Genomic DNA, 144,179 nt, shown 5'->3' on the forward strand with positions numbered 1-144,179 from the left:
TGTAGTATAACATTAATAAAATGTCTTTTTTGTTGTTTATTGAGAATATTGATTTATTGTTTAACCTGTTAACTGTAACTGGCCCACTGAGCCCACGTATTATGTGTTTAGTACAGTAATATCCTATGCTGAACCTCTTGACAAACTATGCATCATTTGAAAGCTTAAAGAGGCTAGTTTTCATTCTTGTTGACTGTTTATTTATTTATTGTTTTTTTTATTGTTCAACATACCCTAGCTTTTTACAGAAAATATTCAGATTTGTAATCGTTAACATTTTCATAAGTAATTTAATAACACATCCATTCAGTAACGGCAATGGATTGCAGTTACATTTATTTTGTAATTAAATTACATACTGCCGTTACATGTAACTAGTACTCCCCAGCACTGGTAAAATATATATTTTAGGCTATGTAAAATATAAAAAATTACATTTTCACAAACATCCATATCTTTTTAAAAATGTTTATTTAAAATAATCTGTCAAGTGTCTTTAAAAAGTGACCTAACTTAAGTGGAACCGACAGTGAACAGGTTAATAAATGATAGTGTTATTGATAAACAGAATTAACCTTTCTTAAAAATGTTATTAAAGTCCCCCCTGTGGTCAAAATTTTTATCCCTTAAAACTGATCTTTGATCATCAAAACAACATATTTAAATGTTTTTTCTTGTAAAAATAATTTTCTCATGACTTAAAGGGGTCGTGCCCATTTTCGACAAGTTGATATGATTTTTTAGGGTCTTAATGAAAAGTCAATGGTTGTGTAAAACAACACCCTTTTTACCTTGTCAAAATGAGCTCTGCAAAAATCATCTCATTCTAAGGGGTTGTTCCTTTAAATGCAAATGAGCTCTGCTCGCCCCGCCCCTCTCTTCTCTCTGTGGAGTGACGATCTTGTTTACTTTAGGCACATTTAGCCGCGTTTAGCCACTAAACTTCCTAACTACCACGTTATAAGGAAAGGCGATCGCAAAGATTCATAAAAAACGCTTATACACACTTCTGCTGTAAGTGAAGCTGGATCATAAATGATTTGCGCGAACATAGACGGATATATGTAGATCGGGAGGCGAATTCGCTTCACAAACGTAATCCACTGCATCTTCAGCGGCTCAGATGTTGGAGTAAATGACGACCACTATGTTCATTATTACATCCAGCAACACAACAACTCAGTCACTCAATTATTCTTGTCTAACTTACATCCCTGCTTCGGCATCAAAACAAGGAAAGTTACTGGACTGTTACAGCTGATCTGAGGTAAGAGCTCATGGCAATCAACTATCGTGGGAGTGGCCTCTGTTGGTGTGACGGCACAGGGACAGGCATCTGAGAATGGCTCAATTTGAAAAAGGGGATATTATTTTTATAGATCAATTAAAAACCACTGCATGGATTTTTATCATTATAGGGTAGATTTGTACATACACTGCCAACACACATTAATGTTCAAACAACATGAAAAAGTGAACTTAGCATCCCATGACCCCTTTAAAACAGCTTGAATGTAACTCTACCTCTCTTGCCTTATTTACTATACGCGGGTCTATGAATATGCAAATCAGCCCCGCCCCCACGCAGTCACACCAGCCTAGCGGTTGTGCTCTATTTAATGCTCTATTTAATGTTTGATTTTGTGCTGAAAATTCTATTGGTATATTTTGCATGCTAAGTATAGGAATCTCTCCTTTGACGTGATTGGTTACTTATTTTGTGACGTAGCAAAAAAGGTATGTTTCAAACTGCATTTCTGGGACAGCCTTTGGGAAACTACAGTTTTAAGGAGAAAATACTCAGCAATAGTGTTGATTAAAGGACTGGGACATGGATTGTCTAAAAGCATATTAAAAACACCACATAGACAAATAAACAACATTAAAATCTTGATTTTCACTACAGGGGGACTTTATCAGAATGGCACATTACCTATTGAATACTGATGTGTTTTGAACTCATCGTTTGAGTTAGGGCTGTATAAACTATTTTAAAACTAGAAATTTAAAAAACAGACAGGCGTTGACTTGAGACAAGTAATTTTAGTGCTGTTAGTCAGGATGTAATAGACTTTCAAGGAATAATCTGGTTTAGTTTCTTGTACAGGCTGATAATTTTGCATCCATAAGACCTCAATATATTGTTGGGATATATTTATAAATATATTTACTCGCAAAGTGCCTGTAGCCGCTGACTTGCATTTTATGAATCATGAAGAACCACATACGGTTTCAGGTAAAAATCTTATTTACTGTTCTACTGAAGACAAAAAAAAAACGTCTTTTTTTTGGGTCACGTTGACATGAACTGAATTTAACGAGGATGAAAACGAGGCTGTGAGAAACGTAGACTTTACAATGGCACGCACAGCATAAAGGTCATAGATCAGGTCATTTTCACAACTCTCAACTTTCGCAACACTTTAGTGGAGTTTTTGTTTACTTAAAGTTTGTGTTCGCCGGCTGAACAATCTGAACAATGGTGCTCAACAACATTACAATTCATTTAATGCAATTCAGGCCTACTTCTATCGCTCACAGCCTTGTTTTCCTTCCTGTCAAAAATTAAATATGTGGCTACCCTGACTAACTGAAAAAAATGTAAAAACCCTTATTGTACAGTTTACCCAATCATATTATTTATGGTATACACAACAAAATTGCATTTCTCATGTAAACTTGATTTCTTTGCTTTCGATAACTAAAATGTACATTGTACTAGTTTAAATTACTTAAGAATGTGAACCAATCAAGTACTCAAAAAAGATTTTTTGCTAAAACTGTAATTCCCAGCATGCTTAGGACTCAATGAGGAGAGTTAAAAAATTGATGAAATTAAGCTTTATTTTTTGCATCATGGTACTCTCCACAATGGTGCTAAAGTGACACGGAGGAGAATTGTTAAATAAAGTTATTATTTTAGTTTTTTGCACACAAGTAGTATTCTAGTAGCTTTATAAAATTACTGCTGAACCTTTGATCACATAGACATTTTGTCAATGTTCTTTGTACTTTTCTGGGCCTTGAACGTGATAGGGCCCTTGCTGTCTATGAACGTCAGAGAGCCCTCGGATTTCATCCAAAATGTCTTAATTTGTGTTCTGAAGATGAACAAATGGTCCTACAGGTTTGGAACGACATGAGGGCGAATAATTAATGACAGAATTTTCATTTTTGGGTGAGCTAGCCCTTTAAATATGAAATTAAATAATCTTTAAAACAAAAAGCACAAAAACACAAGCTTACTGTATTTTATTTTCTGAAAAAAGAGTGCAAAACATATGACATACCAGTATGTACAGCACATAATAAAAGGATGCAATCACATGACCTCGTCCACCTCGTCTATCGTCAACCGTTTAGGGGTAACTATTTACAAAACGAAATAGTCACACATTTACCTTTACAGTAGAGAAACCAAACACAAGATACAGTCCTAGACCAGCAGGCCTTGTTAAAAAAAGTTTCAAAAGGTTCAAAACTTACTTCCTTTATTAGTTTTAGCTTACTAAACAGAGCCCTCTGCTGGCTAAAAGTGAAATTGCATATGATCCACTTTTCATCCCATAATGCTCCCCTATCTGTGACAGACAGCATCGTCTACTTTCAGATGTGCCTTTATTAAGATACCTGAAAAAATACCTTCAGAAAATTCCCTGGAAATATGCATCGATAGACTGGGTGTGAAGTATAGCAGCCTGAATATGATACACAATAGATCGTGTTAGAACCAGATACCTACATCTTTTCTCTTTATGGTACCCAGAAATAAGGGTAAAACATTTACACTGCTGATAGAGGTATATGTATGTGACTTTGGGTTTTGTTTGGCTAAATCTACCAGAATATGAAAACAGTATTGGGTGTTTTTGAATCTAATGAACATGTGGCTATTAATAGCTGAGCTCTTTCAGACTTTCTTTGTGATTAAAATGTGAATGGTACTCATACATAAGTCGCCGCCAGGATGTCATAATGTTGCTGTGCAGCTACTAGGGTGTTGTTATGTGGTTTCAGGTGGTTCCTAGGTGGCTACTCACTGGCCCAAATCAAAAGAGCCCATTCAACTCTATGGGATTTTTTAGCTCTTTTATTATTCCCACCAAAGTGAAAATTGTGATAACTTAAAAAAAACAATAGCCACCTTTCCTTAACTGATTTGCACAATATGAGGTATAGTGCATACCTGTTGGATAAACGGGTGATTTATGCATCAAAATAGAGTTTTAGTAAAACTCCTAATCTTAAATATGATCAATATGCATTAATGCACAACGATCCTCCATATATTAGCTTGTAACTTATTGCCATTGTAACATTACTTTGAATGTTTGAATGAATAATCAAATGTCTTTGCTAATTTGCAATAGATGATCTGGGCATAGACTTGATCTGTAAAGTTTGACTATATGTGTCTCTTAAATAATACAAACTGACATTCATTGTGATCTCATTGAGAATATACATTATGTATCTAAAAGACAGCTAAACCTCATTGCTATAGCCATACTGACTAGCACAGTCTGTCATGAAAAATATTAAAGCGGTCATATCATCAGTCCAAATTATTATAATTAAGTCAATTTTCACTCTCTTTCTCATGTTTAAACTTAAACAGGCTATTTTTGTGCTGCTGCGCCTTTAAGACTTTATGCAAATGCCCTCCTTTGTATGTGAAATGAGAAACACATGAGCTGTGGGTTGGTAATATAGTTTGCGCTGCCACATGTAAACAATTTGCGCTGTAAATGAATTGTTTCCCAAATGAACATTTGGGATCCGTTCGAAGGATCCGCAGAACTGTAGGTGATACACACAGCCAAAAATAGCACAACATGTTAACACAACATGTCAATTTTACTCTTATCATTAGTTCTTCTGGTGTTTCGCACATGTTGATGTGTGAAGTGGGCAGTCATATGCTAATGAACTTGGGTTGCCAAGTTTCAATAAATGCATTTTTGCACTGGATTTTTAAATTCTGATATTCCTCATGATATGACCTCTTTGGGCAAAACTAAAAAAAATCCCAGAATGACAGAAAGAGAGGAAAGAAAACAGTATGTCTTCTATCTTACACTTCTTCTCTAACACATACAGACACCAAAGTACTCTGAGAAGCAATGTTGTCAAACCTGGAGAGAGTGTGAATGTGAGCATCTGTTAGACGCTCATTAAAAATGAAGGCCCAATTCCTCATAGTAACTGTCGACTCCATTTCTATCGATAAAGCAATACAGAAAAAAACACAGAAGTGAACCCAAAAAATGAGCATAAAAATAAGACTCTATCCAGCAGACATCTGTTTGAATTCATGATTTGGCAACTTACATTCAGACATTTGAAAAGTGAGTGTGTGTTCAGTCTATTCCAGCAATAAATCGTGACTGTGTAACGTCAATGCAGTCTCATCTCTTGTGCAGAGACGCGTCACCTCTGCAAGACATCTTTGCTTTTTGTCAACAGCTGATGAAAACTAAATTATGAATTCACATAAAACAGGATTCAGACCCATTTGGGTTAAAGTCAGCTTGCACTTTATCACATTCTCTCTTTTTGAAAAGGAAGTGCCCTTGGTCACCACTGAAGAAGAGATTTTGGCTTTAGATTTTTATTTCATTCCATTGCTGCAGTTCGCATCTGTGTTCTTTAGGGGGTGCTCTCATGCTCGCATAAAGCCTGTCCCCTTTTGTGCCTTGTTTTGCAGAGTCCCTCATTGTCACATTCTCCATTTCCCATGTGGCTCCCCCCAAAAAAAGCATGGCCTGGTCCAGGAGTAGGAGTGACAGAAAGGTCAGGGATCATACCATTTGTGATGCGAGGGTGCTATAATTCACTGTGTCGTACAGGAGATTCTAGCTTGTGGGACAGAGCGGTGAGGACCTTGTCAAACTTCTCATAGCGCTCGGCCTGGCTGCCTTCGGAGCCACGACTGCCCCATAAAAGCCTCATCTGAAACTCTGTACAGAAGATTTCCAGCACCTCCTTCCGCTCCTGGAAATCTGTGTGGATTTAATAGATTAAGTTTAATAATTGTGTCTAATATTAAATACTCAGATTTTATGTTTTAATTGCAACATAGATTAATAGTTTACCCTGTAGTTTGCTCTCAGCATTGGTGCGATACAGTCCTCCGTGGTGAGCAATGGTTCGAGCTGCTTCCAGATGACTCATGACCACATCCACTCCAGACTCCACACTCTCCCAGGACTCCAGCGCCTCCCCTGCCGCCACGCCGCGCTCCAGAAGCGACAACACTGGCACCACGTGAGGAAAAGAGGTGTTCGAGAGGATACAGGTCTCTGGGAGATTAATAAATAATTATATTTATCAATCAGTCTATCAGTTTAAAAAAAAAAAAAACACAATTGGAACTGCTGGGAGATTTGTGATTTAAATAATAAATAGGGCTGTCTAATCTAATTAATCGCAAAATAAATTTGACTGTGAAAATACTCTTGTGTTAAATTAAAAATACTCTTGTGTTAAATTAAAAAGTATAAAAGTATATTAAAAAGTATCAAGTAGACATTACAAATTGTAGCTTTAGAAAGAAATTTATTACACATAAACATTTAGGCTGCCACGACCTAACATAAGCTATGGAACATAAAAAAAAGATAAACTGAGAAACATCTCAGTATATTTGTTCATATAATGAAAGTCATAGTAACCAAAACAGCTTTGTTTCCAACAGTCTTCAAAATACCTTCTTTTATGTTCCACAGTAGAAACGTTTGAAACGACATAAGGTTGAGTAAATGATGACAGAATTTTTTGGGTGAACTACCACTTTAACGAAATGATACTCTAAATAAGAAACTAAATCTGCCAGCAGGTGTCGGTAATTGTCTTTTTGAGTCATTAATTCATTCGATTCGACACGATTCGTTCAAAACGTGGATCCATTCAGAAACTAAACACCACTGTGTTGCTCACAGATGCGCAACAATTCTGCTATGGCTTCAAAGGTAATATGTTCTCTGCAAAAAAAGATCAAAAACACATAATATTGTGTTCTTTTCAGGGTTTCTCGTAGTGGAAGCCGTCATAGTTGGGTAAAGCAGTGAATGGGAGAGTATCAGAAATAGATTTTTTGCATTCCCATTTGCTCAAATATCAAAAGAAAAACTCCATGATAGTGTTTTGACGACTTTCAATCAAAGGAAAAAACTGAGAGAAACTGATATCAGTAGTCAGAAGAGAGAACAATGTCAAATTTACCATCCCTCCCATAGATGCTGCATTAGAAACACCCTCGCACTAGCCTTAACTCGGTTTTTGTAACTTGATGAAAAGATGATATAATACAAAGTATAGTGTTATATATGTACATATATTAAAAATCAAAATATGAAAAAAAGTCATAGATTTATGATGATGATGACTGTTGAAACGTGTCATCACGGTCTTGTGAAAAGGGTCCATATCAACTTCTTATATACTGAACTGATGTATAAAATCACATTTAAGCTTGTGATAGATCGAGACATAATCAGCACTTGTGTTGTATTGTTCTTGCTGCCTGTGTGATATTGTGTGATATGTGATATATATAAATATGAGACAAAACACATACAGGGGCATTTTTTGCACCAATATTTTGAATTTTAGGGCATAACTGCATTTGGAGTTGAATTATATTAGTCAACAGTTAACTATATGAAATATAAGATAATGTACCGGTCTGGGGGCAGGGTCAGCGGGTTAACTGCATTAAAATGTTTTAATCGCGTTATTTTTTTTATAACTAATTAATTAAGTTAACGCGTTAAACTGACAGCTCTAATAATAAATAAAACAGTTTGGGTGCTTGATTCTGATTGGTTGAGCCACATTCAAAGCTGTTGTAAATTACTCTACAAACATACACCTCTTTGTTTACGTCTGTGTGTTGCTCAGCAACCACACTGTTGCAACCACAACCGTTTCTGAGGAACTATAGACCTTTTTCCTGAGTAAACTATGAGAGCCGCCATTACGAATTCTAACTTCCGATTGGACGCTCTTCTGTTCCCAGTCTTCATAGGAACCAATTCAAATAGCGCCCATTTGTTTTTAATGTAGATAACGTTGGCAGCTTTGTGTTATTTACACACTCATTAAACTTTAAGGAGCGAGGCACTGACAAATGACGGTCATTGCGACATTGCAAAGTGATGGTGCTATACAGCCATGTGCTTTTTAAAAACATTTTAATAGGATTAACATTAGATTATCAACTCGGAATATACGCTAATTTGACTAGAAACACTGGGCACCACGTTAAGGAAAAATGCCTATATTGTTTGCCGAAAGAATGATGTTTTTTTATTAATATCATTACACTTTATGTGCTCTGTTTTATTTTGTGAAACCTTACTACTATTGGAATAACTGTTTTATAAAAGCAGTTTAAAGGGGACATTGGATGCCCATTTTTCACAAGTTGATATGATTCTTTAGGGTCTTAATGAAAAGTCTATAACATGCTTTGGTTAAAATTTCTCAATGGTAGTGTAAATAACACCTTTTTTACCTTGCCAAAATCAGCTCTGCAAAAATCATCCTATTCTGGTCAAGGTTGCTTTAAATGTTAATGAGCTCTGCTCGCCCCACCCCTCCCTTCTCTCCGTGGAGTGACGACTCTGTTTACTGTAGCCGCGTTTAGCAGCTAAACTTGCTAACTAACAGGTTATTAGGAAAGGTGATTGCAGAGGTTCATAAAAAAACTCTTATACTCACTTCTGCTGGAAGTGAAGCTGGATCACGAATGATTCGCGTGAACATAGATGCATTTATGTAGATCAGGGGGCGCATTCCCTTCACAAACAAACGTAATCCACTGCATCTTCAGCGGCTCAGATGTCGGGAGTAAATGACGAGTACTATGTTCATTATTACATACAGAAGGGTTTTTTATGAATCTTTTCGATCGCCTTTCCTAATAATGCACTAGTTAGCAAGTTTAGTGGCTAAACGCAGCTAAATGCGGCTAAAGTAAACAGGTTTGTCACTCCACAGAGAGAAGAGAGGAGCGGGGCAAGCAGAGCTCGTTTGCATTTAAAGCAGCCTCGACCAGAATGGGATGATTTTCACAGAGCTGATTTTGACAAGGTAAAAAGGGTGTTGTTTTACACTACCATTGAGAATTTTTAACCAAAGTATATTATAGATTTTTCATTAAGACCCTAAAGAATCATATCAACTTGCGGAAAATGGGAATCCGATCACCCCTTTAAAAATGCCAAATATAAAACTACTATTAGGGATAACACTATACTGTCCATGTAATTCTTTACAAACTGCTTAGGAGCTGCTAATGTCACTTAAAATAAACGTTCTGTGGTGTAGAATATTAACAGTATTTTGCCATTAATAAGATTCTTTAAGACACTCTGTCTTACCTTTCCCATCATTCATGGCCTTCAGGAATGGCTTGAGTTTCTTCTCATAGAGGATGGCGCCTTCTGTGTGTCTCTGTCGCAGTGTTATCCACGTCTGCTCCAGCCGTGAGATCTACAACAAACACCATAGAATATATAGAAATAAAAAACTCTAATATAACTGGAACTACTTCACAGCTGTGCATTCACTGGAAACGATGAATAATAATTTAAACTCTAATACACAAATTATATCTAGCTCTAGTTAGTGGTGCACATACAACAGTTAGCAGAAGCTAGAGATTAGAGTTTAAAAAGTTTAAAATATGGATATTTTTCATACACAAATGCATCAATTCACTTCAGAAGGCCTTTATTAACCCCCCAGAACCACGTGGAGTACTTTTTATGATGGATGGATGCACTTTATTCAACATCAAAATCTCAACACCCATTCACTGCCATTATAAAGCTTGGAAGAACCAGGACATTTTTTAATATATCTCTGATTGTATTCGTCTGAAAGAAGAAAGTCATATACACCTAGGATGGCTTGAGGGTGAGTAAATAATGGGGTAATTTTCATTTTTAGGTGAACTATCCCTTTAAGGTGAGCACTGCTATTGTTTCTAAACTTGCTGTTAAATTTTAGCACTTAACTCATGCTACTGATATGAATGTCACCTCATATCCTGTGGTCTGAGAGGACGGGTGTGTGTTCTCACCTGTGGCAGCTCCAGCGCTCTCATGACCGCAGCGAATCCGTACATGTTACCCATGTTGCTCTTGAGTTCAGCAGCCAGCTGGATGGTTTTGTGCAGGAGGGCAGCTCTCTCCTCTGTGCTGCCCGTACAACCCAACAAATCCACTGCCATCATTATAGACATGGTGTAAAACCTATAGAACAACATATGTTAAAATGTAATTTATTCCTATGATCAAAGCTGAATTTTCAGCATCATAACTCCAGTCTTTAGTGTCACATGATCCTTCAGAAATCATTTTAATATGCTGATGTTCACCTAAAAATGTCCTTTTGCTGGTTGGAATAGAGTTAATTACTGGACGACAGAATGAAACGTCACTGGTTGTTGATTTCTGTGTTGTTCCCTTCACTTCAGAACAGCTGTGGCGTGTCCTGATTGTGATGTGTCTGTACAAGTGTAAGTGTTTCCTCACCTCTCCAGCAGATCCAGCCTCAGCTGGTGTCCATGCGGAAGAGTCAGCAGCTCCAGCCCCGAGCTCACTCCCATCATCCTCTGCATCTCCTTGGTAACGCCCAGTATCCTAGCAACCTGCAGATGGCCACACAGTTACAAGAGCAATATATTCGACCCCACCCCTTTATTTCCATCCTAATATATTCCCGGTCAGAACTGAAGACATTTAATTAGCCTTGAACTCGTCACATGATGAATGTGGTAAACAGCAGTGTGGAAAGAGTTTATTAACCCCGAAGGTTTAGATGTTAATGGAAGACAACACTGAGAGTACGGGCTGATGAAAGGTTTGGAGTGCCATCCAGACTTTATCAGTCAGCTTCACATGTGCCTTACGTAATGTCGTCTGCTCTCGCGGATTAGAAAACAGAGTCAAGAGCTTGAGAACCAATTAAATGTCATTCTGTCTGTCTGCCGTAGGGTCATCTTTACTGTTTGTGTACTTCTTTGGGAGTGTTTTGGGAATATGGGAGCTGGTAATGTTGTTCTGGGTCCTCCAACAATTTGTGTAAGAATAATTTATTGGATAATAAACTTTTGGGATCAGGTATTAGAAAGTACTAAGTAAACTGTGGTAAGCTGTGTGGTTAAAGAGAAAATGAATTGTCAAAAATTCTATCAGCATTTACCCACACTCAAGTTGTTCCAAACCTTAATGACTTTATTTCTTCTGTTGAACACAGAAGAAGATATTTCAAAAAATGTTGATGGTAGCCACTGACTTCCATAGTGTTTTATTTCCACACTATGTAAGTCAGTGGCTACTATCAACTGTTTAATTACCAACATTCTTCAAAATATCTTCTTTTGTGTTTAGTAGAAGAAACAAACTCAGGTTTGGAACAACATGAGAGTGAGCAAATGATGACAGAATTTTGGATGAACTATCCCTTTAAGGGGGCTCGTCATGTTGTAGCAGAGATGTGTATAGGCTTTATCAGTGTCAGTGTTGCCAAGTCTGCGTTTTCTCGTGGAATTGGGCTACTTCAAAATGGTTGCAGATTGGGTTGTTTTTCATGTTCGTGGGTTGAAGCGACCCCAGTGATGTGATATTTAGCCCCTGGAATGTGAATTTTACCACAGGAACCCTACCAAAAAATGTCTATTTTACCCCTGGAATGCGATTTTGATCGGGCGACCTTCTCCGAAATGCAACTGGGCTAGATTTAAGTAGCAATTGGGTGGGTTTTGTTGTGAAAACCTGGCAACCTTGGCTTTAAGTTCAAAATCAGAATCGGTCCCAAAACAAAGACCATGTGACCAGACCTTTTTATTTCTCCAAGAGAAAAGATCTATATGTACAGCTCTAACTGACTTAATAGATTTTATAATAAATATAAAATACACTACCAATCGAAAGTTTTTGAACGGTAAGATTTTTAAAGTTTTTTTAAAGAAGCCTCTTCTGCTCATCAAGCCTGCATTTATTTGATCCAAAGTACAGAAAAAACAGTTAAACTTTGAAATATTTAAAAACATTTAAAGCTGAATTTTTAGCACCATTATTCCAATTGCATGATGCTTCAGAAATCATTCTAATATTCCAATTTTCTGCTAAAAAGCATTTATTATTATTATTATGCTGAAAACAGACGAGTATACTTTTTTCGGGTTTCTTTGATGAATAGAAAGTTCAGAAGAACAGCATAAATATAAATCTTTTGTAACATTTTAAATGTTTTTATCATTGCTTTTGATCAATTTAAAGCATCCTTGCTAAATAAAAGTATTAATTTCTATAATTTAAAATAACCTTATTCTAAACCCATCTAAAACCAACTAAAAATATATGGCTATATGGGTAAAAATATGGAAAAATAAAACACAAGGGGTGTGTGTTTTTGACCTAGTTATACATCTGTGAACAAAAATATCTCTAGAAAACTAATGTAAAAAAATCTCTGCAAGAAACTGTTAATAGAAATAAAATAATGTTTTTACTCAATGCTAAAAAAATTGTATTACTCAAAAAGTAAATTAACATTACATTTTAAAAATTGTGCCTCACATCAAATCATCTGTAGATGCATCGGATAAAATTCCAGTATAGATGTAGAAACTCGTGTAGAAAAAATTATTGACATGACCCAAACTTGCAACATTATGAAATTTTATTAGCAACATTTTGATCTATTGACCAAAAGGTTCATTGACTGAAATACTGCTAATTATGGGTTTAAATGAAGGTTTAAATGTGGATTTCAAGCTCTTATCTTTTTTTTTTTTTTGTAATTATTATTAGCATTTTATTTTTCAGTATTTATGAACAGGATTTTTGCCTGATGTATTACTCGTTCCCATTATTATTATTATTTGTTTCAGATGTAGTTGAGCTGGACTTCAAGGATTGATTGTTTTATTATGAACACTTAACAATACTCTTTGCTTTGTATATAGTTCAGTGAATCAACAAACGGATGAAGGCCAATAGCTGTTTTATCTCCTGCCAACATTCAATAAATATTTTTTTAGAGTGGAGAATTTTTATTTTATGGTTATAGATGTTGTTCTTGGCACCTAATTACCGTGGTGAGTGCATCGACTGAACCACTGCTAATACAATTTAGTAATGTATCTGCATTATGTTTCCTGTAAGAGTGGGCACAGCCATTTGTAAATTTTATGGGTGTGGCTTCTGGTCTCATCTGCGTCTAGCTTGTTTTGCTTGCAAATTGATGTGTTTCACCATCTTATTTTATTGTATAATCTCAATTATGAACACACGGGTTTGCAAACTGTTTTACCATTTACTGTACGTTGTTATTCTTCTCATTATTTCCCTGAAGCGGCTAATGAAGTCTCGTCCATAGGCTTACTTGCACGTTCAAGAATAAGGTGGATATGGAAACAGTAATATAGCCACTAAGCATCAGTTTCTTCTGGTGACGATGTATTTATTTGTATTTTTACCGTGCAGTCTGCCTTGGTGATGTGTTTGGCGGCTGTTTTGGGATCCACCTCCGCCAGCAGCTCCTTCACCCTCTTCAACACGCTCATCTCCAGAGGTTTATTCTCGGCTGGCAGAAGAGTCGACTGGTATTTCCCAGGCTTGAAGGAAGAGCTGGTCTCCACCAGGGGGAGCATGAAGGTTTCCATCCCGTCTGGGGCTCCAGAGCCCGGGCTTTGGCCCTCTTCCACCTTCAGCCTCTCTACGTAGCTCTTGCAAGGAGGAATGGGGGCTTGACCGGGTCTCAGCTCACAGTAGCTGCCGCCCTGCTCTGAGATCTCGGACGGGTATCCGTGGGCAGGCGTGGAGTGGCTGCTGGGGGGCGCGTCCGAGCAGGGAAGGTTGTTATTGGATGAGGATGGCGAGAGATGGGGATCGCTGGAGCGGCGCATCACAGGAGAAGGTGGGATCACGGCGAGGACACGCCCACCTGAGCCATGTCTGTGGCGGGAGACTGGAGAAACAAACAAAGTAACAGATTTTACTGCACAGCTTGATTCTGATTGGTCGGTTGCAAAATTCCGAGAACCTGTTCATTCTGTATAAGTTTATTTTGCGACAACAACCATCTGAGTGTACATTATCCTTTACTTTTTGGATGAGCTAACCCTTAAAAGGTACTATCAGTGGGTTTAAATATTCAGATATATGCATGAGTATGTGTGTGGACTCACTGGAGCTGTAGGCTGGGGATAGAGGTGTTTCCCCCACAGGGGACAGTGGGCAGCGGTATTCTTGGATCTGATCCATGCTCATGGCACAGTTCCTCATTGCATCCTTATGGTGCACCGTTGAAGGGCTGGAAAGGACAACATGCTATTAAATCCCTCATTCTTTATGTCAAAACACAACAATCAAACATGTAGCATTTTCAGCTTCTAATTTTGGTGAACAATTTATAAGCCACAGCTACAAAAAACACATTCAGTGCTATTGTGCCGCTAGAGACGACATGCACAGAAGCAGGTGAAGGGTTTCCATGTGGCCAAATCTGTTTGGAAAACAGAAGTGAGTGGGAGGGGGTTTGTGCCAGCTGTGAACACACACACATAAACACACACACACACACCAGCTGCTGCCCTCCGCTGGTTTCACCTCTGGCTCGACTGTCTGAGGCTCATCTGGCTCTGTAGGCTGGGCGGCACTGATAATACAAGACATCCTACATGAGCACATCACTCCTGCATCATGGCACACTTGTATGTGACCTATTAATATGCCTGATCTCAGACCTGAGATATCGGAACTCCAAGAATGTAACCACATATATAAGATTAGGATATATATTCAAAACATATTCACAACAAAACAAAATAATGTTATTCTGAGACTCTGAACCAGTTTAACTCCCATACTATAAACGAATATGGTCACAAAACGAAACATGAAACAAAACAAAAAGAGATTTTAATGTGTTATTTTGAACTTCTGAACCAATTTAACTCTTGGTGGTTACTAAAAACACTACATGAATATGGTCACACAAAACAAAACAAACAAACAAAAACATTTTAATGTGCTATTTTGAGACTCTGAACCAATTGAACTCTTAGTGGTCATTAAAAACACTACATAAATATGGTCACAAATCAAAACACCAAAAACAAACAAACAAAAAAAACATTTTAATGTGTTATTTTGAAACTCTGAACCAGTTTAACTCTTGGCGGTTACTAAAACACTCAATGAATATGGTCACGAAACAAAAACAAAACAAAACAAAAAAATTATAATATATTCTTTTGAGATTCTAAACCAATTTAACTCTTGGTGGTCACTAAAAAAACTGAATGAAAATGGTCACAAAACAAATATTTTAATGTGTTACTTTGAAACTGAACCAATTTAACTCTTGATAGTCAATAAAATACTACATGAATATAGTCACAAAATATGAAACAAAACAAAACAATATTTTAATGTGTTATTTTGAAACTCTGAACCAATTCAACTCTTGGTGCTCACTAAAAACACTACATGAATATGGCCACAAAAGAAACATCAAATGAAACAAAACTAAATTAATCAAAACAAACAAACAAACAAACAAAAAACATTTTAATGTGTTACTTTGAGAGTCTGAAGCAATTTAACTCTTGGTGGTCACTAAAAACACTACATGAATATGGTCACAAAACAAAAAAAATGCTCTATGAGAGCTTCATTATTAGTTAAAATGATGACCAAACAAAACAAAACAAACAAAAAAAACATTTTAATGTGTTATTTTGAGAACCAATTTAACTCTTTATGGTCAGTAAAAACAATACATGAATATGGTCACAAAACAAGACTATGATAGCTGCATTATTAATTGAGATGATGATGGTCAAACAAAACAAAACAAAACATTTTAATGCAGTATTTTGAGACTCTGAAACAATTTAACTCTTGTTGGTCACTAAAACACTAAATTAATATGATCACAAAAAAAGGCTCTATGAGAGCTAAATTATTAATTGAGATGATGATAATGATGAAGGTCTACCTGTGAGGAATGATCTTCTCCGTCGTCAGTCCATCCGTCATAGTAACGCTTCGTCTCTTGATGTGTGCCCCCCTCTGGGTCGATGGCGAATGTGCAGATCCCGGTCTCCCACCGGCCAAAGCAAACGTGGCTTCCAGGTACCTCAGTGGCAGCGTTCGGTTGACTGGACACAGCAGCTGGGCTCCGGTGTGCGGGCACACGGGTCGACCCGTGCCAGCGTGGTGCCTGACCAGCGTGGGGACAGAGTCGAAGCTCTCATGCTCCAGCATGTACTGGATTTTGGTTTGCCCACTCTTGACCAGGACTTTACTGATCCGACAGTGGATCACTTCCTGCTGCCAGCGACACGTGAGGACATAGTCGCCCACGGTCGACAAGGAGTCCCGTACGAGGAAGTCGCCGCTGCGCAGAACCAAAGTTTCTGAAGCCTGTATTGACACAAAAGAAAAGGGATTATTAAAAGAAATGTTGCGAGCTTGACTCAAACCTATATTTCCCACACGAGCAGCATAGCTCAACATGCCACTTTTTTATTTTCCCCCCCAGAACATTCCAATTTTGTTTGTACACATTTTATACATTTTAAATTAAAATAAATAAATTAAAATGACATTTGGTGGACTGTATTTTTGTTGCCATTTGTGTAACATTTTTACATCACTATGAATCAATGCATTAACTGGATATTTTACATAAGTTTTCAAAGACTTGATTAAATGCCACAGATGTTTTACATGCTAAATGCTTATGCTCCAGCAGATGGCGCAACAGTACATTTGGTGAGGTCAGAAGTGCAGCATGGGGGCGTATCGCCATGGCGACTAGCTATAGTTTTTAATAGAGAGGGCTGGAGTTTCTCTTTACTCCAGCTTGATCAGGAATACATTATGCTAATGCCCAGATGGCTGCTCTCATAGTAGAGACAGCGTGGGCTGTAGTTTGACGGCTCTATGGTGCAAAAAAGGACACAAACACACTTTCCCACACACACGCTGACATAAAAACCCAAATAAACATTCACAAACCAAGCAAATATACAATATACAAACACATATATAAAACACACACACGGAAAATACTGTAAAACTGCTAACAAAGATTTTAATTGAACAACTTTTCCATGCACACTTGTTTTTATATGATGGTGTGGACTTCCCTTCAACGTCCATTGTTATCAAATCTGAGGTGTGTAATCTTTTTGAAGTTAAAATACTTTCATCCATTACCACTTAATATGCAGAGACAGCTAGAAGTCATTTGTAGGCGGTTTCCCGAAGAGTGAACCGCTTGCACTTGCTATTGCTCTGTTTGCTTGAGAGAATAGTTTGGGATTTTGGGAAGGCATAGATGGCAGACAGACTTTTACTGAATGTGTGATGCATATTGCACACAAACACTGACTGAAATCACCAGTTCAGATTTGATTGGCTAGCTTTACGCAACGTCTAAGATTAAGGACATATGGTTTTTCAAAGGTCTACCTAAAAAAAGGTACCAGGATGATGCAACAACCACTTCTGAGGATGTAATAAATCACTTGACGTCAAATCTTCAAAAGTTATTTATAGTTGAAGCTCACAACAGCAAATAAACTACACACTCAAAAATAATGTTTCTTTAATGGCGTTGATGTTACACAAAGGACCTTTGGCATCAACTGAACTTTTTCATCATACAAAACATTCTTTATGGCAGAAACAAAAGGTACGGAGGTAAGAACTGTTCACTGAAGGTTCTTCTGTGGTTTTTCTATGGTACTGCTGCAAAAATACTCAAACTATACATTTGCAATTGCTAGAAATGAAGTCAGAATTGTGACTTTTCTCAGAACTGCGAGTTATAAAAGTCAGAATTGCGAGATATAAACTTCTGAACTTTTCCTTGCAATTATGACTTCTTTTCTCAGAACTTTGAGACAAACTCACAATTCTGGCTTTTTTCTCGCATATATGATTTCTTTTTCCAGAATTGTGAGACACAAACTTCTAAATTCTGAATTTTTCTCACAATTGCGATTTTGTCTCACAACTGACTTTTGCCTCAGAATTGCATGATATAAACTCACAGTTGCGAGTTATAAAGTCAGAATTGCGAGATATAAACTTGCAAACCTGTCTTTTTCTCGCAATTCTGACTTTTTTATCATAATTGTGAGTTTATATCTTGCAATTCTGACTTTTTGCTTGCATTTATGACTTAAACTCACAATTCTGCATTTTTCTTGCAATTGCGAGTTTGTCTCACAATTCTGACTTTTTTTCTCAGAAATGCATGATATAAACTTACAGATATAAACTTGAGTTATAAAGTCAGAATTGAAAGATATAAACTTGCCAGTCTGACTTTTTTCTTACAATTCAGATTTTTTTTTTAATCACAATTGTGAGTTTACATCTTGCAAAACTCACAATTTTAAGTTTCTCTCAGAATTGCAAGATATAAAATTGCAGTTGTGAGTTATAAAGTCGGAATTGTGAGATATAAACTTGCAAATCAGACTTTTTAATCGCAATTGTGAGTTTATATCTTGCAATTCTGACATTTTTTTTCGCAATTATTACTTTTTCAGAATTGTGAGATATAAACTTGCAATTTTAAGCTATAAAGTCTGATTTAGAAAAAAAACTGAATTTTTTCTTACAACTGCAAATGTATATCTCACAATTCTGACTTTATAACATGCAATTGCGACTTTATATCATGCAATTTTTTTTAAAAAAGTCAGAATTGTAAAAAAAAAAAAACAGGATTGCAAGTTTATGTCTTGCAATTCCGACTTTATAAGGTGCAATTGCAACTTTTTATTTTGCAATTATGAGAAAAAAAGGTCTGAATTGTAGGTGTAAACTGTGGCATAAAAATTTGTAATTACCTTGTTTATTTTCATTCGGTGGCGGAAACAAGCTTCCATCATTTTTTGTAAACTGGTTCATTATTGTGGTATAATCAATTTGACACAAAACCACCTCTAAATCCAAAATTAACTTTGTCATTTTACATGACAGTTTCCTTTTCATCTAAGAGTTCTGAATAGGTTGCTAATTCTGTCTGCGTGAAATAGTCAACACTGTACCACAAACGCACCTCTCGTGGAATATGGCCATGGTACCAGCCGTGGCTCCTCATATCACTGCTACTGAGTTTGAGCTCCTCCTCCAGCTCCTTCCTGAGTTTCTCCGGAGGCGACTCCAGCAGGTACTTCTCCTTGGAGAACTGCAAAAAACACAAAACCAGCACATACAGTAAGTTGCACCGCCCTGCTTCATGAACACACAAACATGTGATACAGCAAACTATTGATCACTCTGAGAAAAAAAAACAAAAAAACATTCTTGAACAACAATTGTAAGGTTTATTGCCTCACTTATCAAACTGACATATCAATCCATATGAGAGATTAAAAAGTAATTTGAGTCACGTAGCTTCACTGCACGTAGTTCTTCTTTATAGTTTATGTAATATCTAACTCTGTTATTAAAAAACAAATAAAAGCATACAAATACACACCCAAAGAACCATCCCAAGTGTGTCCGTTTAGACAATGGCACTCTGTGTCCAGCAGAAATAATGTGTAATCTATGAGCGTGACAGTTCAAGGCTAAGGTCTTGACCCTCTGTGACACAGAAAAACTAATCCAAACATAGAAGGCATTGTAATGAAGTCAATAAAAGACAACGGGTAAAGCTACTAACATGGCTCAAAATCTGTGAATATAGGAGATGCGGGATCAATTTTGCTGTCCTGGGTCACTCTAATGGTCTCTTCCTCTCTCTGTCTGAGGTAAACGGATTAAACATCTGCTTCCTTTCCCTCTTCGACCGTCTTTTACACATGGGAACAGAAAAAGATGCTAGATTTCAACAATCCCACTGTCATTTAACTGGTTGTGCGTGTATGTGTGTGTAAAGTGTATAAAGATAGTGAGGCAAGGTCAAGTGTAGAGAGTTATTGCTTTTGTCTCTGCCTCCAGGGGCCGAATTCACCACCTGGGCCTAACCAGACCTCTCTGTAATCTCATATAGGCGTCTGTAATTGTCTTTTGCTGCTTGAAGATGGCCACAAGGTACAATATTCTGGTCTCATACATTCTCGATTTAGGACCATAGGGAAAGCCCAGTGTGTGAGCGATAACAGGGCTAGGCTGATATGAGTACTTCATATTGTCTGAGGTGCCTCAGACAGGAGACGAATGACTCTTTTCCAATTTTTTGAAATTCTCTCTTCCAACTTTATTAGGGTTTATACGAGGAGTGAGTTTAGTTATTTATATGAAGTAGTGCCCATACTGTGCTTCTGAGAGAACACATGAAACACAATGAGAAAAAAAATAAGATGAGCTAGGAAAAGCAGCAAGGTGAGACAAAATACAAAAGAAGAGGACAAGAAAAGAGATGAGACAAAATGGGAAGAGACATGATTAGAAAAGACAAGACGAAAAAAGTGAGGTGAGACAAAACAAGGCAAGAAATGATGCAAAATCTAGATTAATTGAGACAGGAAAAGATTTGAGATAAGACAACATTAAATGAAGTCAGATGAGACAAGAGCAAAACAAAACAAGATGCGAAGAGGTGTACTGAGGCAAGAAAAGGAGAAAAGAGACAAGATGAAAAGAGACATGACAAGAAAAGATGAAAAGAGGTAAGGTGAGACAAAAGTGAAACAAAAAAGGCAAGAAAAGATGCAAAACTTAGGAAGAGATAATAGAAGACAACATGAAGTGAAGTGAGATAAAAGGAAGACAAGATGCAAATAAATGAATTGAGACAAGAGGAGATGAGACAAGATGAGAAGACACTATATGAGACAAAAGTGAGACAAAACAGGGTAAGAAACGATTTAAAAAACTATGAATTGAGGCAAGAAAATCTAAGATGACATGAAGCGAAGTGAGATGAGACAAGAGCAGGACAAAATGAGATGCAACTGAGACAAATATGAGGTGAGAAGGTGAGAAGTGGGACAAAACATGGTTAGAAAAGATGCAAAAACTATGTATTGAAACAAGAAAATATAAGATAAGACCAGACAACATGAAGTGATGTGACATAAGACAAGAGCAAGAAGAAACATGATGCAAAGAGGTGAACTGAGATAAGAAAAGGAGAGAAGAGACAAGATGATAAAAGACATGACAAAAAAAGACAAAAGTGAAACAAAAAAGGCAAGAAAAGATACAAAACTTTAGACAAGAAGAGATAACAGAAGACACCATAAAGTGCAGTGAGACTGGACAAGAGATAAGACAAGATGCAAATAGATGAATTGAGACAAGATGAGACAAAGGTAAGAGGTGAGAAAAAACATGGTTAGAAAAGATGCAAAAACTATGAATTGAGACAAGAAAATATAAGATGAGACAAGACGACATGAAGTGAAGTGAGATGGGACAAGAGCGAGACAAAACAAGTGAACTGAAATGAGAAAAGGAGAGAAGAGACAAGATGAGAAGAGACGTGACAAGAAAAGACAGGATGAAAATAAGTTACGTGAGACAAAAGCGAAACAAACACAGGCAAGAAAAGATGCTAAACTTTAGACAAGAAGAGATAACAGTGGAGACTGAATGAGACAAAGCTGAGAGGTGAGACAAAACAAGGTAAGAAAAGATGCCAAAAATTTATGATTTGAGATAATAAAATAGAAGATGAGACAAGACTACATGAAGTGAAGTGTGATGAGACAAGAGCAAGACAAAATGAGATGCAAAGAGGTGAACTGAGACAAGCAAAGAAGAGAAGAGACGAGATGAGAAGAGACGTGACAAGAAAAGACAGGATGAAAAGAAGTGAGGTGAGACAAAAGTGAAACAAAAAAGGCAAGAAAAGTTGCAAAACTTTAGACAAAGAAGAGATGAGACAAGATGAGAAAGAGACTAGATGAGACAAAGGTAAGATGTGAGACAGAATCGAGACAAAACAAGGTAATAAAGATGCAAAAACTATATGAATTGAGACAAGAAAATGAGACAAGATGATGAGACAAGATGACATGAAGTGAAGTGAGATGAGACAGGAGTGAAACAAATCGATACAAGAAGAGATGAGATAAGATGAGTTATAATGAGACAAGAGCAAGACAAGATAGGAAAAGGAGGTAAACTGAGAAAAGAAGAACTGAGACGAGAAGAGAAGAGATGAGCAAAGATGGGACAAAATGAGGTGGGATGACAGCAAGACACAAGACAAAAAATGATGCGAAAACAAGAGAAGAATCAAGATAGGAAAGAAGAGATGAGGCAAGATGAAAAGAGACGAGATCACAAAAAACATGATGAAGTAAGGTAAAATGAGACAAGAGTTACAAAAAGCAGAGGTGAATCGAGGCAAGAAAATAAGAGATGAGAAGAGACAAGATAAAGCACTGTAGGATGACAAGGAGAGGTGAAAAGAGACAAGATAAGGCAAGAGCAAGACAAATTTTGACAAGCTGTAAAATTTAAGAAAGTTGGGGTGAGATGAGTCCACAAAATAAGAGACGATCTGAAAGTAGTGATGAGAGATGATAAGATCAGAAAAGATGATAAATAACAAAATGAGACAAAGTTAGAGTGAGATGAAATGAGCAAGAGAAGACAAGGCAAGATAAGATATGAAAATAAGAGGTGAAATGAGGCAAAAAAAAAGAATGAGATGAGAGGAGATGAGAAGAGAAGAGGTGAGACAAGACGAGATGAGACGATGAGATAAAGCACTGCTAGATGACATAGGTAGAGGTGAAAATAGGTGAGGTGAAACAAGACAAGACAACAGCAAGACAAATTCTTTTAAGATGAGAAAGTACAGGAAGCTGTGGTGAGACCAGAGAAGAGGCGAGATGAATGATGAGAAAAGACAAAAAGCAAAGAGATAAGCAATGATGAGATCTGGCAAAAGAAGGAGAGATGATAAGAAATTAAGCAAGCCATTTTGACAAACTAAAAGAAGAGATGAGACAAGATGAAATCAGAAGGGTAGAGATACCAGGAGTTCTGAATAAGCCTAAGCAAGCACGCATTGTCATTTCTGCAGAGATTCACTCATTAAAGAGCCTGAAGAAAGATTGAATGAGATCAAGCTGCGTTCTGCTTTCAAACACTGATGTCTGAAGACTCCAGAGAGACACCTGGGCTGTTTCAAGTCCCCTTGCCCCACTTAGAGCAGCTCCTGGAGGGCTAAAATGTCTTTCTCACTGCCCTCTTTCTTCCACAGAGAAAGCACTTCTGGCAGTCTAATGAAGCGCATGCTGGGGGAAATGACCTGACCACATGCGCAAACACACACACACACACACACACACACACGAATGCACAATGTAACCTCTACAGAGGCACAGGGACAGAAAGAAATTCAAGATACAGAGGAGATAGAACGAGAGATGGAAAGGGGGTGATAGGACCAATACGACTCACACACCCCCAGCACTGAAGCTCTGGTTGTCATGGAAACCTCCTATTGTGTGAGTCGGCCCTGTGCCTTCATGTGTCTCATGCACCACACACACACACCTCAAGCATTTTACAAAGCAAGAAAGCAATGCATTGTGAAAAACAATTATACTTCCAGGAACATGACGGGGCACCAGCAGCAGAGAGAGCACTGACAGGAAACTTTTATGCTTTTGGATACCTGAATGTCAATCATATAGGCTTTCCCATGGACTAATAAACCAGAAAATGTGGGTTCTGAAAATTCAGACACATCCTTCAACAGAACAGTCACCAAACAGTAGGATTCAGACCCAAAACATTTCCATCTGGACCACAAATCATTTCTCACATATATTTTGTGTTCCCAATTTTAATATAAATGGATTTCTGTTGAAAATAAAGTAGATGCAGAAGTATTTACCCATTAGAAATGGCTGCCTGAGGTAACAACTGCACATATTCACATTTAACCATGTATACTAGACTAAGCAGCAGTTTCGAGACTACTTTGTCTGTGTAAGATTTATTATTTCATATTATTACAAAGTACTATTGCTGCCAACTTGGAAATGTACAACAATGCACACTGCTCACTTTATTTAATAGGCATTTAAGCCATATTTGCCAAGAAGGAAAAGTAGAGACTGAACCTCCTAAAACTTTAATTGAATACCTCTGACCTAGAACCTTAAGATAGTATGACATATCGAACAAACTGTACTTCTGTCCTTCATAGCAGTGCTTTGTCAAATTAAATACGCTGTCTACGATGGACGGTCTTTAGACAGGGTTGACATGATAGCATCTAGATCATTGTCTGCTATGGTTCTTAGAATAAAACTGTCAGTTTTCAGTTGATTTGTGAATTTGGTCTCCTACTGCATCTTGTGGGACACATTTGACTGAAAATCCCTGGGTAAATCCATGCACAAACACCAACCCATTCAGAGGTGTTTATCTTCAAACCCCCATGGCTTGTCATGAATAACATCCAGCATGATTCATCACCCAATTTCACTCAGCACCCCCATTCTCTTCTTCCGCCAATCACAGTGTTTGATTTAGCCAAGGCACCCACCCACCTAATTCCATTTCCACCAATCGGAAGAGGCTTTGCAATCACTCAGATCGCTTGTGATTGAGTGCAGCTGCTCCTCTGGGTGAAAGGAAAACCATAGACGCAAAAAACCATTAGGCCGACACGAAGTGCAGATATGGCAGATAAAGATTCACAGGTCAGCGGCTGTCATTGAGTCTGCTCTCTGGGGTAGAGCTAATCCAGTCAGCCCTGCTGAGCACTGACCCAACACTGTGAGAGATAACAGGACAGCTGGTGTTAAAATCACCTGCCACACTGATGTGGAATATGATTTAGACCATAAAACAAACTCTACGGAAATGTCCAAAAGTAGATGTGAATGGTCACCAACACCAAGCAACTGGTTCCTTTCGTACTTGCTTAATTTTCTTAGATAACTGTGGTGGAGACAAACTTCTGTACTCAAGGGGGCGATATCTTTTTAACTGGACAATGTTAATAAGACATTTTGGATTACAAACCACTGAGGTGTTTATGTTTGAGGTTTAAGCCCTGACAAATGCACCCAGTCCTGTGACCTTTCCCTCAGGTTGACCCAGGGATCCGGATTTTCAGACGTTGTCCATCTGCTGCCCATGCGGTGTTGCTGTCCCTTTATCCCACCTTAAGCCGTCTTAATGCCCCTATCATGCCCTTATCTCCCAGAAAACCATCTTTGCATTATCCCTTCATCTATCCCTGCTGTCTTACACCACCCGAATCTCCACTAAATCCCCATATCTGTCATCGCTGGCCTACATCCCAACATATTAGATCTTAAAACGATTTCTGTTTCTTAGATTTTCTCTCTCGGTCTGTCTGTCTCTGTTTCAAGCACACACCCACACATACTCTCTGGTGTTTAACACGGACATATGCGGGTCAAATGAGGTACTACAGCTCATATGACTCCATTAACAACAACACTAAGCTTATATTGTGCACACTTAAGAGGTGTAAATTGATAACTGTGTTTACATGAACATAGAGATCCACATGCTTTGAATATTTTTGATCTCAGATGAGCTCCTTTGGTCAGTAAGATGACCTTAATTGTAATACAAGAAGTTAAAAGTTCACATGACATTGATTTCTTGAAGAAACAGGCCATTCAGAGATGGAAATTCTCTCATTTAGGGGGCGTTTACATCACACCTTTTTCTAGGGTTGGTCCGACAAACCATCGTCCATCGCTGATGGCTGACAGATGTCACGTTGTTGAGCTGGCATCGTGATTCCACCCCCACACCCCCCGAAATATAGAATGGGAGGAAAAAATTTATTTCAATACTTTCTCTCACAATTACATTGTTGGGTAATTATACTATATATAAAGTGCGGACATCAGAGAACGGCTATTAATATGCAGGGCATTGAAATCACTTTTGAATGTGTGCTCGCTGTTTACTTTCACTTTCGAGATTCGCAATCACACAATTCTGTTAATACTACGGAGAACAGTACTTACCACACATTTTACAAGGTAAGATGTTTGTCAGTGGTTAGTCAGTATATGATTTAACAGCTTCCATATGTTTTTTCCATGGTTTAGACAGCATAAATTAGAAGAACAATGTATTTCATAGTATATTAACCATGCAATCCATGCTGTTGTTTACATCCGAGTACTGCCAAAATGGCTGCACATCCTGATAACTGACCAAATCGTGACGTAAGTATGTCAATAGCAATGTACAAGTAGTATGGATACTTTCATGGTGCTTTTTGTCCTATTTGGTCTAAATCACCATCTATTTTCACTGTACACTCTCAGAAAACCAAAAGGTACAAAAGCCTTCAATGGGGCAGTATAAAGATACTGCATACAAGTATCTTAAAGATGCTTATTAGTACCTAAATTATACATATTTGTACTTTTTAAAAAGGTACTGCCCCAGTGACAGTTTTTGTATCTTTTTTTTTTTCCGGAGACTGTATGGACAAAAGCAAGCATTTAAGGAGACAATCGACCCTTTGCAAAAACCCGCCTTCCTTAGTTACTGTTGCTATGTCCGACAAACAATGTCACTCTCACACTACACGTCATGTTCTCATGCAGTGAAAAATACGTCACGAAGCAAAAAGGAAACTGACAAGACAGAGAAATGTACTTCTGGTATGAAACAAGGTCTCAGCTTTAAAATGGTGTCATTTTTTAAATAAATTTAAACAATATAAAATTACTGTATATAAAAAATATATATAAAATTACCTATTTGGAAAAAAATTGTAACGTATTATTATTATTATTATTATTAATAGTAATAATTGACTGTTCAGGTGTAAGAATAAGAAATAAAAGCCAAATAAATGCATATAGATTTGTGATATATTATTACTGTTTATCATTTAAGTGTGTTTCGTTGCAATTTTTGTATTTGCTATTTTTTAATTAATTAGTTTAAAAACTATTTGGAAAATATTAACTTTATATTTAAAAATATACTTAATAATAATAATAATAATAATAATAATAACTATTACTATTATTATTATTATTATTATTAATTATTAACAATTAATAACAATTAAAATTTACAATATTGCTGTTTATTAGTAAATTTGTATTTCCCTATGCTTTTTTGAAAAAAAAAAAAATATATATATTTTTAAAGGCTATTTGTAGAATTATTATTATTTTTGTTAATGTTATTATTATTATTACTATTATTATTAATTATATATTAAACAATTATTTTATAATATGACTGTTTATTAGTAAAGTCTATTAAATTGTAATTTTTGTATTGCCCTATACTTACGAAAAAATACATTTAAATGTTCTTTTTAAATGCTATTTGGAGAATTATTATTATTGTTATTATTATTATTATTTTATAATATTGCTGTTTATTAGTAAAGTCTATTAAATTGTAACTTTTGTATTTCCCTATGCTTTGTGGAAAAATACATTTACATGATCTTTCTAAAGGCTATTTGAATTATTATTATTATTATTATTATTGTTGTTGTTGTTGTTGTTATTGTTATTATATATTATTATATATTAATAATTATTTTATAATATGACTGTTTATTAGTAAAGACTATTAACTTGTATTTTTTGTATTTCCCTGTTTTTTAAATGTTCTTTCTAAATGCTATTTGGAGAATTATTATTATTATTATTATTATTAACTGCCCTAGGCGTAAGAATAAGAAATAAAAATTAAATACATGCATATAGATTTGTGATATATAATAAATATAAATATAAATGGGTCTTTATACATGAAAAAAGCTACAGCAATCTGTCTTAAATGTTGTCTCTGTGTGTCTATGTAAACACACTGTATGTTTACAGCTTCAGTGTGTCCAAATTTTGGCTAATATAACTGAATCATAACGTCATAAGGAGGCTCAAGTAAAGAGTCACACATCCCCACTCACACTGGCAGGAAAGTAAATAATAATCAAATCCACTCCTAGACAGCCAATCACGTGCTATTATCCAGCAAATCCCAGCATTCTTCGGCAGAATTAAATGCGTGGAAGCTAATTCATAATTGATGCTTAATTATCAATCTCATTTGGAACGATCATTACCTATGCACAGCAAATCATTCAGAGCCTGAGGCCTGATGGGCCACAGGAAGCACTCAGGCTTTATAGAAATGCTTGAAGTGGAATGTATGTCAACACACCCAGAATTCCCCACACGCCACACAACAGCATATCACTGGCCTAATGTTGCAGACAGAGCAGCTGGCTGATGGGGTGTCATCCACATGCATCCACCCAGAATTTCCCCCTCATTTCCCCAAGACTCATCTCACCGCCCTTGAGACATCCCATCAGAGGGGACCGAGCAGCATTTCCATGACAACAGCACGATCAGGTGTTTGCTCTCTGAGTGTTGAGGTCACAGTCTTGGCACATGAGACGTCAGCCCTTTCACACACACACACATACACGCCGCGACCCTCGGGTGGGCATGGAAAAACAAAATGCCCCCCGTGGCATGTGGCTGACGGATCGTGTTTGACAGGAGCCAGTGTGTGCGAGTGTGTTTTGACATGGGACTGGCTCAAAATGCTAAAGAGCGCTCCTTCATTTTTTATGGGTTAAGAAGGTTGCCAAAAACAGGAAGTGCAGGGCGGCTTTGAGATGACCTAATTCCTGCTCTGCTGTGAGCTGAGGTCATGCTGCGCTCTTCAAACTTCTGATGCTAATTATTTAAAGTGGATTGCAAGTGCATGTGCATCCCTGTTGAGCAGTACAATAAAACGTACCATGGTAACTTGGGGAAAGTTACTTTGAAAAGTAATGCATTACAATATTGCATTACTCCATAAAAAAGTAATTGCATTACTTAGTTACTCTTTATGGAAAGTACTGCATTTTATTACTTGCTTGCTTTTGTTTTTTAATAACAAAACCTCCAAAAGTTACATAAGTAAAATGAATAAGCCTCAGGCTGAAGAAAGCATACTCCCAGTTTCTCTCAACATGGGAACAGGAGAGGTGTCAGTGAACTTGCATTACTTATTTGAAAAAGTAACTGAGGTATTTTTATTGTAAATTTAAAGTAATGCATTACTTTACTAGTTACTTGAAAAAGTAATCTGATTACTTAACTCAAGTTACATTTTTGAAAGTTCCACACTAATTGCATAGAAAAAGTACTTTGGAGTACTATGTAAATACATTCACTGTACTGTAGTACCGCCACAGTAATTTTTTATTTCATGTTGACTTTAAGAGTTTGCACAGAGCTGTTGGTGAAGCAGATGGCAGCCATACAGTTATCTTCGAGACTACAGACTTCACAGTCAAGAGTCATTGCACCTAAATTTGTCTGCAAAGCAGAAGGAGAAACAAGTGCAGAAAAGACAGAACGAAGGAAGGGGGAGGATAGAGAGACTGAGGCCTGATGCCAAGACAGCTGAGATTATACAAGACATTTAAAATGTCACACTGTACATTTGTAAACCTTGAGTTAACATTCCTATTTGCATATTCAAAAGGCCAATAACACTGACTGAACGAATACAGCTCACAACAAACTGACACAACATGACCTGTTTTAATAACTGCTTGTTCATCTGTGAAAATGTCATCGTATAAGTCTGCTCTGGCTGTTTCAAACAAATAATACGATATCTTGTTGATTTCAGTTAAAACATGTGCCATGGTCTCAGGCTGAGGATTAAAAAGATTTTAACGCAGTATTGAGCACAGTATGAAAAAGCATAATCATGTGTGAGAAAGAAATATGGCTAAACACACAACAAAACTGGTCTGAGATCAGGAAAAAAAGTTCAATTGATTCTGATATCACACTGAGCTTACAAATCAGTTCACGATCCAGAGCGCATACTGATTTAATAAAATGTTCCAGATTCACTGGCCATGCAGTCTGAGCAATAACCATAAGCAGTCTGTGCTGCGGTTCCTCACGCTCTGGGACAGTGAGCCAGACACTTGAAATATGGAGATAAGAACTGTTTTAACTTCACACTATGTTTATTTACAGTGACTTGTCCTTTAGGTTTTCTGAGACTCTCTGATGTGCATTGTTCCATTAAATTTAGAAAAACCAATGAATGTAACATTTCACAAGTTTGGGAACTCTTGGTTCTTAATACTGTGTGTGGTTACCTGGATGATCTATGATTGTTTTTTTGTTTTGTGATGGTTGTTCATGAGCCCCTTATTTGTTCTGAACAGTTAAACTGAGCACTGATCTTCAGAAAAATCCTCCAGGTCCTGCAGATTCTTCAGTTTTCCAGCATCTTTTGCATATTTGAATCCTTTCCAGCAGTGACTGTATGGTTTTGCATTAAAAACTGAGGGGGGTAAAACTTTTTGAATTTGAAGATGAAGGTAAATTGTAATTAATTTGTCTTCCGGGAAACATACAAGTATCTTTTTTGCTTCCAAAGAGCGGTACTAAATGGAAAAAATGATAGTTCAACAAAACAAATCTTTATTCTGTTCAAAAGTTTTCACCCCCCCGCCTCTTAATGCTCCGTCTGGAGCATCAGTGAATGTTTGAAACTTTTTTTAATAGTTGAATCCCTCAATTGTCCTCAGTGTGAAAAGATGGATTTTAGAATCATACAGTCACTGCTGGAAAGGGTTCAACTATGCAAAAGATGCTGAAAAACTGAAGAATCTGCAGGACCTGGAGGATTTTTCTGAAGATCAGTGCTCAATTTAACTGTTCGGAACAAACAAGGGACTCATGAACAACCATCACTAAATAAAAAAAAAAACAGTCGTAGATCATCCAGGTAACCACACACAGTATTACGAATTGTAATAATTTATTTGAATAATTTCAGCTATTTTTGGTCTTGTGGATCACATGTAAACATCTTTTATGTAAAATATCTTACTCAGGACAGCACTTAATAAAAAAATAACATGCATTTTGTATGATCTCTCCTATTATTCACATTTTCACAGATTCTGCAAGGTGTTCCCAAACTTTTGCATAAAACTGTCTAAAACTTTAAAAAAAAATAAATTTTGCAAAAGCAGTTTTTGAATTTTCCACAGATCCCCTAGAACTCTTGACTGTAGTTTCAAAACTTTAAAATGACAGAAAGACATAAAAGGCAAATCAATTATAAAGCTACTAAAGATTAAAGGTTAAACTGCCTGAAATGACAATTGTCTCCATTAGTAATGCTATTTTATCCTGTTTAATAAATGCTCACGCATGACATCACAACTATGCAAGGCCACGTCTCATGCGGTTTGTGGTTGGGCACACAAGACTGTTTTTTTTGTGCTACTATTGTGTGCCTCTGCCGGTTCGTAATGCAGCTCTGTGACACATGGGCCTGTTACGCTGACAGGCGCAGGAGAAACATCCTGATTACCCTCTTCCCTCTGGGCTCACACATGATAGAGAGAGAGAGAGCGAGATAGAGAGGACAGGCAGCAAGAGGAAACTGGCCATATGGGGTCTACGGGTGGTTTGGTCCCTATGTGTTAAGGGAGCAGCTCAAAGCAAGTGTGTTTCTGAGGGTTTTGGGCATATGGTGTCATAGAGGGGGGCAAGTACCACAGGAAAACACACATGACTTATCTTTCATCACGGGTTTGGAGAGAACACATCTCTGCAGATAAATGCCTCAACATTCACGGCATCCGTATTAGCCAAATAGCATCTCAGTGCCGTGATTTAGCGAGTGTAACAAAAAGCTGAAATCATAGAAACAGCGGGAGCCTCATTCGAGATTTGAATTCCCACAAAGAGTACCAAAAAACACAGTGTTCGGAGAATACATAATGATTGTGGTGCTTAACTTCAAGTGCTGACATTTTTAACTGCTTAACTGCTGTAATTTCACTGTTAGCGTGCTAATATATGTGTGAAAACATAATCGCTTGTGCCTAGCTGTGTATCAAGACAGCTATTGTCTAAATGCATGTTATTGATCTTATTGCGAAAGGTTCTTCCATGCATATCTTTCAGTTTTTAACCTTATAATTTTATCAAAATATCACAATTTGAATTCTGGTATAAAGGCAGGCTTCTCTCTGATGACATATATTGGATTTCTCCAGATCTACTTCCAGCTGATGAAATGAACCAAGACCTGCATTACATTTTTTGATAATCCGTTAAAGTTGTATGTACATCACAAAACAGAATGAAGGATCTATCACTACTTGTTTAATTGTGATGTCAAATTTTAAGGCAGCATTGCTCTGTAGCCTTTGCTAATGCGGCAAATCCAGAAAACAAATCTATGCCAAATAAATCATCCAAGACAGCAGACTAGATGAGTGAGCAACTGTAGACTATTGTAAACTGAATGAAAGCTTTGACAAACATAAAAACTAAAACAGTTTTAGCAAATATACATTGTGCTTTGTATTTATGACAACCATTACATTTTTAGCTTTGCAATATGTGCTAACCCAAAACCCACTGAAATCAATCGTCAAGCCACTTTCGAGCAAATTCTGTTCATCTTTGCTGCATTACTGTCAATAAATTAGCTTAAACTCTCACTGAGAACAAACAACTTCTAGTGGCAAATATCAATAAGCAACCCTTTAGAAAAACATTGTTAGCTTAGCAACATGTGCTTGCTTAAAAACTACTGAAATCAATCGTCATGTCTCGAACAAATTCTGTTCAACTTTGCTGGTTTATGCTGGTCCTTTGCTGGTTTATGCTGGTCATGTTGCTGGTCAAGGACCAGCATAAACCAGCAAAGGACCAGCTTAAACCAGCACCAAAACATACCTAAAACATCCCAGCATCAAAACATACCTACCAGCATATGCTGGATTTTCACCAGGGAATGAACGACTTACAGTGGCAAATATCAATAAGCAATACTTTAACAAAACATTGTTATCTTAGCAACATGTGCTAACCCAAAAACTACTGAAATAAATTGTTAAGCCACTTTGAGCAAATCCCTTTCAACTGCTGCATCACTGTCAATAATTTTGCCTCAAATTGGCAACTCTCTTTGAAAATGAACGACTTCCAGCGGGAAAATATCAATCACGTTGTTAGCTACAACACGTGCTAACCCAGAAACTACTGAAATCAATCGTCAAGCCACTTTCGAGCAAATTCTGTTCAACTTCGCTGCAACACTGTCAATAATTTTGCCTCAAATTTCCAACTCTCACTGAGAATGAACAACTCTCAGTGGCAAATATCAATAGGCAACCCTTTAGAAAAACATTGTTAGCTTAGCAACATGTGCTAACCCAAAAACTACTGAAATCAATCGTCAAGCTACTTTCGACTGTTCAACTTTGCTGCAGCACTGTCAATAATTTTGTCTTAAGTTGCCAACTCTCACTGTGAATGAACAACTTCCAATGGCAAATATCAATAGGCAACACTTTAACAAAACATTGTTAGCTTAGGAACATGTGCTAACCCAAAAACTACAGAAATCAATCATCAAGCCACTTTTAAGCAAATTCCGTTCAACTTTGCTGCATCACTGTCAATAATTTTGCCTCAAATTGTTAACTCTTACTCAGAACAAACGACTTCCAATGAAAAACATTTATGGTAATTGAACTGACTCATTAGACCTGTTCCAAATGCAGTGAGCACCTCTGCAAGCAGCAGACAGCAAGACAGCTCACCAGGTTTGGAAACGACAGTAATTTTTTAAATGACGCAATATTTTTGCAACACTGACAGTCACCTGACCTGACCGCACAAGCGTTAATATTCATGAACTGTCACAATGAGCCATTGCCATCCGGAGACACCTCTGCTTCCTGTTTTTAAAGAGAGCAACCAATTAGGAGCCAATTTACAGGCTGTGATGGGTCACAGGGTCAAGGCACTGATGGATTCTGGGGTCTTAGGACACATCAATATAACCCCATCAAAAACCGTTGTGAATCCAAGGTAGCAGCTTTTGTGTGCCTGAGCAGATCTGTGAATTAGTCTAGTGTAAAAGTGTAGGGCCAGGGGCTGTTTTACGTTCAAATAAACCGCACATCCCACATCGCCGCAATGGGCACAACCCCAAAGGAGAAAACTGCAGCGGGGTGAGTTGGCGAAGGAATATAAAGACACATCCGATTGATTAATCAATAAATGTCAGACGTAGATTAATTACACAGCCTGGAAGACGTACCAGCTGAAATTATGAAGACACCAAATTCAATAAAAGACTTCTGGGGAGCATCAGTTATATAATAAAAGTAAAAGGGCTATGAACATGGACATACTCATCTGATTGGCAACAGATTCAAAATGAATCCAATGTGCTAAACTCAATCCAGTTCATCTGTTTCTGGATTTCTGGACATGAACAGATCGCTGTGTTGCCTTAAAGTGAAAGGGCGGTCTGAAAGGTCAATAGAAGTGAATTTATGAGTGTAACCTTACAGGCATCCTCCATCACACCCTCCATCTATCTCTCAGACGTTCAGAGGAAAGATGACAGGGAGTGGCAGAAAAAGCTCAGACGGCCTTTAGGAAGCGCATGTCAAGTACTGGCAATGTTTGTGCTTTGAGGAAATGTTAACGGATCATTCTCTGACCTTTGCTGATGGAGCTACAATGCTACTGATGTGTGTGTAACTATCGTTATGTTCACACAGCAATCAAAAGTGTGTGCTTTCTTATTTTGTGTGCATCAAAATTAGCTACTGTGCACAAAGGGGTTTGAATACTTATGCACTGTAATTATTTCAATTTTTAAATTTTAATAAATGTGCAAAGTTATCCAAAATCTGGTCATAACAAAATATAAACTTAATAAATACACAAAATTAAAGGGTCTGAATACTTTCGCAAGACAGTTTAATATGTGTCTTAACATTAGTGGCGACAAAATGTGTCTAAATGAGTTTTATTGATTTAAAAATAAAGGGAAATTATGTTTACGTGGAGTATTCCTTTAAATGTCAAATCACATGAATTCCAACCAAACTTTTCCAAAATGAAAGTGGCCTAAGATTAGAACTGAAAATGTCAAATGTCATTGATTTCTGTAGTTCACACTATCATCCAAAACATTTGGATAACTGGGCCACATTAAACTGCAGTGTGAGCGTAGCCTATGTGTAAAAAGCCCACACTTCTTAGTGATAATTATCAAGTGAGCCACAAATCAGGTGATGCACACACACACATGCCCATCACTTTCTCTGATCAATACACACATTTACAGTCACACACATTAGCTTCAGAACAACATTAGTCTTTGGTGTGTCAAAACCATCCCTAAACACTAAGCACATTATGCAAACTCAAATTCAGGCAGCAATGACCTATCAAAGTCCTGACATCGAAGATAAACACAGCTGATCATTTCAGGATGACACATTATTTAGAAAAAAAAGGAGGGACATGCAAATGCAAGCTCAGTTTCACACATTGCAGCATTAGAAAATGTGTCAGAATGCAATTAATAATCCAACACAAATAAAAACAGTGTTATCAGCATTGCCATAAGTGGTGCTAGAGCTAGTATTTTCATACATTATCATTCAGTTTTCTTTTTAGGTAAAGTACTGCCATGCAAAAACAGATATTAAAGCATCATTCACATTAACAGCAACTTTAGCACTCTTATTTTGTCAATAAGAGTTTCCAGGTGAGAGTGCTAGTAACCATTGGATGACAGCAATACGTTAGCTAAGCATTTGTGTTTGCATTTGTATACATGTGCATAGAGAGTAAAAGATTAAAAAACAGTAAAAGGGCGAGGTCTGTTTATATAAGCACATGGACAAGTATTTACTGAATGCTTATAGCTGGTCAGCAACCTCTGGGCAAAGACGTATCACCCCAATAGGAATACACACACACACACACACACACACACGCACAGTGGCAAGAAGATCTGCCTCGTAATGCCGGCTGGCAGGTCACAGAGAGATATCACAGTCAGGCACACATACACACACACCTGCCCTTCTGTCATCCACCCCTGATAGCAGGCAGAATGCCTTTGAGGTCATTTCAACATCATATCTGGTGTTCGCCCTGAACGAAAGGATATCGCAACATGCTTCCTTGCATTTCTGCCTCGCCTTTCTCTCTCTGTTTCACCTCAGTAAGACACTATATCTCATTGCATTGTCGAGCCTGCAGTAGTCAGCCCTTGAGCGATGCTACGATTGGCTGGAGATGATGTCATCTCTTCCGGAGAGCTCCGCAGCGGTGTGTGCCATTGGCTGGCAGCGTAGACAGTGCTGAGATTTCACTTTCATTCATGTACAGCTGGGGAGGGGCCTGCATTGGCGGGTGGCCCGTGACCTCTCAGTTAGGGTCGCACTGTAGCGGTACACTGCTAAACTGTCCCAGTGATGCTTCAGACGTACATTTGAGTGAAGTGCTAATGGAAGTTTATAAAATGGCTTTGTTCATACAGCTCAGGTGTGCACGAACACACATGCTAATGTTTGCACCAGCATGCTTAACGGTGTTCACACATTCATTACACACACATTTACATGCAGCCACATGGTGACGGGAGCAACCTAATCAGTGCGTCTCTGATGGGGGTTGGGATACGGGGGGTGGGGTTGTCCTGAAGCGTGAGGCTGTCACCATGGCGACACTGCAGATGATGCACTCCTCCTGGAGTGGGGGGGAGCAGAGATGGAGAGTGCTGGGGAACTCCCTTGCACACAGATAATAAACACACACCAGACCGCTTGTGTGCGTGTGTGTTGCCACTTAGATAATCTCCCACTGGACGTACACTATCCCTTCTCAGCATGCGCTAAACCGTACCACACACACTAGGAATTAGCCAGCAATATCCCACTGCGATGTCAATGTCCCTTTCTCTCTTCTCTCTTCTCTCTCTCTCGTTCTCCACCCTGAACATGATGTCATTGTTTTTCTGTAGTTGCTGCAGAGGCATATGAGCAAGACTCCTTCCAGGACCTTCGAGGAGAAATCCACTCAATCCAGACAACCCTCAATCAATGTGCCAGTAAATACGACTAGAATCCCTGCCTTGCACACTACTAGCAAACTAGGTTAATTCTCTTATGCCTACCCCAACTTTTTAATAGACAAACCTCAAACAATGTGCCAACGAATATGACTAGAGTACCTGCCTTGTGAACTACTAGCAAACTAGGTTAATTCTCTTATGCCTAACCCAACTTTTTAATAGACAAATCTCAAACAATGTGCCAATGAATATGCCTAGAGTACCTGCCTTGTGCACTACTAGCAAACTAGGTTTATTCTCTTATGCCTAACCCAACTTTTTAATAGACAAACCTCAAACAATGTGCCAATGAATACGACTAGAGTACCTGCCCTGTGCACTACTAGCAAACTAGGTTAATTCTTTTATGCCAACCCCAACTTTTTCATAGGCAAACCTTGATCAATATGCCAGTAAATACGACTAGAGTCCCTGCCTTGCGCACTACTAGCAAACTAGGTTAATTCAATTTAACATACAATGCAAAACTGGAGATTACATGCTCTATGTGAGTCTACAACTAATCCAATCCAAACAACACAACAGCCTAAAGAAGCTTAGAAGATTCCAAAAAGATTCCTTTTTTGCAGCAATTTCATTTTTGTTATCGCCACACTTCGCCAAGGCACGGCTGAAATTCAGTTGAATTCATTTACTGCAATTAACCGTCTAGTCTTTCCTTCTCATCATTTTGTCATTTAGGGCAATTCGGTTGCTGCGTGGTGGGTGGTATCTCTTCAATCTCAGACAATAAAATGCATTTTTATGCCTGTTCTGATGTATTGTGTTATCAAGCGTGGCATAATTCTCTGCTGTCAACGGTAATTCACTGTAGTGGCTTTTCTAAAGTGATGGGTGCTGCGGTAATGCAGAATGATGGAGTCCTGATGGAATGACTGTGAGTCTAACAAGTAACTAGTACTCATTCAAATGTCACCGAGATAGCAAACGCATGGTCCCTGCTTGAACTGGTCAAACACATGCTCATTCAAGATAAACACAAGCCTGGTTTCATGCAACTCTGCAACAACAACGTGATTGGATATAACATCACCTCACACAAAACCAAGGAATATTGAACTAAACCCTGTGCACTGATAAGGCATGGAGCCTCACATTTTGGCCATATTTTCAACACTAGATAAGACCTGTTACAGAACATTGTTTAGGAATAACTAGGATTAAACAGACTGGGTTCAAAAGGACAAGCTATGTCTTTAAACCCCTTTCACCGATCATATGTAGGACATGCGTGACTGATTCTGCCCTTCAAGATCAGTGTCTATGGCCCCACTGATGGCCTTGAAGTGGTCCCCTCTTTTGTGACCAAAACAAGTAATGACAAAGCCCCCTTCTGTCTAATAAAGTTTAAAAGACAAGGTAGAGGGGTCTCCAACCTGGTTCCTGGACAGCTACCATCCTGCAGATTTCACAGCAAAAGCAATCAAGGTGTTAAGGATTACTTAACAATTACAGGCAGGTGTTTTGGAGTAGGGTTGAAACTGAAGTCTGCAGGATGGTAGCTCTCAAGGAGAAAGGTTGGAGATCACTTACATTCACCCTTTTTATCAGTGAACTGAAATAAGGGCCTGCTGCTGCCCATTGACCTCTGAGGACAAGCTGGGATAAAGGTCAAGTGGACATACAAAACAGATCTGACTCCAGCCTACCCCATATCCCAGCCCCCTTTGGTCCACACCCACCTGATCCTCAGAGGGGGGGAAACTTTCGGACATCTCTGGTATGATATTGTCTTATCTTTCACTTCAGAGGAAATTAATTCCTGCTGGTGTTGATAATCCTCTGTCACTGAAGCATCTGATAGTGGACGCCTAAGACAGAGACACTTCCTGTTCAGAGCTAACAACCAATCGTACTGACCTATTGGATTTACAGCGCGATTGTCTTGGATGTTGAGGCAAGGGAGAGGATGAGTTGAGGGAGGGTTGGAAGAGAGACAGCTCTGTGAAATCTGCAATGAGATGAGCTAAAAGCGTCTCTTCAACTCTGTATGATCTCACCACTCTCTTAAAGGGATGGAACCATAAAAGACTTCTGACAGCCAGCCATGAATAAAAAACCTTATCTATGTTCAGATAACAGATAAACATCTCTTATTAATTCCACTTTTTCCATCTAAAATAGCAAACAACCAGATATAGTTTCTTAGATATAGTGCACTGACAGGGTTAAGGCAAATCAACAACTTTTCCACATTGATTTTTTTGCCTGCAATTTTCATTTAATCATATTCCAAAGTAAACATCCTTTTTGATTAAACAATCAATTATCAAATTTCAGATCAAATAAAAAACTCCAAGACCTATTTCGATCTGAAATGGGTGTGTCAGATAAGAGTCACACAGAATGTGTACTGTTAGGAATGCTCCAAGACCAGGGCTGGGAGCCACTGCTTTACACATCCATATCATTAACCTATGAAATTTCAGGATGACCAAAGGCTAGCTCACATTGTCCCAATAAATGCTGTTGATAAGTTTTGTTGGATCAGCATAGAAACCTTTGTTAGTCAAGGGTGTCTAAACCTGATTTTGGAGGGCCACCTTCCTTTGTTTAATGCAAACCCCAATTAAACAAATGAGCCAGCTAATTAAGGTCTTCAGGATTAATAGCACCTTCCCGGCATTTGTGTTGGAGCAGGTCTGTAGGAAGGTTGTCCTCCAGGAACAGGATTGAACACTCCTGCTGTTAGTGTTTGTTGGGGCATTATGAGAATGACAGTACATAACTTTCTAAATCAAACCGACAACTTTATAATGGTTGAAATGTTAGCATTTGTTTGGACAGTGTGATACACAAACACATCCAACTTTTGCACAGATGGTCTGTGTCTAATTTAGCACTTTTGACAACTTCAGTATCTTCATTTGCGTGATAAGCAAAGCAGAACAAACATCATTAGTCTGAGAAGTATACACAATATGAATGAAGACTAATCCAGTCTCTAAGGGACTTCTAGTTTAGCCACATTCATCAAAGGGATGAGAAGAAATTGGTACAGAAGCAGTTTGGGGGGAGGTATACAAAAAAAAAAAAAAATCCCGGCACTCCAAATCTGCGTGGCGTTCATTAGGAGAGAAAACAGCCCAGTGTAATTAGGTTATCCTCACATTCAGTAAGAGGCAGATTTACTCTTGAACTTTTCTGTTTAACAGCTGCTAAGCCGCCGCAGCCCTGGGGAAGAGACGGCGGCACCAGAGAGGATTTGGAGAGGATAGAAAAGAAAACACAAGAAAAAGAGAAGAAAGAAAGAGGGGAGAGGGAGAGTCATACCCCTGAATATTTGAATATGAAATTAATATTTTGTTGTTGTTGTTGTTGTTGTTGTAATGACTGGAAGGGAGAGAGGTTAAGGGGGAAATCTACGCAATCACGCACCCTCGTAGAACGACAACCCACCAAAGCAGACAATTACACCAGTCTGGAATCTGTGTAAATGGTAACAGGGTATTAGTTTTGGACCCCCAGTGTGAATGTGGTTCCATGACCCCTGCGGTTAAAACTAGCATGACCACATATGCAAGTGGGGTCATAGACGAAAGAACCGTCAAGCTGCCAGCCGGCAGAGAATGGGGGGATTAAGATGAAACAATCAAAGTGCAACTGCAAGAGGCAGATGGAGGATTTGGGGTTGATGCTCTCCCTGATAAACATGCAGTAGCCTAGCCCAGTTTAAATCAAGACTGCAACCATCTTTACTGGTAATGAGGCTGAAGAATTGGCACAAAAAGAAATACAACATCAGAATCTGCAGGGACACATATGAGATCAATGGGAGAATGGGTCCAAACTAAATGTTAGGACTATCCAAATCACCATTACCACCAAAATATTTACCTATGCCGTGAAGGAAAAATCTGTTTAACTCAAAGGTACACACAAGGTCAAGGTACTTGACAGAACTGAAGGCAAAAAGAAATTCACTGCTGTCTGTTTTTCTGCATGTGAATATCAAGTCAGAATGACTATTATCAATCCACAGCTGGGACACCATCATCTCCTCCTGGTGCGGCTCTGAGCTCAGGTGGCCAATGGGATGAACACATACATCATTACAGACAGCCTATAGACCTCTATGGCCCCTACATGGATTTGAGTAGTTTAATTTTGTTCTTAGTATATGCCAAATTGTCCTAAGTGTGAGCTGTCCTTATATAGTAAGTTTATCTATAACCCAGCAGGCACCAGACGTCAATATAATGTCAGTTTGACGTTGTACCTTTTATTGGGCTGATGTTGCATTTTGGTCAGGAATGAAAATCGGGTTGATGTCAGTATTTGATGTCAATTTGACGTTGGTTACACAACCTAAATATCAACGTCAGCTGACGTCGGTAGTGGACATGAAATTAATGTTGACATTAGACATTGAATTGACATTAAAATTTTGGTCACCCGGTGTCACAAAACCGAAATTTAACCAAATATCTACATCATTTCAACACAGTATTTGACGTCAATTTGACGTTGGTTACACAACCTAAAATCAACAAAATATCAACGTCAGCTTACGTCGGTTGTGGACGTCAAATTAATGTTGACATTAGATGTTGATTTGACATTGAATTGTGGTCATCCGACGTCGCAACCTAAATTTAACCAAAAAATCAGCATCATATCAAGACAGTATTTGACGTCAATTTGATGTTCGTTACATAACCTAAAGTCAAAATATCAATGTCAGCTGACGTTGGTTGTGGACATCAAATTAACGTTGACATTAGACGTTAATTTGAAATTAAATTTTTATCACCTGACATCGCAACCATAATGTAACCAAATATCAACATCATATCAACACAGTATTTGACGTCAATTTGTCGTGGGTTACACAACATAAAATCAACAGAATATAAACGTCAGCTGATGTTGGCTGTGGACATCAATTTAATGTTGACATTAGACATTAATTTGACATTGAATTTTGGTCATCCGACATCGCAACCGAAATTTAACCAAATATCAACATCTTATGACGTTGTGTGCCTGCTGCTATGTATACTAGCCAAGTGCCCTGTCTGCACAATTTGAAGTGTAAACATATTGTTATTTTCCCTTAGAAATGCGCAAATTGATTGTTTCTCAAATTAAATGAACACTGATTACTGTATTTAAGAGAAATTAATGGTAAGCCTTAGGGTTAGAATGCGATATCTGTAAACTGTTTATAACTTCTGTTAAATATACTGTAAACATATTTTTTATAGAAACACATTTTTTATCATCTGCACCTGTAACTGAACATTTATGTGAGAAACAGTGTCACTCTCATATTTAGGGGAGTACAAAACACAATAATTTCATTATCTTAAACACCCTCTGTTTTGCTTTTGAAAAGACCAGGAAAAACAATAAGAGAGGGTGAGAAAAGTAGATGAGGCAGGGAAGTATTGTCCTTGTTTCTATAGTTGCACCACCCAAACTCATAGCCAAAATTGTACTGTTGTTATCCAGTCCAAGTTGGCTGAAATAGAGGATAATTAGACGACACCCATTCCCCTTTTCCAGCCTTTCCACTCAAATCCTGTGTTGTTCTGAGATCACGTATCAGACTTTGTCAGAATAACGTGACATTTTTTTGTATTCTGAGCCTTGCATGAAACCATATATCTTCACTTTCAGATATAAAAAGCATGACCTCCAGAGCCACTTTGATGCATTCTCCTGTTTCCTGAGCCCATTACAATCCACTACATAACCGCAGGGTGACAACAGAGCCCTGCCTGCCCGCTCATCCAACTGTGCATCATCAGCACTAGTGTTACAGCTGAGCCAAAGTGAGCTGAGCCCAGTCGGCACACAGACTCGCACATACGCACACACACACTCGGTGCAGTGATATCATAGCGGAGGCTGGTGGAATGACACAGTTGTTGGGGTTGCACAATTGCACCGGGCCAAACACAGAGCCCTGAGGGGCACCCTTCCCCACAAACAAATGCCCTGGACGGAATCACAGGAATCAATATATATGCTTACATACAGCACACACACTGAGAATGTGACATGCATCTTCTCATGCAGGAACTCCTGAAGGCACACTTAGAGATGATGTAATCCAGATCCACACCTTTCTCACGCACCACACAGCGTATACATGCACATACTCTGTAACTGCACTCTCACAAGCAAGCTTTCAGGGGCTGGCCCCCCTCTCACCTGCACCTGCATGAAGGAGCCCCTGTAGAAGCAGCAGGCAGCGGCTGACAGGGCACTCCACAGGCTGCATCTCTCCGTCATGGCTCCTGTCCTCCTCTCTTCGGCTCTTCCACCCCTGGAGTCCACTAGAAGCCCCGGGTCATGCCCCTATCCCCTTGTGTTCGCCCGTGCACAAGCCACTGCCGCAACTGATCAGTGCTATCGCTGTTCCACCGGAGCCAGTGTCATCCCAGATCCGCACCGGCTTCCTCTCTCTCCCTCTCAATGTCTCGTTCTCTCTCTCCCTCTCTGACTTTCAATATATCTCTCCTGCTCAGTTCCACTGCCTCTTACTCTCACTCTAGCGCTTGCTATGCTTCACAGCGCTGGCAGGGATTACCTCATCGCTCTTGGATGAAAGCAGTGGGTGGGGGGAGGGACGGAGGGGGAGAGGGAGGGATGTAGAAAGAGAGAGATGCTTGCAGGCACCGAGACCCCACCCACCCCCTCCTCCAGGGCTCCAAACAATGCTGGGGGGAGAGAGACAGAGAGCGAGAGGTATGTGGCGCACGCATTCAGCACCTACTCAAAGGAATTTTCCCTTTTATTCCGGTTTGAAAGACCGCAAAAGAAAAGTACGAGGGGGGGCAGTCGGGGAAAAAGAGTCTATAGACACTCACCCACATGCACATACACACTCCCACACCCATCGAGTCACACCAGCAGAGAAAACTGTTGGTGTATGAGTATGTTTTGAGTAAATGAGTGGATATTGTAAGTCTGGGCATGCAGGAGCTATTTAGATGCGAGTTGTGCTTGGAAATAAAATCATGTTTTCTAGGAACGTAGTAAAAACCTGCTAATGAGCCTCAGTCCTTGAATATTCCCTATCGGATACTACCCACGCACACATACTTACTCCAGATAAAATAAGGCTGACTCTGGAACAGCAGTCTAGGGTGGGGCGTTTGCTCCCCGGGGACTATTGTGACATCAAAATGGACGCCTTGCTATGGCAACCAACTCAAAGGTTTGACAGCAGCATCCTTAAAAGAAACAGTCCACCCCCAAAATTCTATCATTTATGCACCCGCAAATCATTTCAAACTGAAACAGATCTAAATGTAAACATAAAACTGTTCTATCCACCATGGATCTTATATTGTGTTCTGCATACTCAGAACTTTTTTTTTTTTAAAGGCTTTTTTGTGCCTTTAATGGACAGGACAGTAGAGAGATTATAGGAAAGTACTGGGTGGAGAGAGGGGAGCGGGATCGGCAAAGGACCTCAAGACGGGACTTGAACTCGGGTCCACGCAATGTCGGCGCACTAACCACAAGGCTATTGCTGCCGACCTGCATATTCAAACTTGATGCATCAAAACACGTCATGCAGGTTGTATGTCTTGCAAACACTTCACACCAAGATTTGAGAGCTAAAGTGGAGAAGGTCAAATATCAGTGAATAATGACTTAAATGTCAATCAGTCTGGAACAGTACAGGAAAACGTATGAGTTCAGAGGATGTTAAACAGTACGTAAGTCGAATAGACTAATGAAGTCAATTATAAAGTATCTTTTTTTTATACTTGGAGCTCAACAGCATCAGTATATTCACATTTTCTTGACATTCTTAAAAACTCTTTTTGTGTTCCATGGATGTGTTAAAGAGTGTTAAAGGACTAAAAATGTCCTGATAATTCACTCACCCCATGTCATCCAAGATGTTCATGTCTTTCTTTCTTCAGTCGCAAAGATATTAAAGGGGTCATCGGATGCCCATTTTCCACAAGTTGATATGATTCTTTAGGGTCTTAATGAAAAGTCTATATTATACTTTGGTTAAAAATTCTCAATGGTAGTGAAAAACAACACCCTTTTTACCTTGCCAAAATCAGCTTTGCAAAAATCATCCTGTTCTGGTCGAGGTTGCTTTAAATGTTAATGAGCTCTGCTCGCCCCGCCCCTCTCTTCTCGCTGTGAAGTGACAAGCCTGTTTACTTTAGCCGCGTTTAGCCACTAAACTTGCTAACTAGCATGTTATTGGAAAAGGCGATTGCAAAAATTCATAAAAAAAAAAAACCCTTATACTCACTTCTGCTGTAAATGAAGCTGGATCATGAATGATTTGTGCGAACATAGACTGATATATGTAGATCGGGAGGCGCATTCCATTCACAAACAAACGTAATTTTCCATCTTCAGCAGCTCAGATGTCGGGAGTAAATGACGACCACTATGTTCAATACCACATCCAGCAACACAACACCTCAATCGCTCAATCAGAGATATTCTTGTCTAACATACATCCCTGCTCCGGCATCGAAACAATGGAGGTCGGACTGTTCCTGCTGATTTAAGGCGGGTCTGAGGTAAGACGCTGTCAATCAGCTATCATGGGAGCGGCCTCTGTCGGTTTGATGCCACACCGACAGGCATCTGAGAATGGCTCGATTTGAAAAAAACACTGCATGGATTTTTATACATACACTGCCAACACAAATTAATGTTCAAACAATACCCTGCCTTTTTGAACTGGATTGCACAGACTAAGAACTAACCACGCATGACCTTTCCAACATGACTGCATAATACGTGAAGTCATGGATGCAGAGCTAGTGCAAGAAGAGCATTTCCGGTTAAAAAAAATTTATCAATTTGTATTTTTTTAGAAAATGACCGGTCGTTTGGCTAGACAAGATCCTTATTCCTCAGCTGGGATCGTGTAGAGCCCTTAGAAGCTGCACTGAAACTGCAATTTGGACCTTCAACTTGTTGCCCACCATTGAAGTCCACTATATGGAGACAAATCCTGGAATATTTTCCTCAAAAAACCTTAATTTCTTTTTGACTGAAGACAGAAATACATGAACATCTTAAATGACATGGGGATGAGTAAATTATCAGAAAATTTTTATTCTGAAAGTGAACTAATCCTGTAATCCAGCTCCTGCGGGGGCACTTGCCTGGTACTTTCTAGTGATACTAAAGACCTTTTGTAGCTGGTTTAGATGTGTTTAATAAGGGAGCAGGAAGACATCTGTCTGGCTGTAAGGATCACATCAGCATTTTGCATCTATATATGTGCATATCTGCTTAGCTACTGGGCGATGAAGCTTACAGCGCAACCTAGGGAAGCCAAACAATGAAAAAACAAAAGATATAATTAGACGAGACCCATTCTGCAAAGAAATCTCACTGATGCCATTGTGCATTTGCAGATAATCCAGTAAGACCATGTTCAATTCATGTTGAACGCTCATCAGCCTGAGACAATGGGAGGATGAATGTCAAGTTGAAGCTATTAAAGAGTAGATGATAACGTGGTGTAATCCGGTGCGTGGGTTAACGTCATGTGTTATAGTGTGTGTGGCTGCCTCATGAGAGCATGGAATGAGAAAAGGATTTCATGTTATTACCACACATATGATGAGGAGTCTCACATGACACACACATGGTGACAAACATATGGCGACCACAAATAGATGAAATTACTGTCTAAATTGACTTTGGGTTGGTTGGTTTTTCTGTGCCTTTGTGGTACTATCAAAGCATTGGTGTATTTATTTGAGCATCACAACAATAACGGCTCAACCAATTGGGGTGGGAATGTCTGTTGGTTCAACTAATGGCAGATGGAAGAATGTGTTTGAAAACAGTCATTATTCTTCCAGTTCTATCCTACTGAAACCCTGACTTTGGCAGTGCTAGTGTTAGTGTTTGAGATGCAGGAACAGATCTCTTCTGAAACTTTAAAGAGAAACAAATCTGAAGAGTAGCCTTTAGCAAAAGTCCTTTCAATATCATGGCTACGAGATAAACAACTGAGACATTAAAGAGATCTTGATTTCCTACTTCTCTGCCCCAGTTCTCTACTTTCTGTATTCCCTCTCTCTGTTTCTTGTTTTTGGTCTCATGCTGTTGTGTGTATCTATGCTGATCGTGGCTTTTCCTTCACAACTCCTCCTCAATCTTTCATTCAATCTCTCTCTCAGTTAAATATTAATTACACAGTGAGTGTCCTGCAGGCAGGGTGCAGCCGTACAATGGAGAGCAGCTAGACTCTGTGAGCAAACTGATAATGAGGAGGTGGAGGGGGTTCGTCTCTACCTCCGTCTGCCTACAGGGCCCGAACACCCTTACCTCCCCCTTCCCATTAACATTAATGAGCTCGGCCCCACTGGAATTCTGGGTATTGTAGTTGGCGTGTGGAATGGCTCTTGCCCAAGTCGGTGCTGCTTTCGCTGATCAAGCAGTTTGGTCATTTTGTTTGATCTGTAGCAGTAATAGAAGACCATGAGAAGCATGTTAGCGAGTGAGGCCTAGTCAAATTACAGTGCTAATCAATGCAGAGCTGTGTAGTGATGTGATTTAAACAGACTAACTGGCTATTCTGTATGTATTTCCATGCAGAAAAACAGGAGGGAGGGGAAAAAGAGGGGTTTCACAACCCCCATCTCTCACCAGCTGGGTCTACATCAATTCATGTCCTGCCTTTCCTCACTGCTCTCTATATCTCTGTCTTCCTATACATCATTAATACTATTGCAGTTTTTAAACCCCCTAACTATGAGAACTTGAATCATGTGGCTTGTTGAGGAGAATTGCACTGTTACTCTTCTAAGCATTCTGAATTTTCAGTAATACAATTACTGAAAGGAAACTGCTAATTGGCTAGCAGAAAGGTTAGGAGTTCAATCCTGAGGTGCTGGGAAAGGTGTGAGATCTAGGAAGAGCTGAGATAATGAGATGACAGCACAGCAGAAAGTAAACATCAGTATCAACGGCTGAATGGAAGAACGCAATTACGAACACCTCAAGAGATCACACATGTCTGGGCCTCTGAGAACATTCTGTCCTGCCGTGAAGACCAGTCATTCATCTCTGTTTCCAGATGAAAGAGCTGTTTTTTGCCATTACAGTGAACATTCAGGGCAGAGACTCATTTTTAAGTCAGACACCATTAAAGTTTCATATTGTGGCAGAGAAGAGAGGGAAGGATGGCATCCAAGAAGTGGAGGGAAAAGAGGATGTGCATCTAGTCGAACTATTACAACAATCTTCTACAAATTCATCTACCACTTGGTAGAAACTAGTCAAATTAGACACACGTCAACATGGATATGTTGTTAGAGATGCTCTCAAAAACTACAGACAGTAAAAAATGGGTTAGGCCTAGTTTCTAGAACTTATAGTGAAATTACAATGTTTTGTTGATTTCACAAGCCACCTGCTGGTATAGACAGTTTTTACTCATAAACATGACTGCTTTTACATAAACAAAGTGATGAGACACACTGTCAGCACAAGTTTTTGGCCCAGATACAGGCTTCGTCTTTAAAAGCTGATGCTTTTGTTAGGGGTTCAAGCGCGTAGCACTGAAACCCTATTGGAATTGTTACAATGGTCACGGTTAAGCAATCTCCACATAAAACTGATTGTGCAGACCAAACCGTAAGACACAGAGACTTGAAACTGGGAGGGATGGTAGTACTCACACTGCCTACAACGTGACCAAGATTGATTCCAATCTGCCTGACGGGGGCACTACAGCGAACAAAAGTATGGATTTGCTCATACAGTAACTCCTAAACCAGTGTTTCTCAGCTCCAGTCCTTGAGGCCCACTGCTCTGCACATTTTGTATGTCTCCCTCATTTAACACACCTGATTCAGATCATCAGCTCGCTAGGAGAAAGATCCACAAACTCAACTGAGTGTGTCATTCAGAAACATACAAAATGTGCAGAGCAGTGGGACTGGAGTTGAGAACCACTGTCCTAAACCATCAGTCGAAGGCTCACGTGTCTTATGTCACTGATTTGGGGTATTTCGTATTTTTTGAGGAGCGTACTTTTGCGAACTAGTCCTAGGTTTTTTGCCCAATTGGAACCAAACCAGTGCAGAAAGATTCTCTGGAGAGTGAATATCAATAATTGTCAAAAAAAAAAAAAAGGGGGCAAAGGGGCACCAAAACGTTCGAAAGGGGCAGGACCATTGTTAGTAACATGCCTGTAACTCCTGAACGAAATGAGATATTTCCGCTGAAATCAAAGGTGTGAGAAATTTGAACCGTTGCACGGTTTTTCGCACATTTTCGTGCAGTTGTTTAGAAAAGGGGCCTGTCCAAATTTACCCAAAATCCTATAAAGCCTAAAGGAAAACATGTGACAGGTGATTCTAAACAAGCATGCAAAGTTTTAAGGGGACCACAGCTGGCGCCTTAACAGTCACAAACATTAAAAAACATAATATTTCTATGGTAAATTACCAGGATTTGCCAATAATGCTATTTTAAATCTTTTTTTTTGGTGGTTACAGGCTTCCTAAATAATGTCTTTTTTCATATATGCCTAAATGCCTTAAAGCACTCGAACCCCTGTAATCGCTGCTTGCAGCTATATTTTTCTTTACTTTTCTGTGAACCGAAAACATACTGCAAGACCAGTGCCATCCGAAACCTAAACAAATGGCTCCTATGATCAGACGATGTGGTTACTGAATTAATTACAAGACTTTTGCCATGACATGACATGAAATAAAGGAATGTTTTACTATGTTAAATGGGTTAAATGTTTTACTATGTTAAATTTAATCAGAGGCGGACAGTAGTAAACACTAAACATTTTTACTCTGCTTTAAAAGTACTTTTCAAGGGTATGTACTTTATCAGAGTGTTTTTCTTTAGACAACTTAACTTCACAACATTCCAAAGCATAACTGTGCTTTTTACTGCACTGTTTCATATTAAATATAATGTAATACTCACATTAGAAAACTAGTACTTTTTAGTTTCACTTAAGTAAAAGTAATTCAAAGATTTAAGTACAAAAAAGTACTACATTTTTAATGTTCTTAAGTAGCAAAGAAAAAAAATTATTTATGAAATGTAGTACAGTAAAAAGTACAACATTAGGCTTTTGAATGTAGTAAAAGTTTCCAAAGAAAAACACTCTGATAAAGTACAGATACTTTTTATATTTACTCGAGTAAAGTAAAAATGCTGTACTACTGTCTGCCTCTGCATTTAATGCAAATAAATGAATGACAGTAATTATTAGGAATAACAGTGATAAAAACAATAGTTAAAGAAAAACATTGCTGCTTTGTTCAGAGAAAGAAAATTGTACTCATATAATGTTTTCTCTCTTGTAAAAATACCAAAGGTTTACAAATAGGTTTACAATTCAATATGCATCTCATGAAGAGCGCGACCAGTGTCAGTGATGTCACTGTGACACGCGTTCTAAATATTCGCGCCTTTACTTTTGTTTTCTCTATCGAGCTCAGTGTGTCTGAAACTGCAGGACGGAAAGGTAAGTTCAATACCGACGGTCGAGTGAAGCTTCACTCGGCGAGTCTGTGCCCAGTACTTCGCGGTTTGCGTACGCTAAACGCAATTCCCGCGAAGGACTTCACGTGTCTGCTGCTGCGTTGTGCCGCGGAGCAGCATCCGGTTTTACCGGCACGGACTGGCACCCGGTTACTCGTGCACACCCTGGGGTGAGGCGCCAGCGCACTCTTAGACTGGGTGTAAGGCTGGCGCTGTGGACCCCCAGGCAAACACTTGAAACCGGTACCCCATCAGAGTACACAGAATAAAGGGGGGGAGGGAGCATTTCGTTTTCGTAGGGGGCATACAATAACAAAGCGTATTATAACCGAAATAGACCAAGTTCTATATTAAAACAGATCAATACAAAGAAATTAGATAAATTAACTACACAAAACCCCATTATGCCTATACACACTTCGAAAACATGAGTCATAAAAGCTTTTCAAATCCACCAACAACACAATAATAATAATAAAAACATACCACATAAAAATATGTAATATGTAGCTTATTAAGTGAAATCTGATGGTCTCTGAGTTTATCTTTTCAACCATGAAAACACTTGCGTGCTCGGCTTTAGGTGTTTTGCTTTTTTTTACGTATGACCAGGGGCGTCGCAAGGGCTAATCATTAGGGGCTCGAGCCCCGAAAGTTTTTACCCCAGCCCCGAATGATTTTTTGTATGGCCTATGATTTCCACGGAATTTGACAAAGTTTGAATTATTTAATCAAAAGTTGGTCATTAAACTTAAATCAAGTCGCGATGTGGACTGGTATCTGTGAATATTATGCCGCAAAAGACTATTTATATATGAATCCTGCATGTTCCATGTTTAACATTTTAATAGTAAATCCCCTTTATTTGCCAAAAATAAAATATAATTTTCATTAAAACATCAGTTAAATCAATATTTTATACCTGATAACCAGAAAAATACACAACACAGAATTCCATAAGGCTATTGTAAAAATAAATAAAAGTTGTTTTTATGCATTCATATAAACAGACATGCTAAAACATATTTGGTAACAATAAAACGTAAAGTGAAAAAAAAAAATTAAACCTAGTTCCTAAACATGTAATATTCCTTAAATTTTAATAAATTGAGGTAAACTGTATAAGATTCATGGTTTTAATTAATTACACATGATTAAATACATTTTGATTAATAAAGTTAAATTTGACCATTAAAAAGAAGACCGGAAAAATGAGAATTTGAAAAAAATAAAATAAAATAAAACGGAATTTGGGGAAAAAAAACAGGGCCCTATTTTTGCATGCAACTATATATTTGTTACAGTTATAAATACATTTTCAAATGTATTATTTTATTTGTCTAACATATTTTTGTAATGCTATAATTTTGTTATAATACTTTGATATGTTTGCTATTTGCAGTGATTACTATTTACTATTGTTAATAGTGTGACAAGGTCTTTAACACCCAGTTTAATGCCCCCGGACCCACCTAGAAGTATCCAGGTTCAACCACTTGTGTCTAACAAAATCTTATGTGAGCATGATGTGAGCTCCCACCCACGACCACTAGCCCCTGATGTTTTGGCACCAGCCCCGGATGTTTTAAAATCCTAGAAACACCCCTGCGTATGACATAAACATACAGTACCTTCTTACATAATTTATCTATACATCATGCTACACCCAAATTGCATATTGTAATTTTAATAAATAAAACTGCTTCTAACACAAAAATATAAATATTGAACAGGTCTGCTGCTGGAGACTTGCCATTGGCTATTGAATTTGAATAATTAATGAGGTAGGTATTGGATGGTGTTCTGGGACTGTTTTTTAGTTATTTATAAATAGAATTATGTTACGAGTTCCATTTTGTGTACTATATGTATTAATGCATATGAATTTATCTGTTAAAAGATAAATGTGATATATGGGAAAATGTCAGCTACTTAATGACATACAAGCTTTTGCGGCACAACATGACGCGATAACAGCAGTGTACTGTCCAGACATAGTGTTAAAACCTTTCTATAATTTCTGTAATGAAGCTACATTTAATTTTGTAGTTGTTTTCAAACACTTCACTGTGATCATATTATAAACTGATCACACGTCATTGGTTCTCTGTGACTGTTTTAATGGGACAAACACATAGAATTGTTGCTGGGAAAAAAAAAATAATGCCTAGAAGTCTGGTAAAGTTGCACACTGCAGAGTACTTACAAAGTGTAATCTGTTTCTGATTACAAATTACATGACAAAAAATGTAATTAGTAACGTAATCCATTACATTACACATTTTAGGTAATATAATCAGATTACTTATTGATTACTTTTAGATTACTTTTGACAACTAATTCATCACATTGATTTAAATAGAATAATCTCGTACCATATTCATATAAAAATACAAAGATGAACAAAATATATTCCATTTGTTATTAACAACATTGTGCAAACTGCAGGGGTTTCATGAGTAAAATATAATAATTAATTAAATCATAAAAATGAAAAAAGAAATACAAATTAATAATTTTAAAATAAAAAAGAATTAAGGAGAATGTATGGCTATTGTGTGAATGATACGTAAACATGTAATCAATAAAGTACTTTGAAATGTAATATAATCTAATTACAAGTACTTCATTTTTGTATTCCCATTACTTAATCCCGATTACATGTAATCAGTTATTAGCCAGCACTGCATAATGTTCTAGTTTTACATAATATGAAACAACTTGCAGAAGTCAACATGCTTCCAAATGTTTCTTTCTCAGCCGTACTAAAAGAGCTAATAAATGGAATCATTAAGATGAATCAATAATTGTTTAATTCCTCACATCCATAAGAAGAAGAAGAAAGACGTTCAGGGCCACTGACATTAGATGTAAGAAGGTGCAAGTGTCACTGACAAAGAAGAAGTTTCCCTATCTGTGTGTGTAAATAAGAATGTGTGTTTTGAAGGCATAAGGGTCATGTGGGTCTGGCCACACCTATCCGTCCCTTACAGAGCTTCAGGAATTAAAGACCAGTTTGTAGCTCCATCTAGAGGCAGCGGAGTTCCCTACACAGCAATTAAATGCAGAATCTAATATCTTAATGACTCAAATAAGGGCAGGAATAGGAGGGACATTAATTTGCACCAAATCAGCACATACCAAAAGAACTCATTAGATTAATTTCGTATTACATCTCCAAATGGTGCATTTAGTTAATGAATACAGGAATTGTGCCTAATTAAGCATGAAATAACCATATTCAGCAAGTTGTCAGAGACGGAGCCTAAATTATAGTCTAAATCAAAGAACGGACAGATTGAAGTATAACACAGATATATTAACTGAATTCCTTCCAGACTCTCCTTATTAAGGATGAGAGATTTAGATGGTTTAAATGACTTCTTGTTATAAAAGAAAGAAAAACAGCCTTACTTCCACATATTCTCCTTGGTTGTCTCTGGTGTCCCGCGGTCTGTGAAAAGAAAAACATTGACCACGTTGTTTAATAGCACAACATGTTCATATAATACATACATTGCAATCTAAATAAATAAACTGACGTGAGAAATATGTTCTCAAATGAAAACAACAGTTGTAACAGTGAATTATACAGTCTAGTGTCCAAAAATAATGAGCAATCAGAATTAAGTATTCAAAATGCAATATGCATTTGAAAAATGTTGAACACCACCAGCACTAAAGTGAGATGGATTTCAACGTAAGTTATTCCTGTTGCATTTTTTTCACAGGATGTGATATAAATGTCACAGAGGAACTTGACCTTGTTTTCACATCCAAAGGAAGTGAAAAGCGTGTTCATTTTACTCCTACTGCACGCCACATCAATGACAGGATGAATGAGGTTCAACCAAAAAACAGGAAGCAGATAGACAGAGGATTCGAGCACAGTAATATGAATATCGTTATTAATATTAACCTTAGTGTAAATAAAAAAGCAGAATTTTCAACAAATCTGAAGGAATCTGTATTCTTTTTATTATTATTATTGTAAAAATGTGAATAGTTTTACATAAAAAAATTAAATAGCCAATAATACACATTATATAAAAATACAAATTTACACCAGATGTTTTGACTTATTTTCTTCTCAGTTTAGTATTTCGTTTTTCAAAAGTTCTCATCTTAAATGCAAATAAACAGTATGTTCTGATTGCGACAACTTACCCCAACTTGTATGGGTAACAGTTATTGTCTTGCAAATAACAGTGTAAATGTTCAAAAGCTTGAAAAATTGACTTTTAAAAATAATCCCTGAGAAATAACGATAACAGAAAGTGTTTTGGGTGAAGAGTTTTTCAAATCTCAATGTATTGCCCAGTGGCAAAAAGGTACAAACGTTGTCACTGGAGTAGGATCTTTACACTTTTGTACCTTATTTATGCCTAAAGGGTGCACATTAGTATCCTAATGGTGTAGTATCTCAAATATACATAACAGTACTGTTTGAAAGCGTACTGCCTTAAGTGACAAAGTGACAGCTTTTGTACCTTTTTTCGGAGTGAGATAGAAACAAAATCGCTTTAAGTGTGGGAAGTGTTTTTAACAAGGGTGTTTGATAAATAAGCAACAACAAATTCACTGTCAGATCAGGCCAAGAAGCAGCTTTCAGCATGGGAAAAGTTTCAGAAAAGAAGAAGTGTGTGGAAACCACTGCCAAACACACTGAAAGACATTGTATGAATACCCTCAACCCTCAACACCTACGTTTCTGTTCTTAAACAAAGGAATGAAAGCAGTATAGATATAAAAACAGGAAATTATGCAAAGTTCCTTCACATGCTCAACAAATTTGCTGTTACTTCCTGCAGGTCACTGGAGTGTGTAGAAACGTTATGAAAATAACATGCAAATGAACATACCAAGACAGAATATCTCGAAAGACATGATTCAGACCTTAAGATGCTAAAAACTCTAGCTGAACAGGAATCCCTCAAAAGAAAAACTTTTAAAACTGCTTTTAGAAATAGCTTTGTTTTTTAGTGGGCCTAAAGTCAGTTTTGAGTTCTTGAATTTTACACTGACATCTTGTGGTGTGGAAGCAGAATCACACACAGGCAAAATATGGCATTGAAGAAAATCCCTTATTACAGTATGTATGATCTTCATCTTCGAGGTTCACACTGAGGAGACAGCAAACACACAGAAAGCTGAAGCTAAAGCAGTGTCCTCTTAAAAACACTGCGTACAAAAGCAGGAAGACTCTTAACACACGGTTTCCTTAAGACATTTCTCACATCCTCCAGCTGTGTCGGCTGACGTCACATCATTATCCCCCTAAGATGTTTTTACAAATGACAGGGAAAAGATTGTGCTTGCAATAATGAGCTCTGAGTATAATCTAATTATGAGGAGACAATGCTTATGCAGTTTGCCTTAAAATACTGTCCAAAACACTGTTTAAATATATATATATATATATATATATATATATATATACACACAGTACTGTGCAAAAGTCTTAGGCCACTAGTATTTTCACCAGCTAAAAAATGGTTTAAAGTCAGTTATTTCTATCTTTTGCTGTAGTGTGTCAGTAGGAAACATCAGTTTACATTTCCAAACATTCTGTTTGCCATTAATTGTAATAATCTAGTGAGATTTTTGTTTGCACAGGCAGTCTGACAACAGCCAGTGCTCCACACAGACATCTGATCTCACCATCATCCAGTCTGTCTCTGGAATGACATGAAGAAACAGAACAAACTGAAACAGAGTAAACCCAGAAGAACTCTTTCAAAATCTCTGTTTCAAGTAACCTACCTGCAAAGCTACCTGAAAAACTCTGGACAAGTGCACATAGGGCAAAAGCTACTTTAAATGCAAAGGATGGTCACATCAAATGCTGATTTATTTTAGTTAATAGAAGTTCTTTGATAAAGAAAATCAATTTATGACATTGGTTTTGACAGCATCCTGATTTTATGTGCCTAACTGCCTAAATATTTTAACAGTACTGTAGATTGTAGGTATAGGTCTCTTAAAGCATTTTGGAGATGTTGCCACAGTTCTTTTGGATTTAGTCTGTCTCCGTTTTTTCTGTTTCTTAAGACAGACTGGATTGAATGATGGAGAGATCAGATCTCTGTTTGCACAAGAGTCTGACAACAGCCTGTGCTCCATACAAAAATCTCACTGGATTATTATAATTAATGGCAAAATGATTGTTTAGAAATGTAAACTGATACTTTCTACTGACACACTACAGCAACAGACTGACTTTAACTGACTTTAAACCATTTTTAGCTGATGAAAATACTTGTGGCCTAAGACTTTTGTACAGTACTGTATATATATATATATATATATATATATATATTTTTGCCATGAATATATCTCAAAGTATTATAATTTTATACTGTAACTACACCATTTTTGACCACAGTTCTCTTTTGTTAAGGCTATATTGAGTATAAAAACAGTGTATAAAGGCCATTAATATTTCACTAATTAAAGTTACTATTGCTATAAATAAAACTAAAAATAACAAGCAAAAAAAAAAAAAAAAAAAAAAAAAATTTTAAAAAGTAAAAAATAAAAAATACAAAAGTTCTTAGAATTTTTTTGGGTTGAACTAAATACTGAATAACCATAGTGAATTGTTGACATCTACTCTGCTACAAAACAACAACTGACATTGATAAACTCACCTTAGATCCTTGTGCAACTTCATACTCAAACTACACTTCGGAATGAAGAGTTGAATGCTTCAGTTAAGTGTTTCCTAAAATTCTTCATTTAAGTTTTCCAGTCTACATCTTACGGTCTGTCAAGTCCCTTTGGGAAGCTGAGAGGAATGAACAGCAGCTTTCCTTTGAATGCTTGTTCACCCTGTTGCTCTCTGCTGCCCACTAAAGTGACAAATGTGAATTTATGACGGTCACTGCTGAAACACTGTTTGACCTCATTGATTAAACATTCACAGGTTTGTGACCTCATTACAAGCCATTTACACGCCAGCAGGCGAAAACACGGCTGAACCGAGCAAAAGAGCAAGCCTGATGTAAAAAGAAAATATTCAACAGCATCATTGCCCAAAATCTTTCACATATCTCATTCCAAACACGTTAATAAGTTCACTTAAATATATCTGAGTATTTTGTTGTTACCGTACTGGAGTCTAGGGCCCCTCAGATAAACTGTATTAGAATGCATGTCTAAATGCACAGAGCAGGTCTTAATCTTGAAGCCTTTATCTCATGAGAACATTTCAAGCGTGACATCAATCCAGATGTACGTGTACAATGAACCAAAACTGGTGTCTCAAAGGAGCAGAGATCTTATTTTATTGTATCACAAAACCATACCGTCACGGTATGTGGTCAGACACGAGGATTAATCTCATCTGAAATTACAGAGGCACTACTTGAGTTATCTGTAGTATTGCTCTAATGTCTCAATTTGCTTCATTATTAATATACAGATATAGTTCATGAGTAGGGCTTTACACAGTTTGTATCACTCCGCTTATGGGATATATTTCAGTTACTGTGGGTACGCCAATAGGTGGCGATAAGTCGGACGAGTCAATTCATTCGAGTCATTTGTCATTCGAGTCATTAATTCGACCAATTTGTTCGTAAACTTTAAATGATTCAGTAATGAATCACACTTGCTGTTGCCATGAGAAGCGCTAAGTGAAATAAAAAAACACACAAAGCAACCGGCCAATTATGTCTAAAACGTCAGTTACTCTGTATTAACTTCTTGTTTATTGAATCATTTTGTAGTTCGGTTATGCTCTTGTCTTGTCAGTCCCGTAACCGAACGTGGGAATTGAACCGTATTAAGGATTCAAATACCAATGTCCTCAAGTATGTCTGTTTGATATCAAAATATTCTCAACTGAGTTTATTTAAATATTATTTATTTAAATATTGCTCAATGTTAACTTCTTGTTTATTGAATTGTTGTGTAAAAACCACATTAATTGTGCTGTTTGTTTGAACAATAGCATTCATGTGGCATTGCTGTGTTCTGACACATATTGGCACAAATTTATTTCCTAATAACACTTCTTGTTCAGTAAGACTCACACATTCTGTATAAAAACAGTTTAAAAAAATGTTTTTGAAAAAAGTCTCTTCTGCTTACCAAGTCTGCATTTATTTGATCCAAATTCAATGAAAACAGTAACATTTAGAAATTCTAAGATTCTAATTTGCTGCTCAAAAAACATTTCAACATAGTAATAATAATAATAATAAAACAGCTGAGTGGATTTTTCCAGGTTTTTGAGAATAGTTATCATCACTTTTAAAGAATGATAATAATAATGATAATAATAATAATAATAATAATAATAATAAACAGCAAATAAGCATTTTAGAATAATTTCTGAAGAAACATGTGACACAGAAGACTGGAGTAATGAAGCTGAAAATTTAGCTTTGAACACTGGAATAAATTACATTTTAAAATATATTACAATAGACAACAGTTATTTCAAATAGTAAAACTATTTCACAATATCACTGTTTTTGCTGTACTTAGGACCAGATAAATGCAGGCTTGATGAGCAGAGGAGACTTCTTTAAAAAACATTAAAAATCTCACAGTTCAAAAACTTTTGACTGGTAGTGTATGTAACTGAAATAAATTGTGAATTGCATTTCGACTTTAGCTTTAAATATACTGTGCTCAGCTGTTGTACTTAGCCCTTATGAAAATTAACCATGGTTTATTATAGTCTATAAAAAAACAAACATGTTTTTTGGTGTATTGACTACCATTTGTATAACCACAGTTTTACTGCAAATACCATGGTTAAACTGTGGTTAGTGTAGTAAAACCATGGTTAATTTGTGATGACCAAGGTTTAACCGTGTTTTTTTTTTTTTTTGTAGTAAAACCATTGTTAATTTTTTGCAAGGGTGGGTGTAACCAAATGAAGATCAGATTTAAGAATCAAGAAACTTAGATGATTCTTACCTGTTTGGCTCCTTCTCTTCCTGACTGTCTTGTTTACCATCTGATTCGATTTCATCATCTTCCTCTGCTGCTTGTTTCTGTTCCACTTGGCTGCTGATTTTCGGTGGTAACTGAATCAAGTTACAGTCCACCTGGAGCTCCTCAGCATTCTTCATGGAGGTTTCTCCTTCCTTATGTCTCTTCTTGGGCAGTACTGGCTGGACGTCTGGCTCTTTGCTCTGACTTAGATCTGGTGAAGGTTCCAGACATGCATTTGGTGGATCGACATGTAGCTTGGAGTCATTCACTGGCTCTTTATCTTCTTCCAGCTTTGATGAGTGTCCATCCGTAGTTGGTGGAGGTGGAAGGTCACGATTCTGAATGTGATTATCTCTGGTTTCTACAGCTGGCTTGTCTTCCAAGATGGGGTTCTCCAGGACCTCCAAGCCCTTCCCAGAGAGTACGCTAAGAAGGGGGGAATCAACGACATGGTCCTGTTGAGGTCTCATGCTTTGAGTCCGACTGATGTTGGACTTGTCCTTGGACTTGCTCTTTTTTGAGTTTTTGTCCTTCTTCGGGTTTCGCGGCATGGTGCCCATGTGCGTGTACATTTCACTGGAGCTGGCGTAGCTCTGGGTCCGTGGATGCATGCCCATATCGTCGGTGGACACCTCTTTGACATCGTCCTTCTGGGTATCTGATTTCCGACGAAGGCTGGTGAGACTACCTAACCACTTGAAGCCTGAGAAAGGAGAAAACATGTTGTGTGTGCTGTAACTCAGAATGGTTTTCAGTCTAAACCTCTCACTGGTAAAATATATATATATATATATATATATATATATATATCTTTGGCGCCTGCTGTGGGCTGAATGTGCACCCAGGGTCCCTATCATACCAAGAGTTCCTTCAATGTGAGAAAGAAACATGTAGCTTCTTAAGTAAACACACGAGCCATGACCTCGTCTGTGGGAAAAATTCATTGGTCCCTTTAGTTACTTAAACAAACATTTGATCATTTCAGTTTCTCATAAATGAAGGCAGAATATTTCCTTCTGGTGAAAATCACGTTGAGGGTGCAGAGCAGTAATAATGATGAACGGGGGAGGAAATTAAGATTCTGTGCAAACAGGAAGGCGATTCTTAAAATAAAACTTTATCGTATTTTCTAAAGTTTCTAGCATGATCTTCGATGTCAGGGCCTGTCACTGTTGGAGCGTCTGTTCATTTATCTTAATAATTATAGCTCTTGGGGGACTGTCGAAGTTTAGCCCTGTTCTTGTGCTATGATCCAGACCGAGTATATTCACATATCAGACAGATTGAAATGAATAACACATGGGGCGACTGTTAAAGGTGATGTAGTTCATAATGTACCGCTATGTTGTACTAGACAAAGACATGCAGATATCCAAAAGTGTAACTAGTATTAAGAAAGAAACATGTTTTGTAAGTTAAAACTGTTACTTTTTATATGCACAATAATTAGATAATCTTAAAATGAATGATTATTAAAATACAAGCTCTTATTTACACTTGATAGCAGAAGCGTCTATTTAAAAATCTGTGTGAAATATAATAATAATAATAATAATGATAGCACATACCTTCCTAAAACACAAATTTCAGTGTCTTCATGTTCAATATTTAAGTATTTAATGTTTGTTCATTTTCACTAATTGCAATGTGAACATATTTTGACTATATAGTCAAAAATAAAAGTATTTGTATAGTTGTTTTCTCCGGAAAAGGACATTTTTGTGTTTTATATATTGTTGTTTTATCAGATTTATTAATTACTAATCAAAATGTATTTATTAATTAAAAAAAAAGATTTCTACATTTCTACATTTGCTAAATTTACTGTATTAAGTTTCATAGTAATTTAATTATTCTATTGAAATGTACTTGTTACTTTTAAAGTGTAAATGCCAAATGGAGGTTTAGGGCTGTTAAAACAATTAATCGCGATTAATCACATCCAAAATATAAATTTGTGTTTACATAATATAAAGATGTAATAATTTCTGTTTTAAATTTCCAATTTTAATCATACGAAATTAATCACATCCAAAATATAAATTTGTGTTTACATAATATAAAGATGTAATAATTTCTACATTTGCTAAATTTACTGTTTTAAGTTTGTGAATTATTTAATCATACTATTGAAATGTAATTGTTATTATTAAAATATAAATACTGAATGGAGGTCTACGGCTTTCAAACCGATTAATCACGATTAATCGCATAAAAAATAAAAGCTTGTGTTTACATAGTACAAAGATGTAATAATTTCTACATTTGCTAAATTTACTGTTTTAAATTTCATAATAATTTTATTATACTATTGAAATGTAATCATTATTATTAAAATATAAATGTCGAATGAAGGTTTAGGGCTGTCAAACCGATTAATTACGATTAATCACATCCAAAATATAAGTTTTTGTTTACATAATATAACAATGTAGTTAATTTCTACATGTGCTAAATTTACTGTTTTAAATTTCCTAATAATTTAATTATACTATTGAAATGTAATCATTATTATTAAAATATAAATGTCGAATGAAGGTTTAGGGCTGTCAAATCAATTAATCACAATTAATCACATCCAAAATATAAGTTTGTGTTTACACAATACAAAGATGTAATAATTTCTACGTTTGTTAAATTTACTGTTTTAAGTTTAATAATCTAATCGTACTATTGAAAGGCAAATATCAGCTTTCAGTAGTATGATTAAATTATTATGAAAACAGTAAATTTGTGTTTACATAATACAAAGATGTAATAATTTCTACTTTTGCTAAATTTACTGTTTTAAATTTCATAGTAACTTAATCATACTATTGAAATGTAATTGTTACTGTTAAAGTGTAAATATCGAATAGAAGTTTAGGGCTGTCAAACCGATTAATTGTGATTAATTGCATCAAAAATAAAAGTTTGTGTTTACATAATGTATGTGTGTGTCCTGTGTATGTTATATTAGGGCTGTCACTAATGATTATTTTGGTAATCGAGTAGTCTGGTGATTATTCTGACGATTAATCGAGTAATCAGATAATTATATTTCTTTTTTGTTTTTGTAATAGAAACAGATCTAAATGAACAATAGCCTTTTAAATAACTCAAAATACATACAGTATATAATAGCAACAAGGCAATAATAATTAGTTCAAATAAACTGTCAAAAGCAAATAATCATATGGTTTTATTGAACAAAACATAATGCATAATGTATTATAAACAATAGAACTAATTACGCATTATAACAAAAACCTGCAGAGGGTGATGGCCTGATGTTTGTTTTTACACTTTACAGCGCAATCTAATCCTTGTTTAATACTGACCAAACAACATTTAATTTTAATGTTCACTTAATCTTTAATATTTGCCAATTTCTTTATGCCAAAAATGCTGCAGCCACCATAATTTCTTAAATATGTGGAAATCAAAACGTGTAAACTCAGAGCGAGGGTTTGATATTAAAAATGATATTTTCTACATTTGCTATATTTACTGTTTTAGGTATTATAATAATTTAATAATGCTAATTAAAATATAAGTGTGGATTTAGGGCTCTCAAATCAATTGATCGCTATTAAACGCATCCAAAACAAAAGTTTGTTTATATATGTGTGTGTACTGTGTATAGGTATATTATATGTAAGTTATAGTTATAATACAGTAACTTTGAGATTCGATTAATTGCGATTAGTCGATTTGACAGCACTAGGTTCCTTTGTGACAACTTACCTCATTAAGTAAGGCAAAAGGTTCAATAATTAGGTGTATTTTTGTATTTGATTGGTGTGTAATTAAAGTATGGAGTAATTAAAATATATTTTTTAAAACTTTAAAAGACCTTCCTCTTCTGTTGTTCTTTAATGGCAAGCATAAGAACTCACTAGTAAATGCACATGACTGATTTCAGATGTCTTTTGTGTTAAAACCTTTTTTTTTCTTTCTGCCAATGTGTGTTTTTCATGACGTACATTTGCTCACATATTACACAATATCATAATACATCTCTCAGTTGCAGTTTATCCATACTTTGCGCTTATTTGACCTTATAATAGTCAAACTAATCTAATATAAATGACTTTTATTTTAATCACGAGTTTGTTTTTTCTCTTGGTCGATGTTCAATTCGGCTCATATTGATCTAGTCTGAAGTACGTTCGTTTGTTTTGCGCAGCTGAATCCCCAAATGTCATTACGGTATTCCCATATCCCATCACTGTCTTTGGTTTTACCTCAAGGCACGTGGAGCAAAACAACAAAAAGCCTCTTAAAAACGTATCTGCGTCTCTGCACTGCTGCCTTCAGATACACTAACCTTCATACGAGAGGAACGTTAGCCTTTAAGGCCATTATAAAAATCAATAATGGCAACAGCCCTGCTCCTTTATAACACCCTGATAGCTTCGACAAGGACAATGGGGCATTATTTAAGGCATTTTGATTTTTAACAGTTTTGCTTAACCAACCAGAGACTTTAACCACAATAAGAAACCTCATGGCAAAGTGATACCAGTCTGAATGATTGCACCATGCTATGACGAAAGTCCTCAATCAAATATACTCACTCAGTTTACGTTTGATCATGGTCTCGGACTTCTGTGTCCGACAGGATGCGGACGCTCTTTTTCCGGGACGGGGGCCACAGGTCCTCTCTGTTTGTATGTGTGTGGGTGTGTGTGTGTGTCGATAGAAGTGTGCACTTCCGCTGCACAGGGCTGATGCTCTGTAAGCAGCAGCAGCAAAGGAGGACTTCCTGTGGTTACTGGGCGGATACATGTGATATGTTCTTACCAGTAATGACATTTTTACTCAATAAGCACTAGATGTTGACATGCAGAAGAGCTTCTTGGGTCACTCTGTCGAAGGTGACGTGACTGCAGTATATCTCGGTATCTGCATTCAGTGTCTTGTAACACAGAATAATAGGATGCCATTCAAAATGTGCATCAGCTTATACTATAGTAATATATGATGCTTTATATGCATTTACATTTTTAATTTATAAAAAATGTCTTATTATATAAAAAAATGTTTATGTAGCTTGTAGCTACCACTTTGTTTTAAAAAACTGACCTCTGACCTTTTAATTTTTTAGATGATTAGTGAGTAAAAATAGTGTAGAATCTTATTATATAAATATTTCTTCTTCATTACATCATGACTTTATTTATTTATTCATTTTTTTATTTATTGGCCTTGAGTTAAGTTTAATGTGCACCAAATTGTAAGCAAAATTAGGCAAAAATAAACAGTTTGTAAATAAGTTTGTAAATAACAATACATAATGTAAGTGACATTTCTTCTTCATTGCCATCATTTTATTTATTTATTTGTTTATTTATTTATTTATTGGCCTTAAGTTGAGTTTAATGTGCACCAAATTATGAGCAAAATTAGAGTCTGTAATTAAGTTATGAAACAATACATAATGTAAGTGACATTTCTTTTTCATTATGTCATAATTTAATTGATTTAATTGATTTATTTATTTTTTTTTTTATTTGCCTTGAGTTAAGTTTAATGTGCACCAAATTGTGGGCAAAATTAGGCAAAAACAAATGGTCCGTAATTAAGTTATGAAGCAATACATAATGTAAGTGACATTTCTTCTTCATTATGTTGTTTATTTTATTTTATTTTATTTGCCTTAAGGTGAATTTAATGTGTAACAAAAATAAATGGTCTGTAATAAAGTAATGAAAATACATAATGTAAGTGATATTTCTTCTTCATTGCCATAACTGTATTTATTTATTTGTTTATTTATTTATTTATTTGCCTTGAGTTGAGTTTAATGTGCACCAAATTATAAGCAAAATTAGGCAAAAATAAACAGTCTGTAATATGAAAATGCATAATGTAAGTGACATTTCTTTTTCTTAATGTTTTGTTTTATTTTATTTTATTTTATTTTATTTTATTTTATTTTATTTTATTTTATTTTATTTGCCTTAAGGTGAGTTTAACATCTAACAAAAATAAACAGTCTGTAATAAAGTGACATTTTTTTTTCTATTTTTTTTAATTTTTTTTATTTTATTTTATTTTATTTTATTTTATTTTATTTTATTTTATTTGCCTTAAGGTGAGTTTAACATGTAACAAAAATAAACAGTCTGTAATAAAGTGACATTTCTTTTTCTTAATGTTTTTTATTTTATTTTATTTTATTTTATTTGCCTTAAGGTGAGTTTAACGTGTAACAAAAATAAACAGTCTGTAATAAAGTGACATTTCTTTTTCTTAATGTTTTTTATTTTATTTTATTTTATTTTATTTTATTTGCCTTGAGTTAATTTATTGGGGACCAAATTATGAGCAAAATTAGGCAAAAACAAACAGTCTGTAATTAAGTTATGAAACAATACATAATGTAAGTAACATTTCTTCTTCATTATTTCATTTTTATTACTGTGTTTTATTTATTTATTTATTTATTTATTATTGCCTTGATTTGAGTCTGTGTAACAAATTCTGAGCAAAATTAGGCAAAAATAAACAGTCTGTAATAAAGTTATGAAAATACATAATGTAAGTGACATTTTTTTCTTTGTCGTAACTCTAGTATTTTATTTTCTTTTCTTATTTGCCTTGAGTTATGTTTACTGTGCACCAAATTATGAGCAAAATTAGGCAAAAACAAACGGTCAGAGTCTGTAATTAAATTATGAAACAATACATAATGTAAGTGACATTTCTTCTTCATTATGTTGTTTTTATTATTCACATTAATGTCCATTAAGTATGATGAACTCGAAACTAAAGTGTTTGAAGGGCTTAACTTCATCTTCACACATACAATAGCAAATATATTTGCAGATTAAGCAAGTGTTGTTTATAAATGTGTTGCATCTCACTTCCTTTCTTGCGATGTGTCTTGAGCTTACTTCCTGCATGAACGTGAGTTGTGTGAGGTTGTGTTGATGATACCGAGAAAGTGAGAAGTCTGAAAGGGTGTTGCCAGTTTCTAGTGGAGTCTGTAATTTATAATGTAACATATAGGAGAAAAAAGACCCTGAAGTCAACATTTTTAAGACATTAACACAAATCAAAGATCAAACATTTTGTATTTATATTCTCATAACACGTGTTTTTCATTTGATTTTAAAAATATTTAATTTAAAATTTTAAAATGTAATTTTAATTTTAAAAAATGACAAGCACAAATAACTAATCATTTAATCAAAATTAAAATTAATATGAAAATAAAAGCTTTTTTTAGTTGAATAACACTGCTGGATATATACTGTTCATAAACTGTTATGCATTGTTTAAGTTTTTTTAGTTTTGTTTTTAATATGCTTTCATAATTATGCATTAAGTATGACTTTTTTGGCTACATCCAAAAGAAAAGTGAAAAATGTAGCTTCTAATAAATGATAATTTTAAGATAATTTAGCTGCATGGAAATTTTTACATGAAAGCGTAAATACTATTGTATGTCCGGAAGTAGTGATGGGAATATCTCAGTACTCACTTTCCCCTTTTTAGCATAGTTTTCAGTTTCTAATATGCAGACTCTATGTCGCTATGCAATAATGCAGTGACCTCTCTGACCACCAGAGGACAGCAGTGGTCTAAATACACGTCACCTACAACATTCATACTGTACCAGCATAATACAGTAGTTGCTCATTATCAAGTAGCCATGAACTGAGCATACATTAGCAGCCCATTAGCCTTGAGTTGGTTTAATGGGCACCAAATTATAAGCAAAATTAGGAAAAATCAGTCGGCCATAATTAAGTCATGAAACATTACTATACATCTTGTAAGTGACAAGCCTGTTAATAAGTTTGTGACTGAAGGCTTTCAAAAGACAAATGACAGTTTGCCAAATGAAGCACTATTTTATAAGCTTTGATGTAATGCAGTTATTGTTATTATTATTTATGGCATATGCTGCGAAAACTCCTTTTTGAAACTTTATTTTTTTAAGAGCATACGCAAGGCAGTAAGTGTGATTTGAAGCAGAAATCTTTACATCAGACATACTCTAAAATTAGTTCCACTTACAGGTAGGTGATGCAGGAAAAAGGGATAAAAGGGAAAATTACGGTAACAAGAGGGCTAGAGTGACACATAAAGTGCTGCTACCACAACAACATCTAGCTTTGACATAACCTGGCATATATTTCTGTGTTAAATGTGCTGGTCTGATTCACAGGGGACGACTGAATATAATGGAAAGTACTTCAAAGGTGACGGTGCTCATGGCTATTTAAAGCTACATGTACACCTACACACACTGCCACTTTGACACACTTGTTTTATGGTGAAGGTTTAATGTTTTTTAGACAAGTTTCACCAAAGTGTCTACATCAAAACAACGTTTTTTAAAGGTTGACCCAAAAATGTAAATTCTGTCATTAATTACTCACCCTCATGTCGTTCCAAACCCGTAGGATCTTTGTTCATCTTCAGAACACAAATTAAGATATTTTTGATGAACTTCGAGAGCTTTCTGACCCTGTATAGACAGCAACACAACTAACACGTTCAAGGCCCAGAAAGGTAGTAAGGACTAAGGCTGCACGATTCTTGCTAAAATGTGGATCTTTGTGGATTTTTCTCCATGGAAATTGAGATCATGTTTCTCTTACACGATTCTCATTTTTTCCAACCAAAATTTACTGCTCTCAAGTACCAAAAAAACAAAATAAAACAGGACGTTTAGTATAATAAAGTGCTGGAGTAACAAAAAATAGTCTCTTTTCTTCATTTTAGACCCCTTAAAGTGAATACAAGTAATTAAAAAGTTTTTGAACATATGAGAACATTAACAAATAATAAATAAACCAATAATAAAATAAAGCAGACCAAAGGTTTGTATTGTTTCAAATCAAGAAACAGGTTTGGGTTGTCTGATAATGATAATAATGATGATAATAATAATAATGATATCACTTTTTTTGTCTCTTAGAAACACATTTGATAGTATCTTGAGGATGCACAGGTAAATTTTTGTTCATTATCAATCAGTAAAAATTGTAGCAACCTCAGTTTTATATGGTTACATTTATTATTTTTTTTATTATTTATTATTAATTATTTTATTAATTTATTATGTATTATTATTTAAATTAAGCATTTAAATTTATAGTAGCAAGCATGCATTTTAAATTATGATAAACAGTTAAAACCACACATAATGGTACCTCAATACCATGGTAAAAATATAACATGGTTTTATAGGTAGCTATTTGTATGAAAAATGGTAGTCTGAAAAAAAAACAGCATAAATGCATACATGCTATAGTTTAATCACAAATACATACATACTAGAATTATGTATTTGTAATTTATCAAAATAAAATGAAATAACATTTTTGAGAGAGAAAAAACATAAATCGCGTAGGCCTATAACGTAATGTTTACGAAGACTATAAACATAGGCTAGGCTATATTTTAGTTCCCCTCACTCCACAAAAATTACGGTAACGCTTTAGATTACAACCCGCAAAGAACTACGTAAGTAAACTGAATTTACGGTGTATGTTTCTGTAATTATAGTGTACCTATAAAGAACGTACATGTAGGTATAAGGGACCAATATGTTATATTTGGGTAATAAGGGGATAACAAACCAGATATTTAACCTGCAAAGAACTACATAAGTATACTGAATTTACGGTGTACGTTTCTGTAATTATAGTGTACCTATAAAGAACGTACATGTAGGTATACGGGAACAATATGTTATATTTGGGTAATAAGGGGATAACAAACCAGATATTTAACCTGCAAAGAACTACATAAGTATACTGAATTTACGGTGTACGTTTCTGTAATTATAGTGTACCTATTAGTACGTATGTGTAGGTATAAGAGAACAATAGGCTATGTTACGTTTTGGTATTTCGGGGGTAACAACCAGATATACAACCTGCAAAGAACTGCGCAAGTAAACTGAAGTTACAGTGTATGTTTCGTATTTATATTGTACCTACGTGTAGTATAAGGGAGCAATATGTTACGTTTGGGTAATAACGGGGTAGCAAACAGATATACAAATAATTTATAATGGAATTACTTAAAAACTTAACAGGTACCTGTTCTATTAAATCGTAAGTTTGGTGTATCTATACGTAAGCTTTTTAAAATTACTGGGAAAATATACTCTTGTTCCATGTAGTTACAGGGTAAATGTGCCCTCTGCGGGCTGTAAATTAAAGTGGCGATTGTTCCCCTCTTGTTCAAGGAAGTTACAGGGTAGGTACAATACATAAACACACAATCTGAAAATATATCTAAAAATATTTTTTATAGTCGCTAATCCCACTTTTACCTCTAAACCTAACGTTAACTATGACTGAACAGTAATAAAAATATAAAAAAACAGGAAAGTGCAATCACAATCATTTATTTATTGCAAAAATGTCAACAGCCATACAAAAAAGTAATCCAAATAACGATGCGTTTGCAGCCGCAGTCCTCTCTGGGGGAATACAGTAGGTTTGAGGTGCAGTAGGATGAGAGCAGAATTTAAATTGTTAATCGCTGAAAATATTCTCCAGATTATTGTCTTGATCCACTCCTCGAAGGCGCCCGCGCGTCATTCCAACACATCTCACCAGAAACACGGCATGTCGTAATCTGTGACGAATGCAGGCGAGAGCCAATGAACGTCCGATTTTCCTGTCGCAAAATGCACTTTAGCACGGGTTTATGGCTGTTGCTGCTGAAGATCGCCGGACAAAGCCTTGAATTTGGTTCTGGTCCTCGCAAATCGTATGGATTCTGAAGATCTGGGTTACAGCACACAAATAAAATTGTTCAATTTGTAATTATGATGCGTGTTCGGTGTATTTTATGGTTCTATTGTTAGTCACAGCATGTTAGAGAAAACGCCTTTGTGTTCCACCACGGCAAACGAAGTTAATATTACATGAATGATTAAACGATTGCAGAAATATTATTTATTTAAAGTCTTTAACGTGTAGTCATGATAACATTATGTAGACCTATTCTTGGAAACGAGCTGGCAACAGAAATCACACAGAACAGAATGAAATGTTATAATTTCATATGAAGTAAACGTTAAATGTTTAGATGATGTAAATATGTCAGTATTGTACATTTAATGTTTGTAAAAATGTAAATAAATGTACATTTTGTAGAACCACATTTTACGTCGCGTTGTTGTATGTACCAACCCTGTAACTTCCTTGAACAGGAGGGGAACAGTCGCCACTTTAATTTACAGCCCGCAGAGGGCACACTTACCCTGTAACTACATGGAACAAGAGTATATTTTCCCAGTAATTTTAAAAAGCTTACGTATAGATACACCAAACGTACGATTTAATAGAACAGGTACCTGTTAAGTTTTTTTTATTAATCCATTATAAATTATTTGTAGGATATCTGTTTGCTACCCCCTTATTACCCAAACGTAACCTATTGCTCCCTTATACTTACACGTAGGTACAATATAAATACGAAACATTCACCGTAACTTTAGTTTACTTACGCAGTTCTTTGCAGGTTGTGTATCTGGTTGTTACTCTCTATTACCAAAACGTAACATATTGTTCCCTTATACCTACATGTACGTTCTTTATAGGTACACTATAATTACAGAAACGTACACCGTAAATTCAGTTTACTTACGTAGTTCTTTGCGGGTTGTAATCTAAAGCGTTACCAAAATTACTTTCAATTAAACAGTGTTCAGAAAAGAACAAGAATGAAAAATATAAGCTAGGCTATATAAAGGACAAGCCAAAACGAATTCATTTAGGCTAAAGCTAAACTGAAGCTAACGTTGGGTCTCTCATACAACACAGATCAATGTTTCCGTATTTGGGATGTATTTGAAAGCCAAAGTTATTTATTATCTAAACCTGGTTTTGTACTTTACTCGCATTCCAATATCCTCATAAAACAAATTGTTTGGCATAATATCACGGCAGTACGGTGATAACGATTAAGCAGTGTGATTTTTTTCCAAATGTCTGGCTGGCTGTATTTTATTATGATAATGGAAAGACTGCATTGTCAAGTTAGCAATGCTGTGCGTGCACGTGTGGCGCCAGTGCAATCACATGATTTTTTTCCCCCCTTCTAACAGTGGAAACAACTCCTAGTCATACAGATAATTTAAACTGTAAACAGTTTGTTTTTATTTTTGTACATTCACAATGAAAACAAATCTTTGTACTTAAAGGAGAAGTCCACTTCCAAAACAAAGATTCACATATAATGTACTCACCCCCTTGTCATCCAAGATGTTCATGTCTTTCTTTCTTCAATCATAAAGAAATTGTTTTTTGAAAAAAAGCTTTCAGGATTTTTCTTCATATAATGGACTGATATGGTGCCCCGAGTTTGAACTTCCAAAATGCAGTTTAAATGCAGCTTCAAACAATCTCAAATGCGGTTGTAAACGATCCCAGATGAGGAAGAAGGGTCTTATCTAGCAAAGCGATCAGTTATTTTCATTTAAAAAATACAATTTAAATACTTTTTAATCTCAAATGCTCGTCTTGTCTTTCTCTTCCTGAACTCTGTTTATTCTGGTTCAAGACAGTTAGGGTATGTCGAAAAACTCTGATCATATTTTCTCCCTCAACTTCAAAAATCATTTCAAAATCATCCTACATCACTGCAGAAGTACCGACCCAGTCTTTGCAAATTGAACAAGATCAAACACCCTTAACAAAAAAGGTAAAACAGCAATATAGGACGATTTTGAAGTTGAGGGAGAACAAGAGATGGGAGTCATGAACCGGAACAAAAACAGTCAAGCAGAGTAATATAAGACGAGCGTTTGGCATTAAAAGGTGTATAAATTATATTCTTTTTATTAAAATAACCGTTATGCTAGATAAGACCCTTATGAAACAGGCTCTCGGATGCACGTGCACGGGTCATTCTTGAACGATTCATTCATTTTGAATGAATCTTTAATGTGACTCGTCTTGGGGAGTGATTGGTTCAGTCGCGCATGTGCAACATCATATTAGGTTCTGTACTGGAATTAGTTCACCTGTTTCGAGTCTTTGGGTTTTTCGAGTCGTTCGTTCATCTTATGGGGCTGTCACGTGACACTGATTTTGCTAAAATTAATGAAATGACTGAGAAAAAAAGATTAGTTCATTTTGCTGAACGAGACTCAAAGGTCTGAGTCGGTAAAATGATCCAAACTCCCCATCACTACTACGAATCATGTCTAAGTTTATCGTCTGTGTACTCCGGCTCAATAAGGTCGACCATGGCGAAAAACTCCATCTTATTTTCTCCTACAACTTCAGGATCGTCCGACACGTTGTACCTTTTTGTTTGTAAACAGTGTTTGACTTGCTTGCACTTTCTTGGTCTTTGTGCGTTCACTTTGTAAACACTGGGTCTGTAGTTCTGCCTACTTTCCACATGACCTTTCGACGTGATTCAATAGTATGTGAATGTGCATCCCAGAGCCTGTGCTACAACAGCTTTTGTGCTTAAAAAGTATACACATTTTTATTTTCCGAAAAAAATGACTGATCGTTCCACTAGATAAGACCCTTTTTCCTTGGCTGGGATTGTTTAGAGCCCTTTGAAGCTGCATTTTTGAAGTTCAAATTCAGGGGCACATTTGAAGTCCATTATATGAAGAAAAAGCCTAAAATGCTTTCCTCAAAAACCATAATTTCTTTACGACTGAAGACAGAAAGACATGAACATCTTGGATTATTATCTGTAAATTGTTGTTCTGAAAGTGGACTTCTCCTTTAAGTCACAACCTGTCAGGTGTGATCTAGAGAACAGGGAATAAAAACACGTTGTGGAACTTGTAAAGGACATCAAGCTGTAAACCCCTTTTGTAACTGAGGTTAAATATCGGATTCTTAAATCTGCAAAATGTTCTCACTCCCAACTTGTCACATATTGACGCTTGGTCAGAACACTTTGGCGTCACTTTTTGATGCTCAAGGTACCCCTTTAGCGTCACTTTTGGACATCCAGGTTCCTCCACTGATTTCAGTTGTTTGCCTTAATTTAATGGTTTGCAGGCATCTGAAAAAAATATAAATAATTTTATATAAATGTATACTTTCATTGTAGCACCTAACCCCACCCCTACCCTAAACGTACCCACAGAAATTGACCAACAAGCAGTATAAAAGCATTACAAACAAGTGGTGTTGCATTCCGTGCTTTCTGAAGGCATACGATGTCTTTATGCGAAGAAGAGAGTAAAACATAAGGTATAATTGCAGAAAATGATCCCACTCCGTTAACGCGCTCACGTCTCATTCAGAAGATACTCCCGAACATTAGCATGACGCAATCGGTCAAGAGACACTCAAAAATCAATGGCATTTCACAACCAAGGCTGACGTAACGTTTCTTCTGGCAGCATTTTTTTAAATTTACGCACAAACAGACTGAGCTTTACGGCGGACGGAGACGGCAATCACCTCTATTCCTCTCTCAAATCAATCATTTTGCCTCGAAAGACTTGGAATATTAATACTTTTTCTGCCTGTTATATCTTGTGTTTTATTGACAAATGGTAGGTTTGGGGGCAGGGGTTGGGTTAACCTCCTCGTAAGTGTGTAAATAATGTAATGAAAATACACTTGTTGTGACTGTTTACATTGAAAAATCACACCCCAACATATATGCAATAATGGCAATATTATTACCTAATATATCATTTAATCATGACGATAAAATTTCCAGTGCCTTTTGTGTCAGCATTATGACTCAAGGGTTTCTTGTTTAAAGCAATGAAGGACCCTGCACATCGAAAAATGACACTAAAGGGGTACACTGAGCGTCAAAAACTGACACCAAAGGGTGCTGTCCAAGCGTCAATATGTGACGAGTTGGGAGTGAGAATCTCACTAGTGTGCACTATTGCTGTGTTTACGGATAATCCTTGCTCTTCCTCCCCAGGCCGTTTGTATCCCACTGTTCCTCTCTCTCTTTCTCCCTCGCTATTCCTATCAACAGATAAAACAGAAGCTATGAGGATAAGAAAGAAAAACAAATATGATGAATCTAATTTGTAAAATTGCTTGCTCGCTGATAAAGGGATTTGAAGAAACATCCGCTCCCTGAGGCTCAGCTCAGGACTGAATACACATATTGCTTTATGAGTCAGTCGAGGAAGCTTGTAAGCAGCCTGTGAGGCAGAGTGCAATGTTATTTTTTGTGTAACAAAAGCCATTATACTATGACTATCACTCTATATGTTCATTGGGTGTTGGATCTGGAAGGTTAAAGCTTTTGATGTTTCTGTTAGAAATGTATGCTTTTCAGAGACAGACAAGGTGTTACTTGAGCAAAAAGAAATAGTTTGAACAATATCATCACATATGCCATCACATGTTTTGTTCATTTAGTGTTTATCAGTTCAGTTTAAAGACATAGTGCACCCAAAAATTAAAAATTGCTGAAAATGTTTAAACCCTCAGGCCGTTCAAGATGTAGAGGAGTTTGTTTCTAAATCAGATTTGGAGAAATGTAGCATAACATCACTTGTTCACCAGTGGATTTTAACAATCCGCTGCAGTGAATGGGTGCCGTCAGACAGAATGAGAGTCCAAACAGATGATAAAAACATCACAACAATCCACAAGTAATCCACACCACTCCAGTACATCAATTGGTGTCTTGTGACGTGAAAAGCTGCATGTTTGTTAGAAACAAATCAATTAATACAGTTGCAAGCAGTGATTACTGGGCTTTAAGCACTTTAAGGCATTTAAGCAAATACAATATGGAAAAAGACATTACATATTGTTGAGAAAGCCTGTAATCATCTAAACTCCAGTCCTCGAGGCCCACTGCTCTGCACATTTTGCATGTCTCCCTTATTTAATGCACCTGATTCAGATCATCAGCTCGTTAGGAGAAAGATCCATGAGCTGAACTGAGTGCGTCAGATTCAGTAACATACAAAATGTGCAGAGCAGTGGGCCCTGAGGACTGGAGTTGAGAACCACTGATCGAAATCAATAACTAAAAAAGCATTTTTGGCTAATACAGGTAAAGTTTGTTTTAACATTTATGACAAAGTGCCAGCTGTGGTCCCCTTAAAACTTTGCATGCTTGTTTAGAATCACCTGCCACATATGCTCACCAGGTTTCGTGAGGTTTTGAGTTTTTCTTTAGGCTTTGTAGGATTTTGGGTCAATTTAGACAGGCCCGTTTTCTAAACAACGCCGCTATAGCTTCCCAAAGGGTAATTTTCAACCTTTTTTGATAATTACTGACGTAGAGAGTCCAGAGAATTGTACTGCAGTGTCTTTTTTCCAGATTGAGTGAAAAACCTAGGACTAGTTGGCAAAAGTAGGTTTTCGACGTCTTCTCAATCATTTAACAAACAATTTGACTGACAGCAGTGGTTCTAGAGACAAAGTTGTCCAGAATGAGGAATTCTATCATATGATATGAATATTGCTTGTACTGTATGTGTGAAAAACTGTGCAACGTTTAATCGTTTAAGCCCTTGGAAAATGCAATATCGCCTCCCAGTGGCCAATTTCCTTCAAATTTCTCATACAGGCCCACCAAGTTTTGTTCCGATCGGCCTCCTTTAACCTTGTCTAATGGGTGCTCAAACTTCATTGTCCAATAGCGGCCATGTTTTTTTTTAGTTTTTTTTTTTTTTTTGTGTGTCCTTACAGACTCTTGTGGCACTTTGGACCAAGACCGTGCACTGTGGTTTTCATGTTGATAGGACAAGCGGTTGCGTAGGTATACCCATTTTTATGCTTTTATTGCGCCACCAAGTGGCCAAGCTCTGCATTTTGAGGTCCTATGACCTCAGATTGAGCTCTGACATAAGTGTTCTGAGTTTGGTGAAGATATCTCATTCCGTTCAGGAGTTACAGGCATTTTACTAAAACTGGCTCTGCCCCTTTCGAAAGTTTGCCGTTGTGTTACGACAGTGAGACGAAAGCTTAACTTTTTTTTGATAATTAATTATATTCACTCTCCAGAGAATCTTCCTGCACTGGTTTGGTTCCCATCAGGCAAAAACCTAGGACTAGTTCGCAAAAATAGGTTTATCAAAAAATCCTAAATACCCGAAAATTTTGGAGGATTCCAATGACAAAAGACACTCGAGCCTGCGACTGACGTTTTAGGAGTTATGAGCAATTTCGTACTTTCGACCGCTGTAGAGCCCCCGTTAGGCCGACTGGGGTGAGCCTTGGTGACGTTGTAGATGGTGTGAGTACTTCCATCCCTTCAAGTTTCAAGTCTCTACGACTTACGCTTTGGTCTGCACAAACAGTTTTAAGTGGACATTGCTGATCCTTGGCCGTTCATAACAATTACTATAGGTTTTCAGCACTATGTGCTTGAAACGCTAATTAAAGCATTTTTAACTTCAAACAGTTGCTTCTTGCTTCTCTAATCCATAATGTTGCCTACTCCAGTGAAAAAGTCATCTCATCTGAATCAGGAGAGAAATATGCACAGACCAAGCACAAGCCAAAACTGTCCAAAGCTGTTGGATTTTGATGTCAGAAGACAACAGGGGATGCAGGAAGCATTATGGACTCGCATTTTGTCAGAAGTGACATTTTGATTGTGCCTTTGTTTCTTACAAACACAGCTTTTCGCTTAATAAGACATTAACTGATGGTCTGAAGTGGTGTAGATTATTGTGATGTTTTTAAACAGTTTGAACTCTCATTCTGACGGCACCCACTCACCGCAGAGGATCTATTGGTGAGCAAGTGATATAATGATACATTTCTCCAAATCTGTTCTGATGAAGAAGCAAACTCATCTACGTCTAGATCTGAGGACGAGTAAATAATCATAGAAATGCTATTTTTAGTTGAACTGTTGTTTATTTATATCGAACGACTGTTTTTAAGTAGTTTCCGCAACCTGAGACAGGAACACAGGAGTGAGGAAATGAATAAATATCTGAGGAAGGCTGAGGAGAAGTGTTAAGAGCTCAGAGGGAGGGATCAGATTCACACTGCTAACCTTTTCTTTACCCGTAATTCCTCTTTCTAAAGAGAAATCCACAAGGAAAAAAAAGATTATGCCTGAAAACAAAAGATTTTTCTCGTCTTTCAGTTTGGATTATAGTCAGTAAAATTAATTTAGATCACCATTGGACATGAGAAAGAATGAGGGAAAGCCAGACGTGAGATGGATGACAGATGTTCTCAATGAGGCGGCGACGGGAGGGATGTGTTGAATTGTAATCTTTAAAATGAGAGCAACCCAGTGGTTTAACTGCTATAATCTCTCTGTTCGTGCCGTGTGTGCTTGTAAAGTGTTTTTTGTCCATCTTGTCGCTCTCCCCCACAATACACCAGATTAACTCTGCCAGGCCAAAAAATACAGAGTCCTTCGATTTCCCCAAATATTAATGTCTTTACCATTTATAGAATTAAAAGAATTGCTCTCTTCGTGTTTCACAGTAAGAAAATCATATGGGTTGGAATGATATGAGAGTGAGTAAATCAATTTTTGTTTTTGCAAACTTTCCAAGAGATCATCTGTCTATTTCTTTATTCACAGCGTTACATGAATAGCAAGGGATCTGCTCCTGGATTATTTCTTGTTCTTACATCATTTCAGCCTAGACTGAGTCTACAGTCAGGATATTAAAATGTCATACACAAATAGATTTGGATAAAGAAGCTAGGGCGAGGTGAAAGTGGTCGTTGCTCACATTTAGGAGATGGATGAGGCTTATGTCCATACAGGACAGAAAACTGGAGGTCAAGGGAGTTTAGACTGTACAGGACTATCTGTTCCCTTGTCGTCTTTAGTGTAGATACTGTGCTACAACTGCTGTTACACATGAAGGACAGTTGGTAAAGTGGTTCAGGCCAGGTGTAAAATACTGATGAAGGTTGAGACGGCATGAATGGCAGCAGGGGATTTGAAGGTGACCCTGCAGAGCTCCACTCACAGCAGCTGAGCAGGTGTGCTTTTAGTGCAGTCTCCTGCTCTCTTTATTGACTCGCTCTTATTTTCATCTGGGCTTTTGTTTGGTGATTTATCCTCAACTCAGATCATTTTAGCATGGAATCTGTCTATATTAGTGAGAACATAATTTAGATGCACAAAATAGTTTTTATAAAGAGGTGATATTTACTCTCATGTCAGTAAATTTGCATGTGCAAATAAACATCATTTAGATGATTTATGACCATTTTTAAATAGTGTTGGCCTCAACATGTCTTTTGGTCAGATTTAGCTAACATGTGCATGCAAGTTTATGCTCAAAATATAATTAACATGAAGGCACATTTTGTACCTAAATGAAGAATACCAAAATTTCATTAGCTGGTATTATGGAATCCCGTTTCCACCAATGAATAAAAAATAGAAATGGTAATTGTGACTTTTTCGCCCCTGCAATTATGAGTTTACATCTTACAATTCTTTTTTTTTTTTTTGGTTCTCAGAAATGTGAGATATTATTAGAAATGCGAGATTATAAGAAGATTCAGTGCCTTGCAAAAGTATTCATACCCCTTAATTTTTTTCCATGTTTTCTTACATTGCAGCCTTATGTTAAACTGCTTTAAATTACTTTTTTTTCCCCACATCAATTTACACTCCATAAGGACAAAGCTTTGCAAATTTATTAAAAATTAAATATTGAAATAAGTATATTGCAAAAGTATTCATACCCTTAACTCAGTACTTAGCTAAAGTACCTTTACAGCCTCAAGTCTTTTTGGTATGATGTGACAAGTTTTGCACATCAACATTTGGCAGTTATCTGCCATTCTTCACCTCACCTCTTCACCTCTCAAGCTCTGTCAGCTTGGATGGGGGCTGGCAGACATTTTCAGGTTTCTCCAGAAATATTTGATTACGTTCAAGTCAAGGCTGTGGTTGGGCCACTCAAGGACATTCACAGAGTTGTCTGTAAGCCACTCTTCCTGTGTGCTCAGGGTCATTGTCCTGTTGGAAGGTGAACCTTCTGCCCAGTCTGAGGTTCTGGGTGCTCTGGATTGGGTTTTCATTGAGGCTCTCTCAATATTTTGGTGCACTGGGCTTTTCTTCTACTCTGACGAGTCCCTCAGTTTTCTTCAAACATGATGCTTGGAATTGAGGTTCATCAGACCAGAGAATCTATCTTGTTTCTCACAGTCTGAGGGTCCTTTAGGTACTTCTTGGCAAATTCCAATTGGGTTTTCATGTCTTCACTGAGGAGAGGATTGAGTTTGGCCACAACACCATAAAGACCGGATTGGTGGAGTGTTTCAGTGATGTCTGTCTTTCTGTAAGCTTTTTCCATCTGCATATATGATCATGGAGCTCAAATACAGTGACTATCAGCTACTTAGTCACCAGTCAAACCAAGGCCCTTCTCCATCAATTGCTCAGTCTGGCCAGGAGGCCAGCTCTAGGAAGAGTCCTAGTTGTTCAAGCATCTTCCATTATGGATAATGGAGGCTATATGTTTCTGTGAACCTTCAATGCAGCAGATTTTTTTCTGAACTCTTCCCCAAGGCTGTTTCTGAGCTCTACATGCAGTTCTTTTGACCGCAGGGCCTGGTTTTTGCTCTGATATGCATTTTCAGCTGACCTTTTCTGAGGAGTGTGTGCCTTTCCAAGTCATACTCGTATTCAAATGAATTTTCCACAGTTTAGCTCCACTTGAAGTGTAGTAACATCTACAAGTGATTTGAGTGCCCCTGAGCTAAATATCAAGTGTTCCAGATTTCTATTAAATTTGCAAAGTTGTTACAAACCTGTTTGTGCTTTGTCATTATGGTGTATGGAGTGTAGACTGATGTGGCAAAAAAGCAATTTAAAGCAGTTTAACAAAAAAGTATGAATACTTTCGCAGGTCACTGTACTTAAATAGTCTTTTTAGACAGAATTGGACTGTCTAACTCACACTTGTGAGTTTATATGTCAAAATTCAAGAGAAAAGTTAGAATTATGAGATTGGAACTGCAGCTGGGAGAAAAAAAGATATAAAGTTTTTTGTTTTTTTTTAATTGTGACATAAAAAGTTTCAGTTACCTTTTATAAAAATTATTTATTCAATGGTGGAAACATGCTTCAATATGGTTTAGTACCATACTAGTGAAATTTAACAAAACAAGTTTTGATACCAAATGTAGAGGAAAATGCTATTGAACACCCTTTTAACTGTTAAATTAATTACATGTGAAGTCTGTTTATACAGTATTCATTTTTAAATTATGTAGAAAAATGTAAAATAAATATTTAAATTAGGGATTTTAGACATCACTATCATACACCTTTGTTTTAATCATATATTACTTTCATGTACGGTAAATTATAATTGTTCAGACTACGATTAATCAAAATACTTCTTCTAAAAAGGGGTTTCACATAGTCTGTATGATTCAAAACCCTTTTACTCCATAGAAATTAAATTAGAATATCTTAAAGACATTTTACCTTCATGCAAGCGGTCACAAGAAAACCCCAGGGTAATCATCTGCAGGTTTCTTGTCTGGTTCATTTTCAGGAAATTATGCCTTTAATGTTAATGCTATGCACATTTTTAATCATCAGATTTAAAAAGGTTATTGCTGAACTTTCAGGAAATTATATTTTAGGGCTGTAACTATCATAGACATCAGGAGACCAGCATAGGCATCTATGAGTTTGTCAAAGGTATTCATAATTTTTATACAAATACAAACACTTTTTTTTTGTCAACCCAGCCACTTTTATAACAGGCTGTGGGTTAAATGTTGTCCAAATTCAATTGATTACCAAAAAAAAAAAAAAAAAAAAAAAAAATCATAGAAAAAGATCTGTAGCCTTCCATTTTATGAGCTAATGTCAAACAAATATTTATATTAGGAAAAATATACATGAATGGTTGATTATAGAGCAGCACCTTTCACATGAGAGCTTCAGGTAAACTTTTTGTACCTGCAGAGGTCAAACAATGTCAAAAGTAAAACTGAAAACCTGAAAAAGTGTAACAAAGGGAAGTGAAATTTGTTACCTCAACTGCTGTCTTGACCTCAGGACAGCTGCCCATGTGATCCAGACCAAAAATACTTCTGAAGAGATTTAGGCCAAAATATCTTTTAAAATAATGAATGTGTCTGACCGACTGCTACAGAAATAAACAGGATAAAGTCCTATAGAGGACATCACCTACTTTAGACACTTCAGTACATTTTCATAAATTGTCTTAATAAAAGCATTGATTGCAAAATTCTTCAAATTTAAAATGTCTTATTTGACTCTGTTAATATTCTTGACAAATGCAAAATGTGTTTACATTAGCCATATAATTAAATTAAGATTCATTGCTAACACTTAATTTTATAGTGGCCTTATTGCATGTTATACTATAGTAATAACAATGAATTATGCATAATTACAAGCGACTAATCTTCAGAATCCTTGCCATAACCATACAGTGTGTGCATGTTGCTACTCAGTACTTATTTGTGTGATTATCCCAGATCATCCAAGATGTAGATTAAGGAAGTGTTATTATGAAATTATGAACCAAAGTTTGGCCAGAAGCAACAGTTACAGTATTTACTCATATTTTAGCCAGCAACTGTTCGAAGTTAAATTGCCCTAGTGATTTGTTTTTTACAAACACACAGCTTTTTTTACTTCACAAGACATTAATCAAAGGACTGGAGTGGTGTGAATTACTGGATTATTGTGATGTTTTTTGGACTGTCACTCTGACGGCACCCATTCACTGCAGAGAATCCACTGGTGAGCAAGTGATGTAATGCTACATTTCTCCACATATATTCTCCAACTCATTTACATCTTGTAAGTTTTTAGCTAAATTTTCATTTTTGGTGAACTGTTCTGCTTAAGAGTTGTATTTGTTTTTAAATTCAAATCAAAAAGCTGCATTTTTAGGCATAATTTGGTCAATAACTAACAGTGCATAAGCGTTTTCTTAGTTGAGTTTGGTTTGGTTGTAGTTTACTTCAATCCTTAAAAAATACTGATTTGATTTTTCTGCACTTACAATATTATGCACCCTTCAAAATATAATTGTTTGGAGCTCTTTATCTTTTCATATTGTTGGCCTCAACATCTCTTAATGTCACCAAAAGGAAAGTTTGGTCAGATTTAGCTATTTAGCTACTTAGCACATTTTGTACCTAAATGAAGAATACCAAAATTTAATTTGCTGGTATTATGGAATCCCACCAATAAATAAAAAATATAAATGGTAATTGCGACTTTTTTTATCTAGCAATTGTGACTTTTCCCCCCTGCAATTATGAGTTAACATCTTACAATTCTGACTTTTATTCTCAGAAATGTGAGATATTGTAGCAATTACAAGAAGATACAGTGCCTTGCGAAAGTATTCATACCCCTTTATTTTTTTTCCATGTTGCAGCCTTATGTTAAACTTTTTTCCCACATCAAGGACAAAGCAAAAAATAGATTTGTGACAACTTTGCAAACTGATTAAAAATTAAATACTGAAATAAGTACATTGCAAAAGTATTCACACCCTTAACTCAGTACTTCAGTGAAGCACCTTTACAGCCTTGCGTCTTTTTGGGTATGATGGGACAAGCTTTGCACATCTGCATTTGGCAGTTATCTGCCATTCTTCACCTCACCTCTTCACCTCTCAAGCTCTGACAGTTTGGATGGGGGCTGGTGGACATTTCTTTAGGTTGCCCTAGTGAAATTCAAATCAAAAAGCTGCATTTTTAGGCCTAATTTGGTCAATAACTAACAGTGCATAAGCGTTTTTTTTTTTAGTTGAGTTTGGTTTGGTTGTACTTAGCTTCAACCCTTAAAAAATACTGATTCGATTTTTCTGCACTTACAATATTATACACTCTTCAAAATGTAGTTGTTTGGAGCTCTTTATCTGAGGCATAGATCACATGTAAACTGAAAAAAAAAAACTGTTATTTTAGTGTGACTCACGCTTGCTTTTTATGCTTGGGAACATTAGTATTTTTCTCTGTGAAACTTTATTCTGATGTAAAGAGCTGAAACACAAAAGGGTTTTTCTAGTGTTTTTATCCCACAAGATCTGCACCCAGAATTCACACATAAACACACTGTACTAAATATAGCTCTGTTACCAAACGCACACGCACATAATTATATCACATTTCATGCAAATAATTGTGACATTAAAAATTACCTTTACGCCTCATAAAGGTCTCTTCCCCCAATGTCTTCACTTCCCACCTACACGTTTCTCCATTTACTTTCTCTGCAGGGCAGACAGCTCATCCAGAGAACGAGATTCACTCCTGTGTGTCTGTGTGTGTGTGTTAGTGAAAGCTGCTGCACGTAAGGGGTCGGATGATTCATTTGAGAGACATTTAAACTAATGTTGGAGCCATGGGTCTCTCCACGCACACAGTTTCTGACTGCTAATACAGGAAACACAGAGGAAACACAGATCTTAGATTAGTTTAGTCGCTGGTTAATTCCCATTTCTCATCAGCCTCATGATCAGAACTCTAACCTTTTAGCTAAAGGCTCCAATTGTAAACCACTAGGCGATGAGCACTCTAGTGTGGGGGGCACTTGATGAAAATGAGCTCTGATTGCAGAGCAGAGACAATTATATGATATCTAGGACAAGCTTTATTGACTGTCAGATTACTCACTCTACCTACAACTGCTCTGCAGAGAATGTGTGTGTGTGTGCGTGTGTGTGTGTGCTTGTACATTTACAGTAGGCTGGTTTAGCACCCTGACTGACAGTATGCATAAGGTGTGCTGAATTTGTATGGATGAAATGTGATGTAAACAATACACAAACTGCACTGTGTCCTACAAGTAAAAAAATATTACACGTTTTGTGCAATTACAAGTATTAAACTTTATGCAGCAAGATTACTTATAAGACAAAAATAATACTTTATGAAAGTCTCAAATATTTTAAGTCTTAATAGCATTTTTATTCATAGAATGGATACTATTGTCTATATGTTTGAGTCACTGTGAAACCATGCAATGCACTTAACCGAAAACTGGCTGAGGTCAGGCTGCTTGCGGTGGGTTCATGAGTGCTGAATGTCCGCTGACGCCTTGGAGCTCATCTCAGAAAACGTTGCAGCAAATTTTCACATAGGCGTTATCTTTATTAACAAACTGTTTTTGAAGTCTAAACAAGTTCATTCTCACTTAAAAAACTCTTAAACTACATTCTGTGACACAAAAACAGCATTATTTATAAAATTATGAGAACCAGAAAAAATACAACAAGGAAAAAATGATAAAACGGTTGGAGTGCTATTATCACTAGAATATTGCACACCTCTCAGCCAATCAGATTTGAGAATTTGAGAACCAGAAGGAACTGGTATGTGTGTGTGTGTAAAAGCAAAAGCCTCTAAATCCATCTGATGTATTTCTTTAAAATTAGCATTTTTTTCTGGCAACTTTGTATAGGTTTCTATGTAAATACTTGTACTTCTAACTGGGCTGAGACTGGAATTTAGCGAGTTTGAAGTAAAAGTATTTGATGGATGTATACAATGTGTCAGGAGCACTCACTCAGTATCATTATCTCATTTTTGACTGAGATGGCTTTTAGCTGGTTTTGCATCTGAACTCCTTATGTGTGTATGTATATATATATATATATATATATGTCATGGGGGCGCCCATGTATGTGACCTTGGATCACAAAACCAGCCATAAGGGTCAATTTTTCAAAATTGAGATTTATACATCATCTGAAAGTAAATATGGTTTGTTAGGATAGGACAATATTTGTTCGAGATACAACTATTTAAAAATCTGGAATCTGAGGGTGCAATGATTTTTGCCATAAAAGAAAAATCAATAATTTTGACCCATACAATGTATTTTTGGCTACTGCTACAAATATACCCCAGCGACTTAAGACTGGTTTTGTGGTCCAGGGTCACATATGTATAAACTTAGCTATTGAACTAAATGAAAATAAGAAATGTGTGTTTTAGTTCATGTATTTATTTATTTATTGGTTTTAGTTAACTGTAAAAACCCTGCTTTGGACTGCTAAATGTTTTAACCCAAATTTTAACAATGTTAAAAAAAAAAAAAAAAAATCCTTGATGATGACCCTAGCAAAAAAGATTTAAAATGTATTTATTTTATACTAAGTATAGTTCAAGTCTATGAATGTATTTACTGACATATCGTTCAAGACCTACTGATATAAAAATTGTAATTAAACTTTATTTGGGAGTGCTACTTGTGCACAATGCACATTTCTTAATATTAAGCCTAAAACATGTTTTAATGTCACTATTGATGAGGATTGTATGATTTTTTAAATAAAATCAGTCTTTAAACGCAAAATATTTAAAGTGTACCTAAATAGTGCATAAATACATGCAATAGTTCCACTTTAGCACAATCACATATACTTAAATATATGTTTGGACTTCAGGACTACTTGTGCACAATTAAAGTGCATTAAGTGCAAAATTAGTTGTTCCAATTTAGCAGACTTATATTAATATACTAAAAGTACAGGGAATTTGTATTAAGTACATAATATGTAAATGTATTAGTAGTATACTTAACATGAAATACATGTATTTTTTTCACTAGGGAACCAAAAACCATATGCTGAATTATTATGAGAGATGTTAGCCTTTTTGCTAACTTACATTTGCTAAATTCAGTACCACATATGGCATATTATTATTTCTGCCATAGGAAGATATGATAACAATAGTATGAGCAATATGAACAATCAAAAATTGACTGAAAACACCACAAAGTATTTTGATTGGCCAGCAGTGACTCTGCAGTCGGATTCATCCTTGCTGTTAGCAGAGCCTATATGCTGGCACAGATAGATGCAATGTCTTAGACACCTATTTTATTGATATCTGATAAATAATAGAAATTTCCATGCATGAAAAAATGCACATATAGCTCCTATAAACAATGTAACAAGGTCATGTGACAATGATATACCATGTAGTGTTTGAAACATTTATGACTGCATAAAGAAATAGCCTATTTGTTTCATTATGCAACATACTAGTAACATACTTTCACGTAATACAGTAAGCAACATACTGTATAGTTTGTGTATGCTGTACACTATGCAGTGTTCTGGTATTCTTTTCTGCAGTATTGCAGTGCTTACCACATGATGGAGCTCTTTCTGTTAATTATACCCTTGCCACTGCATCAACTTTGTTTATAGCTCTGTTCAGTATTGCGTTTTGCACATTAACACAGCTGTCCAATTACAAAAACCCTCATAACTTGCAAATTAGTAATACATGCACTCACAGTAAATTTGGCAAGCACCACTATTACTATTGCTCATACTTGAGGGTTTTTCAGTTCAGGGTTGGTGCGTAATTCAGCTAGTGTTTGTGCTACGATACCTCAAATCATATGAGATGTGCTGTTACTTTTATAAACAACTAGACGATTTGTACCTGATTGATGGAAACAAGCCTTAAGCTTATATAGTCTATGATGTTTGGTAAGTTGTTATTATTTGCCTTGTAAAAGATAAAGGGAGGCGCAATGTTCTCTTAAGGGAGTGCAGATGTGTTGACAGAGTCATGTCTTTGTCCCTGGAGTGCCATAAGCAGGAACACATGGAAGAGTAAATGATTTCTCAGGAGAGGACACAGTAGCTCAAGGGTCAAAAGCCACACGAGTAAAAGAGATGGATTGGGTTTGGTGCCAGAGGTAAGACAAATAGACTTTAATTACAACGCTTGCACGGCTGCACTGTATTGATATTTCTCAGACATTCTCATTAGGGCTTTAACTCTACAGTTTTACATTTCTGCAATTGATCTAGCTCAAGCTGCTCAAACTTATTGACTCTGTGTGTTATCTATCAAATTTGGACTTTTTAGCAAATGGTAAATTGAAATATATTGATAGAATTACTTCCATAGTACTTTCGTCTGGTTACCCACATTTTTGAAGGTATCAAGAGAAAAAAAAAAATATGACATCATTTTCTTTTTTGGGTGAACTATCCCTTTAAATGCCTAACTAACATTGATGTTATTCTAATATTGGCATACTGATTATTTTGCATACTAAAGATAATAACACTAAAGATAACTATAACGATAAAGCACAATATTGTTTTTTTTTTTTTTAGAAGCACATGCTGCAGTCTTGTCTGCCACTTTAAATTCTCGAGGTCTGGCAGTGGTTCTGATTGTCTCTGGAGGCCATCCGTGTTTTTATTGCTCATCGTGTTTTATTGCATTATTGTTCCTCTGTGTAATATATTTAATAAAATGTAGTGTTTATGCTTAAAAAAAAAAAGAAAAACTATATGCCTATGAGGTAAAAAAATAGTCAAAATATATTATGTGTAAACAAGTACATTTTACATAATGTTTCTGAAATGTATTATGGTTTTGCCATATTCATATATTTTACTGAAACATGACAAGACAGGCATCTGTGGTTAAAAAGTATATACATTTTTATTTTTTTAGAAAGTGATGATTTTTTTCACTAGATGAACCTCTTATTTCTCGGCTGGGATCGTGTAGAGACCTTTGAAGCTGCATTGAAACTACAATTTTGGACCTTCAACCCATTGATCCCCATTGAAGTCCACTATGTGGAGACAAATCCTGGAATGCTTTCCTCAAAAACCTTAATTTCTTTTCAACTGAAGAAAGAAAGACATGAACATCTTGGATGACATGGGGGTGAGTAAATTATCAGGAATTTGTTATTCTGGAAGTGAACTAATCCTTTAAGAAAAAATAAAATCGTTATTATTTTTTAAGTTATATTTTGTGATTTTAATGGACATGTCAGTAGAGAAACAACTGGAAAATACTGGGTGGAGAGAAGGGAGCGGGAGCGGCAAAGGACCTCAAGACGGGATTCGAACTCGGGTCGCCACAAGCACAGTGCTATATATCAGCACACTAACCACCAGGCTATTGGTGCCAACGAAATTGTTATCATATTTACATTGGACATATTCATCAACCCTCATCCTTTTATAACCATTTTCAGATTTACACCATGTATATTTATATATTAATTAAAATGAATCATCAGTTTCTTTAAATATACATCATAAACGCAAGCAAGTGCTGCAGCAGATCATTCTCCCATTAACGCTCTATTTTTTTTCTCATCTGCACGCAGGCACTTCTGAGTAACTGCCTCTCTGGTGTGTCCTGTAATTTACGATGCCTGCTGACATTTCAGAGCTCATGTTCCTTTTTGTGGTGCCAGTTGTTGTAATTGTACATGATGAGGCTGTGGAAAGCAGCTGCAGCCGTGTTATTTCTCTTTCGCTCTGCTGCCTCTGCCCTCCCTAGGTGATGCTACCTGTCAGCTGGGCAACGGGGACGAAGGATTTATGGGGTGTGAATTTGGTTTGTGTATGTGTGGAGGCGGTGACATTACGAGGCCAGGGTGTGTTGTTAATCATGTGCCCAATAGGATCCACTGGGGGATTTGTAGATCGAGCTCCTTAAAAGAGAAAAGAGGTATATTTACTGGGGCTGGACATGCAGCTCCGCCTCTGTGACTAGGGGGTCTCACGGCGGAGCTGCATCAGGGAGGTGATCTCAGCTATATCTTAGCTGTGGATGGATGGCAGGACGTATGAGAGTTGGAAAGTCCTGCTGTGGTGGGTGTGATGTTTCTAGGCTGGGAGAGTGTTGTTAAACATTTGTCGAAAGAGATCCACTTTGGGATTTCTAGAATGAGCTTCTTGACAAAGGAAGTATGTTTACATGGTACTCTTTGCCTCTGGGACCAGGAGGTCTCATGACTGAGCTGCATAAGCGAGCTCCTGCTGATCTCAGCTTTTTGTTAAGTCATCTTAGTTTTGAATAGATGGTAACACCTCTGAGAGCTGGAAAGTCATACTGTGGAGGCAATATTAGTTTCTAGGTTAGGAAAGTGTTGTTAAGCATTTGGCTAATAAGGGAGATTTGTAGGTTGAGCTCTTGAAAAGTACAGGGAGCTCCATTTCTGGAGCCAGAGGGCCTCATGGTAGAGCTGCATCAGGGAGCTCATGCTGATGTTGCATGATCTTTGTTTTGGATGGATAGCTGAGAGCTGGAGAGTCCTGCTGTGGAGGAGGTAATTTTAGTTTCTACGCTAGGAGAATGTTGCTAAACATTTGTCCAAAGATTTGTATGTTAAGCTGCTTTAAATGGGAAGGAAGTGTATTTACAGGGAGCTCTGCCTCTGGACCTCAGGGGGTCCCACAGCAGAGTTGCATCACAGAGCTCATGCTGATCTCAGCATTTTGTTAAGTCATCTTAGTTTTAGGTGGATGCCCACATCTCTGAGAGCTGGAAATTCCTGCTGTGGAGGAGGTAATGTTAGTTTCTAGACTAGGAGAGTGTTGTTAAACATTTGCCCAGTTGGGGATTTGTAGGTTTAGCTACTTAAAAAAGGGAAGGTGGTACAGGGAGCTCCGCCTCTGGGACCACTGGGCCTTGCAGCAGAGCTGCATCAGGGAGCTCATGCTGATCTTAGCTTTTTGTTAAGTGATCTTCATTTAGATGGATGGCAGGGCCTCTATGACCTGGAAAGTCCTGCTGTGTAGGAGGCAATGTTAGTTTCTAGGCTACAAGAGTGTTGTCAAACTTTTGCTCAATGGGGAATTTGTGGGTTGAGCTTCTTGAAAGGGGTGGAAGTATATTTACAGGGAGCTCCACCTCTAGACTCCGGGGGGTTCCACAGCAGAGCTGCATCAGTGAGCTCATGCTGATCTCAGCTTTTTGTTAAGTGATTTTAGTTTGGATGGATGGCAGGACCTCTGAAAGTGGGAAAGTCCAGCTGTGGAGGAGGTAATGTTAGTTTCTAGACTAGAAGAGTGTTGTTAAACTTTCGCTCAATGGGGAATTTGTGGGTTGAGCTTCTTGAAAGGGGGTGGAAGTATATTTACAGGGAGCTCACCAGAGGGTCTCACAGCAGAGGTGGGTCGGGGAGGACTTGCTGATCTCTTCTTTTTTTGTTATTTTTTTTATTTCAGATGGATGGCAGGACCTCTGAGAGTGGAAAAGTCCTGCTGTGGAGGAGGTAATGCTAGTTTGCCCAATACGAGATTTGTAGATTGAGCTTCTTGAAATGGGTAGGAAATGCATTTGCGGAGAGCTCCACCTCTGGAACCAGAGGGTCTCACAGCGGAGCTGCATCAGGAAGCACATGCTGATCTCAGCTATCTGTTAAGTGATCTTAGTTTTGTATGGATAGCAGGACCTCTGAGAGCTGGAAAGTGCTAACTAATGTTTGCTCAATTGCGAATTTATGGGTTGAGCTTCTTAAAAGGGGGTGAAAGTATATTTACAGGGAGCTCTGCCTCTGAGACCAGAGGGCCTCACAACGGAGCTGCATCAGGGAGCACGTGCTGATCCCAGCTTTTTGTTAAGTTCTGGATGAATGGACCATTGAGAGCTGGAAGGTCCTGTTGTGGAGAAGAAACAACTAAAGAAAGCTGAAACAGATGGTCTGAGTTTTATAAAGCACCGCGCAGCAGGGTGGTGTTAAGGTTTTTGAGGACTCGGTCTGCAGGAGCGTTTGGCATTCCATTTTACCTTTGAGTGTCAGATGGAAGCTTTATTCTTGGCGAGCGCCGACAGACGACTTCAAGGAAAATCTCCATCTCCAAACGCTTCCAGTGCCAAGAGACTGAAGACACAGATGCCAGTGTGCCACACTCCAAATGGATACCTCGTTCTATCTCCTCTTCTCTTAAACACTTTCATCTCTCCCAAGTTAAATCCATGCTAAAAAAGACCAGCATGGCTGGTCAACAACATATGTTGTTTCTGGAATGCCAGTGTTCCCACCAGGCTTCTTTAACCCTGATTTTAATTGCACAGCATTGCCTCTGGGTAACAAACCCACATATTTGCTTTGAAGAACTGTCCTTAGAAAAAAACACATTTGGCTTAGTTATGCTATAGGAACCACTTTTATTAGACATAGCAGTTAGTGCAAAGCCTGTTAAAATAGGGTGTGTGATATCACAATTTTTGATTGTGGACAATTGAAATGTCTCCATGAAATTCAAATCTTTCTCAGCATTCTCCATGTGTCGCATTCTCGAGCTCTCTTGCTATTTCCTACTTCCTTTATATCCGAACATTCATTCATCTCTCTCTTTACTCTCACCTCAGGATTAAGATGAAGAGCATTCACTTCCGATCGCAATGTGAAATGTGTTGACTAAATCTAGTGGACAAATAGAGCTATTTGTTTTGCTGCCCATCCTCCTGAACACATAATCTCCTTTCCAGACTCGGTGCAGTAGAGTTGGTGCCTGTATCATATATCATGATCACATGAGCCCTGCATACTCCCACAATGCACCCTGCTGGGCTTCTAATTGGCTGATGGGTTGTAAAGGTGACACCTCGCCCTTCCCCACTCTCGCCCTTGCCCCCACCTCCACGGGGGGAAGTGATGCATCGCTATCTGACCTTGAGTGCCTTTGGCTGCAACCGATTGGCTTGTGCTGGTGCGGATGAGCAAAGTCATCAAACATTAATGTGCAAATCTAATAAGCACGCTGAGGTTCAGAGGACCGGCGTGAAGCTTGATCGCAAAACCGCAGCTCAGCAGAAGCCAGGCCCCGCCCCTTCTCTCTCTAAATCAATCTGTCAATCAATGTGCCTGCATTATTCCACCATCTCACCAGCGCTTGCAAAAATTACACTGTGGCGGCAAATTGTCTCTTATAAAAGACCTGAGACATTGATCAATAAGGCCACGGATGTTTTTCAATTCTGCATTATGTGTCAACACGGCTACAAAAGATTCGTTTTTTAAGATTTATTGATGGTTTATGAAGAAAATGTTTGTTTAAGGCCTGTTCAAATTGATATTTTAAAACATCCATTGTAAACTGATGCCATATTGATCATTTTCAAACTCTCCTTCGCTTGAATTGTGCTTTCTTGCATTTATTTTCCTGATGATCAGTATGGTTTGCAATTAGGTTGAAGTGAATTTAGAAAGAGAATCTCTAATGAAAAGTTCAGCTTGAATATACCTGCTGGATTTTGGTGGTTAGTGCTGGTCTAGCTGTACAGTACTGCTGTGGAGGGTACAACAATTGTTTATAGATGAGGAGAGAGAAGGGAAGTATATTGACTGGGGCTGGTCACGCAGCTCTGCCTCTGGGACCAGGGGGTCTCACTGCGGAGCCGCATGAGGGAGCACATTGCCCAAGGGATACACAACAGGAGAGGGAAAGGAAGTGCAATATTGGCTAAAAATGATGTCTGGCCTAGAAAAAAATGTATTTTAACCCTTTATTCAAACATTGATGTTGATTTTCTAAGCGTATTACGTAGTTGTGCTTGGAGAGTGTAAAACTTTTTATTGTTTCATTTGTGATCAGGAAACATGCTTTTTGAGGAATGCACAGGAAATTAAATATTAATAACTGGTTACATTATAGTCAGTGTATGCTTTATTTCCTGTGAGAGTTTGAGTTATGGATTTTGTATAGTTAAATAAAACCCATATAAGCTACAGTTTGCTTATATTGCCAAATTTTGCCAGTTAAATACCTTAACCAGATTAGAGTTTTCCTGTTCCCAATATAACATGTTCCTCATATTTTGATGGTTTAATGAAACTTGTAGGATCAATAAAAGCAAATATTGTACAAATGTTCTCTCCTTACATTAATTGGGGCTGGTCGTGCAGCTCCGCCTTTGGAACCAAGGGGCCTCACAGCGGAGCTGCATCAGGGAGCTCAAGCTGATCTCAGCTTGATGTTAAGTAATCTTAGCTGTGCATTGGTAGCAGGGCCCCTGAGAACTGGAAAGTCCTGCTGTGGAGGGTGCAATGTTAGTTTCGAGACTACTTGTTAAACGTTTGCCTAATGAGGGAATTTGTAGGTTGAGCTTCTTGAAAGGGGAAGGAAGTTTGATCAATGCTGGTAGCTGGTTAGTGATGTCTAGCTGGTGAACCATTATGGCCATGTTGTTAAAGAAACAGTCAGCAACAGTTTAGCAACTTTAGCCAAATATGAGCTATTGTAACTCAGAGGAATATCTCTAGCTTTTCAAGTTCAAAATATACTAAAATCTAAATCATTTTTTATGTATATCAGAAATGGATTTGATGCATTTAATGATGATCAAAATGTTTGTTTAAGGCCTGTTCAGACTGACAGTTTACAATAGCAAAAATAAATTCATAGTATATTGATCATTTTCATAATTTTTGTAATTGGTTCAATTGTTATAATGCAAGGGAACATGCTTATTGAGGAATGAGAATGGCTGCTAATTATATTGCAAGGGAGAACCAACTAAACATATATCAAGATTTTCTGTGAGATTCAATGCTTTTTATGATAAACTGTAGTTTGGCTTTTTTGACAAATCATTTTGTCATTTAAATACCTTAACCAACTGTAGTGTTTTCCTCTACCGAATACAACATGACCCTCATATTCTGATGGTTTAATTAAACTTGTAGGGTCATTAAAAGCAAATATTGCGCAAAAGTCCCCTCTAGATGTCACTCTGTATATTTACAAGGGCTGGTCGTGCAGCTCCGCCTCTGGGACAAAGGGGCCACACAACGGAGCTGCATCAGGGAGCACACATTGATCTTTCAACTTTAAGTAATTTTAGCTGTGGATTGGTAGCAGGGACCCTGAGAGTGGGAAAGTCCCACTGTGGAAGGTGCAATGTTAGTTTCTAGACTAGTTGTTAAACATTTGCCTAATAGGGGAATTTGTAGATTGAGCTTCCAGAAAGGAAGGAACTATGATCAGTGCTGGTTGTAGGTTAGTGCTTGTCTAGCTGGTGAACCATCGTGGTCATGATAAAAAGGGTTTAATCATATAAGCAGTTGTGACTTCAAGTTCAAAAAAGGTTAATGTATATAATTTCTCACGGATATCAGAAATGTATTTTATGGATTTAGTGATGGACAAAATGTTTAAGTACTGTTCAAACTGATACAATATTAAACATAAATTCATGGCTTATTGATAATTTTTCAAACTCTCTTTGATGTACCATCCTTGAATTTTGCTTTCTTGCATGCATGTTCCTGCTTGCAGGACAGCCTTGCATTTCCAATCTAATGATCAATATGGTTTGCTATGGGGTTAAAGTGGATACAGGAAGGTGCAGTGCTGTTCTCCAGGGTTAAAAGCCTTCGATTTTGGGCTGAGTATTTCTCTCCCTCCCCCAGACCGAGTGGCACAGACACTGGGGAGTGATGGATGTCGCTGTTTGTGGTGCCGCCTGCCGATTCATAATTAAACATCATGCAGTCAGATGGTCGTATTTACTCTGGGGCTTGATTGCCTTGTGGTGAGAGGAGCTTTCTGGGGCCCTCATTAGAAGCCCTGTGTGTGTTTGTTTGTGCCTTTTTTGACATTTATGCATTATTTGGTTTTGTGTGCATGTAATGTGCGGGGCAGTGTTGTATGTCATTTAGAATTGATTTGGAAATGCCTTTTCAGTTTAATTAGGTGATAGATGATTTTTTGACGTGCACAGTTTATTTAATAAATTAACTTCCAAATTTAAATGCGGTTGACATTCCTGCAATTTTGTTGCATGTATGTGGTCGATTTGTGTGCCTGTCTACATATTCTCTGTATAAGTTATACTTACTGTAAGTTTGAACACAAATATTTAGTCATAAATCTTTATTTGTTAGTTTATGAAGGCTGGTGTCATTTATAACAGCCTGATATTATGTACATAAGTAAATGTATGCAGGAGCGCAGCCATCGGTAGCCACAGGAAGTCTGCCGAAATCAGGAAAACAGCCAAGCAGACACACACGCAAACAGCTTGCAAAAAATAGAAATACTGAAGGAGAAATCAATGTGATCACAACAACATATCTGTGCGATGAATGACATGAACAAATATTGATTTATACATATTTATACATATATCATATATATATATATCACATTGTTAGCTTAGCAACATGCTAATCTCAAACTATTGGAATCAGTTGTGTGCCTAGTTTCAAATTAGTTACCTTTTTAGTTAGGGTGTTCCCTTAGAATACAACTGTGTATGTAGGCAGTAGACAGCAACTCGGATGGTTTTGGAACAGCGCTATAATGTCAATATAATGACCAAGTAAATGTATGCAGGAATGTAGCCACAGGACGCCTGCTGAGATCAGGAAAACAGCCAAGCAGACACACACATAAACAGCTTGCAGAAGATAGAATTACTAAAGGACAAATCAATGTGATTATCAGAGCACAACAATGCCCTTGTAAAAGCTGTTTATTTGAAGCAAACTTGCAGTTCATTTGTGGCAAATTTATGACTAATGAAACATTTTGCTGCAAGTGTTTGGCAGAAGAGTGCAGTTCTTCAGTAGTAAATTGCCACTCACTTCTGGCAAACTATTATGGCGGACCTGTGGTGACTGTTATTTTGGTTTTAACTGTGAATGGAAAAACATTTACACCAAATTAAAGTGTAAAACATTAAACAGAAAAAGGTTTAAATGTCTCGTGCAGTTCAAAAATGGTAGCAAAAGCTGGTATAGTATCGCAATTGTTGTTTTAATGATGCGCGCATCAGAGCAGTGTTTTGTTCCTGAATTAATCTGTTTTTGAAATAACAATGATTCAACAATCCATTCATGAAGACAATTCTGTCATGACAACTCTTGGAGAGTTAGAATGGTAATGTACTTGACAGTGTATGGTCTTGGTTGAATATATCTGCTATGCTGCTGCAGCTGCAGCAGAGCAAGTGCCGAGACTTGTTACTGCCAATCAGAGGTCGCGTTGCCCGTCATTGACAGAATTTTTTTTTATCAGTGACAGAAAAACCTAAGGTCTGTCCGTCACTTAGACAGATTACACTGAGGGTGATCTATTGTAACTTCTAACTGTCATTCCCACCCCTGTCCAGTTGGTGGTGAGTGCGCTCCAGTGTAGCAGCGGAGCACTGGATCCAGAACAAAAATGAAACTGTCACAAATGCATTTGATAATGCACAGGCGAGTACACAGAAGCTACAACGATCTATCACGCCACATTAAAGAGCGCCAAAACAGTATTTATTGCTTGAATTTCCTAATGAAATAGACACAGTTTGAAATCTGACACTTTGTTTCATATCAAAAGTAACACAAAGTTTAGCATATTGCAATTTATTGAATGGGAGGCGCACTATGTACTGTTCATTCATTAACTGAAAACAGCATAGACCAAAACACAGCGGGGTGTGGCATGAAAGTTTACGCAGTCTCTTCTGTTCATCTGTTCTCTTCAAAATAAATGCATAAATAAAAGCAATTCAATGTGTTAATATAAGTAAAATATGAAAATTAAAATGATGGGTAATAATAGATTCTGATGAAATTTTTACCACCCTGTCCGTCAAAATGACGGACAATGTTAAAGTCTTAACACAACCTCTGCTGCCAATATATTCACAGACATGCTGCAGAAAGCATGTAGGAAATACTAGAACATACATGTTTTATATGGCGGTTATTTCATATATGACATTATCGCATAGCAGATCTATACAGGTGGAGCTGGGGGATGTGGAGGGTTTCTGCAGCGGACTGCAACTGCTACAGCAAGCACTAGCTGAGTATTTTAATGTTGAGCAGCAAGCTCATTGGCTGCTGATGTGAAAAGAAACCAGTCAGGATTCACTTGCTTCCTTTCTAAATAAATCAGCCATTTTGAATGAATGAATAACAGAATTAATAATTCAGTAATCTCAATTACACGTAGTCTTCCCGAAATGCATTGCAACAGGTTTTGTATTACAAAGAAAAAATCAGTTGATCATAAAAGTTTAATCTAATCTTGACTAGCTTGAATTAGCAAATATTTGTGTGTGCCACAGTATGTGTTTTGCTTATTAGTGTTGTGTTATTAGCTTCGCAACATGCTAACGTCAAACTATTCTGCTCCTATATGCTTATCTAGATTTTTGTGTATCAGAATTCAGAATTTCAAAACCGATTTGCAAATATAATAATATAAAAGTATTTAAAAAAGGTTATGTCAGAGCTCTTGTTTTTCTTAATTTTGACATTAATTTTTATTTTTACACCAGACATATACTGTATAATAGTTTAAAATATCAGTTATTGTTTTAATTGATCTGTAATAATCGGTGTCGGCATTGGCCATAAAAAACACATATCAGCCAACCCCTAGTTCCCGGACTCTTACAATGCTGCCTTAAGGCCCAAGTATGCTTCTTTTTTTAAGCCCACATGTTAGCGTACAGTCATACATGTAGCCTTTCAAAGTATAGTGTAGTATAGCTAAAAGTATAGTATAGGGCTCCAGACTGTGCATATTGCAACCATGCTGGTGTGAATAAACTTTGAGAGTGGTTACACTGGTGCGACCACTGTGTTGTTCATAAGCGCTGCTATTTCTGATGCATATGAAAAACATCAAACGGAAAACGAAATGAAGGCGTAACAAAAGCATGCTACTCATTTGAGTTTGCACATTTCAATGACTTTCAAGCATTTCACACAACTATTTACAACACTTTAAAACTCTAAAATGATCCAGTTTGAATGTTATTTTTAATGGGATGACCAAAATATATTTTGTGGTAAACAAACACTTTATATAAAATGTAAAATATGTCAAATCACCATTATAACCAGCAGATGGCATGAGCACTTATTGGCTTATTAGTCATTCATTCCTACATTCCTATTTTTGCTTTATATTTTGAAATGATAAAATCACTGTTATAAAATATCATATAGTCAAGAAAACAGATTTTGTCAGAGTTTTATACTTTTTTGAATCTGAAGTAAGAAAAGTCACAAAGTACCATGCAAACTTTTGTTCAATTTTCCACTAAATCACACATAATCACTAAAGTTGCTGGTCAGTGCCATGTAATGCTATTGAAGAATAATGGTACATTTAACTAGAGGAGAGAATATAGAATTTTTCTGCATAAAATACAGCAATAAGCCCCAAGAAGTCATGGTTTACAGTGAATTTTTAGTTGTTAGGCACGACGTGAAGCAGACACCCTTAGCTGTTATAAATTCACTGTAAACCACAGCTTCACAGGGCTTGTTGCTTTAAAAAAATGGTTATTTCACATACGTAGTAAAAATAAAACGGAGCAAATAAAGTATAATGATATTAATAAAAACAGTATTCTTCCACCAAACAATGTAGTTCCTCAGAAACAGCTGAAGAAAACAAAGGTGTATGTTTGTAGAGTAATTTGCAACAGCTTTGAACGTGGCTCAACCAATCAGAATCATCAAGGTTAATTTGTTTTATAAATTAAATTTTGCATGCTACTATTGTTAAAAAAAGTACACTTTTATGTCTCCCAACTCAAGCTTAGTGCTTTACTGTGAAATCTCTATAAACATGAAATGAACATGTAATCCCTGGTGAAAAAAACAGCATAAGCTGGTAGGTATGTTTTGATGCTGGGATGCTGGTTAGGTATGTTTTGATGCTGGTTTAAGATGGTCCTTTGCTGGTTTATGCTGGTCCTTAGCTGGTTTATGCTGGTCCTTAGCTGGTTTATGTTGGTCCTTGACCAGCAACATGACCAGCATAAACCAGTAAAGGACCAGCATAAACCAGCAAAGGACCAGCTTAAACCAGCATCAAAACATACCTACCAGCATATGCTGTTTTTTTCACCAGGGATATTACTAGTAACTACACAAATTAATGCAAAACAATAGAAATTTTATGATTAAATTATCTATATTTGTAATACTCCCACACACCACCCCCCAGCACTACCAAATCTGCTCCTGGCACCACATCTGTCACCAACTCTCAAATGTTTATCTGGAGTCTTGATGCAAACGCAAAAAGCTTCATCTATGTCCAGCGTCTGCTGTTTTTTTCTCCAGAAGTTATAACCAATACAAATGTCCTCTGCTATCTCAACCCTCTCACAAGTGCTTGTCATTGTAAGCGTTAGTTGTTGCAGTCTCCGCTATTTTGTTGTTGTTGTTCCGTTTCTTTTGTTTTCTAGTGTGAATCAACACTGCCACCTTGTGGAACAACTGATTAGTGCATAATTCAATGCATGCATGTGACCTGCGCATACAAAAAAGTTGTGTGGTGACAAAATATGCGTCGCTCGCACTGTACGCAGACCTTCTCGTACGCGTAAAAACCAAACCCTATCCATACTATCCATACTTTGCCCTTTGGATAGTAGCTGCCTATGTAGGCACTAGACAGCTCATTAGGTTTTCGAACAGAGCTAACGATAAACACAAATCCTAACGCACACTAATGCAGTCAGTGCATTGCCTCACCGAAGATCCGCTCTGTCCAGTAATATCATCTTGTGTGTGTGCAGTGTATGAATTTGAAGTGTCCAGCACATTTATTATGCACCCGTGGTGATTTACTGGCCTTTCTCTCGGTCTTCTAATGTGTCCTTGCTCTTTTATTGAATTTCAATGCAGATAAATAGGATCCGTGCGGTAAAGTGTCTGTGCCGTGTCCGGTGTTATCTGTAAGGGCCGGTCAGATAAGCCTGCCATGTTAAGCCATTGTGCATGTGCATATAACCGACACCAGTAGACAGGAAGTGATATATCAGTGAGAGATCATATGTGCAACTGACTGTGTGTGTTAGAATCAATCGAGCGCCAATGTAATCAAATATGTAAATGTGCATTCTCATTTCCTAATAAAATATAGTTTGTTTTTAATCTTGACGAAATATAGAATTCAAAATTGATACACTTATAATATTAATAATAATCCAGCAGTATTATGACTGCTAGGATTAAATCGCTTTCACTGTGAACGCACCTCAAGTGTAGACAGCTTAGTTTATAATGGGAACATTGGAGTTTGTCGCACAGCATCGATCGCTCACAGAAAGTGTGGTAGAGGTGAAAATGAAGGTGGGAAGAAGTTCCCTGTTGACACCTTCTAGAACAGTCTGCCTTGTGCCCTTTTTTGCTCTCCATATCACCTCATCTGTCTCTTCCGCACCCTCCCTCCCTCTCTGCCCCAGTTTTTCCCGCTTCAATCTTCATCATCAACATATTTAGCTCTGAAGGCGGCTGTGTGCACCAGTGCTTCCCAACAGCCAGTCTGTTTTAGGGGTTTAATAATTCATGCATTCAATTAACTATGCGCAAAGCACATTTAACAGCACATCTAAAGTAGTTTTAATGGAGCCCATGCTAAGTTTTAATATTCTGCAGCTGTTAACCTAAAATTAAAAAAAAATGTGTCAAAACAGGCCTTCTGTTTAATGCATTTCTGCAATCTCTTTTTAATCATGTGAGAATAATGTGGGAAATTTTGCACGAGATGCTTTGAGGATGATTTTGGTAAAGATTTGAGACATAATACCCCTATTTTTATGTCTCATAGAAGACATAAAGTCTTGTTTTGACAACATGAGCGTGAGAAAATGATGACAGCTTTTATTTTTGGGATGAACTGTCCATTTCAGTATACAGTATTATTTTTTTTATTCAATTTTTTCTCATTAAGCACCTACTCCAAAGTCACCCGCAATGTCATGATAATAATATATTCAGTTTCTACCTGAAAAAACACAACCGTGAATTGTGTTCTGAAACTCATGGTTAAAAATTCATTAGCTCCAAATAAAAAAGAGCATTAAACAAGGAAATAATAAAGAGTGGAGGTTTATCACATGTAGCTGTAAAACAGTAAGTGTCAGAAAAGTGGTTACAATGTCAGTCATAAAAAATTAAAAAGCTGCTTGTCTATATTCTCTCTCTTTTTCTCTCTCTCTCGGTTTCATTTTCTCAAGATGAGCAGCAGGCACTAATGACTCTCTGGAGATGCGCAGAGACCTTGAGGAATCGGTCAAGGTCAAGCCCTGACGAGGTTGAGATGAAGAGATAACCAACACATAACAGAAGGAGACAGTTTGGCAGAGAAGGTGGAAGAACAGTGGAACAGAAATCAAATCCCCCAGTCTAATGCATTTTACATGAGACTGTCAGAAATACAAGCACTAGGCAAGCATTTTTCTTTTTACATCCTTTGCATGGTAAGCAGGCAAAAACAGTCATGCGCCTATAGGGTCATTCTATCAGTAAAAACCCCATTTATTATCTCCATAAAGAAATTGATGTAAAAGATAATATATACACCTTTCAACACATTATTTTCACTTCTGCAGAAGCCAGAAGTAAGTGTGATGTCAGCTTCATTTTAAACTAAAATTATGTTTAAAGAGACAGTTCACTCAAAAATGAAAACTTAATTTACTCACCCTCAAGCCATCCAAAATGTAGGTCATCATAAAATGCATGTCAGTGGCTTACTTTAAGAGTCAGAAAAGCAATATGACCATATGTTGGTCTTATGAAGTAAAACAATCAGTCTGTGCAAGGTTATTTACAACATTATTACCTGTAATTCATAGCCTCAGGCAAATGGGGAAGTAGGGGTGGGATAATTTTTCAGATTTTATCTATTAATTTAATGTTTTGCCATTAATTATTTTTTTTAGAAATCGAGGAATCACATTTTTTATTAGAAATATTACCAAACATTAGAATTAGACACTTAGAAAATATACCAATGATAACAGTAAGCAGAAAAGAACGATCCAACCTCGTGTTGGCGCATGTGATTAACCATTCACGTGTGACGTGCTAATAGCACAAGGCACTATTCACATTTTTCTAAAGCCGTTCCATGCATGAGATACTGCAATAGATGCGAGCATAAGAGTCAAAGGCGTCCATGTTAACAGACAAAACAATGGAAAGGCAGCGCAATCTAATAAAAAAAACCTGTTAGGAACTACTGTATGTCTGATATTTCATGTTTGCATCATGGTGACAGGCTGAAAGCTGCTGTTCATAGTTTTTACAGAATATTTATAGTTAATAAAAGTCTCCTGGTGTTATACCTTCAGTCATTCTGAATTACTTTGACTTTTGAGATTTTTTTAAAGCATTTGTCTCATATTATTTTTTAATATTTAATATGTAGAAAACAAGTTTGTACAAGATTAGTTGTAGTTCATACACCTTTTCTGAAAAGATATTTAACAAGTGATTTGTTTAACATTTACATCATACTGATATCTTCATGTGTGGTGCACTTGGAATAGAATTTTCTTTAACTAGAGAATAATAATAATAAAGAAAAAGTTACCTGAATCATGTCGTAGTAACATTTTCAGGTTGATTAGATAAAAACCGTAAAAAGATTTTATTATTTTTTGCCATATTGCCAAGCCTTATGGGGAAGATTTTTTTCCCCAGACATTTTTAATAAACTGGTTCAAATAACTGATTCACTAGTTTATGTACGTAATCATGCAGTGACATAGCATGTACACAAGTATATTATTAAAGCAGCCAATAATGACGTTAAACATATGTTTTAGACATCTGGAAATAAAGTTTGGTTGATGTGATAACCTGTGTGTAGTTTTGTGTGTGCACCAGTACTGCCAAATATTATTTTTTGGGTGAACTATCCCTTTAATAGCTGAATTTCTGGTGAGAGTTATAGAATGCATAATCCTAAAGAGTAATCCACCAATCAGAGAACGAGCTGTTACTTTTGTGCACCCACAAAAGAGTGCACCCACTCTTATGGGAAAAATAAGGTGGATAGCATTTCTAGTTGCTGCTACACTGTAAAAAAAAAAAAAAAAAAAAAAAAAAAAAAAACCTTAAAATGATTTGTTACCCTCCAGTCTTAGCATTTTAATTTCAGTCAACTCCAATAAGTTTAGTCAACTTGAAATGTTAAGTTGTTCTAAGTGAAAACTTCTTTGGATTTGTTACCCAGCTGCCTTAAATTTTTAAGTTGAATGAACTCAAATATCTAAGTTGTTACTTAGTACAACTTAACATTTCAAGTTGACTAAACTTTTTTGAGTTGACTGAACTTAGGCAGCTACACTACCAGTCAAACGTTTTTGAACAGTAAGATTTTTAATGTTTTTTAAAAGACATTGCTGCTCACCAAGCCTTTGTTCCAAAATACAGCAAAAGCAGTAATATTGTTACTATTTAAAATAACTGCTTTCTTTTGAATATATTTTAAAATGTAATTTATTTCTGTGATCAAAGCTGAATTTTCAGCATCATTACTCCAGTCTTCAGTGTCACATGATCCTTCAGAAATCATTCTAATATGCAAATTTGCTGCTCAAGAAACATTATATATATATATATATATATATATATATATATATATAATACTTAAAACAGTTAAGTACATTTTTTTCCAGGATTCTTTGAATAGAAAGATCCAAAGATCAGCATTTATCTGAAATAAAAAGCTTTTGTAACATTATACACTATACCATTCAAAAGCTTGAAGTCAATTATTACTTTTTTAAATACTTTTACTTAGCAAGATTGCATTAAAATTCTAAAAAACATAAAAATTTTACTGGTAGTGAATGCTAATATATATATGATGATATATTAATTAATGAGCTTTTAAAAGAAAAATGCATTTAAAATTAGAACCTCTCTCTCCTCTGACAAAACAAACCAATGTTTTGATGATATGATATGCTCCTTCTTTGGAATACATTGTTTTTTATTCATAATTCATATCTTAAAATCAGTATCATAATTTTTTTATTCAGTCATTCACAATGATTCATGGGACGAGTAGATTTTTTTCTTCATGAAGGAAGTTAAATGCATTTTTGTCAAGATTATGAAATACTTCAAATCAAAGTTTGTTGTGTTGTGATTCATCTCAGAGCTTGTTGTTTTGGTTCACAGCATTGAAGTATTATTATTAAAGAATATTTTGGAAAACAGGAATAAAGACTATGAATGGGAAAATTACTAGCAAAGCAAGGCAGGAAACAAAGTGGGTGGATAGTGTTGCACATCAAATGTCTGTCTGTTTACTTCATTTCTCCCTCTCTGGATTTTTCTTTTTTTTTTTTTTTGGTCTCTTGCCTCTTCGCAGATTTTCCACCTCGTATTTTATGAACTCTGGCTCAATCGCATCCGAGACCTTGGCCGAATCAATCCAATCGATGCTAATTGTGTGAGAGTGATAACATTGGCAGAGAGCAATGAAGCCTCCGACTATAAGAAGAGAAAATTAGAAAGAAGCTCCCAACGAAAGCGAGAATGAGAATCGCGAAAGGTGCGAGATTCTGCTGAGCGCTGATATTGAAATAAACCTAATGATTTTAAAGCAAAATATCATCTGCTGTTCCATTGGCTCACACCTTAATGTGTGAATAATGTGTTGTGCAAGGCTATAATTAGCCGTCTCACCTCTCTCTTCCCACTCAGGGAGAAACAGCGCGATAAGGAGGGCACAGCTGCTCTCAGACTGGATGAACAAAAGCACACGGCAGCAGGCGACCGGCCTCTGACTGCTCTCTTCACTCCGTCTCCCCTACAACTCGGCAGAGAAATAGTTCAGCCAAAAATAAAATTCTCTCATTATTTCCTCCATGGAGCACAAAAGGTGAGATTTAGCAGAACAAAAAAGTGAATGACGTCTTGAAAAATGACAAAAAGCACCATAACAGTGGTCTATATGACTTGATCTTTTTCAGTTCGCAAATCTCATTCATGTCCACCTCTATCTTTTAAGATAATAAGTTAATAAGTCGTAATGCCAAGTGTTGCTAATAATGCTATTAGCCACTGACATTGGTTCTTTTACCTGAGAATGGTGTGCCAAATTTAAATATGCACATATTTGATTCAAATAAAATGTTATTATGGCTAGGTAGGTAAGCCATAGGTAATATCAGCACAGCCGTGCTGATATACGGCCATATCACATATCTACACGTGTGATACTGCGTTTATATAACGGTTTGATGAGTGTGTAAATACATAAGAAATAACAACGGAGTGTCTTTAAAAACCATTTTTTTGCAGAACTACTTCCTTCCACCATGGATTCAAATTGACAGCTGACAGTTTAACAGCTGAGCCCAAACCTGTGTTACTCCATAAATCGAACAAGGTCACTTTAGAACTAGTAATGACGAAATGTTGAGTTGCTTCATTAAAAGCTTATTGTATTCTTTTAAAAAAAACAAAAAAAAAAACTCACTGTATTGTGTATGAGAGACAGATGGTCTGAGTGAGTGTGATTACCTGCATCTGGTACAGCATTCATTTTTCAGATCAATCTCACATTCTCAATGAAACATGAATGTCCGCTGAGGAAAGCGATATCTTTGTTGTACTATCCTTTCATCTGTTAAGGGTGATTTCAGATGACAGCACTGGTTGCGTCTTACAAGGTGTTGTTGTTAAAAAGAACTTTCTTATTTACAGCTGTGTTTCAGTTTCTTTCAATATAAGTCTTTACTGCTGACTCGCTCATAACACAGTTTCTTGTCGTCATCTTATGGTGGAATAATGTAACTAAAATCACCATCACTAAACACACAACATTTCCCAATACTAAATACTATTAGGCAATTCAGTCAAAAGTACAAAGGCAGCGATCTGATATTCAGCATTAAATTTACATAAAATCTAACGTTATTTGTTCCTTTGGCCAAAACTATTTGCAACAATTAATAGATTAAATGAGATGTCTACTTCCAGAACAACAATTCACAGATAATGTACTCACCCCTTTGTCATCCAAGATTTCATGTCTTTCTTTCTTCATTTGTAAAGAAATTATGTTTTTTGAGGAAAACATTTCAGGATTTTTCTCCATATAATGGACTGATATGGTGCCCAAGTTTGAACTTTCAAAACATAGTTTAAATGCGACTTCAAACGATCCCAAATGCGGTTGTAAACGATCCCAGCTGAGGAAGAAGAGTCTTATCTAACGAAACGATTGGTTATTTTCATAAAAATAATATAATTTATATACTTTTTAATATCCAGTACTCATCTTGTCTTGTATTCTGGTTCATGACAGTTAGGGTATGTTGAAAAACTCCAATCGTATTTTCTCCCTCAACTTCAAAAATCATTTCATCGTCCTATATCACTGTTTTGCCTTGTTTGTTAAGGGTGTTTGATCTTCTTTGCGTGTTTACTCTGCAAAGACTTGTTTGGAACTTCTGCAGTGATGTAGGATGACTTTGAAATGATTTTTGAAGTTGAGGGAGAAAATATGAAAATATGAGACCCTAACTGTCTTGAGCCAGAATACACAGAGTTCAGACAGAGTAAGGCAAGACAATCATTTAAGATTAAAAAGTATTTAAATTGTATTTTTAAAATGAAAATAACCGATCGTTTCGCTAGATAAGACCCTTCTTTCTTGGCTGGGATCGTTCACAACCACATTTGTGATCGTTTGAAGCTGCATTTAAACTGCATTTTGGAAGTTCAAACTCGGGGCACCATATCAGTCCATTATATGGAGAAAAATCCTAAAATGTTTTCCTCAAAAAACACAATTTCTTTACGACTGAAGAAAGAAAGACATGAAACATCTTGGATGACAAGGGGGTGAGTACATTATATCTGAACTGTTGTTCTGGAAGTGGACTTCCCCTTTAATGAGACCAAAGACTTCCCGTTAGATTTACGCAAAATGAATAACATCTCATGTTTAACCACTATAGAGACATCAGAGCCAGTGGTAAATTCCAGAACAGCTAGCCAAGGCGAGGCTGCCCTTGCGGGTTCATGAGCTCTGAACACCCGCTTACACCCTGGAGTTCACATCTCCAAAAGCACTGACGCAAATTTTCAAATAGACGTTATCTTTATTAACAAACTGCATATTTGAAGTCTAAAACTACATTCTGTGACAAAAACAGTATTATTTATAAAATTGTAGTGTATTTGGGCGTCCGCCATGACATTCGCTATGAAAAATACTGCAAGTGGAGTGATACAAACAGTGAAATTGTTCGAGGAAAGGGCTCTCAGCCAAACAGAATTGAGGACCAGAAAAAACTGTTGTATGTGTGTGTGTAAACATAGGTTTAATTTTGTTTATAATTTCTTGAAATATAACCTAGACATTTCTATCAGACCTCATCATCCTCTTGGAAACATCAGTGCACTACAGTCACTCCATTGTTTTCAGTAAAGCTGATTATTTCCCATGATGCCACTCTGTAAAACTGCCTCTCTCACCTGTGAAAGTAATATGAGCACAGTAACTATGATATACAACCACTCAGTGAGTTTGTTTCTTTATTCTGTCATTCTTTCACTGTTTAATGTGTTTAACAGCTGTGTCTGTGCTGTGTCTCATCCTCCTTCCACTCACATAATTTATAATTTATATAAATATATAAACAACACATTCTATTTTAAAATCTATATTAGACATATTTTTTGTATATTTTGTTTATCTAAAAAAAATATAATTTAATTTACTGCGTTACAGTAGACAACATATTAGCTACAGTATGTAGTACTTTTAAAACAGCATTATAGCGCTGCCTTAATTTAAATTAATAGAATTGAAAGCAGGGCTTTAGGCTTGTAATGGTGGTTATAATATTGTTATGCCATCATACAATAATGAATTTAAATGACATCTGCATATATGCCAATTTATTCTCACTACGCGAACAACTTGTGTATAATGATTTACATTTGGTTGCTTCAGACTGTCAAAACACAATAAAGATTTTATTTCCATGTGTCACTTATGTCAGGCGATAGCCAAAATGGCTGTACTGTCCTGCTTCTTCTCTTTTCCCTGAACAGATCACATGAAACTAGATGGCTGCTTGCTACTGTGGTGTGATAGCAAAAGCTGTAAAAATAATATTGGACTTGCTCACACTTCCTGTATATGGTCATCTCTGACATAGCTTTTGCCATGTGACATTTGAGGTCGGGTTTGTGGCACTGTGGGTTATCAGTTTCATGTTTATGAAAATGGGTGTGTTTCGTTAGAATGTTGTCATATACACTTGTAAATGTAGAAAACACTGAATGCTGAACATTTAATACGAATACATTAATACGTTTTGGGTGTAGCAGCAAATTACCCTTTATTCCTTATATAGCGTACTACATGTGGTGTCAGCCTATTTATAGTGTTTATAGTATATAGTGGACAAACTCTGCATAGTAAGTTTCAAGATTCACAAAAAAGTATAAAGCCAATGTGAGCAGTGCTTGTCTATGTAAACAGCTGCAAGTATATGAGGTTTGTATTTTCAGAGTTTTATATTTTATTGTTTTATTATACGTTACTTTTAGGTGTTAGGGGTTTGTTCAAATCACTAACCCTATGTTTGAGGAATATTAGCGGCGCTTGGCTTAGCAAACACTGATTGTAATGTATGCTTTTTGATATGTTGCTGAATCTAAATTTTATGTTGATTTGTCTATACACAAAATGTCCTTGCTTTCCAGCTAGTTGAGTAGCTGTTGTCTTTAAACAATAGCATTTAGCTTAGCTGTTTTTTTTTTTTTTCTGATTGAGTACTTTGAAGTGATGCTACAGTAAGTAGATTTTAGTAGCTTGCCCTACACTTTAGTTAATTAGTAAACTCTATTGAGTGAATATCATCCATTAAAAACCACAAAGTGGACAAAGTACGGTTGTAACTAGTTTTATGTAGAGCAGTAATGTTGCCAAAAGTTTCAATGCTACATTTCTCTAGGCTGTTTTATGTAGAGAGCTAATTTATGTAGCTGGCAGTTACATAATCCGGTAATTCCGTAATTCGGTAGCAAACTAATTTAATCTAGTAGCAGCATAGAGTTATTGAACAAAAGAATATTTGATTTTTCTCGCCTTGTTTCAGTTTTATGTAAAGCTACATTTTCCTTGCTTTCCAGCCTGTGTTCATACACATTTATTAGACCACCACCACCCACCAGTATGTGTAAGCTCTTTAGTCACAATAGTGTTTCTAATGCTAAAATATAATTATCTGTTATCCGTGATTTTTAGAATTTACTGTTTTACAGGAAAGGCAGAAAAATAGTATATCACTTCATTATTATTATTATTATTATTATTATTATTATTATTTTACTCAGATACCCAATTACAGTCAGTAACAACAGATACTGTGGAAAAATACATAAAAACAATGCCAGCAAGAATGCAAGCTGTTATCAAACCATCAAGGGGCCATAAAAAATAAGTTTTTATTTTTTTATTTATTTATTTATTTTTTTTTTGTTATTATGTGTGACCAAAGACTATTTTAGTAGTTACAGGTTGTTATTTGCCGAATAAATGACAAAAAATGTTGTGCTGTATGTGCTGTTTATTGACTGTAATTAGGCATCAAAAATGATAACAACAATAATTATATTGTAGCATTACTACTATGACTAAAGTAGTTAGCTACATTTTTAATAGCTTTCCAAATATAACTAGTTAACTATTTACTGTACTCCAACACTGTAAAAACAAAAACGCAATTTGTTGAGTCAACTTAAAATAGTTAGCCTGCTGCCTTAAAATTTTAAGTTCAGTCAACTCATATTAAGTTTAGTCAACTTGAAGTTGTACTAAGTGAAAACTTATATATGTAGATATTTGAGTTGACTAAACAAAAAATATGGTTTGTTAAACTTAAAAGTTGGGCTTGTTACCCAACTGCCTGAAAAGTTTAAGTTGAATCACTTAGTCACTAGGTACATTTCAAGTTGAATAAACTTTTTGAGTTGACTGAACTTAAAATTTTAAGGCAGCCGGGTAACAAATTGTTTTAAGTTGACTCAACAAATTATTTTTTGTTAACCTCATTCATGAAACCACAAAGTGGACACAGTATGTGATTTTATTAGCAGTTTTGCTAAAAGCATCAAAGCTGCATTTCTCTGTAACAAGGCTGTAGCATAACATAGTATTGTGAAATGAAATAATCTTTCTTGACAATATTTCAACAACAAAGAGATTTGTAAATGTAGCTCAAAATGATAGCCCTTAGCTTAGCTAATTTTTCTAATTGAGTAATTTAGCTATATTCAATTTAGCTATATTTTAAATAGCTTTCCCAATGTTTTAGTTATAGTTAACTACACTCATAACTACACAAATAACAGCTGCTGGGTCATTTTTACTGTCAATACAAATGATGAACCTCCTCACACACCTACCCAACCAGTGTAATCCAATTTTGGGTAATCTGTGCAAAACCGGTTAAAGGGGTTATATGATGTGATTTCAAGTTTCCTTTGTCTTTGGAGTGTTACAAGCTGTTTGTGCATATATAAGATCTGTAAAGTTGCAAAGATTAAAGTCTCAAATCCAAAGAGATATACTTTATAAAAAATTAAGACTCCAAAAATGGCTCATTCAAACACCCCCCCATAAATCTATGTCACGGTGTGTGAATATTTTCATAACACCGCCAAAATGTATATGCAAAGAAGAAAGGCGTAACTTTTATTCTTGCTGTAGGAGACGGTATGTTTCATTGTGAAAGCGAAAGTACTTTGTTTGGCCTTTCAAATGAGTACACAATTAGAAATCAGTGGTTAAGTTATATTTACAACACTGTTGCAAATATTCAAGTGTGTGCAGCGCATTTTACAGAGGACTGTTCCCTGAACCTGGGAGAGAAGCCTACAATGCTGGTTGTGCACACTATAAAGTCTGGCACTTCTGACTCACAGCCTGTAAGTACATTTTCATATTTAAAGAATTTGCTACTGGATATTCAAACGCGAGTTTTGAGCAGTGTAGAGTAGTGCTTGTTTGTTGTTTTTTGGATCACAAATACAGACATGTTGTTATGTTTATGCAGCATGACACATTGCAACACATAAAAAGACAGTATGAGTCATTAAAATCAGTAATTATGTCCTCACTGGATGCAACAAATGCCTCATTTATAATGGGTTTTATTTTATTTTTCGTCGCGCTGGGACACGGCATCATAACATGGTAAGGGCGTAACATTTCCATCACATAGTTAAGTTATTCTGCCAATCGCAACACACTGCACTTTTCAGAACAATGAACTTTGTGAAAATCTACACGTTTCAGAAAAGCGGTGCAAAGAGGAGCAACAGTAATGTACAGTGTGTGGAAAATAATGTGTTTTTTTGAACCTTAAACCACGTAAATGCATTGCATTATACCAAATACACAAAATTATGTTCTTTTAGCAACATCATATGACCCCTTTAAAACTGGTTACATTTGTCGTCGGTAATTTTGTGTTCTGTCCTGAGAGAAAACTTGACTGAAAGGTATATATAACATTGTATTCCTGTCAAATTAATTATGAAATTTAAATGTCTTTTCAAATTTTTCAAATATGTAACTTTTCAAGATATGTCATGATAAGTCATTTAATGAACTGGGACAGCCTGATAGCAGTTTTCCTCCCACAGGTTCCCATTGGCTGCTTCTGTCACCTCCTTAAACCTTTACTGAAACTGTATATGAACTGTTCTTGTCCTATATATATATTGTGACGAGCGTCCCGCTCAGTTAGCAGCGTCGCCCTGGAAACCAATGAGATCCACGCACTCACGCTCATTACGCTGGAATCAGCCTCAGCTGCACCTCATCAGCCAGCGTCCTTATAAGCCGTGTGCCGGCTGACTCACGAGAGATCGATCTCCAAAAGAGCTCTGACTAATGGTGTTTCTCTTCTCTCTCAGACAGCAGCTGAAGACTGATTCCCCTCACGTTTCACTGGATCTGCACGGAGCACGAAGACTGCGAGCACCGATTGTCAAGAGCTACCCCTCCACCAGTGGTTAACGCTTTCACTTTAACTTTTGCCTTCACGTTTGTTAATAAATCCACCCTCCGGGGCTGAACAGTGAGTTTTCTGTCCTGTCTTCCTTCCCACCCGTGACAATATATAAACAGCTTTTTTTGAGTGCATTTTAATTTTTTTAATGAAAAACATTCAATAGGTTGACAGTGACCCAGCACTATGTCAAAAAACAACACAGCAAGTGGGTTAATGTACAGTATAAAATCTAACAAAGCTGGGTCAAAATAACCCAGCATTTGTTTTGTACAATACTTACCCAGTGCTGGGTTGCCAAATAATGCATAAATGGTTGTTTTTAACCCAGCATTTTTTAGAGTGTAATGTACAGGTCTACAAATGTGGCATTCAGTATTTAGGAAACTGTGAATAATTTTACATACAGAAATTGAAAACTTGCATGTAGAAATGTGTGTCACATGCTCTGCTGTTTCACTTGCCAGGTTAACAACACATATTTAAGACTACTAAAGTCCTAACCACAATGTGCATTATTGTAGGACCAAAACTGCAGTGTGAGGTTCCACCCATTTTTTCACAGTTCTGTGTAAGCACTGCAGTGCAATTATGCAGTGACATTTCTACAAATTTGCCTGTGTCTTAGAAATTCAAATACCTAACTATTTTAATACACTTTTACTGTAGTTACTAGGTGATTAGAGCAAGTAACATCATTTCTACATGCAGACATAAGCAAGCGCAGGTCTGAGATCAGGTTTTGATCAGTTGTCAGAGCCTGCAGTGGAGTGATGTTTAGAGAAACTGAACACATTGATCTCAGTGCCACATTTTGTGTGTGTTTCTCTTTGATGGAGGACTGTAGTGTGTTTCTGGAGGTGTAGTGATTATGAGCTGTCTGAGAGGTCCTGAGGGTGAAAAGAGACAGTCGAGTAAGAACGCCTACCAGCAACCAACAGCACAGCGATTTAATCGCTGTCTGTGTGAAAGCGCCTTGAGGGTCCTCATGTGACAGTGGAGAGCTAGAGCTATGGACCATTTCATGTGCATGGATGGTTTAATTGGTTTAATTCTGACAAATTATGCTTAATAGCCTCCTAATTGATTAATTGGCCATTGACACTTTTATTTAAGCACTTATTATAGCAACAATCCCTCTGGAGAACCTGAAATTAACAATCTGGTCCAGACGTCATGAATGATGCCTACACAGGAGCAATTATAGCAGATGATTTAAAAAAAAAAAAAAACTGACAAACACTTCACTCCCAAGATTCAGTGTGCTGCGTCAGCATCAGAAATTGTGAGTGCTGTAGTTGTGAAGGTAATGATGACTTCTTGGCTTGGAAAGATGACTTTTAAAGTTTGTTCCAAATAACGAACATTCATCAATGATGCTACTGTGAAGGACAAAGCATAGAGTATGGCACTGACACAGTCACTTCAGAAATGAATGCAGGTATAGGTGTAGGTGTCTTGCTGAAGGACACACTGGTTCATTAATCATCCTTTGCAAGGTTTTGAACCTGCAACCTCTCTGTTACCGGCACAGATTTTTAGCCACTTAAACCACTTACAACACATTACATATCAGGCCACTCTACAAAATGTTCCTGAGATGAAAGTGTATTTAGTCTCAGCTTGAGAAAATGTTATTGCTCTTAAAATGGTTTTGAACCTACAGCCTCTCAGTTACCAGCTCAGATCTTCAACCACTAGATTACAACACAAGTTTAAAGAATGTATTTAGGCTCACTATGATCAAATGTTATTGCTCTTTTTTTTCCTCTCTCCTAAAATGGTTTTGAACCTACAACCTCTTGGTTACTAGCGCAGATGTTTAACAACTTGAATACAACACATTAAATATCAGGCCACTCTACACAAAATCCCCAAGTTTAAACAATGTATTTAGTCTCATCTTGAGCAATTTTGTTCCTCTCTCTTAAAATGGTTTTAAACCTACAACCTCTTGGTTACCAGATGTTTAACCACTTGAATACAACACATTAAATATCAGGAGATTCTACACAAAATCCCCAAGTTTAAACAGTGTAGCCTATTTAGTCTCACCTTGAGCAATGTTATTGCTGAAAATGTTTTCTTTCCCCTAAAACGGTGTTGACCTTCAACCTATTGGTTACCAGCTCAGATCTTTAACCACTAGATTACAACACAATAAATATCAGGACACTCTACACAGAGTCTCTGAGTATAAACAATGTATTTAGGCTCACCTCGAGGAAATGTTATTGCTCTTTTTTTTTTTCTTTCTCCTAAAATGGTTTTGAACCTGCAACCTTTCATTCACCAGCTCATATTTTAACCACTAGATTACATCGAATTTCAGGACACTCTATACAAAGTCCCTGAGTTTTAACAATGTATTTAGTCTCAACTTGAGCAAATGTTATTGGTTTCTTTTCCCTTAAATGGTGTTGAACCTATAACCTCTTGGTTACCAGCTCAGATCTTTAACCACCTGATTACAACACATTAAAATCAGGACCTTTTTTTTTTAATCCCCAAGTTTAAACAATGTATTTAGTCTCCTCTTGAGCAATTTTATTCCTCGCTTCTAAAATGGTTTTGAACCTACAACCTTTCGGTTACCAGCTCAGATCTTTAACCACTAGATTATAACACATTAAATATCAGGACACTCTACACAAAGTCCCCAAGTTTAAAAATGGTTTTGAACCTACAACTTTTCAGATACCAGCTCAGATCTTTAACTACTAGATTACAACACATTAAAATTAGGACATTCTACTCAAAGTCCCAAAGTTTAAAGAATGTATTTAGTCTCACCTTTAGGAAATGTTATTGCTCAAAATTGTTTCTTTCTTCTAAAATGGTTTTGAACCTACAACCTCTAAGTTACAAGCTCATAATTTTAACCACTAGATTAAAAATCAGAGCATTGGTTTCATCCTAAAGGAAATAAAAAAAATGTCTTTCTGCTAAAATATTTGTGCTCATGTGACATTTAACCCCAAGAACAGAAAAGCAGGAAATTTAAGGAATAGTTGGACCAAAAATATTTTAAGATAACTTGAAAAAATCAAGTTATCTTCAAATATTTTTCAAAATCATCAAATCATCTTTCTGTTCCTCAGAAGTAAAAGAGTCAAACAAGTTTGGAGAATGGATGAAATATCTACATGAGCAAAATATGCACTCCATTGCATCTCACTGCCATATAGTGGAAACAACTGAACTATTAAATATGTCTAATTTGTGTTTTTCTTTCTTATGGTCATCTTTGATTCTGATTGTGTGTTTATATGTGGTCAAGTGTTTATATGTGATTGCAGGTGTATGGCATAATTAGTATGACAGCCATGTGTCCTGTGGTTGTGTTCACACTGTTTGTTTACATTAAGCGTATAATCTTTGCAAATAGCAGCAGGGACTCTGTTCTAGAGTTTTTTTAGCTTACAGAGATTAATTTGTATTAAGTAATGAGATTCATTTAAACCTAAAGCAAGCAATCAGAAATAACTTGTTGAATTAATAAATGCCATTTATTATATCACAGGATCTCAGCATTTGAACCGTAAAGCACATATAATGACCACTATGTACTAGTTCAGTTAAGGCACCCCAGATGAATAGAGTAAAAAACAGATCACCATACTTCCCTAGTTGACTGATTACATTAAGAGCTGAAAATATTTGGTATAATTACGGGTGATGTAATTACATTTATAATGCATTTATATTTCTGCATTTTGCAGATGCTCTTATCTAAGTGACGTGGCTTTGAATCAAACCCATAACCTTGACGTTGCAAGCATCATGCTCTACTGCTTGTGCTACAACAATATATACAAATATGATATTTGTCTGTCATTTTTATGCATTGTTCTGAAGCATGTGACAAATTTTTCATGCTAAGAATTTGGGTTCTATATTTCGGTCGCTGTGCTCGACTCCACAAATACTAAGTATGAGTAATAGTAACAGCGATGCTTGATTTAGCAAACATTACTTACAGTAGAAAGCTAATGTGGATACCATCCGCAAGTGTCAGAAAACACACTTATCACCTTTTCACCCTTTGTGGTCTAAACAAGTGGTGCTGACAGGCTGTGGAGACTGGACATGTTATAGCTAATCAGCACTTAAAGGGTGTGACAGAAGTGTGTGAGAGGCGTTTAGCAGAGGTGTCACAGGGACTGTTCACTCTCATTATTTAGCCATGAAAATGGCAGTAAAGAAGGTGTCATTTATTTCTGGCTTTGACCTTCTTAGGAACCACAGCGGGTCTGTCCCTCGCTGTCTCGTCTGTGGATTCCTGCCATTCCTGTGTACCATTGATGTTTATGAGAGAACATTCTTCGCTTTCTGCGTGACGATATTCTGGCTGCTCTGTTCTCCCTTGAGGTTATATGTAAAACTTGCTTTGCCGATTCAGTCTAATAAAAGAATTTCCTCATTATCACTTTCAGTAAAAGCATGTGTTCATGCTGATGGCTTCCTGCGTATGAGTGTGCCACTCTCAAAAAAGCACATTCTGCTTTTTTAAGAGTAGTGGAGAGCCGCCTTTTTAACAGCTAAAACGCTAATAGCAGCTATTAGCTATTAGCCGTTTATTTGTTAAATGCATCATTGCTTTGTTTGTACATTTTGTAGACTTTGAAGACAGATGCTTACTGAATATCTTTTGAAAGATCATATGATATAAATTTCACACAAGCTGATGTTTGTTATGAATTTGTATGTGTTTCAGAAGTTTTGGCAGAAAAATTGACTCTACATTTGGAAAGAGGTTGAATTTATTATAAGGCATATAAGGCATTCAATAAAGCTTTCTTTTTAATGTGTGTATATCATAATACATTATATTTTTTCTTCCACCCAAATATGAATATTCTAGTTTGTTGTGTCATATGTTGTTTTATTCCATGGTCTGTCTGAATACTGGATTCTGACTGGCTGGCAGATATGCAGTAAACTTTGGTGGAGGGAATTTCAATGGCTGAGGTGAGTAAGTTGGTGACTTTTCGACTGATGGATTTTCTTTGTATGAGATTGCTTACTCGCTTTGCCAAAGCTTAACATGTCCTCCCTGTCGGCATAAAATATGCCAGGAGTGATTAGAATACAGTATTTTCAAAATATGTACGTTTAAATATACCAAATTCTCTTCAAAAATCAGACTAACTATTTAGCTAGTCACAGTTTGTTGTGAGCTAATATGGTAATTCAAGCTCAAAATGTCCACCCTGTCACTAGCTATGTTTCCATCACCCTGTTTTTATGCGTATTTTTAAGTATTGCATCAGAAACGAGTGATGAAAATGCCACATTTAGAATAAAAATCCCTTAATTCACAAAAACGTTTTTACGCTCACCTGAGGTGGTTTTTGATTTGTGCGAAAAAGGGTTAATGCGAATAATGGACCGATCTCGTTCCTCAGCATCTGAAATGTTGTTATGGTCATTCTGAAATGCCTGAGCCTATGTCTGTCGTCAAAGTATTTCTGTATAATTGCCTCCCAGAATTGTCTTTCACAACTGCGTTCACAAACAGCAGGCATCCACTGCCGAAAGAAATAATCAAGTTTATTACGTTTCGTCTGCTCGCTCTTGAGGCGCAAGTAATTTATTATATATGAAAATTACTATATTCAGTGGCTTCTCCTACTTTTCTTAGTAATATATAGTGTCAGTTTATCAGGAAGTGACGATTTTATTCTCTTTGATTGTTGGATGGAAACGGTGCTTATTCGCAAATGTTTTATGTGATAGCCCAATTAAGTTAAATTCACAAATTGTGATGGGAACCAGGCTACTGTTCCAAAATATCCACCCTGTTGGCCACTTAGACTTGATAGGGTGGACATACGCATGACAGGGTGAACATACTGTAGCATTCATTTGTAGTTAATATTGCTAAAAACTAAAATGAATTTATTTAATATTTATTCAATATTTAATATTTTAAATATTAATTCAATCATATACACAATCATAACGTGCAAACAAAAAACTGCATCCAAATATCACAGTTTTCTTCAAATAAGAAAAAAATACATTGAATGAGTTTCTTTAAAAACACTTAACGCTTAACATGCAATAAAAGCCTATTTAACAGTAACATATATGTCATGACAGGGTGGACATGTCTTATGGTTTATGCTTTGAATAATGGCCCATAATTATCTTAAAAAATGTGGGAGCTCAGCTAATATGTTTCTATAGTACTTGAGTGTCTAATATTTATGACATGACAAAAAGCAAATGGGAAATTAAGATTATTGTACTTAAGAAAATTAAGTATTGTGAGGGTTGAAAGGCACTCTATGGTGATATTGACCCTGACAAATATATATTTCATGCTAAGTATACTACAAATACATTTACCGACAGAGGCCACTTCCATGATAGTTGATTGACATGAGTGTCTTACCTCAGATCAGCTGTAACAGTCCAGTATCCTCTATTGTTTCGATGCCGGAGCAGGGATGTGAGTTAGACTGAGCAATTGAGGTGTTGTGTTGCTGGATGTAAAAATGAACATAGTGGTCGTCATTTACTCCCGACATCTAAGCCACTGAAAAATTGCAGTGGATTACGTTTGTTTGTGAAGGGAATGCGGCTTCTGGTCTACATATATCCGTCTGTTCGCGCGAATCATTCGTGATCCAGCTTCACTTACAGCAGAAGTAAATATAAGGATTTTTTTATGAATCTTTGCGATCGCCTTTCCTTATAACGTGGTAATTAGGAAGTTTAGTGGCTAAATGCGGCTAAAGTAAACAGGCTCGTCACTCCACAGAGAGAAGAGAGGTAAAAAGGGTGTTGTTTTACACAACCATTAAGAATTTTTAACCAAAGTATATTATAGACTTTTCATTAAGACCCTAAAGAATCATATCAACATCAAAATGGGCATCCAATGACCCCTTTAAGTATATTTGATTGTGCTAAAGTGGAACTATTGCAATACTAGCAATCATAGATATTTACGTGCGTCTTCTTCTGCTTGTAAACAAGGCGCAGCACATCCAGGTTCTACGTCAGAGCATCAAATACTCTTGTGAATGTGCATCGCATGAGATGGAAAAGAAGAAATTGTTGAATAAAATCGTTATTTTTGTTTTCTTTGCGCACAAAAATTCTTGCTTTACAATAATCACAGTTGAACCACCCTTACGAAAAAGATGTTATTCAAGTGTGCTATTAGTATACTTCTTTTAAACTAAAAATAGGAAAGTATACTTTCAGTCTACTTTTTATGTACTTCTCAGAAATGTGCTTTATATACTTATCAGAAATATACTTAAAATTGCATTTAAGTATACTTGATTTATACTTAGAAAAAGTATTTGAGCTATACTTGTGCTCTGAGAATCTGTTTTCATTATTATACATGAGAGATGCTATTACACATCTTCTGTACAAAATTTCCAAAACACAAGCGAAGAAGAAACAAAAACAGATGCTTCCACACTGTAAAAAATGCAAATACATATTTTCCATTTTACGAAACATTTTGTCTCAAATACTAAAAAATGATATTATTTTTAAACTAAAAACCCTTGTCAGACCAATACAATTACAATAATGTTGTCCCAACTAGTCAAACACATTTGTCTGAACAAAGAATTTCATACTGTTGAAATTTCAAGGCTTTGTAAGTTCCCAGCATGCATTGCAGCATGAATAAAATATCCAGTTACTGTTATAGGATTATTGTTTTGCTGTTTGCTGACTTCATTTAAACTTTTTTTGTTGTTGTTTTGTCATTATTGTTAGTTATTTGTTGTACTGTGACGTAAAGATCCAATCTTTTTAATATTTGCTGATTGCCACCGTTCTTGAGGGTTGTGTATCTAGTTTTGAGGCCTAGATACTTTCAACCACTTATATCTATTTTCTGGATATCTTAATCTTAAAATGCTTTACAAACAAAGAGAATGTTGTCTACATATCAGATTAAGTTATTCATAATGTGTAGTATGTTGAGATATTCATATAACAAAATATATACAAAAATAATACCTAAATAGGGACATAGTAGTATATTTAAAGTATGATATAAAGTTCGCTTAAAGAAAACTTACGAGTATACTTAAAGTATAAAACTACTAATCTTGTAGTTTACTGAGACTTTACTTCAAAGTGTACTAAAAATGCATAGAAAAGTATTTAATTAGTAAACTATCAGTATACCTATAAGTTCACTTTTAGTATACTAGCAGTACAAACTGAAAACATAGATGTAAACTAGTTGTGTACTCAAAGTTTACTACTGTTATACTTAAAGAATACTTAAAAGTATACTTTTATATACTAGAAAGTGGGCCAATTTAGTCCCAAGGAGTATAAAAGTAGTACACTGAAAAGTATACTACTAGTATGCTGATATTTGTATACTTACAACATAAAGTATACTTAAAAATATACTTGAACTTTACTTAAGTATACTTAATAAAATAAACTTGAAGTAAACTTCTTTTTTGGTAAGGGCAGTGATGTCACATGGACTATTTTAATGATGTCCTTACTACCTTTTTTGGCCTTGAACGTGGCAGTTGCGTTTCTGTCAATGCAGGGTCAGAAAGCTCTCAGATTACATCAAAAATATCTTAATTTGTGTTCAGAAGATGAATCTTACAGCTTTGGAATGACATGAGGCTGAGTAATTAATTTTTGGATGAACTTTCCCTTTAACCTTTGATTTATGCCATGTCATGCTGTTATTTTTTTTTAATTGCTTGCTTATATAATCATCTAGTTCTATTATTATATTTTTCCATTCTTCTAGCATTGCTAATTGAGAGCATTTTTGTCGCACTGTTGCCATTTTTAATGCTGCATTGTCACTAATGGAAGCATTCTAGTTTGTGATAAAGATATGTTAAGGCATATGCTTTATAAGTCCATGTGACTACCAACCAGTGCTAAGAAACATCACAAAAATTCGTCGAGACAGTAAATATGGTCAAATTTAGTTTCATGCTGACTTTCATTTTACAGTTTTTCTCTCTACTTGTCCCATGTGATATATTTTTATTTCTTTTATGGAATTATTTTCAGACAAAATGGATACTTGAGTGAAACAACTGAGATCTCTTAAAAAAGAGCAACCACAATGCAGTAAAGTTCTCCTCTGTGTACTGCAGTGTGTGTGTGTGTGTGTGTGTTTGTGTCTGTACTGTAAGCTGGTCTCAGTACAGGCGAGTCTGTCTGTCTGTTCTCTGCTGTCTCTCACTAGGGGCCAGTACTCTGACCTCAGTGGTCTGTCTCTTGTGTTTAATGACAATATGTGTGGGCTCCTCCTCAGCGGCCAGCACAGATGCAGCGCTCAGCACTTCAGATGTTATCTTTCCTTTCTCATCTCACCCTCCCGCTCTTATTCTCAACTTCAGCCTGTCATATCAGCAGCTCTGCTCTGAAGTGTGCGAGTGTTTCTGTCTCTCGGCAGGAACACCAGCACCTCACAATATTGTTGAAACCGGCAGAGTGCTGGTCTCAGTGACATTCACGCTACCTGTCTGTGTATATTTTAAGAAAGACAATGAGGAAAAATAGTGGGAATTTAAAGTTAGTGTCGCTATGCAGTGATAAGGGTGTTGTGGGTGGTTGCCAGCGTGTTGCTATGCATTTTGCTAAATTGTTTTTCAGCATCTTGCGCTGTACTTGCTAGAGCATTGCTAGGTGGTTGTTAACATGTTCAGTGTTTTTAGTGTGTTGCTATGCAGCTGCTAAAGTTTTGACAGTGTTTTTAGTACTGCTCTGCAGTTATTAGGGCATTGCTAGGTGGCTGCTAGTATGTTCAGAGTGTTTTTGCCACGTCACTATGCAGTGGTAAATGTGTTGTGGGTGGTTGCCAGGGTGTTGCTATGCAGTTGCTAAACTGTTGAAAGTGTTTTTAGCACTAAACATTTGTTAGGGCATTGCAAGGTGGCTGTAGTACGTTCAGTGTTTCTGTAGTCATTATACAGTGGTAAGGATGTTGTGGGTCATTGCCATGGTGCTACTATGCAGTTGCTAAAGTGTTTTTCAGCGTTTTGTACATTGCTAGGTGGTTGTTGGCATGTTCAGAGTGTTTTTAGTGTTCCTATGCAGTTTCTAACATGGCATAGGCTTTTGCCATGTTGCTATTCTAAGTGTGTTGTGTGTGGTTGCCAGGGTGTTGCTATGCAGTTGCTAAAGTGTTGAAAGTGTTTTTAGTACTGCTCTGCAATTGTTAGGACATTGCAAGGTGGCTGCTAGTATGTTCAGAGTGTTTCAGAGTGTTGTCACTATGCAATGGTAAGCATGTTGTGAGTGGTTGCCAGGGTGTTGCTATGCAGTTTCTAAAGTGTTCAAAGTGTTTTATGCACTGCTCTGCAATTGTTAGTGCATTGCTAGGTGGCTGCTAGCATGTTTACTGTGTTTTTGCCACATCACTATGCAGTGGTAAACCTGTTGTGGGTGGTTGCCAGGGTGTTGGTATGCAGTTAAAGTGCTTTTAGTACTGCTCTGCAGTTGTAAAGGCATTGCTAGGTGCCTGCTATGATGTTCAGAGTGTCTTTGCCATCTCACTATGCAGAGGGTGTTGTGGGTGGTTGCTAGGGTGTTACTTTGCAATGAATAAAGTGTTTTCCAGCATTTTGCACTTGCTTTTTTTTTTGTTGCTTTGCAGTTTGTAACATGGCACAGGTGTTTGCCATGTTGCTATGCAATGGAAAGTGTGTTGTGGGTGGTTACCATGGTGTAGCTATGTGGTTGTTAAAGTTTTTTTATTTTCAAGATTTTTAACACTGCAGTTGCTAGACATTTTTAGATGGTTGCTAGCATATTAAGAGTGTTTTTAGTGTATTGCTATGTAGTTGACAACGTTTAGAGTGTTTTTTGCAGTATTCCTAGGTAAAAGTGTTGTGGCTGTTGCTATGCAGTTGCTAAAGTGTTTAAAGTGTTTTTAGTGCTGCTCTGCAGTTGTTAGAGCATTGTTAGGTGGCTGCTAGTATGTTCAGAGTGCATGTGGTAAATGTGTTGTGCGTGTTTGCCAGGGTGTTGCTACACAGTTGATAAAATGTTTTTCAGCATTTTGTTCTGTACTCGCTAGAGCATTTCCAGGTGGTTGTTAGCATGTTCAGAGTGTTTTAGTGTGTTTCTATGCAGTTTCTAACACGGCACAGGCTTTTGTCATGTTGCTATATGGTGGTAAGGGTGTTGTTGGTGGTTACCAGGGTGTTGCCATGCAGTTGCTAAAGTGCTCAAAGTGTCTTAGCACTGCTCTGCAGTTGTTAGGGCATTGCTAGGTGGCTGTTACAATGTTCAGAGTGTTTTTGTCTTGTCACTATGTAGAGGTAAGGGTGTTGTGGGTGGTTGCTAGGGTGTTACTTTGCAATTGCTAAAGTGTTTTGCAGCATTTTGCACTGTACTTGCTAAAGCATTGCTAGGTGGTTGTTAGCATGTTCAGAGTGTTTTTAGCGTGTTGCTATGCAGTTTGTAACATGGCACAGGTTTTTGCCATGTTGCTATGCAGTGGAAAGTGTATTGTGGGTGGTTGCCACAGTATAACTATGGGATTGTTAAAGGATTATTTTTTCAACATTTTCAACACTGCAGTTGCTAGACCTTTTTTCAGATGCTTGCTAACATATTAAGATTGTTTTTAGTGTATTGCTACATAGTTCCCTGGTGAAAAAAAAGGTGGTTTAAGCTGGTTTAAGCTGGTTCTTTGCTGGTTTATGCTGGTTAAGGACCAGCTTAAACCAGCTAAGGACCAGCTTAAACCAGCATCAAAACATACCTAACCAGCATATGCTGGTTTTTTTCACCAGGGTTGAGAACATGTTTAGAGCATTTTTGCAGTATTCCTAGTTAAAACATATTGTGGGTGGTTGTAAGGGTGTTGCTATGCAGTTGCTAAAGTGTTTAATTTTTTTATAGCACCGCCCAGCTGTTAGGGCATTGCTACGTGGCTGCTAGTATGTTCAGAGTGTTTTTTCTATGTCACTATGCAGTGGTAAGAGTGTTGTGGCTGGTTGTCAGGGTGTTGCTATGCAGTTGCTAAAGTGTTTTTCAGCATTTTGCATTGCTAGGTGGTTGTTAGCATGTTCATTGTGTTTTTGGTCTGTTGTTATGCAGTTTCTAACATGGCACAGGTTTTTGCCATGTTGCTATGCAGTGAAAAATGTGTTGTGTGTGGTTGCCAGGGTGTTGCTGTGTGGTTATTTTCAACATTTTTAACACTACAGTTGCTAGACATTTTTAGCTGGTTGCTAAAATGAACAGTGAGAGCATTTTTAATGTGTTGCTCTGTAGTTGATAACATGTTTAGAGTGGTTTTTAAAGTATGCCTATGTAAAAGGTATTGTGGGTGGTTGTCAGGGTGTTGCTATGCGGTTGTTAAAGTGCTTTAAAGTGTTTTAGCACTGTTTTGCATTTGTTAAGGCATTGCTAGGTGGCTGTTAGCATGTTCAGAGTGTTTTTGTTATATCACAATGCAGTGATAAGGATGTTGTGGGTTGTTGCCAGGGTGTTGCTATGCAGTTGCTGAAGTGTTTTTCAGCATTTTGTGCTGTACTTGCTAGAGCATTGTTAGGTGGTTGTTAACAAGTTTGTAACATGGCACAGGTTTTTGCCATATCTCTATGCAGATGCAATCTATGCCTTTGCCATGTCTCTATGAGTGGTTGCTAGGGTGTTGCTATGCAATTGTTAAAGTGTTTAATATGTTTTTAGCAATCCTCTGCAGTCGTTAGGGCATTGATAGGTAGCTGCCAGCATGTTCAGAGTGTTTTTGCCATGTCGCTATGTAGTGGTAATTGTGTTGTGGGTGGTTGCCAGGGTCTTGCTATGCAGTTGCTAAAGTGTTTTTTAGCATTTAGTGTTTTACTTACTGAAGCATTGTTAAGTGGTTGTTAGCATGTTTCAACGTTTTGTGTTGTACGTGCTAAAGCATTGTTAAGTGGTTGTTAGCATGTTCAGAGTGTTTTTTTAGTGTGTTGCAATGTAATTTCTAACATGGCAAAGCTTTTTACCATGCCACTATGTAGTGTTAAGGGTGTTGTGGGTGGTTGCCAGGATGTTGCTATGCAACATCTAAAGTGTTGCTAAAGTGTTGAAAGTGTTTTTAGCTCTGCTCTGCAGTTGTTAGAGCATTGCTAGGTGGCTGCTAATATGTTCAGAGTGTTTTTGCCATGTCACTATGCAGTGGTAAGGGTGTTGTTGGTGGTTGTCAGGGTGTTACTATGCAGTTTCTAAAGTGTTCTTCAGCATTTTACGCTGTACTTGCTAGAGCATTGCCAGTTTGTTGTTAGCATGTTTGTATCATGGCACAGGTTTTTTCCATGTTGCTATGCAGTGGAAAGGGTGTTGTGTGTAGTTGCCAGCATGTTGCTATGCAGTTGCTAAAGTGTTTTGTAGTGTTTTGTGTTGTACTTGCTAAAGCATTGCTAGCTGGTTGTTAGCATGTTTAGAGTGTGTTGCTATGCAATTTCTAACATGGCACAGGTTTTTCCCATGCCACTATGTAGTGGCAAGGGTGTTGTGGGTGGTTGCCAGGGTGTTGCTATGCAGATGCTAAAGTGTTGAAAGTGTTTTTAGCATTTCTCAGTTGTTAGGGCATTGCTAGGTGGCTACTAGTATGTCCAGAGTGTTTTTACCATGTCGCTATGCAGTGGTAAGGGTGTTTTGTGTGGTTGCCAGGGTGTTATTATGCAGTTGCTAAAGTGTTTTTCAATGTTTTGTGCTGTACCTGCTAGAGCATTGCTAGGTGGTTGTTAGCATGTTCAAAGTGTTTAGTGTGTTGCTATGCACTTTCTAACTTTTTTTGCCATGTTCCTATGCAGTGGAAATGGTGTTCTGGCTGATTGCAAGGGTGTTGTTATGCGGTTGTTAAAGTGTTTTTCAACATTTTCAACACTGCAGTTGCTAGACATTTTTAGATGGTTGCTGACAACCCACTAAAAACACAGAGTGTTTTCAGTGGGTTGCTATGTAGTTCATAACATGTTTAGAGTGTTTTTTTGCAGTATTTCTAGGTTAAGAGTATTATGAATGGTTGCCAGGGTGTTGCTATGCAGTTGTTAAAGTTTTTAGCAATCTGCTCCGCAGTTGTTAAAACAATGTGTACTTATGGTTCCTGCTCTGCTTATCAGATGGATTAAATTACCACATGAGGGGTCTTGGCATGCTGTGTCATCTCTGTGTGTATATTTAAGATCAGTGTTCAGTATTAAATTAACTACAAGCCCTAATTAAAATGGCTTCCAGTCAGGCAATGCTCTGCAGAGCTCTGCGGCTACTTATTATAGACTCATAAGCATAGACATGAGCTGACCACAAACAGCTGTTGACTGATGCAGGTCTTCTTGATGAGTGTGTGCATGTGAATGTGTGATGAGACTGACACAAACAGACCGTGACAGTGTGCATGAGCAGCTCTCTGATGGCTCAAGTGTGTCAATCTCAAGTAGCCCCAGAACATAGCCTTGGGGAACACCATACAACACCACACATACTTCAAAGTGTATCATAGATTATACAGATAGCATAAATATAACCAAAGAAGACCACCAAGCCAAAGCCCAAGACCAGCGTATAAGAAAAAGTTGAAACCCCTTCAGTTTAAGACAACATGTTTTTTAGTTTCTCCAAAATCTGAGCCCAGAAACTGATGGTATCTTCCCTTGCCCCATGGATGCGTGCAGTGGACAACTCCATATATACAACATCCATAAAAGTGAGAACCCAGTGTCTTTTATTGAGCGAGTGTGGAGGTTTCCACCTCGTTGCAACCAACTTCTTGGCCGCTGTTAGCCCTGCTAGAAATACCCGCTTCTGAATTTTATGTGGAATATCAGATAGATCGTTTAAGATCAGAACAGAAGGAGAAGAAGGCACCGAAATATCAAGTAAGGTGGACAGATTCTCACTAACCATGTTCCAGAAGTTAGAAACCCCCGGGCATTCCCAAATCATATGAAAAAATGTACCCAATTCACCTGTATTACAAAACGTACAATATGGATCAGGTTTCAGCTTCATACAATATAGTCTACGCGGTGTCATGTAAGTCCTGTGTATAAAGTTGAAATGAATTTGTTGATGGTCCGGGTTCTTAGAAGCTTGAGATACCATAGACCAAACGTGATCCCACTCAAAGTCCGGGGAGAGGTTCGGAATATCAGTTCGCCAAGAGGCATCCAGTGCCAAAGGAGGAAATACTTTATCCAAAAAAAACCCGTATAACTTAGAAACTAAACCTCTCTTTCCTAGAGAACAACATAGTACTCTTAATAGAGGATGATCTTTCAGAGAGGCCGACCAAGGGACCCCATAAGTCTTCATGGCAGCCCTTAACTGTAAATAAAAGAAAAATGTAGAACTCTGCAAGTTGAATTGAGAACAGAGTTCTTCAAAACTAAGTAGGCCCTTGTCATCCATAATATCACCCAGTGAATGAATCCCCTTATCATACCAATGCCTGCACTGACCGAAATAAATAGGATTCTTCCCAATGAGCAGTTTGTGATTATTAAAAATAGGAGAGTAGGGATTCCAGTTAGAGAGGATGCCACACGCTTTTTCCACCGTTCCCCAAACTGATATAGCGTAAGATACTAGGGGGCCAAAGCGTATTTTACATTTATTTGAAGGTATATTGGCGAATAAAACTTCATTCAGTTTGAGCGGAAGCACCAAGTTTCTCTCTAGAGAAAGCCAAGAAATATCCTCTTCAGCATCATACCAGCTCATCAAGGGACGAAGCGCAAAAGCCCAGTGATACAACTTAAAATTAGGAAGAGCAAGCCCACCAGAGAGGTTTTTAGTTTGTTCTTATGCATTGGAAATTAGTCATCTGACAGCTTTGTCAGGTAAATTTATCTTGTTTGAGGAATGTTTTGTGTTCTTTTTTTTAAGTGGAAACCAGACAAAGCTCTGTCAGAGTGAGAGAGAGGAAGAGGAGTGAAGGAGAGAGACAGGAGCTGATGAGGTAACACATCTCAGTGTCAGCTTCAGATAGAATCATCACCAGGAGGTGTGAATTGAACCTCAGCCACAGTGTCTGTCGATCACTGATACACCACCACATATACAGTGTGTTTCTCTCCTCGCTTGCTTTTCTTTCTCACTATCCATCTCCATCTCTCTCTCTTTCTCTCCTCCCAGTCCTTCCCTTCTCCCTCTCTCGTACAGTCTCCCTCTTGCATCTGTTGCGGTGCAGCAGACCAGATGTTGCCCTTGTCAAACTCGATATCGGATATCCGTAGTTCTCCGTTGGAACAGCTTAGCTAAGTGGGGTACTGCCCTTTTCCATTAGTCTGAGTCTTAATTGATTTACCCATAATTCTTTCACCAAACATCTCACTTAATTTGCATGCTCAAATCATCCATAAGAGGGACATGGGAATGGGAAGATGAGTTTATCAAGCATGAGACATTACGTCAAGCTCAGAGGTCCCGCTAGACTGAACTGTGGAGAGAAAATGTGGAGTTGAAGGATGTCAAAATAAACGAGCTGAGCAGGTGGGATCTCTATGCCTCTCTATGTTGATTTATTGGTGAGATTATTTGAATACTTGTAGTGGAATTTGATTGGTCCATTTTGAGCTGTTTAACTGAAACTGAACATAAAGTTTGTGTTAAAGTCAATTTATGTGCACTTGTGGTGTACGACAGATCTTAAAAGTGTATTAAAATTGTACTATTGTACAATGTATTAAGGAAATAAAAGGCAGTTTAAGTGTACTTAAGAGTACATTTAAGATACTCTTAGTAATAGGGTACAATGGGGCTAAAGGCACCCCCTAAGAAAAAATGTGCTATTCACTCTGCAGAAAAATATATACATTTGTATTGAACATTTATGGAGCAACAGATTTTGTGTGAAAATAAATCATACAAGTTGTTTATTTTGTTTAAAAATCTCATAAATGTATGAGGTGGCAAGGAGAGCCTAAAATAATGTTTTTGTTTTTTTTTTAAACAAAACACTGGTCACGAATTAGAAGTACAAAACGAGGATTTGTAAAGAAAAATGTCAGAGGATTTCAATATAAACCAAGAGGACACTGGTTTTCCTTTTTTGTGAAACTAGCATATTCTTAGCAGAGCTTATGCTACGCCTACATCCTACATCATCTGTTGGAATGCCACACTCTCTTGAATGAATGTACGAGAGTTAGCAAAACCTATTACAGTTTATAGAGTTTTAATTATGGACTTTTTTTTGACACAAATGCAGCAATCTTCAGAAGGCCTTTATGAACCCCTGGAGCTGTGTGGAGCACTTTTTATGATGGATGGATGCACTTCTTCGGGCTTCAAAATCTCAGCAGCCATTCACTACCATTATAAAGTTTGGAAGAGCCAAGACATTTTCATATACACCCAGGGTGGCTTGAGGGTGAGTAAATCATGGAGTCATTTTCATTTTTGGGTCAACTATCCCTTTAATTGAAAGACTGGAGTGGTGTGGATTACCTGTAGATTATTGTGATGTTTTTATGAGCTGTTTGGACTCTCATTCTGATGGCACCCATTCACTACAGAGGATCCATTGATGAGCAAGTGATGTAATTCTAAATCCATTCTAATGAAAAAACAAACTACATCTTGGATGGCCTTAAGGAGGAATACATTTTGAGTATTTATTCCTTTAACCCTGTTTGGGACCCTAAAACTGAGTTCAGTACAAATGGACACTTTCCTCCAGTGTGATTATGGCAGCGACACGGACAGAGGGCTCAGACAGGACTGAGACTGCCAGGCAGACAGCGGCAGGCCGGAGGGCAGCTATGTTTAGCTTTCAGACACGCGTCAGGTCGTTTGGATAGGCACACGCCTGAGAGCGTGTGTTAGCAGGATTACGGTTGATTCCAGATCCTCATCTGGGAATTCAAATGAGTCTGGGAACGTGGTGGGAGCATTGCTCGCAGGTTATGATGGAGAAAGCTCATCAGTTGCTAATATGGCACAACAGACAGACACGCACAAGCATCCTTCTGTTTGCCGTGAGCGTTTGACTGATGGGAGTTCATTTGTTTATTTCTTTCTGTGGCGCAGACACTTGAAAGAGGCAGAGGATGAGAGATTGAGAGAGTGGCAGAGGGTAGAAGATAAAGACGAAGGGAAAGAGTGTGTGAACAAGGGAGAAGAAAAAAGAGAAGAATCCCATTTGAATGAAAATCATATTCAAATCCGGGTGAAGAACGAGCTGCGAAAGCGGGCGGCCTTGAGGGTTTTGCATAATGGCCACCAAAGCTAACGTTACAAAGCCGCTCGACTGGAGTAAACAAATGCTGAAAGAGACTTAATGCTGAGGTGCACGTGTTCTTTGTGTGTGTGTGTGTGTGTGACTTTACAGACACCCACTCACTCACCTGTCTCACCTGTGTGAATGTGAAACCTGACAAACAAGCTGTCTTCTCAACTGAAGCGTGCATTTTATTTTGGATTCGTGCTTCGCTCATTTAATGCGTGTCTTCCGCTGTTTTTTCCATCATCGTCGGTAGAGGATCGACACATGCCATTCTAAATGTGGCGCTAATTAGCACGTTTAAATAAGGCAGGCAAGTCGCACAAATAATGCTAGGCGATTAAAGGCCCAGCCACATTAAAAGTGGATTATCTTGCATATGTAAATATCCATGCTCATTTTCATCAAAGTGTAAGAGATCCAAAGCCAGAGCTGCCATTAGGGAGCTCAGGTGTGTATGTGTGTGTGTGGAGTCAGGCCAGAGATAAATAAATGCTGAGATATTACTTTGGCATGAGATTACTAGAAATCATTCTCACTTCTCAATAGAGCAAATGCTGAACGAAAGAACGAGTGCAGTGCAAACACTGATCACCCTGAACAAAATTAGCTAAATGGGGACATGCCATAGAATAGGATTGTTTTCAAATTAAATTAATTGGTGAATCTATCCACCGGTTTCTTCAATGCAGACTTTTGGTTCATTAGTCGCTATAGAGAAATAATGAGAAGAATAACAACGTACACTAAACGGTAAAACTGTTTGCACTACAAACCAGTGTGTTCATAATTTAAATAGTACATTAAAATAATATGGTAAGACACACCAATTTGCAATATGAAACTGCAAAACGAGTTTTGTACAGCTAAAAATAGCTGGACGCGAATGAGCCTGGAAGCCAGACCCATAACATTTACAAATGGCCAAGTGTACTTCCAAAACAACAATTTACAGATAATGTACTCACCCCCTTGTCATCCAAGATGTTCATGTCTTTCTGTCTTCAGTCGTACATAAAATATGTTTTTTGAGGAAAATATTTTAGGATTTTTCTCCATATAATGGACTGATATGGTGCCCCGAGTTTGAACTTCCAAAATGCAGTTTAAATGCGGCTTCAAACAATCCCAAATGCAGTTGTAAGTGATCCCAGCCAAGAAAGAAGGGTCTTATCTAGCGAAACGATTGGTTATTTTCATTTAAAAAATACGATTTAAATACTTTTTAATCTCAAACGCTGGTGTTGTCTTACTCTCCCTGAACTCTGTGTATTCTGGCTCAAGACAGTTAGGGCATGTTGAAAAACTCCAATCGCATTTTCTCCCTCAACTTTAAAAATAATTTCAAAATCATCCTACATGATTCTGACCCAGTCTTTGCAAAGTGAACATGCAAATAAGATCACACACCCTTAACAAAAAAAGGTAAAACAGCGTGTGTAGGATGATTTTGAAGTTGAGGGAGAAAATACGGTCAGAGTTGTTCAACATGCCCTAACTGTCTTGAGCTAGAATACACAGAATTCATGGAGAGTAAGACAACACCAGCGTTTGAGATTAAAAAGTATAAAAATTGTATTATTTTTATAAAAATAACAAATCGTTTCGCTAGATAAGACCTTTCTTCCTTGGCTGGGATCGTTTACAACCGCATTTGGGATTGTTTGAAGCCGCATTTAAATTGCATTTTAGAAGTTCAAAATCGGGGCACCATAGCAGTCCATTATATGGAGAAAAATGCTGAAATGATTTCCCCAAAAAACAATTTCTTTACAACTGAAGTAAGAAAGACATGAACATCTTGAAGGGAGTGAGTACATTATTTGTGAATTGTCTAGAAGTGGACTTCTCCTTTAAGGGAAGAAAAAGGTGGATAAAACCTGTCAGAAGCATCGTCCTGGTCATGTTTTTAAAAACTGAAAGAAAAGAAGAAAATAAATAATATTTAGCATAATGCAAATAAACTCTATTTTAGCACCATTAAAAGAGTAGTTTACTTCCGGAACAAAAATTTACAGATAATGTACTCACCCGTTGTCATCCAAGATGTTCGTGCCTTTCTTACTTCAGTCGTAAAGAAATGTTTTTTGAGGAAAACATTTCAGGAATGTTCTCCATATAGTGGACTTGTAAGGTGCACACGAGTTTGAAGATCGAAAATTTTAAATGCAGCTTCAAAGGTCTCTAAACGATCCCAGTCGAGAAAGATGGGTCTTATCTGATGAAACATTCAGTCATTTTCTAAAAAATATATATATATATATGCTTTTTAATCTCAAATGCCCAGATGTAGAACCAGACCCAGTGTTTACAAAGTGAACATGCAAAGAAGGTCAAACGCCCTTTACAATGAAAGGTAAAACAGCGATGTAGGAGGATTTTGAAGTTGATGGAGAAAATAAGATGGGAGTTTTCTGACCTACCCTAACTGTATTGACCTGGAGTACACATGTGCATCACAGAGCTAGACAAAACAAGCATTTGAGGTTAAAGAGCATAGAAATTTAAAAATAAATAATTGCAAATGTAAAAATGGATAACAATTAATAGCTGTTCATTTATTTATTTATTTTGGCCTTTTTCATGCTTTTTTAACGGACAGGACAGTAGAGAATGACAGGAAAGTGTGGGGTGGAGAGTTGGTAAGGGGACTGATAAAGGACCACGACTCGGGACTTGAACTCGGGTCGCCAAAAGTGCAGCTGCACTGTTATGTGAGTGCTCTAACACCTAGGCTATCTGCACCGACTATAGCTGTTAATTTAAAAAATGTACACAAATAGGCTTGATCTTAACAACCTGATCTCATGACAAAAACGTACCTGTGCAAACTTATTCACAAGACGCAAAATATGTACCATCATGTACACTTTGTGACATATTCAATGTGAAATGTCCACTGAGCGGCCCTACATATGATATGGTTTTGTATGTGTCACTGTAGCTCTGACATGAAATGTCCGTTGAGTGCTATAACTCTAAAGCTCCGTGACATTTTAAAATAACATACCATCTGCACTACACCTAAACCAACCCAACAGTATAAACAAAGCAAATGTGGAGTAAAAACAAGCATGTCATTTTAGCTTGTTTTTTGATCTCTCATCTTTCAGTTCTTTCATTGTTAGCCATGTTTTTCACAGGATTTGTACCCAAGGATTCCACACCCTAAGTCCAATTCTGTGTCGGCTGAGCTAACGAGCAAGCTTGTTATGCTTGGTAAGCGGAACATATGGAGCGGTAATCATAACTGTGTACAAAAACAATTACAAGTGGTCGCTGTTTTACCACCTCTAGTGTTCATTTCTGTTGTAAACTGCGGTGAAATGTACTTATTGGTACGTGTTCCGTGTCTTGTGAAAAAGTTCCCACAGGTATGTTTTCATCATGAGATCAGGTAGGATTTTATTCATATAGCATTGACTCAGACATGTTCTTGACAAGCTGAGATTCTCCCAATTGTAGTAAATACAGACTAACGCTAACTTAAACTTCACTCATAAAAGGTGTTTTGTGTGTATTCAAATATGCCACATGAAGACACGATGTGCCCTTTTTGACTCCAAAGTTGTCAAACACCACTGAATCAATGTGCCTGGCCTATTAAATATGCACGAAAGCTACAGCCTGAGGAAAATGTTTTCTGTGAATAAATACTTAAATGTCAGTCTGTTCCTCATACAAAGCTTTCATATGAAAACAATAAAGATTGTTGTTTTTTTTAATGAAAATTAATGAACAAATTTTTCTTTTTGAGGGTTTTGTCACCAATTTTTGGTCTAATTAGGTTAAACACCCACGCTCACTTACACACAAACACACAGTCGAATGTTCCACACCAAAAGTGCCAATTTTCTCTTGTTTTTCTCAATTCTATTTCAGCTTCCTATCGCCGCATAATACCTGCAGTTGGCCCCAGAGGATCCCAGGATTCGCTCCTCATTTGAGCAGCCACATAAAACACAAATACTCAATTAGAGCAGGTCTCTTCACAGCGAACCTGTAAAACATGCAGAGATGTAACAGAATATAGCACAGAAGTGAAATATGAATCACGGAGCGCTTATATAATCCCTATATGAACCACCCCCTTGAGTGCAAATCATTGTCATCCTGCTTTCTTGGTGTGAAATAGGTATTCACGTACGTCACGCATATGCACATGTAGGAGGAGGGCAATTTCTTACCTTATTTAGAGTATTGTGCTATATCCTATTGGAACCTTGTGAAATTAGCATCAGACTGGCATCAACTGAGCAATCATTGACTCACACTCATGTTGGTCCAAACCTCTATTACTTGGAACAAATGTCAGTGTTTTTTTATTTTTATTTTTTTTGTCTTTCTATCCATACACTAGCTATGTTTCCATCTAAAGTTGCAAATTTAACAGGAAATTAGAATAATACAGAAGAAATTGTTGAATGAAGTCGTTATTTTTGTTTTCTTTGAGCACAAAAGTATTCTTATGTAGCTTCAGTGGTTCACGGTTGAACAACTGATGTCAAATGGACTATTTTAACAGTGTCCTTACTACCTTTCTGGGACTTGAAGTTGCGTTGCTGTCTATGCAGGGTCAGAAAGCTCTCGGATTTCATCAAAAATATCTTAATTTGTGTTCTGAAGATGAACGAAGGTCTTGCGGGTTTGGAACAACATGAGGGTGAGAAATAAATGAAAGAATTTAGGGTCCCACTTTATATTAGGTGGCCTTAACTACTATGTACTTAAATTTAAATTAATCATTTGGTACAGTGCACTTATTGAGTACATACAAGTTTTTACATTGTAATAATTACATTATACCTATATGTAATTACATCTGTAATTAATTTTGTAATAACTTTTATATATATATATATTTTTTTTTTTTTACTTTTATTACTTTTAAATGTCATCTCTTCAGCAATAAAAAAAGGAAAACAAATGTTATATTATCCTGAGTATTTTTTGCTTATTATGGATGAATTGGATCATCGAAGGTCGGCAGCAAGCACATTGGTTAATAAAATGGGATTAAATGCATAAAGGATATTTGTATTATTTAACATATATTCTGAGTTGAATTTCACTGTTTTTATTCATTTTGAGGAATACTGAATCGTTTTTTGTGAGATGAATTAATGCATGTTCACATTTATTCTAGAACTAACATCTTACTCCCGATTTCTCTCAACATGGAGACAGGAGAGCTTTTAAATCAATAAATGGGGTAAAAGTAACTGGCGTTACTTATTTGAAAAAAATACCTCAGATATTTTCTTGTCAATGAAAAAGTAATGCATTACTTTACTAATTGCTTGGAAAAAGTAATAATACTACATAACTCACGTTACTTGTAATGCGTCACCCCAACACTGTCCAAATGTACCCAAAAGTCTAAACAAAAACTCAACACTTCACAAAACCTGGTGAGCACATTCTAAACAAGCATGCAAAGTTTATAAATGTTAAAAAGCATCATATTTCTTTATTTAGGCCACTACCAGGCTTGATAAATAATATGTTTCTTTTCAAATGTGCTTAAATGACTTAAAGCGCTTGAAGCCAGGTAATCGCTGCTTGCAACTATATAGTGCATGAAAACTTTCTTCAGTAAATGTTCAGACATTGTTTATGCATGTTTTCTTATCAGATAAAAAATCGGCCTCAATTAACCCTTTGCCGGGAGTTTGATTGACAGGCCATCTGACCAATGATAATGCGAATCTGCCATTTTGTCTGACAAACAAAATAGAGGGGATAGTAGATTAACACTGGTGGATTTAAACTTGAAAAATGGTGTGTATTGACGTCTTTCTGCGGTTGAAACGAGATACCTTCCGATGTTCATTTATGTTTATGTCGTGCTGTAACTCATAAAGAGGAAGAGATGATTGGTTCACATGCTGCTTGAACTGAGGCACTACAGCGATCTGTCACGACACATTAAAGAGCCATAAAACAGTATTTATTGTTTAAATTTATTTAAAAATGGCAGAGTTTTCAGTTTCCTAGCGTGTCCTGGCATGTTGTCAGTTTCCTCTTTGCTCCGCAATGTATTTTTCAGTGCATGAGAACTTGATGTGTGGCGTGAGAGTAATATGGCTTGTTGGACGTAGGTACAGTAACTTTGCAAATTTTTTAATGTGCATCTTGTTGCTTCCATCCAGCATATCCCTTACCAAAATGTAGTATACTTCAAGTTTATTTTATTAAGTATACTTAAGTAAAGTTCAAGTATACTTTATGTAGTAAGTGTACTAGTAGTATACTTGTAAGTGTACTATTTCAATACTCCTTGGGACTAAATTGACCCACTTTCTAGTATAGAAAAGTATACTTTTAAGTGTACTTCAGGTATAACAATAGTAAACTTTGAGTACACAACTAGTTTACATCTAAGTTTTTAGTTTGAACTGCAACTATACTAAAAAGTGAACCTATAGGTATACTGATAGTTTACTAATTAAATACTTGTAGCATTTAGAAGTTTAGAAGTTACTAGTTTAGAAGTTTCATACTGCAGGTATACTCGTAAGTTTTCTTTAAGTAAACTTTACATCATACTTTAAGTATACTACTATGTCCCTTTAAGTATACTACTATGTCCCTATTTGGGTATTATTTTTGTATATATTTTCTATATATTATGAGTCAACATTTTATTCCATAACCTTGTACAGTTTTGATGATTTTTTTTTTATGTCTGATGATCATGTTAGATTACATGTGGAAGCATCTGTTGTTTCGGTTTCGCTTGTGTTTTGGAAATTCTGTACAGAAGACGTGTAATAGCACCCCCTACCATATGTGACCCTGGACCACAAACCAGTCATATGGGTCAATTTTTCGAAATTGAGATGTATACATCTTCAGAAAGCTGAATATGTAAGCATTCCATTGATGTGGTTTGATAGGATAGAACAATATTTGGCCGAGATACAACTATTTCAGTATATGGAATCTGAGAGTGCAAAAAAATCAAAATATTGAGAAAATCGTCTTTAAAGTTGTCCAAATGAAGTTCTTAGCAATGCATATTACTAATCAAAAATTAAGTTTTGATATATTTACAGTAGAAATTTAACAAATGTCTTCATGGAACTTGAACTTTACTAAATTTCCTAATGATTTTTGGCATAAAAGAAAAATCAATAATTTTGACCCCTACAGTGTATTTTTGGCTATTGCTACAAAAATGCTCCAGCGACTTAAGATTGGTTTTGTGGTCCAGGGTCACATATAACAATGAAAACATGTATTCTCTGTGCTTAGTATAGTATTTAGACTTTTTCTAAGTATAAGTCAGGTATACTTAAATGTCATTTTAAGTATATCTCTGAGAAGTACATAAAGCACATTTCTGAGAAGTACTTAAAAAAGTAGACTGAAAGTATACTTTCCTATTTTTAGTTTAAAAGAAGTATACTACTAGCGCACTTGAATAAAATTCTTTTCCGTAAGGGATTTTATGCGATATCCCAAAATGTGCATAAAAAGATGTGGATGGAAACATAAATAATGAAAATTAATGGTGTCCGTGTTGTTGTATGGACAAAAACAGCTGTAAACATTCTTTTTATGTTCCACAGAAGAAAGGAAATCACAACCTTTCTTCTTTGGAACATAAAAGAAGACATTTTGAAGAAAGTTTCAGCTGTTACAATGACATGAGCGTGAGTTATCCCTTTTAATGAAGATACAACGTCAAAAAGCAGCAAGTAGTTCTTTTTCAGAAGTGCTGATTGCAGCAACCTAGTAAACACAGCTTTGTTTCCCAGTAGACTCATGAAAACCACGCTTCCTGCTGAATCCAGCCAATCATATCTGGTGATTTCATCTGGCTCCTGGCATTTTGTTTGCAATAAGCATCAGACAGTCTGTGAACTGTCCGCGGGCGGCTCGTAGGCGTCCCATCTGAGGGTGAGGCTAGGTAGAGCGTAATGTGACCTGTGAGTGAGTATCTGTCTCTCTGGAAGAGAATTCTCTGTGTAGGTTGGATGAGAGTCTGGTGTGTATCTAGAGGATGGATATTCACAGACGGGAAGATTAAGTGCTCTTCTGTATGCTAACAGCTAACTTCACCAAGCGGCGATCTACGCTAAGCGCTATGACTCATGCCAGGGCACACACAATTCAGGGTTTGGCTTTACACACATCCTTAGAGAGCCTAATTTGTGCTGTCAATGGCTTCATTGCGGTTTGAGATGTAATTTGGTGTGTGTGGAGATGTTGTCTCATTTTGCTAATGTTTAAAAAAACACAGTATTTTGAATATGAATGTTTGTATCAGTGTGCTTGTATAAACTGGTTTGGGAAAGAAACAGAAAAGAAACCGCAGATAAGTTGCTTTCTTTGGATAAAGTGAAGGTTACTTGTTGTCCACTCTGCAAATTCAATCTGTTTGTGAAACTGAAGCAGCGGGCTTTTTGTTGTGTTTTTATTGTCTTATTTCCAGCTTGTCTGTCAGATCAAAATCACTTTCTCTCTCACTCTCATTCGCCCTCCCCCGTCCTCTTTCTCCTTCCTGTTTGCTCATCCTTTGAAGTGATAGAGTGTGGGCTTGGGGGCCGAAGTGACTCCTGAGAGAAAGACAGAAATGGAGGATGAAAAAGAAAAGATGAAAGGATCTTTCGGTCTAGTAGAATAGGGGAGATGGATGGAGGGGGGTTTAGCGGTGGTCTTACATTTTTGTTCCTCGACAGTTAAGGATAAGCTAAGCCAAAGGGGGTCACGGAAAAACTGACATGCTCAGGCAAAATCTCAGTGTCAAACTGTAAGCTCCGCAGTCCCATCAATGTACAACTTCCTGCAGGAAACAGATACAAACTTTCTCTTTATCACACACTACCAACTTATCTACAGTTTTCAGTAACGCTACAATAGTTCAAAAATAGTGTAATTTTTCCAGTAGCAACTTTTTTTAACTTTAAATTTTAAATTGTACCAATATTTCACAGTATTACATTTGGTGAGCATAAGAGACTTCATTAAAAAACATTCAAAAACTCACTGATCCCAAACTTTTAAATGATAGTGTATTTATGTATATGTCATATTTAAAGGAGTAGTTCGCTTCCAGAACCTCCTCCAACTTCAAAATTGTCCTATATTGCTGTTTTACCTTTTTTTGTAAAGGGCGTTTGACCTTTTTTGCATGTTCACATTGTAAACACTGGGTCAGTATGTCTGCAGCAATGTAGGATGATTTTGAAGTTGGGGGGAAAAATTAGATTGGAGTTTTTCAATTGCTATGAACCGGAATATACAGAGTTCACGCAGAGCTAGACAAGATGAGCGTTTGAGGTTAAAAAGTATATGAATTGTACATTTTTTTTAGAAAATAACTGACCTTTTCGCTAGATAAGACCCTTCATCATTTAGAGGCCTTTGCAGCTGCATTTAAACTGCATTTTGGACATTCAAACTCAGGGGCACCATAGAACTCCATTATATGGAGAGAAATTCTGAAATGTTTTCCTCAAAAAGCATAATTTCTTTATGACTGAAGAACGAAAGACATGAACATATTGGATGACAAGGGGGTAAGTACATTATCTGTACATTTTTGTTCTGGAAGTGAACTACTCCTTTAATAAAAAATGGTTACATTTGATTTTCATAAGCCACTCTAGTAACTATAACTATAAGTAACTTTGCAACTATGTCAACTAACTCTCATTAGATTATATTTAGACTGTGGTTTTGGTTAGGGTTAAGAGAAAAAGTTGATGTGTACTTGGAAGGTTGTACTGGGAGACCATAAAAATAAAGTGTTATGAAATATTAGGAAGACAGTCTACTAAAACTAATGACTGCTTAATTGACATGTAATTGCAAATGTACTTATAATTAGCAGCATGTCTAAAGTGGACTGTCAAAATAAAGTGTTACTTAGAGTATAGTATAGTATAGTATAGTATAGTATAGTATAGTATAACAAGTGTTGGGGAGTAACTATTGTAGTTACATGTAACAGTGTGTACTAATTTAATTACAAAAAACATGTAACTGTAATCTGTTACTGAGAAAAACATCAAAAAGTAATCAAATGTAATCAGTTACATTAATAAAGTAATTGAAATAGTTACGCTACTTATTACATTTTAAACAGAGTAACTTGTAATCTGTGACATATGTCACGGGGGCGGAGCAAAGCGACAGACACAGTGGGCGTGACGTCAGGCCTCGGAGAGGCTTTTATTAAACAATAAAACAAAGTGTCCAAAAAAGGGGGAAAAAGTGTCCAAAACAAAAGGGGGATCTGGTGTCCTCGAAGTGACGGGGTTCCGTGAAGGAGGGGTAGTGTTCCAAAAGGGAAGGGTCCAGGTAAGGGGCGGAGTCCGGCGGCTACTTAGGTCCGGGGTGCGAGGGGCGGCGGCTTCTCTAGCGGCATTTCCTCCACCTAACGCTTCTGGGGGATAACACGGCCCGGCATCCTGGCCCGTCAGCCGTTACGGGTGCGGTCCTCATCCGGACCCGCGGGGTCCGGCAACTCGTCCTGCGGCGCTGGTTCCCTCTTCACCCCTTCCTGGACCCACGAGGACACCAGCGTGCATGCACGGGGAAGAGACCGGTCTCCTGAGGAGAGGCGCGCTCGGCATTTTAACAGCGGCGGTGATGAGGCTTCATTCACATCAGGTGTGCCTCATCACACGCCGCCAGACCTGGATGTTTCGGCGCCCCTCCTCCTCCCACACGCCCACTCCCGTCGGGAGCCTGGTGAAGGGCGGCGATTACCGACGGGGTGCAGCTGACAATAAGGGGGGGAGGCAGTCGACTCGTCACACATATTACATTTCCAAAGTAACCTTCGCTACACTAAGCATAGCATAATATAGCATAGCATGGTATAGTATAGTATAGCATATCGTAGTGTAGCATAGTATAGTATAGCAAGTGTTGAGGAGTAACTAGTTACATGTAACAGTGTTTCCTAATTTAATTACAAAGTGAATGTAATTGTTATCTGTTACAGTTACTGAGAAAAACATCAAAAAGTAATCAAATGTAATCAGTTAAATTACTTTAATAAATTGAAATAGTTACACTACTTATTACATTTTAAATAGGGTAACTTGTAATCTATATTAAATTTCCGAAGTAACCTTAGCTACACGAAGCATAGCATAATATAGTATAGCATAGTATACGATAGGAAATTAAGTGATTATTATAATCTTAATATATATAATAAAGGATTTTGACAATGGGTTTGATTGCCTTTATAGTCATCATTTGTAAATCACTTTGGAAAAACACGTCTGTTAAATGACTAAATGTAAATGAAGTAATCAAATGTAATCAGTTACATTACTTGGTAACACTTTATTTCACGGTTTCTTAACTAGTTGCTTATTAGTGTGCATATTACTAGAATATTAGCCATTTATTCGTACTAATTAAGCACATATTAATGCCTTATTCTACATGATCTTATTCTACATCCCTAATCTTACCCAATACCTAAACTTAACAACTACCTTACTAACTATTAATAAGCAGCAAATTAGGAATTGATTAAGGGAAAAGTCATAGTTATTAGTGAATAAGTGTTCCCTATTCTAAAGTGTTACCTATAACATTTCCAAAGTAACCTTCGCTACACTAAGTATAGCAAAGCATAGCACAGCATAGTATAGCACTGTATAGCATAGTATAGTTTAGCATAGTATTGGGGAGTAAATAGTTACATGTAACAGTGTTTACTAATTTAATTACAAAATAAATGTAATTGTAATCTGTTACAGTTACTGAGACAAAATGTGCAATTAAATTACAGTTACTTATGAAAATGTTACCGAATACGAAGGGGGTTACATTTGAATATAATATTTACTATTTCTTGTTATGATTTTAAATCTGTATTGAACCCTCAGAGTAATCTCAAGGTGCTAAAGTCTAATTTTGTGGTGGCTGTGTTTCAAAATTAAAATATTATCATTTTGATTCAAGAGATGAATTTTGAAAGTTGGTTTGATTGCTTGCTTTTTTTTTTGTTTGTTTTGTTTTTTGATGATTAAATGTAATCAGTTACATTAATAAGTAATTGTAATATTTACACTACTTAATACAATTTAAAAAGGATAACTTTTAATCTGTAACATATTACATTTCCAAAGTAACCTTCGCTACACTAAGCATAGCATAGCATAGGATAGGGTAGGATAGGATAGGATAGTATAGTATAACATAGCATAGCATAGTATAGCATAGTATAGTATAGTATAGTATAGTATAGTATAGTATAGTATAGCATATCATAGTATAGCATAGCATAGTATAGCAAGTGTTGGGGAGTAACTAGTTACATGTAACAGTGTTTGCTAATTTAATTACAAAATAAATGTAACTGTAATCTGAAAGTAATCAAATGTAATCAGTTACATTACTTTAATAAAGTAATTGAAATAGTTACACTACGTATTGCATTTTAAATAGAGTAACCTGTAATCTGTAACATATTACATTTCAAAAGTAACCTCCAGAACATTGAGTATAGTAAAGTATAGTATAGTGTAGTATAGCATAGCATAGTATAACGTGTTGAGTAACTAGTTACATGTAACTGTGCTTAGTAAAAAAGTAAAAAAAGGATAACTTTTAATCTGTAGCATATTACATTTCCAAAGTAACCTTCACAACCCTGAGTATAGCATAAAATAGCACAGCATAGCATAGTATAGTATGGTATAACATAGTGTTGTGTAGTGTGTATAGTATAATACAGTATAGTATAGTATTGCATTGCATAGTATAGCTATACGGTTTGCCAATAAAGGGATAGGCATCGTTGGAGTGCAACTGTCCTGCAGAGTTTAGCTCCAACCCTAATCCCAACCCTTTGGAGCTAAACTCTGCAGGACATAGGCACTCCAAGACCGACATTGCTTATTCCTGTGATAATAGCTTGTAATTAACCACTTAGGGTAGGTAAGGTAGGGAACTTGCGGTGGCTTGACTGTTTTTTTTCTTAAATTGCACATTCTTTCCAGATCTGTTTGCTTCCTCATCTGAACAGAAACTGATCTGGCCCAACAGGAAAGTGCAGATTACAGTGGTTGCCTTCTGGTGTTATTGTTTTGTTCTTTCAAATTTCTTTCTGTTTGTAATGTTTCTAAGAAACTAAAATCCCAGAATGCCTTGAAATGAGTTTCTGGTGAAAACATTTATCCAGGATGTCAGACAAGTTGAGAGAAATGTTGAAAATAAATACATATTTCAATAAGTATTGTTAAATCCAAACAATGTTATTTTACAGAAATTGGAGCATTACATTGTTAGCATACCAACATGCTAACATCAAACTCTATTTATATGTCTATTCAGCAGAGTCTAATGCTTTGCATAAGGAGTGTTATTTGTGTTGCTCTTTGCGCAAAGCATCACAAATCAGTCACTTATTCAATTTCATTTAAGATGTTGCCTGTGAAAGTTGTAGCCTTTGTAGGCAGTAGACAACAAGTTGGCTCACTTAGTAGGGACATAATGTGTATTTAGATAGAATAACGCGATTGGTCAGTTTGAGATGTCACTCAAACGAGGTCTTTAATAGACAATGGGGAGGAGCTAATGACAGTGTTCTGAAACATAAAGCCTGTGTTTGATAGATGAAAAGAGATTTGAGAGGATCTAAACTCTCAACTTGCTTTCATCCATTAATGCTGACAGATGTGCATTGTGAAGGTTTACTCAGAAACCAGACTTTTTGTAAGGTAGCTGACAGGTATATGTGTGTGTGTGTGTGTGTGTGTGTTTGGAAATGTGAACACAGGAAAGGAGAACACAGAGACAGTGAGAAAAAGGAGAAGTAAATAAGAAAACAGACAAAGCAGGTATCCAAAAATAAATGTCTCATCTAACACCCACACACAGGAACTTAGGGACTGCACCAAATAACCCACTAAACACGGGCCTGCTTTTTTCAGTTTTCTTTTCCTGTTGGCCTTGCTCCCCTATGAGACGAGAGATTCATCAATCATGGCGAGACAAAACAGTGTCCGTTTACTGTCGACAGCTGACACTGTGTATCAGACCTGTTGAATGGGAAGGTTGTTGACACTGTGCATCTGCTGGAAATTAAAAACAGAGACTGATGAGGGGATAAGACGAGTGTTGTTGTTTTCTCACGCACGCAGCCTGTCTGTGCCGCCCAGCGGACCTTCGTTCCCCATCGTCCCTGTCTCCATCTCC

General features: G+C 36.9%; 1 protein-coding gene and 2 long non-coding RNA genes across 6 annotated transcripts; 2 read left to right on the plus strand and 1 right to left on the minus strand.

The window, feature by feature from the left end:
• Positions 1-3,237: 3,237 nt before the first annotated feature.
• On the minus strand, positions 3,238-64,050 carry sh2d3ca (SH2 domain containing 3Ca). 4 transcript variants are annotated; one of them, XM_051120983.1, is made up of 13 exons: positions 63,908-64,050; positions 59,331-60,051; positions 53,814-53,853; positions 19,105-19,233; positions 16,021-16,448; positions 14,602-14,676; positions 14,207-14,331; positions 13,496-13,986; positions 10,545-10,660; positions 10,091-10,262; positions 9,387-9,498; positions 6,096-6,302; positions 3,238-6,002 (listed from the first exon to the last, which is right to left on the minus strand). In XM_051120983.1, exons 1-13 carry the CDS (start codon positions 63,924-63,926, stop codon positions 5,827-5,829), a joined length of 2,811 nt encoding a protein of 936 aa, XP_050976940.1. In that variant the 5' UTR covers positions 63,927-64,050; the 3' UTR covers positions 3,238-5,826. The 4 variants fall into 4 exon arrangements, with proteins under 4 accessions (XP_050976940.1, XP_050976941.1, XP_050976943.1 ...); XM_051120984.1 differs by lacking the exon at positions 14,602-14,676; XM_051120986.1 differs by lacking the exons at positions 59,331-60,051; positions 63,908-64,050 and adding an exon at positions 57,050-57,173.
• A 22,567-nt stretch (positions 64,051-86,617) lies between these two features.
• On the plus strand, positions 86,618-101,381 carry LOC127171987 (uncharacterized). Its single transcript, XR_007828578.1, has 4 exons — positions 86,618-86,721; positions 86,822-86,933; positions 87,730-87,925; positions 100,988-101,381. It is a non-coding gene; the product is annotated as an uncharacterized LOC127171987 (long non-coding RNA).
• A 2,765-nt stretch (positions 101,382-104,146) lies between these two features.
• Positions 104,147-111,872, plus strand: LOC127171988 (uncharacterized). The gene is made up of 3 exons (XR_007828579.1): positions 104,147-104,322; positions 104,475-104,652; positions 111,717-111,872. It is a non-coding gene; the product is annotated as an uncharacterized LOC127171988 (long non-coding RNA).
• Positions 111,873-144,179: the final 32,307 nt, after the last annotated feature.

The sequence above is a fragment of the Labeo rohita genome, chromosome 10 (assembly GCF_022985175.1).
Source record: "Labeo rohita strain BAU-BD-2019 chromosome 10, IGBB_LRoh.1.0, whole genome shotgun sequence".
In the NCBI taxonomy this organism is placed as follows: domain Eukaryota; kingdom Metazoa; phylum Chordata; class Actinopteri; order Cypriniformes; family Cyprinidae; genus Labeo; species Labeo rohita.

Coding starts and splice junctions, on each gene's coding strand:
- sh2d3ca (XM_051120983.1), bottom strand. Junction 6,303..9,386: donor GGCCATGAATGATGGGAAAG/GTAAGACAGAGT, acceptor TTAATCTCCCAG/AGACCTGTATCCTCTCGAAC. Junction 6,003..6,095: donor TGCTGAGAGCAAACTACAGG/GTAAACTATTAA, acceptor AAATCCACACAG/ATTTCCAGGAGCGGAAGGAG.